The sequence below is a fragment of the Mobula birostris genome, chromosome 23 (assembly GCF_030028105.1).
Source record: "Mobula birostris isolate sMobBir1 chromosome 23, sMobBir1.hap1, whole genome shotgun sequence".
Taxonomy (NCBI): Eukaryota; Metazoa; Chordata; class Chondrichthyes; order Myliobatiformes; family Myliobatidae; genus Mobula; species Mobula birostris.
Genome location: NC_092392.1, coordinates 49,307,560 through 49,451,738, shown reverse-complemented (window position 1 = coordinate 49,451,738; position 144,179 = coordinate 49,307,560). Strand labels below are relative to the sequence as shown.

The following is a 144,179-nucleotide window of genomic DNA, read 5'->3' as shown; positions in this document are numbered from 1 at the left end:
TTATATTTCGGTGTTGTATTATTTGTCGAGATTTTCCTTTTATACATCTAAGCACCACGTTCCCAAAATGCCTTTGGATCCTACAGATCCCCTGTGGAACAATTCCAAAATGACATGAAATCTAGGAGTTACACAGTACATTTAGAGGTTGCTTTCACAACGAAAACAAGTTGCCATAACTGAAGTTCAGGCAGAGGCAACGTATGAGACATTGTTTCACTCCTGAGCACTGCATTATTGACATTTCTGTGTGTATTTATGAGACTAAACCAGGAGATAGCAAGGTGCAAAATCAAATGGCTAAAAGGACTCAGATCCCAATGCAAGGTCCCAACGCGAAATGTCACACATCCCTTTGTATCCACAGATGCTGCTTGTCGTATCGAGTTCTTCTAGCAGTTTGTTTTTGCTCTAGATTCCACTGTGTCTCCATCTCTTTGTGCATTGACATTTTCTGCCTTTCTCTGAAGAAAAACTTTGGGATAAAATCTAATCTCGTATTACCTTTTCCTTTTCTAACCAAAGGGCACTTCAGCAACTTAAGTACCTCTGCAGATGCTCTGAGGAATCAGCTGGCTCACTGATCAATCTGGAGAGTTTCTTGTATGCAGGTTTATATTTAACTTAACTTCTGGGCTAAAGTTTTTATTTGCATGTTGTGGCCATTTGATACTTAAAATAGTTGGTAGTTGATGGGCATCCAGTCAAGATGGCATAGGGCATACAACGCTTCCCCAGTCAACATCTTCCAGATATCCCATGAAAATGTTTTTTTTTACTTCTCTTATGCCTATTTTTCATCTTAAATGTGTTCCTGGGACTGTAGAGCCTGCGAGTTATAGTTTGGACATCAATTAAGTGATCCAACGCATTTCTGTCTCCAAGAAGATTCTGGCAATCGAGCGCGTACTCGGACGGCCTTCAAGTAAAAAAAAAATTCGAGACAGGGTGTGAGCTGATGTTCAACTCCATTTCGCCAATTACAGCTTCCATTAATTGTTGATTAAATCATCGAGGGAGATTGAGACACTGAGGTAAATGCAGAAGGCGAGCGAGAGTTCAGCACCTCAGCACCGACTGCCTTGCTTTTGATCGCAGCCAGAGAAGGCGATTGTGAGCAGCCTATCACTGTGTGGCTCAGTGTGGCAGGCAGGAAGGCCTCTCTGTCTCATGTGACGTCCATTTCCTTCGGTGAACATTGAGTGTATCAGAGGATGGTATCGTGGTTCTATGCTTATGGATTGGACTAGTGCGTTTATAGACTGTAGGCTTTCTCAGACTTATGCTTCATATATTCTATGTTTTTTCCATTTTGTTGTGCAAGGGGAGGGGGTTTGGGGGTTGATGTTCTGTCAGTTTTTTTGTGCAGGGAGAGGTTGTTTTTTTGGGGGGTGTCAATGTTTCTGTTCTGTTTTGAGCCTGGGGGACAAAAGTTTTGAGGGGGTTGATGATCAGTTTGCCACACTTTTTGGTGCGGTGGGGGATGGGTTTGGTGTTTCTCTCTGACCGACTTTCATGTTCTTTCTTTGTTTCATGGCTATCTGGAGAAGACAAATCTCAGAGTTGTATATGGGTACACGCTTTGATAATAAATTAACTTTTGAACCTTTGAACATGTGTGTCTGCAGAAGCAGAAAAGGAGGTTAAAGTTGTACATAATCCTTACAGAAACCTTTCTACATGTATGTTCAGTATGTTAGGAGGAATACTGAATAACTTTAACAGACTGTTTTGTGCACATGATTTGGATTCTTTTTTAATAAGAAAGGAGATTCAACAATGCTGGGCTCCAGGTGTAATGTGCTACTCGGTAAGATTGCAATTTGGAGAAAACTCAGCCTGAGATCTAAGGCCCACTCACATCTAGCAGGACTGCATGCTGAGAGAGCAACCTCCTCAGATTTACTCAGTACTTCTCATGCATCTGTCCTTTAGAGATACTGGAGCCAGTATTTGCCTCCAGCAGCCAGCTCTCCGATGTTATGGGAACACACTGACTGATGTTACTTGTTTTTCTCAGGCTGGATCAAACACCAATTGCTGAGCGCTGCTGCAATGTAAAGCAGCCAGATGACAACATATGTTAGGGCTGATGGTGAAGAACAAATACCTATTATAAAAGAGCTGAAAAAATATTTAATTGTCAGTTGAACCTTGCCAGCTTAACCAGCTTTCAAAAACTCATTCTCTAAATGTCTATTACATACAGAAAATAAGTTAAAAATACAAAAACCAAAAGTAAAACAATTAAGATGATTAAAATTAATAATTGTTTAAAAATATAAACTAGAAAACTTTGAAAAACAATTAGAGATATTTAGCATATTATCTAATATTCACCGTATCTTGCTTGTTCGCTCACTTGTCTTCATTCAGTCAATCTGCTGTTACTGCCCCAGGTCTAAACCAGTGCAGATTGGGCAGCGTGATCCCCCATTCAATATGCATCAACATACATTCTCAATCTGCTTTTGAACTCCATCCAGAAATCCAGTTCCGGAGTGCAGTCAGGACAGTGCCAGCGAAGAGCAGCCAGAAAGTTTGAAATATGAGTGCAAGTCATAGAGCCATGAAAACTTACAGCACGGACTTCAGAAAGGTGACTTCAGCAGACTACATGACAATCCTCATTGTGGGGTCAGAGGTGAAAAAGGTGAGCATCTTCATGTTCCTGGATGTCAACATCTCAGGCAAACTACCCTGGGTCCAAAACATTGATGCAATCATGATGAAGGCACACCAGCGGCTATATCTCATTCAGAGTTTGAGGTCTGGTATGTCAACAAAGCCTGTAGGAAATTTCTACAAAAATGTGGTAGAGAGCATTCTGACTGATCACATCACTGCCTGGTGTGGAGGTTCTGATGTCCGGGATCAGAAAATGCTACAGAGGGTTGTGGATTCAGCCACCTCCATCACAGGAACATCCCCCGAGGGCATCTTCACAAGGCAGTGCCTCAAGAAGGCAGCATCCATCATTAAGGACCTTTGCCATCTGAGACAAGCCCTCTTCTCATTGCTACCACCAGGGAGGAGGTACAGGAACGTGAAAACACACACTCAGTGTTTTACAAACAACTTCTATCCCTCAGCCATCAGGTAGCTATTGGCCCATGAAACCTTGAACCTTGTTATACATCCATTGCAATATTTAATTAGTTATAATATCTTGTTTTACGGCGGTTGGCATCCAGCTTAATGGTTCATTACCGTAATTAGTTATAGTAACTTATACAGCAGTAATTTTTAAGTCTTGCTGCCGCTAAACAACAAATATCAGTGATAATAAACCTATTTCTGATTCTGATTCTGAAACAGGCCTTTCAGACTGGCAAATCCATATTGATCATCAACCATCCATTTACACTAATCCTATTCCGATTCTCCTGACATATCCATCAACCTCACCAAATACTACCATTCTTATGCAGGGATCCTGAACTTAGTAGAACCAATGCAGAGATGTAGCTGAAGATTTGCAGTAACGACTCAACCCCATTTGTTGCCAGTGGGAACTGCAGAGAGTGGTACGGACAGCCCAGTGCATCTGTGGACGTGAACCCCCCTCCATTGAGGACATTTACAGCAGCAGGTGCAGAAAGAAGGCCTGGAAGATCATCGGGGACACCAGACAGCCCAACCATCAACTGTATCAGCTGCTTCCATCTAGCAAACGGTACCGCAGCATTAAAGCCAGAACCAACAGGCTACGGGACAGCTTCTTACCATAAGCCATTAGACTTTTAAATTCATGTCTTTTCATTGTGACGGAGTCATAACGCAAAGATTTTTACCCCCTCACATTGTGGAATGGATGTAAGATTTAAATAATTTCTAATTCTAGATGAATCTATTGTTTAAATGAGAAGCTGATTTACAAATTTTCTTTGTTTGAGCTACACAACGAGTTTGTGCATGTTACAAATCACAAAGATAATACAGATTCCCTGTATGGAATTCATCCAATGACATGTGTTGGGATGAAGGTTTAAGAACTGAATGCTCAGCTGAACTTCCTCACATATTGTGAGTCTGTGGAGGATTAAGAAGAGGAATTAGCCTAATGGAAGGAAGATAACAGCAAGATCAAAGCAACAGTTACTAATGAAGCCAGTAATCTCAAACAGTCAGAACAACGAACACAAGGGGGCAATCACTCTACTGCCCACAAATGACATTCTAACCCTAATGCTTAATTGGGACAGTAGACTTATGGTTATAACTATTGGATATCTTTAGGTGCATACAGTGACCACTTTATTAGGTACAGGAGTGGAATCTGGTGTGGTCTTCTGCTGCTGTGGCCCATCCTCTTCAAGGTTCAACGTGTTTTTCATTCAGAGATAGTCTTCTGCATACTACTGCTGTAATGCATGGTTATTTGAGTAATGGTCTCCTTCCTGTCAGCTTGAACCATTAACAAGGCATTTTCACCCACACAGATGCTGCTCAATGGATTTTTTTTTGTTCTTCACAACATTCTCTATAAACTGTTGTGCATGACAATCCCAATAGATCAGCAGTTTCTGAGATACTCAAGCCATCCTGTCTGACAACAACAATCATTCCACAGTCAAAATCGCATTTCTTCCCCAGTCTGATGTTTGGTCTGAACAACAACTGAACCTCTTGACCATGTCTGCATGTTTTTATGCATTGAGATGCTGCCACAAGATTGGCTGATTAGATATTTGCATTAACAAGCAGGTGTGCATATTTACCTTAAAAGTGGCTACTGAATGTATATCTACACTCACCATTGCGGAAACTTTTTAAATTTAATAGCTCTTAATGTGAATGTTCTCATTTATTTTCAATTGGAGATGTTCTAAAGATCCAGTGGTGGGATCTAGGAGTTAGGTACATTTTCAATGGCTAATGAGTAATGTCTTAAGGCACCAAAATTGTTGTCCTTAAATTGTACCTCAAAAGTCTTGAATTACTTTGCATTGAATGAGATATGGTATTAACTGGCATCTGCAGCAGCCAATAACGCACATAATCCTCCCTGCTTCAGCATGGTTGCTGACAAGATTTAGATGGGGCTGCTCAGGCCTTGCTCCTCAAATGAGACCAAAGGTTTGCCACAAGTTCAAACCATTCAGGGGGATTTGCAGACAGAAGGACATTTGAAGCATGGCCATGTTTGACCAATTTATTGGATTCCTTCCTCAATAACCTTTGATGTAACACCAAATCAAATTGTTTCCGGAAATCCAACTATAGTACAACAAAATGCTATAGATAAAGGGTGACCTGTAGTTGTATTATCCTTGGATTTCCAAAAACCATTTGGTTTGGTGCCACAATGAAGGTTTTTTGGGAAAGTAGAGCCTTTGATGCAGGCAGTAACTTATTGGAATGAATAGCAGATTGGCTGGCTAACAGGAAAATCAGAGTAAAGGTACATTTGGTTGGCCAGATGTAACAAATGGTGTACTACAGTGTCAGCCTTTTACAATTTATACAAGCGACTTGGAAAAAGGTAATGAAGGAATGCTGCCTGCACTTGCTGATTAGACAGCAGAGTGAATTATGAGGAGAAAGTCTGATGACTGGAAATAGATATAGATAGACCAGGTGGGTGGACAAAAATCAGGCCAATGAAGTACACAGTTGGAAAATGTGAAATTACTCACTTTAGTAGAGAAAACAGAAAAGAAACATTAAGTGTTTGAATAGACACGGACTGATTGGGGATAGTCAAAATGGCTTTGTGTGTGGTAGGTCATGTCTAACCATCTTTTAGAGTTTGTTGAGGAAATTTGATGAAGGCAAGGTGTTTGGCAATGTTCTGAATAGGAGGTTGGTCAAGAAGGTTCAGTTGCTTGGCATTCAGGATGAGGTAGTAAATTGGATTAGATATTAGCATCACAGGAGAAGCGAGGGAGTGGTAGTAGATGATTGCCCCTCTGACTGAAGGCCTGTCATAAGTGGTATGCCGCAGGGATTTGTGCTGGGTCCACTGTTGTTTGCCATTTATATTAACAATAATGTAGGAAAGTAGATCAACAAATTTGTGATGCCACCAAGGTTGGCGACGTGGTGGACAGCTCGGAAGGCTATTAAAGCTTGCAGCAGGATCTGAACCAGCTGGAAAAAATGGCAGATGGAATTTAATACAGACAAGCTTGAGGAATTACACTTTGGAGGACAAACCAGAGTAGGATTTACACAGTGAGCAGTAGGGCACAGAGGGATATGGAAATACAGATCCATAATTTCTTGAAAGAGACAGCTTTTGGCACATTGGTCTTCATAAATCAAAGTACTGATTACAGAAGTTGGGATATTATGTTGAAGTTGTATAAAACATTGGCAAGGCCAAATTTAGAGTTTAGTATGCAGATCTGGTCACTTACCTGCAGAAAAGAGTCCAGGGAAAATTTTCAAAGATGTTGCCAGGATTTGAGGACCTGAGTTGTAGGGAAAGGTTGAATAGGTAAGGAGTTTATTTCCCAGAGCGTAAGAAAACAAGGGGTATATAAAGTTATGAGGGGTATAGGTAGGGTAAATGTAAGCAGGCTTTTTCCACTGAGGTTGAGTAAGAAGAAAACTAGAGGGTGAAAGGTGAAGTATTTAAGGAGAACATGAGAGGGAACTTCTTTACTCAGAGGGTGGGAAAGTGTGGAACAAGCTGACATCGGAACTAGTGGATTCAGACTTGATTTCAAGATCTTTAAGAGAAAATCGGATAGGTACACATATGGGAGGGGTATGTCCAAGTGCAGGTCTATGGGAGTAGGCAGATTAACAGTTCAGCATGGACTAGATGGACAGGGGCCTGCTTCTGTGTGGTAGTGCTCTATGACTCTAATTAATTGTCTAGATGGTGAGGGATTGTGGAGCTCTGAAAGGAATCCGGGTGTTCCAGCGTATGATTCACAAAAGGAGATCTAGATGCCAATTCACAAGTGGAGTTACAGCAAGTAATTAGGAAGGCTAATGGAACGTTACCATTCATTGCAAGGGAAAATTAATATGAAAGCACAAAAATTATGCTTCACTATGTGGAGCATTGATGATGCTGTATGCTGTACTTTGATTTAATCTAAGACCAGAGAGCACAGCTTCAGAATACAAGGACATCCCTTTGGAACAGAGATGAGAAGGAATTTCTTTAGACAGAAGATGCTAAATCTGTGGAATTTATTGGCACAGCTGGCTGTGGAGGCCAAGTTATTGGGTACATTTAAAGCGGAGTTTGATAGGTTCTTGATGAGTAAGGGTGTCACGGGTTACATGAAAAAGGCAGGATAATGGGGTTGAGATGGAAAATAAATGACAGAGCAGACACGATGGGCTGAATGGCCTAATTCTGCTCCTTGGGTGTGTCTTATGGTCTTATTATCTTAGAGATCTCCTTATTCTAGGAAGGATGTAAATACAGTTCAGAAAAGAGTTCCAATATCCCTTGGTTCTCAAGGAATATTGCAACTCTGATAAAGAAGAAGAGGGAGTTGTATGAGATGTATAGGAAACAGGAAGTAAATAAGGTGCTTGAGGAGTATAAGAAGTGCAACAAAATACTTAAGAAAGAAATCAGGAGAGCTAAAAGAAGACATGAGGTTGCCTTGGCAGTCAAAGTGAAGGATAATCCAAAGAGCTTTTACAGGTATATTAAGAGCAAAAGGATTGTAAGGGATAAAATTGGTCCTCTTGAAGATCAGAGTGGTCGGCTATGTGCGGAACCAAAGGAAATGGGGGAGATCTTAAATAGGTTTTTTGCGTCTGTATTTACTAAGGAAACTGGCATGAAGTCTATGGAATTAAGGGAAACAAGTAGTGAGCTCATGGAAAATGTACAGATTGAAAAGGAGGAGGTGCTTGCTGTCTTGAGGAAAATTAAAGTGGATAAATCCCCGGGACCTGACAGGGTGTTCCCTTGGACCTTGAAGGAGACTAGTGTTGAAATTGCAGGGGCCCTGGCAAAAATATTTAAAATGTCGCTGTCTACAGGTGAGGTGCCGGAGAATTGGAGAGTGGCTCATGTTGTTCCGTTGTTTAAAAAAGGATCGAAAAGTAATCCGGGAAATTATAGGCCGGTAAGTTTAACGTCAGTAGTAGGTAAGTTATTGGAGGGAGTACTAAGAGACAGAATCTACAAGCATTTGGATAGACAGGGACTTATTAGGGAGAGTCAATATGGCTTTGTGCGTGGTAGGTCATGCTTGACCAATCTCTTAGAGTTTTTCGACGAGGTTACCAGGAAAGTGGATGAAGTGAAGGCAGTGGATATTGTCTACATGGACTTCAGTAAGGCCTTTGACAAGGTTCCGCATGGGAGGTTAGTTAGGAAAATTCAGTCGCTAGGTATACATGGAGAGGTGGTAAATTGGATTAGACATTGGCTCAATGGTAGAAACCAAAGAGTGGTAGTAGAGAATTGCTTCTCCAAGTGGAGGCCTGTGACTACTGGTGTACCACAGGGATCAGTGCTGGGTCCATTGTTATTTGTCATCTATGTCAATGATCTGGATGATAATGTGGTAAATTGTATCAGCAAATTTGCTGGTGATACAAAGATTGGAGGTGTAGTAGACAGTGAGGAAGGTTTTCAGAGCCTGCAGAGGGACTTGGACCAGCTGGAAAAATGGGCTGAAAAATGACAGATGGAGTATAATACAGACAAGTGTGAGGTATTGCACGTTGGAAGGACAAACCAAGGTAGAACATACAAGGTTAATGGTAAGGCACTGAGGAGTGCAGTAGAACAGAGGGATCTGGGAATACAGATACAAAATTCCCTAAAAGTGGCGTCACAGGTAGATAGGGTCGTAAAGAGAGCTTTTGGTACATTGGCCTTTATTAATCAAAGTATTGAGTATAAGAGCTGGAATGTTATGATGAGGTTGTATAAGGCATTGGTGAGGCCGAATCTGGAATATTGTGTTCAGTTTTGGTCACCAAATTACAGGAAGGATATAAATAAGGTTGAAAGAGTGCAGAGAAGGTTTACAAGGATGTTGCCGGGACTTGAGAAACTCAGTTATAGAGAAAGGTTGAATAGGTTAGGATTTCATTCCCTGGAGCGTAGAAGAATGAGGGGAGATTTGATAGAGGTATATAAAATTATGATGGGTATAGATAGAGCGAATGCAAGCAGGCTTTTTCCACTGAGGTAAGGGGAGAAAAAAGCCAGAGGACATGGGTTAAGGGTGAGGGGGGAAAAGTTTAAAGGGAACATTAGGGGGGGGCTTCTTCACACAGAGAGTGATGGGAGTATGGAATGAGCTGCCAGACGAGGTGGTAAATGCGGGTTCTTTTTTAACATTTAAGAATAAATTGGACAGATACATAGGTGGGAGGTGTATGGAGGGATATGGTCCGTGTGCAGGTCAGTGGGACTAGGCAGAAAATGGTTCGGCACAGCCAAGAAGGGCTAAAAGGCCTGTTTCTGTGCTGTAGTTTTTCTATGGTTTCTAAAAGGTTTATGGAACTAGAGTCGTAGAGTCTTAGAGTCATACTCACTGAAAACAGCCATTTGGCCCACTTTGTTCACAACGAACAATGCGCACCCATCTGAATGAATCCCATCTTCCAGCACTTGGCCTGTAGCCTTAAACTCTAGATGTTTCTAGTGTTCATACGGACATTCTCAAGTGCTGTCAGCAACACAGCTTTCACTGCTTTTTCTGGCAATACATTCCAGGTACTCGTCACTCTCCTGGTGACTGATACCAAAGCACAAGGCGTGACTTATGAGAAAAGTTAAGACTGGCTGGGTTTAAAGGAGTTTGCAAGGGTCTGCCTCATGTTCTGTCCTAGTAGTCTTCAACCTGACAGTAACAGCGATGATCTTTCTAACTTCCTGTAAACGCTCCCCTCTGTTTCTAGTCCCTTTCCCTTTGTTTTCCTTTATCCTTTATGCTGTCTATTTTCCCTTTCTGCTCTCACAACCTGCCCATCACCTGCCTCTTCCTCCATAGATGCTGCCTGACCTGCTGAGTTCCTCCAGCATTTTGAGTGCTGTTGTTGTTCTTTTCACTCCTCAGGTGGCAACCTTGCCGTTGCTTTAGCACTTTTGTCTGTTTTTTGTGAGACCACGTTGCTAGCTCAATACACAAGGAGCCGGCCGGATTCGAACCAGGGACCACTCACCACAGAGTCCGGTGCCAATGCCATGACACCACCAACTGGCTATTTTGTGCGCGCTACTCTAGATTTCCAGTATCTGCACTCTTTCTTGTGTTCATATCTGCGGATAAAAGTGAGAGATTAATTAATGGAAGCATGTAAGATTTTGAAGAGTCTTGAAAGAATGAATGGTGGAGAGCATATTTCTTCTTGTATAAGAATATAGAAACAGGGCTCACTATTTAAAATAAAAAGTGATCATTTATTTCAGGTAGATAGTAAGAGAATATTATTTATCTCAAAAGGTGACAAGCCTTTGGAATGTACTTTCTACTTTTAACATATCTAAGGGAGAGTTAGATTTTTTTTATAAGAGCAGGGAGAATGTTTATGGGGGAAGACTAGAATATAGAGAGAGGTTACAAACAGATCAGACAAAGAGGGCTTACTCCTGCTTCTAATTTATACCTTTGTATTCAACATTGAAAAATTGTCATAGCACCTTTACATCCATCTGAGCAAGCAGAACCGCAGGATGTCAAAAAAATGCTTTCCTCCTATAAGCTAAAGGTGAGCTCTTGATTTATTAATCTATCTCACATTGCCCTTGCACCTTAATGAATACCTGCACTGCTCTTTCTCTGTAACTGTAACACTATACTTTGCATTCTGTATTGGTTCTCTTTTGTACTAGTTTGATGTCCCTATTTTTTTTTCTTGGAACGATGTGTCTGGAACCGAAGCTTTTCACTGTGCCTCAGTACTCGTATAATAAGAAGCCAATTAGCAATAAGTAACAGCCATACAGAGGTAGAGGAGAGTGGTCGGGGAGAGGGCAGGGGTCCTTGCCTCATGCAGCCAACTCTTCTCATCTGCTTCCAACATAGACCATAGACCATAAAACATAGGAGCAGAATTAAGCCATCTGGCCCATCGAGTCTGCTCCACAATTCAATCATGGCTAATCCCTTTTTTTTTATCCTCCTCAACCCCAGTACCCGACCTTCTCCCCGTAATCGTTGATGCCATGTCCAATCAAGAACCTATCAATCTCTACCTTAAATACGCCCAATGACCTGGCCTCCGCAGCTGCATGTGGCAGCAAATTCTACATATTCACCATCCTTTGACTAATGAAATTTCTCCGCATCTCTGTTTTGATAGGGCACCCCTCTATCCTGAGGCTGTGCCATCATGTCCCAGCCTCTCCCACCATGGGAAACATCCTTTCCACATCTACTCTGTCTAGGCCTTTCAACATTTGAAAGGTTTCAATGAGATCCCCCCTCATCCTTCTGAATTCCAGCGAGTACAGACCCAGAGCCATCAAATCTTCCTCGTCTGATAACACTTTCATTCCTGGAATCATCCTTGTGAACCTCCTCTGGACCCTCTCCAATGCTAGCACATCTTTTCTAAGATGAGGGGCCCAAAACTGCTCACAATACTCAAGGTGAGGCCTCACCAGTGCCTTATAAAGTCTCAGCATCACATCCTTGCTCTTGTATTCTAGACCTCTTGAAATGAATGCTAACATGGTATTTGCCTTCCTCACCACCAACTCCACTTGCAAGTTAACCTTCATGGTATTCTGCACAAGGACTCCCAAGACCCTCTGCATCTCAGATTCCTAGATTTTCTCCCCGTTTGGAATATAGTCCACACATTTAGTTCTACTACCAAAGCGCATGACCATGCATTTTCCAACGTTGTATTTCATTTGCCATTTTCTTGCCCATTTCCCTAATCTGTCTAAGTCCTTCTGCATCCTACCTGTTTCCTCAACGCTACCTGTCCCTCCACCAATCTTTGTATCATCTGCAGACTTGGCAACATCTGAGATTCCAAGAGTGAATGATTCAACACTTGAATTAGTGGAAGGTCTCTCTCTTTCAGGTTTTTAGGGTTCAACTTCTACACACTCCAACTCACTGTACTTCACCGCGACAATTGCCTACAATACATCAGTTTAGTTAGACCATAAAATCATAAGACCAAACTTAGACCAAACAGCAAATTGAGTCTGCTCCACATTTATTTTCCCTCTCAACTCTGTTCTCCTGTCTTCTCTCCATAGGCTTTGACAACCTTACTAATCAAGAACCTATTAACCTCCACTTTAAGTATACTCAATGACTTGGCCTCCACAGTAGTCTGTGGCAATGAATTCTACAGATTCACTACCTTCTGGCTAAATAAAAAATCCTCTTCATATCTGTTCTAAAGGGACATCCTATTCTGAGGCTGTGCCCTCTGTTCCTAGCCTCTCCCACTATTGGAGGCATCCTCTCCAAGTCCACTTTATCTAGGCCTTTCAATATTTAATATATTTTGATGAGAGCCCCCTTCATTCTTATAATTTTCATTAAGTATAGGCCCTCACTCTCACGATCATTCTCGTAAACCTCCTCTGGACCCTCTCCAATGGCAGCATACAGATTATTACATACAAGGCCCAAAGCTGCCTTCAAATGCAGTCTATCTAATGTCTTATAAAGTATCAACATTACTTCCTTGCTTTTATATTCTGGTATTCTCTAAACAAATCCTAACATTGCGTTTGCCTTCCCTACTACTGACTCAATCTGCAAGTTAAGCCTTCGAGAACTCTGCACTATGATATCTCAGTCTATTTGCTCCTCTGATTTCTGAATTCACACGGCACTTGGAAAATAATCTACACACTTAATCCTTCTACCAAAGTGTATGACCATACACTTCCTTATACTGCCTTCCATCTGCCGTGTCTTCGATCAGTTTTCGAATTTCTCCAAGTCCTGCAGCCTCTGCTTCCTCAACGCTATCTCTAGGCTGCAGGCTTGGCCACAATGCCATCAGTTCTATCATCCATATCATTAGCATAAACTCAGTGGCCACGTTATTAGGTATAACTGTACACCTGCTCGTTAATACAAACATATAATCAGCCAACCAATCATGTGACAACAACTCAATTCATAAAAGCATGCAGACGTGTTCAAGAGGTTCAATTGCTGTTCAAACCAAACATCAGAATGGGGAGGAAATATGATCTAAGTGACTTTGACCGTGTCAGACAAGGTGATTAAAGTAGCTCAGAAACTGCTGATCCCCTGGGACTTTCATGCAGAAGAGCCTCGAGAGTTTACAGAGACTGGTGTGAGGAACAAAAAACTATCCAGTGAGCGGCAGTTATGTGGGTGAAAATCCCTTGTTAATGTGAGAGGTCAGAGGAGAATGGCCATACTGGTTCAAGCTGACAGGAAGGTGACAGTAACTCAACAATGGTGTGCAGAATAGCACCTCTGAATGCACGATATGTCAAACCTTGAAGTGGATGGACTACAGCAGCAGAAAACCATGAACATACACACAGTAGCCAATTTATTAAGTGCAGGAGGGGTATACCATTGCAGGATACCACTATTCATCAGCAGTCAACCAGAAAAGGTCTCCATTATTCCTACTTTTTCCTTTCTGCCAATCAGCCTATCATCTATTCATGCTAGTACCATTCCTGTAATGTCATGGGCTCTTATCTTGTTTAGCAGCCTCATGTGTGGCACCTTGTCAAAGGCCTTCTGATAATCCAAGTTAACAACATTCATTAACTCTTCTTTTTCTATCCTGCCTGCTACTTCCTCGTGGAATTAGAACAGAATTGTCAGGCAGCTTTTCCCCTTAAGGAAACCATGATGGCTTCTGCCTATTTTATCATGTGTCTCCAAGTATCCTGACACCTTTCCCTTAATAATGATTCTAACATCTTGCTAACAACTGGAGTCAAGCTAACAGGCCTATAATTTCCTGACTTTTGTCTCCCTCTCTTCTTAAAGAGTGAAGTGACATTTGCAGTTTTCCAGTCCTCTAGATCCAGTCCAGAATCTAGGGATTTCTGAAAGATCACTGTTAGTATCTCCTCAGTCTCTTCAGTCACCTCTTTCTGAACCCTGGGATGTAATCTATTTGGTCCAGGAGACTTATCTATCTTCAGACCTTTCAGTTTCCCAAGCTCCTTCTCTTTAGTAATAGTGACTACACTCACTTCCGCCCCTGACGCTCTTGAATTTCTGGCATACTGCTGGTGTCTCCCTCAGTGAAGACTGGCACAAAATCAAACTGTTCATCTGTCATTTCTATGTCCCTCATTATTACCTCTCCAGCATCATTTTCCAGAGAACCAATGTCCACTCTTGCTTTTATATTACTCTTTATTTACCTATCTGAGTAAATGTTGGTATCCTCTTTTATATTATTGACTAGCTTACGTTTATGCCTTATCTTTTCATTCCTTATTGATTTTCTAGTTTCCTTCTGTTGGTTTTTAAAAGCTTCTCAATCTCTAGCTTCCCACTAATTTTTGCTGCATGTTATGCCCTTTATTTGGTTTGTATGCTGTTCTTGACCTCTCTCATTAGCCATGGTCGCCTCCTCCTTCCTTATTTGATCCTACGTCTTCCAAGTTATTCCCAGAAACACCACCCATTGTTACTCGAGCATCATCTCTACTAATGTCCCCTTCCAATCAACTTTGGCCAGCTCTTCTCTCATGCTCCTGTGGTTCCCTTTACTTCACTGCAATACCAATACGTCTGATTTGAGCTTCTCCCTCTGAAACTGCAGGGTAAGTTCTATCATTGTATGATCGCTGGCTCCCAAGGGTTCCTTTACCTTAAGCTGCCTAATCAAATCTGGTTCATTGCTCAACATAATATCCACAATTGCCTTTTCCCTAGTGGGCTCAACCACAAGCTGTTCTAAAAAGCCATCTAGTAGGCATTCTACAAATTCCTTCTCTTGGCATCCAGCACCAATCTGATTTTCCCAAACTACCTGGAGATTAAAATTTCCTGTAAACATCATAACCTTTTTACTTACCTTTTCGATCTTCAATTATAATTTTTACCCACATCCTGGTTACTGTTCGGAGGCCTGTATATAACTCTGATCAGGATCTTTTTACTCTTGCAGTTTCTAAACTCTACCCACAAAGATCCCACATCTTCCTATCTTACGTCACATCTTTCTAAGGATATTTTTTCACTTTTTTACTAACAAAGCCACTCCATGCCCTCTGTCCATCTGCCTGTCCTTTCTACATCATGTGTATTCTTGAGAACCCAATTGCCCTACATTGAGAACATCTACCATAAACGCTGCTTAGGCAGGGCGAAAAGCATTATCAAGGATGCATCTCACCCTAACCATGGACTTTTTTATTCTCCCCTGTTACGTACCCTGTAACTGGGCTGCCAAACCAGCAGAAATGGATCACTCAGTTGGAGTCTGGATTACTAGAACTAAGCAAGTTTTATTAAAGAAGCAAGCAACACAGTACTCTAATCAAAAGGATAATAAATGCAACAGTTCAGCAATGATAAACACACACGTACACAGAATTAGGATAACAGGATCAATCAAGCTCTATCGTCGTCTAGGGGTAAATGACCAGTTTCAAAGTGACGCAAAGTTCAGTTCAATTGAGTTCAGTTCAGTTCACAGTAATCACTGCTGTAGATGGACAGTGGGGGGAAGGAGAGAGAGAGCAAAACGAATGAATATTCAAACGGCTTCCACACAGACCTTTGATATTCTTCGCAGTCAGCTTTCGGGCGAGCCCTTTGTGATGTCTTCTGAGGTCACCGACCGTGACCCCTCCATTTCCAGATTCGATCGTTTCTCTGCAGTGAACCTGGCACCCAGGCAAGGGCGGACACACACCAGGTTCCCACTGATCGTGCCTTTCCACCCTGTGCGTCTATGGCTTGGTCCCGCGACCAGCCTTTCAAAACTTCCCACCGACTTGTGGGAGACGCACCGCTTCCAGGGTCTCGTTACCTCGGGGTGTCGTGTGTGTCCTGCCTTAGCGAACCTGTCCCTTTTTATCCCCCTACTGGGGTATCGCCTGTCCATCACTTCAAACAGTTCAGGGTTCAAAGGGGGAGCCGATCTTGACAGTTCTCCTTCCGTTAAACTCTCCCGTCCCTTCATTAACATCTCCAAATGCTGCTCCATTGTTTTCCTTATCTCTCTTTCTCCTGAAGACAGGTGACAGACCAACTGCTGATCCCACTGGTGCCAGCATAGGCCAGCTAACATCTTAATCTATGTGTATTCTCGTCACACCCCCTATCCAGTAGGCGCTGCAGAAGCCTCCGCTGCTGCACCAGCAGGCACAGGAAGAGCTTCTTCCCTGAGGCTGTGACCCTGCTGAACCTCACATCGCAGCACTAAGCAGTATTGCACCCATATTGTACTGTCTCAGTACTTTTATATTTGTGTGCTGTAGCACTTACTTTTTATTCGCAGTTATTTTGTAAATAACACTATTCTTTGCATTTCTGGTTAGATGCTAACTGCATTTCATTGGCTTTGTATCTGTACCCGGCACAATGACAATAAAGTTGAAACTAATCTAATCTAATAATCTAATTAAGTTCCTAATGCTGATCTTCTTTCAGCCAGAACTCAGTGATGCCCACAACATCATAAATGTCAATTTTGAACCATACTACGCAATCATCTATCTTAATTCATTTATTTATGCACATTTTATTCCATATCTGTACTTTACCTCTAACTATATTTTATAAAATAATATTCTTTATTCTTTATAATTGTTGAATGTTGCTTTTTTGTTTCATGTTGCACCCTGACCAACATATCAAAGTAAATTCCCAATACATGTAAATGGTGAATGAAGTTAAGCTTTGATCCTTGATTGCATATACTGTGAGTATTCAATAATATAGATAAAATCCAACTGCAGAGCTCTGCCTCAAGGTTCGAAGTACAAGATTCAAGATTTTTTAGTGTCATTTGCAGTACACAAGTTTGATGGAGAACGAAATGATTGCTACTCTGTATCTGATGCAGCACCAAAAAAAATCACAATAAGATAAAGAACATAATAATAAAAATTTCACAATAAATATGAACACAAAAGATAGCTTACATATGAAATGCTCTGGTTCCGTTGGCTGCATAAGTCTAGGGAGAAGAATCTCCGGCCCTGCCAAACGTGAGAGATTGAGGTGCAAGCCCACCCCAAGCCCCCTGATTCTGTGGCTGCTGCGTGATTTGTTACTCTGTTACAAACCAGTCCCACAAAATAACAGACACACCACATACAATTAAACGATTTAGCTTTATCATTCTTAATTTGACTAAAGGGTTAGTAGAGAAAAGGCAAAAATAGAATAGGGCCCATTTTAATGAAGCAGTCTAATGTGCACAAGTTGGAGCTCACGGTTTCCCTTCGCCGATCTTCCTTCAATCTCCCTGGGCTTCTCCGGCTCTGGGTCGAGTCCTCCGAGCTCTTCCCACTGACATCTTCTCCCTTCATCTCTCGCCGAACAAAAGACTCAGCCCACCCCAATGTCAGGTACACAACACAAAAACACCTCCCTTCATTGGATGGCTCACATTCCAAATCACCGGTTATCTCTAACCTTAACCCAGACTCTGCTTCTACAGAAAGACCACTCTGTTAGCAGTGAAACATTTCCCAGGGAGTTACACATACATAGATTGACTGTCTGTCCACAAAAAAAATATTAGGCACAGGATTGTCTGTGCATAAGGTGACTCTGCCAGGAAATGATAAAGTAGTGGTGTTAGGGGTTGTGATGGGGTGGGTTAGTGGCTGAAGGTGTTGACCAGCCTTACTGCTTAGGGAAAGCAACTGCTTTTGAGTTGGAATGCGTTTGGATGCTACGTAGCCTCCTCCCTGAATAGAGTGGGACAAACAGTCCTTTAGCAGGGCGGAAGGGATTCTTCATGATATTACATGATATTACTGGCCTTTTTCCGGCACGTTTCTGTATATATGTCCTTGACCCCAATACTGCAGTGAATTATTAGTATAGATAATGTAAAGAAGTCCGGAATGTTATGAATATTATCTTCTGAGGAATCCTACCAATGGTGCCAAAGTGAGGGCAGCACCCAATGACAGAGGCATTGCCCTTCAGTCGCATGCCTGTTCAATTCCTTCCCAAACATGAGATGTCACTGAGCAATGCGAAAGTGGCCCAGATTCCTCGTCTTCCACTTTATATTGCAGTGCCGCTGTTACTAATGTACCTGTCACAGTAATGTCTTATTCACTGTTTGTAGAAAATCAACCATAGATGAATGCAATTTTTTTGATGTAGGTATGAGGATTCCACGAGACAAGATGCACTGATCCGGCGAGTAAAACTGATAGGCACTGAAGAGATTGGAGCTAAGAGCATCCAAACTCGAAATTGCAATGCCAAGCATGCACGTAAACACTGAGTCAGAGATATACCCTGTAGAATGTATTCCAGCTAGATGCACTTACAATTTAACTTAAATATGAAAAAAGTATTACTCCTACTTTTATTCCACTATTTAGTGTTTGAGCTTCTGGCTTTTAGTGGAAAATCTGCACTTTAAAGTATTCATTGAATCAATTTAGAATGGACGCTATTTCAAACAATGTATGTCACTAGAAACGAACATAGATGCTGGAAAAATATTACAGTCTCAATGGGAATGGCAGGAAAAATGGACTGAGAGAGATAGTGATTTTTTCAGCTTGATTCCCTTCTTGTTATGGTGTGTATATATTCGCTTCCCCTATAATATCCAAGGAAAACTGTTAGCATAGAATTCGTAAGGAGCTGAATAATTTTAAATCTATGCTCAGTAATGATATGGATATGAACAGAATTTGCTGTTATACAGTATGTTGTATATGTGTTTTATGATAGCATCAAAACTCATTTTATTATATCAACATTTTGGCATTGTGAAACAGATTTTAATATTCATCACACTCATACACACAGACTAATTGTGAAGCTCTATTTGGTCCTGAAATTTAGTTCAAGCAAACAAAGCACTTTGAAGCAGTTAGCTAAATAAAATAGTGACATCTTATTGTTCAACCTTTGGTTTATATTTACTTTTAGGAAGGATTGTAAGCACTCTATCATCAATACTAGTGCATTTGTAAAGGGATCCAATTCTAAATCCTTTATTAATAATAAATCTAATGTTCTTCTCAGTCACTAATGCCCTACATTCTACCAATCACACTTTATATAGCTCACTATTTTAGCACAATAAAGAGGATATTTTTTATGGGCACCATCTTTGAATGAGACAATAAACCAGGACCTAAAAGCCTTTTCTAATAGCAATAACAGATCTATGGAACTATAGGAAAAGCAAGAAGTCCTGAAGTGTGCTCCACTTGCAGTACTATATTTTAAAACAATCTAAAAAGAGACCATTTGGTCAACAGAATCTATCTATACACACAGAACAACCCCGCTAACCACCAAAACAATTTTCCATTTAGCTTACTGCCACACCTTCTCATCAATTCCATCCAGAGTTTATCATCCCTATACATTCTCTGTTCAATTTATAGTGGCCAATTAACCTAGCAACCTTCTCTTGTCTGAGGAAACCAGAGCACCACGGGAACCCTCATGATCACAAGGAAAACTTACCAAGTCCACACAGCCAACACTGCAGGTCACGATTGACCCAGGTCACAGGAGGTGTGAGGCAACAGCTCTACTTGCTGCCAAGGGTGAGTTCTGTCCCATTGCTATCAGACTCTTTAACAAGAACTCTGTATATGATAAGATGGACTCTTGACCTCACAATCTACTGTGTTATGGCCTTGTACTTTATTGTTTACCTGCGCTGCACTTTCTCTGTAGATTTTACACTTTATTCTGCATTGTTATTGCTTTAACTTGTTCTACTTCAGTGCACTGTGCAATGATTTGATCTGTATGAACAGTATGCAAGACAAGTTTTTCACCTTATCTTGGTACATGTGACAATTGTAAACCAATATCAATACCACTACCCTCTATATCACTGTGTGGTACAGCAACTGCACTGTGCTGGACAGGAGGGCTTTACAACAGGTTGATAAACTGACCAACGAATCTCCAGCACCAGTCCACCCACCGTCCTACTCCCATCAGCAAAGAGGCTACGTAGCATCCACGCCAGGACCACTAGACTCAAAAAAGGTTACATCCCCCAAGCTGTCAGACTGATCAATACCTCCACCCATTATCCCACCGCGCTACCATCACATACGGATCACCTTGTGTCACTTTATATACACACAGAAACTTCAATAATGTGTTTTATAGCAGTGCATTTATATTTATTGTGTATTTTTATTTTTATTGTGTGCTTTATGCTTATTGTGTTTTTTGTGCTGCTTCCGATCCAAAGTAACAATCAATTCGTTCTCCTTTACACTTGTGTGCTGAAAAATGACAATAAACAATCTTAAGTCTTCCGTCCAATATTAGTTTTTCAATCAACGCCACTAGAATAAATTAGCTGAGTTTGTTGCCTCATTTACAGATTGTGGGATTATGCTTTGTATAATTGTTTGTCGCTCTGGTCCAGATGATGCTGGTGTCCACTCTTCAAAAAGTAATTAATTTTGTCCGGAGCAAATGATGAAGCTCTCACTAATTCAAAATATTTTTTGTCCTTGCATTACCATGATTGCAACTCAGAAATGCATGCTGGGCTTTTTTTCCCCTGAACATTAATTGTTACTTTTCAGTACAAGCTTGTATACTGCATGTACTGTGATTGATTGAAGGAAGCTTAAATTATTACTCTTTGTCAAATAGTTTATTCATCTGATTCTACAGAACTCTCTATTTAAAAGGGGAACTGATTGATAATTACATTCTGGCACTGTTCAGAAACAAGCAGTTTAAATAGCAAACCCAGCCTGGATGTTCTAAAAAGTGACAGGGAATTGTAAAATCCAAATGAATTTGTAAATGAAGCTGCAACAAATGAAAGCTTCTGTAATATATTAAATTTGATCTCTATTTGAAAACTACACAATTCTGGCATATATTAAACTTAGCAATGGTAATATCATTATTTAAATATTAATTCTGAAGTATTCTCCTCTTATTAATTGCAGGAATTTTAAATAAACAGGGTTTTTTATTAACCTTCTCAAGGAGGCAGTTTGTTTGAGAAACTCAGGTGATAATCCAGTAATTGCGTAGAAATAATAATTTACACAATAACCAGATTTAATTTTGAACCAGTCTAGAACAGTGTTATACCTTTCCATCTCACTCAAGTATATCTCAACAGATTTCTACTATAATTAATTATTATAAAGTGCAAGAATTACAGGTATATCAAAATAACAATTCTGTACACCCATGAAACCCAGCTGCTGTTAATGGAGGGAGGAATGTTGATCAGAACATCAAGTGAACTGGTATTTAAACAATGCTTTGGAGTCTTTCATGTCCACCTTACTGGTTGATTGACATCTCAGAAACATCTAATGGTGCTGTACACCTTCGTTATTGACAGCAGAGTATTGTTTTAGAGTCTGGTGTAAATGAACCAATATGCACAATCACAGCTGGAGGTGGTATTAGCCACAGAATCACTGGTGTTCCGACATTTCACTGTCAAATATCCAAAGCCAATTGGTGAACTTATCCTTATGTTTTCGGTTCAATTATAGATATTCGAACCACATTTTCCCAAAGCAGAAACAGGAGATGAACCAGATGAATCAAACTGACACTTTCTGATTCAGATGATAAGTCAGAGCCCTTGTTTTCATTTATTTTATTTTGTTTAGAGGTAGAGCGTGGAACAGGCCCTTCGGCCAACGAGTGGTACCGCCCAGTAACCCACCTGCTTAACCCTAGCCAAACCATGGGACAACTTACAATGACCAATTAACCTACTAACTGGTACAATTTTGGAATGTGGGAGGAAACCAGAGCCTATGAAGGAACGCCACGCGTTCGCAGGAAGAAATATCAGAACTGAACTCTGAATGCTGATGCCCCGAGCTATAATAGTGTTTCACTTAACCGTTTCATCACCACGATGCCACGCATTTGAAGGGTAAACACAAAATAATCTGCAGATGCTGGGGTCAAAGCAACACTCACAACACGCTGGAGGAACTCAGCAGGCCGGGCAGCATCTGTGGAAAAGATTGGTCGATGTTTCGGGCCGGAACCCTTCATCAGGACTGTAGGGGGAAGGGGCTGAGGCCCTATAAAGAAGGTGGGGGGAGGGTGGGAAGGAGAAGGCTGGTAGGTTCCAGGTGAAAAACCAGTAAGGGGAAAGATAAAGGGGTGGGGGAGGGGATAGGCAGGAAAGGTGAAGAAGGAATAGGGGAAAACACAATGGGTAGTAGAAGGAGGCGGAACCATGAGGGAGGTGATAGGCAGCAGGGGGAGGGGGCAGAGTGACATAGGGATAGGGGAAGGGAGGGGGAGGGAATTACCAGAAGTTGGAGAATTCTGTGCTCATACCAAGGGGCTGGAGACTGCCTAGACGGTATATGAGGTGTTGCTCCTCCAACCTGAGCTTAGCCTCATCATGGCAGTAGAGGAGGCCATTTGAAGGGAGTTCGAAGAAAGCGGGGAGGAGAGAAAAAGTAATTTTTGGGTCTCCTTTCAAACTACAGAAATTAATTGCAGGTGTCTCCACAACAATTTTCATCATCTCCCCCCAACCCCCACCCCACCAATGAGATAGAAAGTTTGGTTGGCTGTCTGTTAGAGAGGGAAATTGACTGCTATATAAGTAGGAGGCAGTTTGGGGGCAGCAGAGAATGGGCACAGGGAGGTCACAAAGGGAGGTGGAGAGACGTATCATTGGTGTGGGGTGAAAGGTAAATGGGGAGGAAGTAAGAGATTGCAGAAGGAGACAGCAGTCAGCAGTGAAGATTATGGATTGCAGAAGGTGATGGCCCATCAACCGGGGAGTCATCATTCCTGCTAGTCTTGCCCCTCCAACATTGCAAATGCCCTAGTCTCGTTTAACCAGGCCTTTTCCAACCATCAGTTACCCCGGAGTTGGGTTCAAATTGTTGGTTGGGTTTCCTACATCAGAACAGTTATTACACTTCTAAAGTATTATTTGATTGTAAAACACAATGAAATGCACAGAGGTAAAGGACCTTTGACAAAATCTATCTGTCGGCATTAGGTGCTTTAAGTACCACTACTTAAAGATTTAAGCTGCTTTCCCCTAAGCTAAAAATTCACCTCACACAAAACCATGGATGAGTTATTAACTACCAGTTGACATTTTTCCCATCTTTTTCTTTCACATCTCACAGACCACCTGATTAATATTTTCAATTACTTCTGAATTAGGACAATATTGCCTGACACATGTTCACCCAGAACTAGACTGAGGCTATCTTAACCCATTCAACACAGGTCCCTTCCAGACAGAAGATTATTGGTTTTGGTTCAATTAAAATGAACAAGCAGAACAGAAAGGCAAGTTACAAACCCACTGCATCACCCTGCTTCACCCATTTCTCTCTGAACAAGACGGTCAATAGGCCAGCATTCTTCCAGCCTTCCTAGTTTGAATAAATGGGATCTGTTAGGATTGGGATGTAGAATTTTTACTTCTCTTGAGTTTAACTTTCTTATGCTTGCTTGTATTTTTAAATAATCAATTATATACATTTAATTGTTCAATGAATTTTCTAATAGTTATGGTACAGTCATTTCTATATTTCTCTAGAAACTGCTTAGCTTTCGATAGATCTTATACTACTTAAATCTGGCTATGTTATAGGAATTCTTGTATCTTTAGTCTGAGTATTAAACAAACACGACTGCTTTTTCCTTTGTCTCTTCATTGTTCTTTCAAGTTCTCTTTTTTGTTCATTATCCGCTCTTGTTGCAAGTAATAAAATTGCTGTAAGTGTCAAGGTTTACGCCTCATTCTTGACTTCCAAAGAGCCTTTGTATCACAAAACCATCAGGATCCAACGGTACCATGGGTGAGCCCTCATAAATTGCAACATCACATTGGAAGACAGTGAGTGGTGGAAGTGGGGGCTCAACTGTGATTTTGCTGAGAGTGAATACTTATTTCCAGTCATGTAAACCCAGTTGTGGGTAATGGGTAGTGGGTAGTGGCTCCATATGTCACTACTACAGGGCATGACAACCCTGCCTTACATGAGTCCCGGGCTCAGTTGGCTCCGGCTGACAGTACCCGGTATGGGCCCCTATCCAGGGTTACGGATCCCACTGTCTTGTGGGTATCTTCGGGAGAAGAGAAGGCTAAGGAGTAAACCCTACACAAATCCGGAGTGGAGCCCCTAAGGCGGTTGGATGACGTATCTCGTCACCTCCCGGCAGCTCCTGCAGCCAAGCTGATGCCAAATGTACTGCTTCGCATTCCTTTGGACCACATCCACGAGACCAAGAGGGAGATCTTGATGTCTGGGCAGCCCAGGATCTCCATATTCATCGCCCTGGTCTGCGCCCCGGATACCAGGTGCATCCATTGTCTACTTAGACAGATGGAGCCATTAATTAATTAATTAATTAATTAAACCCAGTCGATTTTGATTATTCTGCAACTCTTCTTGTAATGGAAGGCAGTCTTTCAACAAACAAAAGAAAAAAAGGTAAGCAATTGGAATCAGAAGTTATCAATGCACATGTCTCATTTCAAATATCTTAGGCAATTATTGCACTTGATTGCTTTCTATGGTCCAGGTTTTTGCTAACAGATCTTCCTTAAATTGGAGAACACAATGACAAGGATTCAATATCAATAGAACTAGGTATTATCAATAAAACTATGTGAATAGGCAATGGAATTCGTACATGCAGTGCAAATTAAAGGACAGATCAGATTCAGATTCAGTAGGTTTCAATAGGTACATTTAATATCAGAGAAACATATACAATATACATCCTGAAATTCTTTTTCTTCACAAACATCCACGAAAACAGAGGAGTGCCCCAAAGAATGAATGACAGTTCATTTATTTACCAGATGTACATCAAAACATACAGTGAAATGTGTTATTTGTGCTAATAACCAACCTAGTCATTGATGTGCCGGGGCAGCCTGCAGGTGTCACCACTCATTCCGGCTCCAACATAGCATGACAGCATGACCACAATGTTCAGCAGTACAACACAAGCAACGACAACATTAAAAAGCCCCTTCTCTCTCTCTCAGACACACACACACACACACACACACACACACACACACACCTCCAACCCCAGGACAGGCCACTTCCAGACCTCCAACCTCCAATCACTGGCCAGGACTCATGGGCTCACAGGCACTGGGCCTCTGAATTCTGGACACACTGACACAGAGGCCGTGGTCATCAGGCCTCAACTTCCAAACTCGCTGACTTCAGACTTCAACTTTCGCAATTTGAACTTCAGTGTCAACCTAAGACTCGCCAATAACAGTAGCTTGAAGCAGGGGACAAAGCATGTCTCTTGGAAAGTAAATGCATGTAGCTGAACACCACATTGGTGAGACTGCTGAAAGTCCAAGCTGTGTTTTTTTTCTGTGAGCTCATTTGGTCAGTTCCCCTCATCGATCCCATCCCATCCCATATATAGATAAATAGATCAAGCTTACCATTCGACGAAGTTTAACCAGTGCTTAGAATATTGCTTGGCTTTGGGTGTGGGTATGGTAGGAAGCTCGAAAGCAATTATCTGCAACAATGGTGGTACTGTCAATTGCCATTTTAACATTTACTCAGTAAAGAAGTTTGTTAATATTAGCCTGCCATATTTACCAAAAAGTTTTCCAACAAAGGATACAACAATATGCTGCAATATAACAAAGAAGCTCCCATTTTGTTTCCCCAAACACAAGACGGCCACTGCTGGTCCCTCAAGGTTTACACTGGAAGTACGTTGGATTTAACAAAGCAGAATTAATTATTCTGCAACTCTGGCATTCATAATATGGATCTGTGATCAGAATCACAGTTACTGTAGCATGTTAAGGTCTAAAAGATGGATACCATTTTGATATGAATTACTCAGTTATGTTTTATTACTTACAATCTCAAAGGGACGATCAAGAAAGAAGCAAAGGGACAGCTTGCATTTCTAACATTGCCTCACATGACCTCAGAACACCTCAATTTGTTTGACGCCCAATGAAGTTATTTTGGAGGGTGGTCACAGTTTCAATGAAAGACGCAGCAAGCTTCCACAAACAACAAGGCGACAATGACTGAAAGATATTGACAGAGCCAAAGTATTAGCCAGGACACCAGAAGTAATGTACTATCCTTTAAGAGCTCTTTATCTTGTTATTTCATATTCTTGTTATTTATTGCTATTTATTTATATTTGCATTTGCCTATTTTGTTGTGTTCTGCACTCCGGTTAATCATTCATTGATCCTGTTGTAGTTACTATTCCACAGATTTGTTGACTATGCCCACAGGAAAATGAAACTTGTATATGGTAACATATTGCATTTGTACTTTGATAATAAAATTTACTTTGAACTCAGAACTTTGAAAAAATATGATGGCATATTCATATCCAATGTGAGAAAGTTTTGATTTATCCTTATCATATAGGCTTCCCTCAGTGGTGTGCAGGAGCTTCAGGTCTCTGAAGTGGTCTTCTTCAAGATGCCACTAGCGGTATGCAGCGAAGTTTTTCAGGCTGCTGACCAAATTTTACTTTGAACTTTGAACTCTGAAGTGGGGTTTAAACCTCCCGACTCAGGTAACAATGGATGGATAACGGTGGATAAAGCTGTCAACAAGCAGGCGCAGCCGGTAAGCATTCGGAAGAAATATTTTCAGGTCAGGCAGCTAAAGAAACGATCAAAAATAGGAAATAAAAGACAAGTAGACAGATGTCTTCTTAAAAAGAAAATAAAGCACTACAACAATTGTTCAACTGTTTATGGTGATTGGATTCATGTTGATTTTCATCTATTGCTCAAATCACAAAAAAATAGAAAATGGATTGTATGATTTATATTCAAACTTGTCCAGTACAAAATATTTTGAGATTCACTCATCTGTGACTTTTATTTGAAACACTGTAGTAGGCTGACAATTTATTCCAATTTGCTGTTACGTGCAGAGCTATTCGCTATAACTTGGACACAGTCCATTCTTATTTTCTACAATGCGCGTGTCTCCATAGTCCATCAATGTATCAATAATCCATCTGAAACTTTTAGGCCACATTGTCCTCATTGCCACATCTACCTTGCACAGCCCCTATCATTTCAGTTATGCTGGAGGTTTAGCTACTGTTTTTGCCTCTCAAGCAACTGTATATATATAGGAGTCAGTTTTCCAAATGAAACTCTTTCAGCAGATTCTGAGATCCACTCCCAACTGCAAAACATCCTCACACTCAGGCAACTTTCTGCTAACAAAGACCTTTGAACTGATTTTGAATGCCTCTGATGCTAATATGGAAAATGACTTTTGAAAACAAATTAATTTTGAAACACCATTAAGTTCAATGGTTCAAATTAATATCAGAGAATGTATACAGTATACAACCTGAGATCCTTGATCTTCACAGACATCCATGAAACAGAGAGAAAAGAGCCTCAAAGAATGACAGAAAAGTGTTAGAACTCCAAAGCCCCCTCCTGCCCCCCCCACACATAAGCAGCAGGAAAAGCATCAATCTTCCCCCCACCCGCTTCAGCAAAAGCATCAGCACCCCCCCCAACACCCACCAGGCAAGCCCCCAGACACCACGATCTAGAGTCCATCAAAATCTACTGTCTGTCCCAACACTTTGTCATCTCAAACAGGCCCTCTCTCTCACTGATGAGGGAGCGAGAGATATCGCTCCCACCACAGCAAGAGGGAAGGCTAACAGCTCGCTGTTTCGATGCTACCATCTGAAATAAATTAGCATTATCGATCAGCAGCAGCCTGGATGGTGGGGGTTCCTTGATGACAGACGCTGCTTTCTTCTGACTGCTCATCATCCTTCTCTCATCGTCAATCCATCATTCTCATACTGGCTCTCCGATTCACCACTCCCCTTCTCCGGCTATCTTCCCTCCCCACACACAGTCCTTATGCAGAGTTTCAATCTGAAACGTAGACAATTCTTTTCCCTTCCACAGATGCTAATTGACCCATTGAGTTCCCCCAGCATAGTGGTTGTTGCTCCAGATTCCAGCACCTGCAGTCTCTTCTGTCTCCAATCCTACTTTCCCACTCTCGTACAAACAATATGTTTTAGAGGATCTATCGTACAAGATCAAAGTATTAACAGATTTTGAAATAAACATCTGGTGCCTCATTAATGTGCTTTTAAAGGGAATGAAAATGGTGGATTTTATATCTCATCTCAAGATGCAGCAGAACTAAATATTTTGAAAGGTTGTTAGCAACTGATTTTCAAGTAGTGAGTGGAGATTTTAAATTGGGCTTACCTTGATCCAACAGTTTATCCATCCCAATATCCATTTAGTCAAACTGTGTAAGTCAATATATATTACTCTGCCACTAAATCATTCTCAGGATGGAACATAGTGCTGTAAAACTACTCTGAAAGCCAAGCTGAAGTAAATCATGATGCTTCTTTCTTACACAGAAAGTATTAACAATTGTTCCTGTGAAAAGTGCAGAAGTGGAACCTGGAAGGTGGAGGGGGGGGTGGGGTTCATATGTAAAGATGAATTTGATAGAAAGAGTTCGAGCTCACACTCCTACAGAGGCTATTAGCCCTAATTATAATAATTATAATTCAATGAAACTACCTGACTACAATGAAACATAAAGATTACAGTTTCCCTTTATTTATAATGCAATACACAGTTGTGTAGAAGATATGAAGATATAAAAGAAACCCATTGTTTCTTTTCTGTGGATTCAGCCCTTGTAGTTTGCAACTTAATGTAAGTGGTCTCACTCAAAAGTCAAAGACAGAAGTGCTATGGCGGCTGCAGGCATGGGGACATCTTTCATACTGCAACAATCATTGCATCAGAGGTTTCTCTCAGGCACAGTGGCATGGTGACACCCATCTTCTCTCCAGCCAAGCCTGTTGCATTGGGCATGCCAAACCAGAAATGAAACTGTTAAGTGAGTTCAGGCATTGACAGGCCAACACCGTAGAATTTTCTTTTGGTAAATTGGATAAATCAAACATAGATAATTAAAACTAATACAAAGGGAAATTAAATGGAGCTACACAAGAAGCTGCAGAGGAGAATAAAAGGTAATGAAGGTGAACACCAAAGAAATAATAATTCAGTAAATTTACAACTTCATAAAAAATCACTTACTCTGATTATTTTTGATACAAAGGTGATGCTGATGCCTTAAAAATATCTCCTTGCTTTTTTCTGTTTATCATTTAACCCTCTAGAGATATTAACATTTTGGAGGAGACTGTGGTGGTGGGGGGAGGGGGGGAGTGATTGAATTTGATTAGCACCTACTGTTGGTTAGTCATCTCAAAGTTTGGCTTTGGTTTTCAGGGGATGAAAACACACACATGGGGTAGAATGTTTTCTATTTTTAGAATTCCTGAAATTCTAGTTCTTAATCCCAAACTTTTGAAATGAACCTTACTTTCCTTTGTGAACATCTTTGGATACACTGTAGAAGCATGCGGAGGTATTGACTAGAAAACTATCAGAATTAAATATAATATCACCGATATACATCCTGAAATTTGTTGTTTTCCAGGAGCAGTGCAGTGCAATACATAAAATCTATAAATTACAATAGGAAATATATTTTTAAAATTATATTAAATAAGTGGTGGCAAAAAGAGATCAAAAATAGTGATATAGTGTTCTTGGGTTGGGTTATTTTCTACTCAGAAATCTGATTGCAGAGGGGAAGAAGCTGTTTCTAAAACATTGACTGTGTGCCTTCAGGCTCATGTACCTCTGCCCTGATGGTAGCAATAAGAAGAGTGCATGTCCAGGTAATGGGGCTCCTTAATGATGGATGCCTCCTTTTTGAGCTATCACCTTTTGAAAATGTCCTCAGTGCTGGGGAGGCTAGTGCTCATGATGGACCTGGCTGATTTAACACCTTTCTGCAGCTTTCCCCAATCCTGTGCAGTGGCCCCTCCATACCAGGTGGTGACGCAACCAGTTAGAAAGCTCTCCACAGTACATTTGTAGAAAGTTGCTAGAGCCTTCAGTGACATACCAAATCTCCTCAAACTCTGAACAAAAACTGATGTGCCTTCTTCGTAATTTCATCAATATCTTGGATCCTGGATAAAGCTTCAGAGATGTTGATATCCAGGAACTTGAAACAGCTCACTCTTTCCACTACAGATCCCTCAATGAGGACTGGTGTGTATTCCCTCAACTACCCCTTCCTGGAGTCCACAATTAAATCCCTGGTCTTACTGACGTTCAGTGCAAGGTTGTTCTTGTGACATTATTCAAACAGCCAGTCTAAATCACCCCTGTATGCCATAAGAACATAAGACAAAGGAGCAGGAGTAGGCCATCTGGCTTGTCGAGACTGCTTCGCCATTCAATAAGATCATGGCTGATCTGGATAGGTACATTAATGGGAGGGGTGTGAAGGGCGATAGTCCGGCAGCAGATTAATGGGACTAGGCAGCATAATAGCTCAGCATAGACTAGACAGGTCAAAGGGCCTGCTTCTGTGCTGTAGCGTTCTATAACTCTGTGACTTTGGAATTATTTTATTTTCACATGGATGATAAAATAGCATCTGATTAATAGATCCCCATTGATCCTTTAGCAGTTTTCAAGGCCATTTAGCCAAGTAAATGTCACAAAGTTCAGTTGCAATGAATTGTGTAATTTTGAATGAAATCGTTCATTTACTAGATGAATAAGAAGATTGCTAAGCACTTTCTAATCAACTTCTAATGTTGAGAATTAGTCTCTGTGATGGAAACTCATGTTATTCTACTTTACTTTCAACAAAATCCTAGAAAAATAGAATGATCAATTCGTCTTTTTCATCCATTGGGATTTCAGGAAAACTCCATGATCTTCTTTGAATCAAGTCAAGGCAATACTAATCTGAAGAAGTAGATTTGGGATTATTTTAATATTTTATCTCAAAGACCAACTTATTGATAATATATAGGAGGAATTTCTTTTACTAGAGGGTGGTAAATCAGTGGAATTTATTGCCACAGACATTTGTGGAGGCCAAGTCATTGGGTATATTTAAAGCCAGGGTTGATAAGCTGTTGATTAGTAAAAGCATCAAAGGTTACAGGGAGAAGACAGGAGCATTGGGTTGAGTAGGAAAATAAATCAGCCATGATCGATCAGCAGGCAGAGTGGGCTAATGCTGCTCCTACATCTTATGGTCTTACAGTCATATACTCCTTCAACACTACAGCAAAGTATTAGTTTAGATTAAGCATGGGAATTTCAGGGAAAGGATTGAACACACAACTTATGACTCAAAGTCATCACCTTAACAACTGAGATGAACTGACAGCAGACTTCTACATCAAGCAAAAACAAATGCAGAAGAATTCAGTTGGGCCCTTTGGCAACATATCTATACAATAGCCCACTCCAACTATTAACCTGTGCCACAATGTTCTGCTGAATGACATACAATTGCTTTTAATGTTCCATCCAATGCATAGACACTTGTTTTGTACATATGACATCAATCATTCATTAGGAAGGATGTTAGCATGTGACATGACAACGCCCACTGGAAGCAGGGAGATCTTAATATCATTCAGAGTGCAATGCCATGTCGACATCAGCAACTTGACACTGAAGCTTAATGATGTGCATAACATGATTTGTTCAACAGACACATGGGATCAACCATTCAGCAGGAAAGACCACCTACCTGTGCTATTTATGGGTGTAATCAAGAACTTGCAGTTATTGCTGATTGACTCCTAATGAATGTTGCTTTGATTTAACTAGTGCTCAGTGATGCTTTTCCTTAAATTGGCTAGTTTTCCATGAATGTGAGCCAAGTGATGAAAAGTCTTTGTCTTCAGCCTTTCAATAAAATGTCATGGTCCGGATCGGGGTCCCTTTAAATTTAGCTCATTTATGTTACGATCCAAACCATTGATTCCCTGTTTTCCCGTGTCCCTCGACTTTGGTGATTAGAAGCAATTAACATTCGGCTGAACCGGTAGTTTATAGTCTCTGGCTTTCAGCCGTGCGGGGCGGGAGCGTCTGCAAAGTCACCAAGGTACGGTGTGCCAATGTCATCTGGCCAGAGCAAGCCTTGTCTCCGCCCGAAGCGAGTGCCGGTAATTCACCTTTCCTCACGGAGCAACCCTGTCCAGTTACCTCGCCGAAGCGAGCCTGCAAAGTTTCCTCATCAAGGTGGGTCCGTCAGTTAATCCGCCGGAGAGAATCAAGAGCCGCTGTCTACTGTTCCGGGGCTGAGGCGAGAGCTCGGCACTACCCAGAGGTTCCAAGCACCACGTCCTGGCTCTGGCGGCATCCAAGTACCACGTCCATGTCCTGGCTCCGGCGGCATCCAAGAACCATGTCCACGTCCTGGCTCCAGCAGCGTTCAAGTACCATGTCAAGTCCTGGTCCTGGCGGCATTCAAGTACCATGTCAAGTCCTGGTCCTGGCGGCGTTCAAGTACCATGTCAAGTCCTGGTCCTGGCGGCGTTCAAGTACCATATCAAGTCCTGGTCCTGACGACGTTCAAGTACCATATCAAGTCCTGGTCCTGACGACGTTCAAGTACCATATCAAGTCCTGGTCCTGGCGGCGTTCAAGTACCATATCAAGTCCTGGTCCTGGCGGCGTTCAAGTACCATGTCAAGTCCTGGTCCTGACGACGTTCAAGTACCATATCAAGTCCTGGTCCTGGCGGCGTTCAAGTACCATGTCAAGTCCTGGTCCTGGCGGCGTTCAAGTACCATGTCAAGTCCTGGTCCTGGCGGCGTTCAAGTACCATGTCAAGTCCTGGTCCTGGCGGCGTTCAAGTACCATGTCAAGTCCTGGCCCTGGCGGCATTCAAGTACCATGTCAAGTCCTGGCCCTGACGACGTTCAAGTACTATGTCAAGTCCTGTCCCTGGCAGCATTCAAGTACCATATCAAGTCCTGGTCCTGGCGGCGTTCAAGTACCATGTCAAGTCCTGGCCCTGGCGGCTTCCCAGTTCTGAGTCAAGTCCTGGCCCTGGCGGTCTGTGATTCCTGTCCTACCCCCTTGTCTGAATCCCTTCTCTGCCTCTTCCGCCTCTAGCCCTCGTTTGCAGCCCCCATCTGCACTTCGGTCTAGTTCCATCACCGGAGCTAGATAGGTACTGCCTGGTGTTCATTCCTGTAGGTCTTGTCTTGTCTTGTCCTCGCCTCTGTGGGGTAGGTCAGGCCGTCTTGCTGTTGCCCCACCGGGAGTCATGTCTTGTCTTGTCTTGTCCTTGCCTCTGTGGATCAAGTCAGGCCATCTTGCCATTGCCCCACGGGGGTCATATCTTGTCGTGTCTTGTCCTTGCCTCCGTGGGGTAAGTCAGGCTGTCTTGCCGTTGCCCCATGGAGGGTCATGCGTCCCGGCCCTATGTCCTGTACCCAAGGAAGGGTCCCGGCTCTCTGTTCTGTGTGCGAGTCCCAGCCCTATGTCCTGTACCCAAGGAGGGGTCCCGACTGTGTTCTGTGTATGTGTCCATGGTTCCATGTACCTGCTCTCCCGAGACTGAGGCTCTGTGTTCCCATGTTCCTCCTCTCCCTAGCCCATGTCATGTCCATGCCTGGTTCTGGGGTCCAAGCCCGAGGCAAGACCCAGGTACTGAGTCCTTGCCCAGTCTCGGGCTCTGAGTCCATACCCTAGCCTCTTCATGTCTCCTCTAGTTCTGGGAGCTGATTCCGAGTCCAAGCCCAGACCCTTGGTCCCAGCCTAGTCGTAGTCCTCAGTCCTTATCCAGTTCGTTATTTCCTGCTCCTGCCTTGCTCTCCTGATATCAAACAATAAACTAAATTTAATTAACTTCACAAGATGTGTCTTGCATTTGGGTCCACCCTTGCTCCCTATGCCCCCGCCATTGTGACATAAAAGGCATTTCCCTTGAAACATGACTGAAAGAATAAACATAGGATATGCAGGCAGTGCAATCCACTAGAAAATGAGAGGAAGAAGAGCTTCCTGTAGGAATCCACAGGCACATGGAGTTTCGGGAAGTAATCCCCCTGCATGAAATCTAGATTAGGAGAGTTTGCACTTGAACATGAATATTCATAGTTTCACATGAAGTATGTCATGGATGCTTTCTGTTCCAACAAAGCTAAATATACACCTAATGGCTACTTTATTAGGTACACCTGTACACCTGCTTATTAATTCAAGTACCTAATCATCCAATCATGTAGGAGCAACTCAATGCATAAAAGCATGCAGACATGGTCAAGAGGTTCAGTTGTTTTTTCAGACCAAACATCAGAATGGGGAAGAAATGGGATCTAGGTGACTTTGGCCATGGAATGGTTATTGGTGCCAGATGGGGTAGTTTGACTATCTCAGAAACTGCTGATCTGTTAGGATTTTCACAGACAACCGTCTCTAAAGTTTACAGAGAATGGTGCAAAAAAAAACAAAAAATCTTCTAGTGAGTGGCAGTAGAGGTCAGAGGAGAATGGCCAGACTGGATCAAGCTGACAGGAAGGCAACAATAAATCAAATAACCACACGTTACAACAGTGATGTGCAGGAGAGCATCTCTGAACACACAGTATGTCGAACATTGAATCGCTTAGGCTACAGCAGCAGAAGACAACAAACATGCATTGAATGTATGTTATTATGCTTTTCCACCTAATAGAAGGGATCGTGTGCATTTGGCTTTGCAAGAAGTATTTGCCTTGTTGTGGTGCATGGGTTAATATTAGATGTCATCTCAGGGGAGTATCATACCTGGAAGAAACTCCACCCTCACAATCACTAGCCGGTATGTGTCATCAAAGTGAAATTTGAGTGATAAACAATCTGCTGGAGGAGCACAGTGTGTCAAGCAGCATCCGTGGGAGGCAAGCAGTTGACCAGGTTTCACAATCAGCACTCAAATTTCTTCACGCAAAAGCACTGTATCAGAAAATTTCAGTGTTTTCTACTCCTGATCAAGTAGGCAAAGGTAAATTGCAAAGGTACCATTGATACAGCTACCTGACACAGCCCTAGCTACCTGGGTTCAAACCTGACCTCTGGTTTAAACAATATGGAATTTGCATGTTCTCTCTCTGATCACAGGTTTGTTCTGGGTTCCTCTAACATCCCAAAGACATGAGTGATCAGTATATTAAATGGCCATCACACACTGTCCATAATATAAAGTTGAGTGATAGAATCAGGTGGGTGGTGAGGAGATTGTGGGGTCAGTCAAAGTGTCATACAAGAAGGATTAGTGCAGATACCTGATGGTCAGTGTGGACTCAGTGGGTCAAAGGAACTGGTTCAGTACCTAGTGACCTGATAACTCCAATTATAATATAATCATGATGTCCATTCTGGACACAATCTGTTGTTAATAATCCAATGGAGGCCTGGAAAGGATTCCAGAGCTTGATGGACTTGAAGAAAAGATGTGGGGAACTGTAAGATAGTAACATGGGATATATTTGGACATGAGGAGGGTAGTCTATGTTTAAAATTGTTGTACTTTGTCAGCAAGGCTAATAACAAAGGGTTGATAAAAGACAAATATAAATTATGTTGTACTTCTCATGAAAGGAAAGAGTATATTGCAAGACGAAATTCCCAAGAACCTGATTACTGCTGACGACGCGGGAAAACGCGATCTGCACAATGACGGTAAAACCAGTAATAATTAAATCAGAGGCTGCTTTGAAGATTCAGAAGGTCATCAATCTGCTTGTCAATTAACACGCACAAAATGCCAGAGTAACTCACAGGCCAGACAGCATCGATGGAAAAGAGGAAATGGTCGATGTTTCCGGTTGAGGCTGTTTATCAGGACTAGAGAAAGAGATGAGGAGACAGAGTAAGAAGGTGGGGGAGTGGAGAAAGAAGTACAAGGTGGTCAGTGATAGGTGAAACTGGGGGGGTGGGTGAAGTGAAGTACCGGGAAGTCAATTGTTGAAAGAGATAAAGAGCTGGAGAAGGAGGAATCTGATAGGAGAGGACAGAAGGCCATTGAAGAAAGAGAAGGGGGTGGAGCACCAGAGGGAGGTGATGGGCAGGTAAGGAGATCGGATGAGAGAGGGAAATGGGAATGGGGAATGCTGAAAGAGAGGAGATGGGGCAATTACGGGAAGTTCAGGAATCAATGTACATGCCATCAGGTTGGAGGCTACCCAGGCAGAATATAAGGTTTTGCTCCACCAACCTGAGTGTGGCTTCATCACGGCAGCAAAGGAGGCCATGGATCAACATGATGGAATGGGAATAGGAAGTAGAATTGAAATGGATGGCCACCAGGAGATCCTGGTTTTTCTGGTGTACAGCGAAGCAGTCTCCCGATCTACGTCAGATCTCACCGATACACTAGAGGCCACTCTGGGAACACCAGTTACAATATTTGATCACAACAGACTCACAGGTAAAGTGTCACCTCACCTTGAAGGACAGTTTGGGGCCCTGAATGGTAGTGAGGGAGGAGGTGTAGGCGTAGGTGTGGCTCTTGTTCCACTTGCAAGGATAAGTCCTGGTGAAGGGTCTCAGCCCAAAACATCAACTGTTTACTCTTTTCCATAGATGCTGGCCTGCTGAGTTCATCCTGAATTTTGTGTGTATTACTTTGATCGCCAGCATCTGCAAATTTTCTTTTGCTTCTGCTGACCAATCAATCTGTTCTGCCTTTCAATAATCTTTCCTGTTGTTTACTTTTCCTCCTATTTACACCTCCACCGCTAACCTCCTCACCCCCAGCATTTCCCTGCACCAGAAAGGCTCATTTTACATGCATCCGTTCCCTGGTCTGATGAAAGATCATCAACCTGAATCACTAACTTTGTTTCTCACTCCATAGATACTGCCTGACCTGCTGAGTGTTCATAACACTTTCTGTTTTATCTCAAGGTTCAATCATCTGCAGCTTTTTGGCTTTTGAGCAATTTATACAATTTCTAAATTGAGTTATTTGAATTATGAATGGAGGGCTGTATGCAACTACAGCTTTGCTCTATTCTTGTCATGTAACCTTTGATCTGCATGGTACACATATACGTAGTCGATCTGTGCACTTAACATTAATAGAGCAACCAAACAGACACAGGTAATTACAGGTAAATATGGTTAAATATAGACAAATACAGCCTATTTACAGATAATATTACAGTTGGCTTCTTCCTTAAGCCTGGTGTTAACTAGACAGGCCACTTACCTGAAAACCAGCTATTCACACAGAGCAAAGGAATATGAGGAGTTATCTTAGGGATGGGGACAAAGAATGGATAGGGACAGCAGTCGTGAGAGACCATGGAATTAAGTGCAGGTCGAAGATGTTCAGCAACGTTCCCTCTAAATATTCTTACAGCTGAGTGGATCAGCCATTGCTCTGAGCAGGAAACTTTTGCATAGCCTGAAAACTGCATGGCATATTATATGAACATTATATAAAAGAAAATTCCAGCTGTGCGGCAACAAAGGCTATGTGCATGGGAGCATTTCAGTTACTGCGTGGCCGCGCACCATGCAGCTTAGAAGGAACAGTGATGTTGAGGGCACATCGTGAATGCAAGATTGTTGATTGTCATTCTTCAGTACCCAAATGCAAAGGAGAATGAAATGATTGTTACTCCAGATCCGATAAAGCATAAAAATAACACAATAAGCCCTATTAGCACAATACAAAAAGACACAGTAAATATAAATTCATAACAATAGCTTATAGACTTAGACTGATTGTATGTACGTAAAGTAACATTAGGTATAGGAGTATCCATACATAAGATGACCGACAGGAAATGATAAAGTAATGGTTAGGGTGGTGTGATGGGTTAATGAGTGTAAGTGTTGATCAGCCTGATGGCTTGAGGGAAATAACTGTTCTTGACTCTGGTGGTCCTGGTGTGGATGCTGTGTAGCCTCTTCCTTGATGGGAGTGGGACAAACAGTCCATGAGCAGGGTAGAAAGGATCCTTCATGATACTACATTAGGATGTGGACATTATTGACCTGTTTTCAAAGTAGCACAGTAGGAACAGCATCAACCCAAAGCAATATGGTACCTGAGACTTGGACAAGTTAATGATGTGGTGACTCTGTAGATCGGAACTCCATATCCACATGAGCTGTGCTCAACTGCTCAATTGCTTTGCCATGGACAAGGAGCAATATCCTTGACAGCAAGAATGGACTCTCAGTTTGTGCAGGCTTTTCACAAAGCAAGTAGCATTCCTTATGAGCATTGCCGTTACTGAGGTTAAAACCATTCCTATGGCCATTTGCATTATTGAGGTTGTAACCTGTCATGGCCGACATCACCCTGCTTGGGAAATGTCAATGAACAAACAGAACAAAGATATTCTAAGATCTCTCTGTCATTCCCCTTCCATGAGTGAAAGGGATCCGTGAAGATTTTCAGTTGCCACCTCTTGTGGCAAGCAGGGAATAGCACAAGAGGCATTGAATGTCAGAGCAGACTCAATGGGCCAAATAGCCTAATTCTGCTCCTATGTCTTATGGTTTCATGGACATTCAATTGACCTGATCCATTATGCCTCCACTTCCTTTTGACCATTCCTAAATCTCATGTGTGTGCTGATTCTCCAGGCAAAAGCATTCTCTGACAACCGTAATTGCTACAAGCTATAAGCGTAACCTTCATACATTGCTTGCCTAAATTGCCACCTACAGAAGCTGAGGCATCCTCAACAGGCAGAGCAATGCATGATCAGTGCACATAAACATATAGATCAGAAGCAATCATAGGTCACCCAACCCATCAAAGACTGCTCCAACATTTAATATGATCGTAGCAGATCTGATTGTTATCTCACCTCAGCCTACTAGTATTAACATTCCACCCCCTAGTTTAACAGTGTCTATGTACCAATACCTTATAAGTATTCGAAGTACTGCTTCCATTGCTCTATGAGAAAGAGAGTTGCAAGGCTTCTTGATTCCCTGAGGAAAGAAAAAAAAATATGGCTATCTTTAATGGGTGATCCCTTATTTTTTTTAAATAATAAGCCTTAGTTTTAGACTCTCCCATAAGGGGAAATGTATTCACCACATCAAGATCCCTCAGGGTATACTTTAATCAGCCGCTCTCACTCTTCTAACTCCTACGTATGTAAGCCGAGACCATCCATCCTTTTCCCACAAGACAGGTTGCCTGTTCTAGGTAATGGTTTAACAAACTGCTCTCAAGTTCTTAATATCCTATCTTAAAGGAGAAGAGCAATGTCATACATGGTATAGTTATCCTTTCTACTACCTGAATGAACATATGTGTGAAATGATAACATGCAAGGAAAACTTTTCACTAGATCTCACTTCATGAGTCCCGATGGACGGTCTCTGTCTGAAGCATCAACTCTTTCTTCCCTTCCATAGACGCTGCCTGGCCTGCTGAGTTACTCCCGTATTTTGTGTGTGCTCACCCCTAGTGTTGCATGTACCAATGTGCAGTGAAAAAGGGGGACTGCAATGTGGCAGGAAAAGTCTGGGGGAGTGGCTTACCTGAAACAGGAAAGCTCAGTCAGTGCTCACGCCATTGGGTTGGAAGCCTCCCAAGCAGAAGGAATTCATCCCGCACAAGGGTGAGCTCACAAAGGCCATGAAGCAGCAGCATCCTTTTGCAGTAACCTAACAAAACATACCCCGTCCACTGAGCAGTTTAGTGGCTGCGTATCCAACAGGATGTTACAGTCCCTTTGTCCAGAGGCCACGTCAAGGGCTGGGCAGATGGACTCACATACCTGGCTCCCTGCCCACAGTGGCCATTCTGCCACTGGTATTTGCTTCATGCTACTCCCCTGGCTTTCCCTGCCGTCCATTCTGAGGCCACTACGTATAGGAATAAAAGAGAACAGCAGGCAGCATTTCAGTAAAACACCGTTGATCTCCGCTGATTCATATTCTTTATTTTATTGATTGATCCAAGCTTCTAAAGATTATGTTAGCACCTCCAAAGTCTACTGATTTGATTTTTTTTATTCTATATTTTTGTTCTGTTTTTTCTCTGCTTGGGTATGAAGATTATATTGAAGTGTCAGCAGGTAGCCCACATCTCCAAGGAGTCAACCTCTCTTTTACTTTCAAAGAGATGTATTTCACTTGATAGCCTCAGTGTGAAAGTATTGTGTATACCCCCAGGACCTGCACATTCAGATATGCCTGGGATAATTTTAACCTCCAAGATGGGTGCTTTGTGTTGGGTGAGATGTAAAATATAAAACAAGATATGAAAGTTGTAATTACAGAGTTCTTCACTGCTGGTGGTGTCAATTCACCAATGAGAGAAATCGAGGCCTCGCCAGCTCTCTAAGACCCCAGGAAAGATCCATTGTTGATATTTTTGAAAAGAAGTACAATGTTATCCCCAATGACCTGGCCAAAGGTTGGAGTTCAAGACAGATCATCTGGTCATTGTTGCAATGCTCTTGAAGAGAATTGGCTGAAATGGAGTCATCCAGCATGGAAAACGGGCCCCATAATGTCCAAGTACACCCTGACCAATATCTCCATTTAAACCCAAGCTGCCTTTTCCAGTCACCTGCCCTACACAAGTCATCATCAACATTTACTACAGTATAGAAGTGTCAATATTCTTAAATTACCTTCGTACCTTGAAAGCAGATTGGAAAATTCTGAAGTAAGGATGGATGCTTTATAAGTGCAATTATCCTAGTTGGTAGTCCAAGCTGTGAGTTTTCACTGAAGAGATTTTCTAGCACAGTTTTGCTCCATGAGGCCCAGGAACTGGAAGAGTTGTTCTACCAGCACCCCATCACCAAGGACCTGTTCTCCCCTCTGTAATCAGAACTACTCTTAGTGAAAGGTTTTCTGCATTCGCCAGTCACTGCCACTTCCCACAATCCCAAGCCCACAGACCTCCTTGCCTCAGTCCCCTGTCTTTCACCTACTGCCCCTTAATCTTTCCTTTGTCCTCTAAAAGCAGTTTCTGGGAGGTTATCCTTCCCATCTTCTGTGAAGACAAACAAAAAATAGTTGTTTACTTTGATGCCGCTTTGTTGATTCCAATAAGCTTTCTGCTATCTCTGCCTGTAAGGAACCCACATTAACCCATTACTGATCTAATTCTGCCGAGCACGATGGTCATGCTATGTGGCGCCGGAACGTGTGGCCACACTCACAGGCCCTTGGGTGTGTTGGTTGTTAATGCAAATGACACATTTCACTGTATGTTTTGATGTTCATGTGATAAATGTATCTAAATTTAATCTAATCTGTAGTTTGCTACATAGCTATAGATGTGATCCAGGCATAGTTAGGCAGGTGCTAGATAAAGCCTATTAAAATGCACAAATTAATCTTAAAACATGGTGCGTGGGTGAGAATTCCTTTCTGCACCCCACTTCCCCAAAGAACATTGGGGCCATTTATATCTTAATGTTAAGAAATTTCATGACACATGCTGGTGATAATATACCTGATTCTGATTCTAATGGGAGATAGCTACCGTGTATATGCATATCCCATGTATTGTCTTTGCTGTGGGCAACATATGTCACCAGTTTTAAGGTTCCAGTCCCCCACTTTGACAGAGAACTGCACAGGAAGATCTGTATTATCCCAAAGACATAACGATTTAGGGCCACGCTGACGTTCAACAAATGTTGGCGGGACAGGGGATTGCAAATCAAAACCGCATTTCTTGGAGTTGATGGCATAAGTCATTTGCAGCCCTGTGTGAATGCTCAAACCTCATTCAGATCATGTATATGCCAGCAGTTTATTTTCTTGAGCTGGGGTACCACTTGTTGTGAGCTGCACACATCCTCTGCCTCTCTGCTTCTAGAAAACACAGTCTTTCTCCTCACAATGATCCTACCTGCAGCTCATATGCCTCTATAAAATTAATTCCTTCCCATTACAGTGGATAAGACTTTCAAACATTACTATTTATTCTGCTCACTGCAATCGAGACAATAATATCCACTCTGATTATCCTGCACAGCGGCAAAATGCTGCAAGGTCATCTTTAATGACCTTATTGAGCCCTTAGCAAGCAGAACTGTTTCTCCTCTTTAAGGTTCAAGAATCCATTTTTGAAAAAATCACGAACCCTGAGACCTGCAGCGAAAATGGACAACCGGCCGTTAACACTCCTCAGACCTTACCACGTGTGACTTTGTTTCCCTTGTGCTGAAAATAAGGCTCTCCATTTTCCTGAAGTGCAGTGACCTTTGACTCCCTTGTGGGTATCTAGGTAAATTCCTTGGCACAATTTTTTTTTGCTTTAAAAAAGAAAGTACATTGTAAATCTTATCTATTAGTTAAAGGATTGTCAATGCCAATCCAGGATTCTTACAGTAAAGGAAATTTCTCCGCTTTTAAGTGCAAAATCATAGCATTACCATTTCCCAAAGTGCTTTCTGTTTAAGGCTGCTTTCCTAATTAGTGGGATGATAACAGCCGGGCTGATTGGCATTATAAAAGCATTAGTTTGGCTTCATCTGTCCCAGGTGTGAAGTATTATTTCTTTCTCTCACAGTTTCAGATCAGCACCTCTCTCCTTCATTACTCCTTAAAGTTTCCAACCGAGGAATTAAAACAGATTTTTTAAAAAGACATTAAAACAGAACTTTCTCTGCCAAGGCTTATCATCAGTTGCTTTCATCAGAAAGTACAAACTATACAAAGTTAGTTTCCCTTTTCCCTTTGTTATGGTGGTGGAATAAAAAGGAAGTTGAAGAGGGGAAGAAGAAAAGATGGAGCCCTGTCAGTGAATTGAATGTGCTATTAAAACTGGCGTCACTACAAAGGTTAGCAGATCTAACTGTCAATACTATGCGCGAGTGCAGTCCAGAAAAAGGAGGGGGAGGGGTGGGCTTTGTGAGAAAGAGATACTTTGATATTTTGGAATGTTAGAAGGGTGAATGTGAAAAATTGGAGGTTGGGGATCTAATTACCCAACCGTAATTGGGGGCTGGGGAATAAGTTGCAATCCTCTCAACTCACCACAGATCAATTATGTTAAGAGAACATCTGTAAGTAGAACTTAATGAGGTCCATTAGAGCAACATGTACAGCCTCCTCTAACAGTACTTGTCAGCTTCTTGGATGAGCTGAAGGAAGCTGCTAACTAGGGACCTGGTGAGGTGCTTAAATACTGGAGGAAAAGGAACGGGCCCACTCAGGTTCTGTGCTTAGCTAGAGAAGAGAGACAGGTGGCCCTTTCATCCTGCCTGTCATGGTTAGAAGGGAAAAGTAACTGGTTCTGCTGTCATTCCCATGAAAAGAAATTTGCTCTCCTTCTGTCTTCTTTGGAAACTGAGTTTTATTCTAAAGAAAGGGAAGAATCCTTTCTTAATTTTTGCCTCGCCTTGTTTATTATTTGTGCTTACGAAAATTCCTGATTGCTTTATTTTGTTGAGAAAAGGGAAGACAACACAACATATTAGTGTGCAGCAGAAAGAAGTGAAAACTTGACGGGTGTTGTTTTGTTAACCCTTTCGGCAGAGATTGTAATCTAAGGTGAGTTCACTAATTGTTGTGTGCAGCGAATTCAAGTTTAAGATATGCTTAATGAAATAGGTGAATTCATTAGACTGCTTGGTGCAGGGAAGATTCGGCTATTCAAAGTAGGAAGCAATAGCCTTCTTTATTTCTTTTCAAGGGGTTTTCTTGAGAGACTTCAATTAAGCACTTAATTTATCCACGATGAAAGAAAATGTTTGCCTTTGTTGCAAACCAATCTTTCAGCTTGATACAGAGAGTACACGCACATTTTTTAAAGTGATATAGTGGAGCGGTGGGGGGGGGCGGGAGGTTAGAGAGTATGATTCTTTATTATTTCTGGAGAATACCAGCTGATGATTAAATTCCATCTCTTGTTCACCAAATCACTTTGTGTGTACTAGTACTTCATTGCAGGTAAATCACTGATCACATCTGTGTAGTGCAGCAAGTGATGGGCCTCTTCAACTGTGTTTTTTGGTGATGATTTCTGTGAATAATTCATATGATTATGAAGAGGGGAGAAATGCTATTTTGTCTCTTTTTAACAAAAAAAAACCCTGAAAATTGCATGATTGGGAAGATAGTCTGCATTCAAATAATTTAATTCATGACAAAACCTAATTACTGTCAGGTAATACCTTGTCAGCTTTAATGCATTTCATCAGTCATAATGAAAAGATGAGCATTTTATGACCCATCTCATTATCATTACATTTTGGCGGTGGGGAGAGGGGAAAAATGAATGGCGTTGAGCTGACTGTTAACTATTGATATCCTTCCCCCCCCCTTTTTTTTCAAATGTAGTTATAACATATTATTTATTCAAATCTTCTCCGAGATTGTTAAAGAACAATGTATAATCCGGGTTTGGGCAGTTTGTCAGAAGCTTGAGAAAGTGGTAAGAGTCTTCTGCTCGCCAGCGTTATTAGGAATCTATTGCCACGGTCTGAATAGAGTACTAATTACTGGGAAATGATGTCACTGTAGGCAGAAGAATAATCCTATCATTTAATTAGTTGAATGATTTAAACAAAGATTTGCATAGATGCACTAATCAGTTCCCGTAAATTACAGAGCAGTCACGGCAAGAGAGGGATAGCAGATCATACAGCTTTGAAAAAAAATCTCATCTCCTTGAACATAATTAATTTAATTGTCCTCATTAGCTGTTCCATTTGTTTTGATTTTATTTCCTTTCTCTTGTTTCTTCCATCCCGTCCCTGCCTCTGTGTATTGGTTAACAAAGACAGTGATATTTCAAAACAGTGGTGAACGGGTGAGAGGGCTTTTTTTACTGTCGAGAACCGGGAAAGGACAACTCAAGCTCTGCTACACTTTTGTAAAACGGTTAAATCAATAGGAAAGGTTTCATTAATCCCACAGTCTCTGGTTCTGGACGCACTCAAGAGGTTGGTTCTGGTTGCTTTGCCTTTCTGTGAGGGAACTGTGTGTGTGTGTGTGTGTGTGTGTGTGTGTGTGTGAGAGAGAGAGAGAGAGAGAGAGAGAGAGAGACGAGCGTGTGGTTGACCACAGTCAAAGCTCGCGGCTGGTTGTAAATTTCACCATGGGGGAAATTGGCTATTGAGGAATGATCTGTCCCATAAGCTGCTGCTCCGCGAGTGTCGAGTGGTCAGTGAGTTCGTGTGGTAAATATCCCAAGTAATAAGAGCGCTGCTACCCGGTTTGTCGAGCCTGTCTGTATGTGTGTTCTCGGCCGCGCTACCTCGCTAATAATCAAGCTGGCGAAGAATTGAATTGCTAGATGATGAAGCTGAATGGGTTTTGGACAATTCTGATAAGCTGATCGGTAAGTTGTCCTGGACCAGTCTGCGCGGGGAAAGGTTACGCCGCAGATACCCGGACAGAACACCTGTAGCTGAGTTGCGATCAAACTCAATTACTGGTCGCTCCTTAAGGACCTCATTATTTTAAACTTTATGAGACGTGTATTTCGGCCTTGCTTTTGACCTTGCTCTGGAAGCAAGTACATGCTGCCTTCCGAGTCTTTGAATGAGCTTTCTTTTTTCATCCTTAATAAGGACAGTGAGTGAATAAGTATTCTCTGTCAATTTTAGTTTCTGCTCTGTACATTTACAAGTGAAAACCGGGGCCTCTTTATTGTACAGATTGCCCCGCAGTAGTGCTTATCATAAGTTGATCATCGGCAACTCGCGTCCCCTGGTAAGTTGATGCCATATTGTCTAAGTGATCGTCCCCTGTTAAAGTTACACAGGAGATCTTTCCTCCACAGAGCATCGCCAGGAGGGGAGCGCATTACAGCGGAGTTTTTTTTTAAATGTGGTTCCGTCAGTCTGGCCGCTGTCGCATGCACTAACGCTTCGCCCCCGAGTGCCCGGCTGCTCTTTGACACTGCAGCGCACGCTGTGCTTTTGCGGCCGGATTCGGGGTGCCTGTATCATCTGTAGCAGCCACTTGATCCTTCTGGCGAAGATGTACACGGCTGGAGTGAGATCGCAGTCACGCCGAAGCTAGAAAGTTTTTTTTTGGTAAGGCAAATTTGGTTTGTCAAAGGCATTTTTTTTAATTCCTGAAGATCAGACCCGGTGGAGTTCTTGGGAGCTTTTCAAGTCTGCAGCGCTGTGTTTTAGCAGTATGACGCTCGCTGTCACTGCCATTAATTGCTTTGTGAAGGATGTCCTTCCCGTCACTTAATGGTGCCGGGTTTAAATGGAAATCTTCGCAATCTTCACTCTGATTCTTCAAGGAGAGGGGGTGGGGTAAGAGGCAGAGGCATTAGTACCTAGAGCGAGCGTGCTAACAGGGAAAGTGGGCTGCTTTGTGTGTGTGTATATGTGTGTGTGTGTGTGTGTGTGTATGTATGCTGGCTGCATCAGAAATTGGGTCTGCTATTGCAAATCTCTCATTGGCCTTTGCCAAGCGCTAGCACTTTGCTGCCATGGAAACTGTAATTAAACTGATAAGAGTGGAAAAATGTCAGTATCTCTGAGCCTCGCAGCTGCGTCTGAGAGGAAAGAGAATAAAATCGGTTTCTCAGCTCCGTCGCTGAAAAAGCCTCTCCGATCCTGGAGAAACAGGGACGTTTGTTTGCGTTGGAGTCCGCTGGTGTGTGCCCACGGGGACGCTAAGCCACTGAAAAAGAGCGGAACGTTTCTTTTCAATCTTCCCACCAGCTTTCAATTTCCTTAAAAAATCTTTTGTTTGTCATTTCTCAGTGATTCGATGACTGTTGGCAAAATCCTTTTTTAAAATTTGCTTCCGTGTGCTCCTGGGTATGGGATCCATACTCCCAATTCATCAAATCTACCCACCTACCCCCGTGTCCCCGGCTTTAAGATTTAACCATCGGCTCGGGGACAATTTTTAATATCTAAAACAGCACATTCTGTGGAATTGAAACTTGCTATCGGGCCGCTGGTAATGAGTTTCGGCGCTCTTTCTCTCTCCGTCTGTCGTTAACCGCTGGTTGTGTGCTTCAATGGTATTGGGATAAGAGGAGAGAATAGAGGAAATCAACCGTGGTGTCTGCTCACAATAGAACCCAGGCAATTTAACAGTGACCACAGTTTAAATGGAATAAAGTGGTTCTAACCGCCGCTAAATGTAGCGCTGTGCGGGCCCTGTCTAACCCTTCTATTTATAAATGTGGTTTCTGTCAAATGGTTGTGAGCGGAACAATTCAGTGGAAGAAGCACTGTGCTGTAATTGCAGTTTTGATCAGGAAATTCTCCTTACTAATGGGCCCTTTAGAGTTTTTTCTACAGTATAATAGTCCTCTCTGTAGTACGCCCGTAATATTTCAAAATGAGAGAGGGACGGGCACTTTCTGTCGAGGCGGGCGGTTAGTGCATTGAATCATCAAATCTCAAAAAAAAAGCTTCGAAATCCACTGACCGGAATGATTGTGGCATAGCGCGCTACCCCGGTGCTCAACGCGAAGCCGCGCTCTTGTTTCTGTTAATAACACTGGTGTGAGGGATGTGAATGTGGGGGAGCGTGAGCGAGCGACACGGCGGTGCGGGGAGCGAAGGGTCTCCAGTATCGGTCCGCACAGATTGGAGCAGCTCAACATGTATGGGGTTCTACAGGAAGCTGCCCCTTGCCAGGAAGGTACGGTGGCACCTCGTCATCGTCCAGCGCCCCCCTTGAATCTGCCTCCTTGCAGGCGATCGCAGCGCTGCTGCTTATGAAGTCCGTGCCTCTTAAGTAGAGCACTTCCTCCAGAGCTCGGGATATAGGAGTGAGAGCGGCCAGCAGATGAAGCAGTATTTCGTTTTAATGTCCTCCACTTCACACAGAACATTTAATTTTAGCTGGAAATTGAATATTCAATTGATTAGCTCAAAGCTAGCAGTGTAATCTGCTGCAGTGTAGAACACGCTGAAGGTTCTGCCAGTAACTGGTCTGTTCTGTGCCTGTTGGTTTTTTTTCCCCCTCTCCAGGTATACAAATGCTCTCAGCCCAGCCAGACACCAAGCCGAAGGGTTGTGCTGGCTGCAACCGGAAGATTAAAGACCGCTATCTCCTCAAGGCGTTGGATAAGTACTGGCATGAAGACTGCCTAAAATGTGCCTGTTGTGATTGTCGCCTAGGCGAGGTGGGCTCAACGCTCTACACTAAGGCCAACCTCATCCTTTGCCGCAGAGACTACCTGAGGTACCACTTTGTTAACTTGCGACAGAAGGGGGAACATTCCCACCATTTAAAACAAAACAAATCGCGAGTGATTATAGTGGATTTAAAGTGGAGGATTATTTAATGAAGTTTACTTTAGAGTGTTGTGGTCATATCGTAGTAGAACATTTATTTCCCAGTAATCTGCAAATTACGTGGAAAAGTGAAGAAGGAATAGTATTGATTTGCTTTGGGCTTTTTTTTGTTTGAAATTAAATCTGCATGACTAATGAAACCGATGTCGCTCTAATTCTCCCTTTGCTGACTTCAGACCTTTTTGACTCATTCAGGAAAAAAAATAAATTAGACCGTTTGCAATATGCGAATCTCGCCCGAACTTCTTTAAAGTGATGGGTCTTAAAGAAAACTCTGTCCTCAGCCGCTACAACATTAGGCAGGGGAAGATTTTTTTTTAATTCAACCTTGGAACAGAGATTGAGCAATATATGTTTTGGGATAGTTTTTAAAATTCTAGGTCACTGCTTCTTGCAATACTCGATGCACGCAGTCTCGTGTTTAGTTTTTTTCCCCCCACAAAGTAACCTTGGCCACTCGGAACTTTTTAATTGATTTTTTTAAACCACCACAAAAATTCTGCATCAGAGCACGGCTGGTAACGCCAGCCCGCAAGCTGCTGCAGCGCCCTCTAGAGGACCTTCTGGAAGGAAACCGACAGCATGAAAATTTATTTGAGTTGGGTCATTATTTACCAGAGGGCCAGTATTTCTGTTCTTGCTATATTCTCCGGGTGCTTGACATATTATAGTACAGGCTGCTATTTTTTTTAAGATTAGGGTGGAGGAGGAGGGGAGCGAGGGAAAGAGTGAGTGTATAGAATTAATTGTTTATTACGCACTTTATAATGTGGCTTTTGGCTGTTACATGTCATGTTCAAAAGCAACATTTTGAAGGTGGAATCGTGCAGAATGATCTCCGTTTCCCTTCTAAAAGAAGTTGATTTTTAAAAGCTCATATTTAAGTATGAAATTGTTTCAACAATTTTCCCCAGTGTCATTGCATTCTTTATAATGCAATGTTATTAATTTAAAACGTTATCCGGATGAATCTGCTTTCAAGCGAATGCATCTTTGTAGATTTATTTATCTTAATTAAACAGCAATTCGTCCATACTGCAATGTCTTACTGCATTTTCTATTTTGATATTGCTTCTGCAGTTAACTGGACCCTTCTTACCTAAACTACTGGGGCAAGTTTCCAACACACCCCAGAGTAGCAAGAGGCTACCATTCGATGCAGTTCAAAGAATAGGGCCACCTTGACAAAACAGCTTTTATTCCTTATGTCATCATCATTAGCCAAGCCACGGGTTCAAATTATTTGAACATGTCTTTAGCTGTAAATTTGGGCAGAACCACAGCAAAAGAGCTAGTGAGCAGCTCGTTTTTAGGGGAAAAATTGAGATTTGGTGTTGAGGGGACTTGCAATAGTGTACGTGCTTATTACTTTAAAACATCTCCAACAGATGTATTGTGTTGTATTACCTAGTTCTACTGAAGTTGCTTATAAATTGTAAACTGTCCACTTGCTTCTTGATAAAGTTACTTGCTTCACTTAAAATAGCAAGGATCCTTTAAGGATCAAATTTATTCACCATATACATTTAATCAGGATTTGCTCTGGAGTATTGGTCAGGTCATGGCATGCAACAAAAAAGTTATAAAGATTTATATATAAATGAAGTTAGACGTTAAAGTACAGATATAGAATAAAATGTGCATAAATACGTCAAATGTATAAGAGCACAGCCCATGAATATGGAATCAGGAAAAGATCGCCAGACGCTATTATTGAACAATAAAACAAACTTAAAATGAGACGCCAAAACACCAAGTCTGCCATCTTGGGTGGCAAGATACTACTGTAGTGTGGTAAATGCATTTTATTAACTCTCAGTCTCCTTGTTGCTTTCTGATTTGCTGAAATGCTATTATTGTAATGAGAAGTAAGGTGGACAATGGTTAAATAACTGAGTAGGACCTGTTTTTGCACTGAGAACACCTCGGGAACAATTACATTGCCACGGCCATATGTTAACTGAGCTTTTCAATCAAACTGAAGCTTCTTTGATGTATCAGAACAATCACTCACGTTTCAAGGTTGCGTATTGATTCAATATCGCCTTTGCTATAGATGTGTTTAAGCTTGTGGAATTCTCCTCTATTAACCAATTTTGGAATCCTTAGTAATCCTTAATTTGTGTTCATTTTCAAAATTAACCTTGTTTTGCTGGATACATGAAATTAGCCGGGGGAGGGGGAAGAATACATCATTTTTGGAATGTATGATACCTGATACCCTTTAAGTCTCTCTGTGCCTGTGACAGGTAGAATTGTGATTTGAGAAACAAATTGGATATTCCACATGCCCTAATAGTGCCTGTTTCTATTTTCTTTTTGCAAAAAAGGCATTAAACATTTGACAACAATCACCTACAGCTGTGTGCAAATGTTTGAGGCGTATTGCTTGCTCTTTAGAAGGGTCACAAACGGCACAATTTGTAGTCAAAATTGAATAAATGAACTGGAACTGACTTATTTCAAGTTACTTCAGCTAGTGGTGGATTTGGTTTAGCTCTAGTCATTAAAGATACCTGCTGGATATTTGACAAGAATGAAAATTATATTTGGCTGTGTAAGTTGTGCAGAGCAAGTATTTTTATAATGCATTTGGAGTGCAAATACCAAACAATTTTTTAAATTGTAATTTAAGTAAATTATTATTAAGACCAGTACCTCACTGTACAGCAACTGTTTCATTGAACTTGCCTTTGTGCTGTCTCATATTGTTATATAACTGCAAAGAACGCAAGCTCAGAACAAAAAAAAACAAATGCTTACGAACTGTAAGTTATTCTGCAGAAATACCATCTAATATGCTGAATTTAAAAATTGAGATGCATCAGAAATGTTCTGCGATGAACTATTCAAAATGCTTTGCGTAAGATTTGAAAAATGAGCTGAAAGAGTTCACAGATTATTCACGGGCTCTCCCATTCTGTCCTACCTGATTTTAAAACTTTTTTAATTGGTCTCCTTTTAAATAGATATGTATTAAGATTAAAGATCATTTGAGTGGGATTTCATTTAGATTCTGAATTTTCTGACTTGGTTTGAATTTCACCATCTTAGGTTTTCACTTTTTACTGTACATCGATATTTAGTAACTCTTCACTCAGCCCACTTATTTCAATGTGCTCTAAGTTTTGAAGCATGTTATTTTACAAAGGAACAAACGTTTTGATGGAATCCAATATTTAACTCATTCCAATCTTGCAATGTTGTATTCATATAAAGCAAAGTGCATTTTACATGTTTAATACAATGTAAATCTGAACAGTTAGATGGAATATAGCATGAATATAGCATGGCACACTCAGCCTATTTGTTAGCCACTGCAAATAAATTAAAAGCAATGTATAGGAACAGATTGGAGTTTGATTGCACATGGATTTTTAGCTACTAAGGGAACCACTGATACCAGGTTAATACAGAAAGTGGTGCAAAGGTAAAGCATCAACCATGATGAAGCACTCTCTGTATACCTATCACTGTGTGGCTCAAATGTCACCTATAAACTTACTGATGATACAACCTTTCTGGCAGGATCTCAGATGGTGATGAGAGGGTGTATTGTCAACTTCAGACAGGGTTAGGCGAGGGAACACGAACCGATCCTCACAGGAGGATCAGAAATGGAGAGAGTGAGCAACTTCAGGTTCCTGGTTGTCAATGTCTGAGGATCTAACCTGGTCCTGGCATATCAATGCAGCTATAGAGGAGGCAAGTCAGCGGCTATACTTCATTAGGAGTTTGAGGAGATTTGGTTTGTCACCTAAAACACTCACACTTCTACAGGTGTACCGTGGAAAGCATTCTGACAGGCTGCATCACCTTCTGGTGTGGGGAAGGGGCTACAGCACAGGATCGAAAGAAGTTACAGAAAGTTGTAAAATTATTCAGCCCCATCATGGGTACTGGCCTGCATAGTATCCAAGACGTCTTCAAGGAGTGGTGCCTCAGAAAGTTGGCATCCATTATTAGGGAGCTCTGTCACCCAGGACATATCCTCTTCTCACTGTTACCATCAGGAAGGAGGTACAGAAGCCTGAAGGCATACACTCAGTGATTCAGGACCAGCTCCTTCCCCTCTGCCATCTGATTCCTGAATGGACTTTGAACCCATGAACATTACCTCACCTTTTTATTATTTCTGTTTTTGCACTTTTATTTTTAATTTAACTATTTAATACACTGTACATATATAATGTAGTTCATTTCTTATTGAACTGCTGCCTGTAAGATAACAAATTTCATGCCACATGCCGGTGATATTAAACCTGATTCTACTGCTTTCTAATGTTTTTGAACTAGTGAATTACTGTAATTTGAAACCGTAAGTAAATGATTGAGATTACTTTATTGTCATTCAGTGAAATTCGTTGCTCCCAAGAAGTTTCCAGAGTAAACAGAGTAATGCAGCAAGCGCAATAACAATGCATTGGTGCAAAGCATAATTGAGAAAGTGCAAAAGAAATGCTGAAATTATCTGTAGGGGACTGTGCAAGTGCCAGGATGGCTGGTGGAAGGTAGGAACAGGGCTTGTTTTGTTGTGGTTGCTTTGTTGCTTGGTATGTTCTATTTTGTGCTCTGTGTTGTGCCGCCAAACACGACGGGCAGGCTATGTTATCTTCAGAAGATGTGGCAACGCTTGCGGGCTGCCCTTAGAATGTATTTGGGCGTGCTCATTGTTAACGCTAATGACGCATGATAAGTGAACCTGAATTGGAAAGTGGCAATCGTGGAAGAAGTGGAGGCTTCGAGAACGTGGCAGGGCCACTGAGAAGAGGGTGTGAAAGACTTGATTGGTCCAGGTGCCTGGCAACAGTAGGAAAGAAGCTATTTTTTGAGTCTGGTCATCCCTGGTTTTCAAGCTCCCCTGTATCATTGTCTCAAAAGTAAAAGAGAGTAAAGGTCTTCTAAATCTGTACTTTTTGAAGCTTTCAGGATGAGACTGCGTAAAGTAGAATTTTCGCATTCCCAAATTGGCTGAGCCTTTTTTTTTTGTTAACAACCCATTTCCATTTATCTGTCCTGATGCCTGTATCATCTTCCCCACCTAAACCCATTTACCCACATGCATCACATTAAATCAAATGAATTGACTTCTTGCCGCAGAGTGATATTTATGTGCAGAAGTAAATTAAATTTATTTCTTTTCATTGCCTTTCAATGGAAGGCAATCTGAGGCTGGTTTATGTTTGTTGACTGTTAAATTGATGTTTACCACATGCCTCAGAAAAAGCAAAATAAAAACAGTCTGCATGTTGACTATTGCTCTGTATTTTAAAAACCGCATATGAACAGAAATGTAATTATTCTCCTTGGGCATTTCTTATTTCCTGCTTTTTCTCTGATGACGAACATGGAAGGACAAGGGTCAAAATAGTTTAAGAATTGCCACTAACCTAAGCATGATGGGTTGAAAATATACTTTCCATTGCTGTTATTTTGAATCTGCAATGCTTTGCTTCCACCTACTAACTCTAGCATTTCAGACTAACAGCCTACCTCCCTCTGAGTCTTTAAATGTTACTCTTAAAAAAAAAACTGCCATGTAACATTGCGTTTTGTATTTCTCCACCTGCGTTCCATCCCTGCTGCAGTGCTGAAACAGAATTCAAAGCACAAGTGGGATCTTTTGCATGTGACTAGCATATATTTTCTACCTTTCTTCACAATCCTGCTCTTCCAACACCTGTATTATGAAGCACAGTAGGATGTGTTGGTTGTTTATACCTTTAATGACAGGTAGAGCATAACCTAAAGAAAAAACTCTGCAGCTTTTGTCAACTCTGCCAATCTGCAGCACCCCATTCCCATCCTCTTCTGAACTTGTACCTAGACCGTTAGGAAGCCCCTTTCTTTGACACCTGCTGCAGACTACATACTGTAGACATAGGAGCAGAATTAGGCCACTTAGCCCATCGAGTCTGTTCCATCTTGGCTGATCCCGGATCCCACTCAACCCATACACCTGCCTTCTCGCCATATCCTTTGATGCCCTGACTGATCAAGAAACTATCAGCTTCTGCCTTAAATATGCACATGGGCTTGGCCTCCACCACAGTCTGTGGCAGAGCATTCCATAGATTTACTACTCTCTGGCTAAAAAATATCCTTCTCCTAAAGGCTTGCCCTCAATTTTGAGGCTGTGCCCTCTAGTTCTGGATACCCCCACCATAGGAAACACCTTGTCCACATCCACCCTATCTAATCCTTTCAACATTCGGTAAGTTTCAATGAGATTCTCCCCCGCCCCCCCCCCCCAACTGCATTCTTCTAAATTGCAGTGTACAGACTCAAAGCTGCCAAATGCTCCTCGTACGTTAACCCCTTCATTCCCAGAATCATCCTCATGAACCTCCGGACTCTCTCCAATGACAACACATCCTTTCTGAGATATCGGGCCCAAAACTGTTGATAATACTCCGTGTGCGGCCTGACTAGTATTTTAAGAAGGCTCAGCATTATCTCCTTCTTTTATATTCTACTCCCTTGAAATAAATGCCAACATTGCATTTTCCTTCTTTACCACAGACTCAACCTGTAAATTAACCTTCTGGGAGTCTTGCACGAGGAATCCTCAGTCCCTCTGCACCTCTGATGTTTGAACCTTCTTTCAATATAGGCTTTCTTACAAACTGCCTGTAGTCTTTTCACCAATCCTGTTCTTGGTGTATATTTTCTTTGGGATATTTTTCTCTAAAGGGTAAATGTTTCATTTTCTAGTATTGTGCATGCAGCATCATAGTTGCAAAGGTATAGTCAACTCATCTCCACTGAGGTGGAAATTGAATTCTTCCCAGGTGTGTTTTTCTTAAATGTCTGAACTGAAAATTGGCCTCAACTGCATTATTTTAGGCAACTACCTAAAATGGATATTGTACACTTAAGAAAAAAATGCTTGATTCTGTGACTTGGTGGGTGTGAGTACTCTCCAAAATCAGGTCTTTCACTTGGTTGTGATTAAATATCTGCTGTCAAATTTTGAGCTTTGGCACGCAGGCTCTAAAGTCGTGAGTCAATCATTGTTCCGTACCTAGCTCTCGTCATGAGACCTCTTCCATAACCCCTTTGCTGGTTAGCAGTGATGCTTGGTTAAATGGCCTGCAACTGGCCTGGCTTTGGCAATAAGCACAGTAACTGTTGAAGTGCAACTGTAAGCAAGAACTTGTTGAACAAATCAAATGAGCCTTGAAGTCCACTTCTGGCCCTCCTGGTTAAATTATGCCACACCCCCATGCCAGCCCTGCTGAATCTTTACCCCATTGTTGTCCAGCACCACAATGGAGACAGAGCAGATCCTCATCTGATCCACAGAGTCTATTTTCCATACAAATTTTCACTAAATGTTACCACCTATTTTCTGGGTGGGAATGACTAGAATAAATGTGCTTCAAGATCCAAGAATTGGTCAAGTAACAGATTTACAGCAGGGAGATTAATCTTAAAATCAACAAAACAAAAGAGATGGTCGTTGACTTCAGGAGAGCACGGAGCGACCACTCTCCACTGAACATTGACGGCTCCTCTGTTGAGATCGTTAAGAGCACCGAATTTCCTGGCGGAGAATCTCACCTGGTCCCTCAACACCAGCTCCATAGCAAAGAAAGCCCAGCAGCGTCTCTACTTTCTGCAAAGGCTGAGAAAAGTCCATCTCCCACCCCCCATCCTCACCACATTCTACAGAGGTTGTATCGAGAGCATCCTGAGCAGCCGCATCACTGCCTGGTTCAGAAATTGCACCGTTTCAGATTGCAAGACCCTGCAGCGGATAGTGAGGTCAGCTGAGAAGATCATCGGGGTCTCTCCTCCTGTTATTACAGACATTTACACCACACGCTGCACCTGCAAAGCAAACAGTATTATGAAGGACCCCACGCACCCCTCATACAAACTCTTCTCCCTCCTGCCATCTGGCAAAAGGTACTGAAGCATTCGGGCTCTCACGACCGGACTGTGCAACAGTTTCCTCCCCCAAGCCATTAGACTCCTCAATACTCAGAGTCTAGACTGACATCTACATCATTTATTATTATATTGTAATTTGCCCTCTCCTGTGCCTATTGTCTTGTTTAATTATTGTACTGCCCTGCACTGTTTGTGCACTTTGTCGTCCTGTGCAGGTCTGTAGTCTAGTGCAGTTTTTTATGTTGTTTTATGTAGTCTAGTGTAGCCTTGTGCTGTCTCACATAGTCTAGTGTAGTTTTGTGTTGTTTCAGGTAGCACCAGGATTTTGGAGGAACATTGTTTAGTTTTTACTGTGTACTGTACTGGCAGCTTATGGTCGAAATGACAATAAACTTGATTTGAAAATTTAATTAGCATTATCGAATAGTTCTGGTTGCTGAAGCTTTTCATATTGAGTAGAAATAAGAGACTAGCCTGGAAAGGAATGAGGACTTTGCTCGTTATAAGTGCTTTATACCTTCCAAGTTTGACAGAATTTATTTATTTGTTTAACTCAAAGGGGGTGAGGAAGAGTGATTTTAATGTTCGGTTTCTTCCTGAAATGGAGCCTGTACAGAAGTAAATATGCTGGTATTGCCTGGCTGCTAAACATGTCTTTTGTGTAGACCCAGTGCACGTAGAGCGAATGTGAGGAGGATGTGTCCTATAGTGGGGGAGACTAGGACCAGAGAGCAGTGCCTCAGAATACAAGGATATCCCTTTCGAACAGAGACAGGGAGGAATTTCTTTAGTCAGAGGGTAGTGAATCTGTGGAATTCATTGCCCAGATGGCTGTGGAGGTTAAGCCATTGGGTATATTTAAAGCAGCGGTTGATTTGTTCTTGATTAGTAAAGGCATCAAGGGTTACAGGGAGGAGGCAAGAGAATGGAGTTGGGAGAGAGAATAAATAAATCAGGCAAGATTGAATAGCGGAGCAGAGTCGATGGGCCAAATGGCCTAATTCTGCTCCTATGCCATAATCATCTTGTGCTCAGTTGCTCATACCTTGTGAAATCAGTTGAGTGCTAAAGCAGCTGTAACTCCTGACAAATACACGCGCTTGTTCAAAGAACATTTAGCTAAATATTGTGCTCTTGCCACTAGCTCATTACATCGATAATAGCATGCTACTTTTGCGAAATTAAATTTTTGCTCGAAATTATACTACAGACCCTTCAGTCCACAATTCTGTGCCAACATTTTGACCTACTCTAAGATCAACCTAACCCTTCTATATAGCCCTCAATTTTTCAATCACACATGTGCCTATCTAAGAGTTACTTAAATACTCCAATGAATCTGACTCTACCACCACGCCTGGCAGGGTGTTCCATGCACCACTGCTCTGTGTGAAGAATTTACTTCTGACATCCCTCCTACACTTCCCTCCAATCACCTTGAAATTATGGCCACTTTTATTAGACATTTCTACCCTGGGATAGTCTCTGGCTATCCATGTGATCTGTGCCTCTTAAGGCGAGAGGGTAAATTTCGCTTTATAATGATGTGCCACTTATGTACTTCATGCTCCGCAAGTTGTGAGGAGCTTGCTTAGAGAATTTTCTGATCTCAAAGAAAGAATGCATGAAGATCCAGCTTCCCCCTAGATTGGAAGAATTTAATTTTACTTGTGGTTCATGATCAGGCAGCCTGCAGTTTGGGTAAAGAGCCGTGGTGGTTTGGTTGGGACTTCATGTCACATTCTGTTGGTAAATGCTGACAAGTTGATTTGTTTGCATCTGTGAAGCCACATCCTCTGCCAGTGATTTCAGAAGAGAAGTAAAATGTTTAATCCCTGCAGAAGTATTTTAAATGGAATAGTGTGGACTATGAGTAACTTTTTAATTGCTTTCAACAGCCCAAAGCTCCAGGGTCAGTGGTGTAGTTTTTCATAGGTAGTGACTGTTTTAGGAGAGGTTGGCAGCCAACTGGGGCCCAGCAAGGTCCTGTAAACAACAGTCAAAGCAAATTTATTATCAAAGTCATAATACACCACACTGACATTCATTCTCTTACAGGGATTTACAGGAAAATAAATAGTTTATGAAAAATTGTACATATACAGTCAAATAACCAATTTGCAAATGAAGATAAAATCTATATTTTAAAAATAATACTGCAAACATGAGTTGACGGTGAATCTGTAGGTTGTGGAACCTGCTCAGAGTTGAGGTGGGCGAAGTTATCCATGCTGGCTGAGGAGCCTGATGCTTGTCAGGCAGTAACTGTTCCTGAACTCGGTAGTGTGGGACCTAAGGCCCTCGTACCTCCTGCCCGATGGTAGTAGTGAGAAGAGAGCATGTCCTGGATGGTGGGAGTCCTTGAAAATCCAAGATAAATAACCAGGTATTTGGTTAAAAGATGGCCACGAGACTTGTGTATTTTCACTTTTCCAAAATAGCTTCAAGATTGGCCATCAGACCAGAATGTTGGTTAGCACGTATCCACATACGGTCACGCGTTCTTTGGCGAGAGTCTGGGAACACACATTCCTTCTGAAAGATGGTACAATGCATTAAAGTCCTAGTCCCGATTATGCTCCCAGATTGGGAATGGAACTTGAATCCATGAAATCGGACTCTTGCGATGAGAGTGAAAAACTGAGTAAGTGTAATGCCCATGCAGGTATTGAGACTGGGAGGGAGATTAATTCGAGGAAGAGTTTTTGAAGTTCTTTAGTCACAGATATTTGTTCAAGAAACTTCAGTAACTGTAAGCTAAGAATGCCCTGGTGCAGATAGTTTGTGCAAAGTACTTTTCTGCAATTAACTTGTGGTACATAACTCTGAAGACCTTTCTGACCTGATATTGGGGTAAAATTGTTTAAACAAAGTAAACCTTGATACGTGGTGATTTTGTCATAGCAATTATTAATTTTGTTCCCTGCTCTGTAGATACAAATTTAAATGAAAAATATTATTTTCATATTCCTAAATGTTTATGCGCAGCAGAATTTGCTCGGTATTCGTTCAGTTGCATGGTTAAATTTGATATAACGCGATATTTTGTTTAGTATTTTAGTCCATGATTTTAAATGTACTGCTGCCAAATAACACAGCTTGTGGTTTTTTAGTGCGCATCTGCACAATGAGTTTCAGTTCTTGACCTGCATATTGGCCAAGAAGGCATTTATAAATTTGAATAAATAGTGTAACACTGTTTGTACAGTATGCACTGTATCAGCCAAAACAAATGTTAAGTATGCCGGAAACGTAAATTAAAATCCTTGAAATGCCATCGTGCCTTTTTAATAGAAAATATTTAGCACTTATTTGCTAAGAGATGCTCCTTAGAGTATTAAGAATTTAAGCAGATGGCTTATATTCATATGAAACTAACCACACATTGGTGCTCAAGGTGATGACAGTTTATATTCTTTCCCTGTGATAATCTTAGTATTGGATTCCAATCTCTTTTTTCTCTAAATCATTTTTGCAAGCATTTTTAGAAGGTTAAATTCCCACCTTAGATGCCCAGTGCAGGATAATTAAAATAGCATGCAAAATAAATAGTTCAAAGTTTATAAGATTTACAAAAAAATACTAAGGGCCAATATTGTAACACCTGTCCATTTAACAGAGAGAAAAAAATGGTCAGAGCTGTAATTGTAATTCTGTTTCCCCAATGTGTGATACATAAGGTATGGCAGCACGGTAGCATGGTGGTTAGAACAACGACGGGTTCAATTCCCGCCGCTGCCTATAAGGGATTTGTGCATTCTCCTTGTGACCGCGTGGGTTTACTCCACGTCTCCGGTTTCATCCCACAATCCAAAGATGTACCAATTGGCAGGTTAATTGGTCAATGTAAAATTGTCCCGTGAATAGGCTACGATTAAGCTGGGGATAGCTGGGCGATGTGGCTCGTAGGGCCTAATCTGCGCCGTATCTCAATAAATAAAATTAGAAGCTTTGCCTAGTGAAAACTCATCATTTGTGTGCACTGCTAAATGAGATGACTGCTTTTCTTTTTTTATTTAAAAAAAAGGAAAAGGTGTTAAGTGGGATAAATGACAATGTTTCAAATGATGCAAAAAAAAAAGCACTACAGCCATTTGTTAATTAGCTGCTCAAATCAATGCAATCTTCTATGCCTGTGTCACACTCCATTAACATCCTCCCAGGTAGTGTCACTAACCAGAGAGCACAACTGGCACCCTGGGATCCTTTTAGTTATGCTCACAATTGCAGACTCTCCTGTATCTGTCAGTATTCCTGACAAAAGAAATCTGGCTCTTGAAATAGAATATTAAAGTTACACAAGGACAACGGTGTACTGAAATATTCATCTCACTCCTTTAGACCATTTAGTTTGACTTTTAAATTTGGATACCAATGCTCTTGGTTGAGTTTCCGTTGTTTTCTTTCTGACCTCCGATCAAAATTATTTAGGAAAAAAAATCATATACAGTCTCAGAATAAACATTACTTCAATTTTAATTTTTTTTTCAATTAAAATTGAGGCCACAGTTCCCATGGTTACCAAGCAAGTGTTTTGACTTTTTTTTATCATTTTAGCAGCAAATGATCCTATGCCTCCATTTTTTTATAGATGTTCAATTAAGCCTTGATTCAACTGAAATGTGACAGTATGATGTTGACACTAAAGCTTTATTGCCTTTGGCAAACAATAAATAAAAAAAAAAGTTACATGGAAAGTAGCCCTTTTTCAGTCTGCTAAAATGAAAGCTATATAGATGAATCCTGAAAAGGCATGAGCACCATGACAGCACTGTTTTCCATAAGTAATATGCTTCGCTATTTGTCTCCCATTGTGAAAGCCCTCTTTCATGCTGAGAAGCCTACTGCCCGTGACAAAGCAGTGCTCAAACTAGTAGGTTTAATGTTGATATCACAGACAACCTCCATTAGTTTATATGGACTGCTGAAAATATCAGTGAGCAAAAAAAAATTCCGAGCCTCTTGAACGTTTTTGTCTGTGCACAGCTGAAAGTCATGGTGCCTTTCCTCAAACTGAACTGATTAATTTTTCCTGCAAAGTTATCTGTTTAATTTCTGTGACCAGTTGGACAAATCCCAGTCAACATCAGGATATATTCTTTGGCATCTTTTCCTGTATGATCTTGTGAGCCTGTTTTCCCACTCTTATCTTTTTGTTTCCTTTTTATCCTCAATAGAATAATAAAACATTTGTATCAAATGCAAATGTCCCAAATCTGAAATTAAACAAAATGCCAGATATACTCAGTGGTTTAGACAGCATCTGCGAAGGCAACTTAACATTTCAAGTCAATGACCTATCATCAGAGGTGGGGAAATTTCAGATATATTTGCCTGTCAGAGTTTCATGTAAGCATTCCAAATGTTATTTTGCTTTATAATCTTTGGGTTTAGCTTTTTAATTGAGAACAATGACAAGATCAGAAGGCAATTCTGTGAAGGTGCTGAACATCAAATGAGAAAATCTGCAGATGCAAAACACACAAGATGCTCAGCAGGTCAGGCAGCATCTATGGGAAAGAGTAAGCAGTTGATGGTTCTGGCCAAGACCCTTCATCAGGACTCAAGTGCTGAACAAACTGGTACTGCAGTCTCACACCTCCAGTAACCCGAGTTGAATCCTGACCCTGCATGCTACCTGGGTGTGGAGTTTGTGTGGTCTCCCTGTGACTAGGTAAGTTTCCAACGAGCACCCTGTTTTCCTCCTACATCCTAAAGATGGTCTGGACAGGTTAATTGGCCGTAACAATTGTGTAGGTGAAGGGCAAAAAGATTCAAAGGTGAGAAAAATACACAAGGGGAAGTGGAAACAGCAATGGACCGAATCATTACTTCCAATGTTTTGGACTTGTACCTTCTAGAATAGCATAGGGCCTCACTCTTCCAAAAAAAAATTTCAAGGGCAGCCAAAATAATGCAGGGGAAACAAAACTCTCCACCTTCAGGTGATGGGAAGAAATAAAGGAAAGGGGGATGAGAAATGAGTCAGACGCGGACCCTTTAACCTAATGAGATTGTTCACACTGTAGATCAACCTGGAGGGACTATCAGACTGTTAGTTACCCACCTAAGATGAGCACTGATTGTAAACAGAAGGTAAGTGATAGATGAGAAATCCCTGTGCATCATTATTTATATTCCCTTATGACATAGGTCATTCAGTCCATCGTCGATGACAACTCTGAACATTTCCATCAATTCCATTCCCCTATTCCTTCACCTGTCCATCAACGTTCCTCCGACTTGTCCTGCCAGCCACCTATACCTTACCCTAGAGGTAACTTAAAGGGGCCTGTGAACTGCCTGAGAAGCACATCTTTGGGATGTGGGAGGAAAATGGAACCCCAATGTCACACTGGAGAAGGTGGCATGATCTTTAAACAGCAATGCCAGTCAGGATCAAAGCCCCTCATCTGAGCCATGAAGCAGCAGCACTGTCAGAAATGTCAATTTTAGAAGAGCATGCAGGACTTCCAACAAAACCGGTATTGAATCGGGAATGATTTGACAGCAAGAAAACAGTAGCATCAATAGAGACAGATCCTTCAGGCTAGATGAGAGTACTGCACATACCCTGATTTCTTTCTACTCGTGTTCTTTCTTGTAGAATAGAAAATTGAATGTACTGCCCAGCTCCTCTTTTTCTAGAACATTCTATTACTGGGAAATTCAAATGCCTTTTCAGATATGAATTTATAAAGGGTACATCATGTCTGACAACCATTAAGCTCTTTGAAGATGTGACAATGTCAAAAGGGTGAAAAGCAAGCTGGAAATGTTCAGTGGCCGGGCCGCATCTGTGCAGAGATGGTGTCAAGTTGATGATCTTCCTTTAGAACGTTTACTTCTGCCGACAGCTCATTGGCCTGAAGCATCAGGTGTTTCCCTGTGGATGCTGTCTGACCTCGTGTTTCTGTTTTAATTTTGAATTTTCTGAATTTGCCTCTTCAATTTTGCTTATGACTACACTTGTAGGTAGCAGCATACCTATAACAGACTTCCCAAAATTTCAGCTAATGTTGTTAACTAACTTAAGTAGGTGTTTATGGAACTGAAGAGAAACTGTAGATGGGGTAACTGGGTGTGTGGCGGATGGCCATACTGAGGGTATTGGTCAGGGACTTGGATTGATAGGATGTGACCAGTGATTCCACTGCAGTGTAGTTAGCTGATACGCAGATTCAATAGGTTGATCTTATAGAGGCTTCTACCAGGCGGGGGGTTGGGGGGGTGGGCGGCGATGGAGGCATGGGATCGTAGATGTTGGAACCTGAAGTGACGAATAAACTGCTGGAGGAACTCAATGTGTCAGGCAGCTCCTCGCAGAGGTAAACAGACAGCCAACATTTCACATTGAGACCCTTCTGAACTGGGCGGTAGATATATTGGAAAAAAAAGTGATAGGGGGGTTGGGGGTAGAGGATATTGTTCTGAAGGCAGTCTGATTTCCAGTGAGGGTGTGGCAATGTTGGGCCAACAGTCTTGGTCATCATAGAAATTTCAAGCATTGGAGGAGCTCGTTAGTTTCGTGCCAGACAGCAATAGTTTTAATGTTTACCTATTTGTAGACCAGAATGGCCTGCAGGCCAGGGGTCTTCGAGTGATCAAGTGTGGTGTGTGAAGTTTTTGCTTGCACCACTCTTTCTGTCGGTGTGGTCCAGACTCCCACCCACATCGTGTGGGACAAGCTCCTCAAATCCAACCAATGAACACATCTATTCCCTCCACTTGCAATTATTTCTAGTAAGCAAAAGAGATCGTCGCTAACAGAGCCAGTCCCTAGATTCCATCCTCAAAAATTGTCTATTCAGCACTTAGAGTCAGAAATGTCTATTCTGTAGTAATCCACATCATTTTGCTCTACCTATACTTGCTATAATTTTATTTCATTGAATAATACCACTGATAAGTAAATTAATGGAATATATACTGTATCCAGTCATTAATGAAAAACTTGAAACATTTTTTATATTATGAACTTAGAATGCGTTTAAAAATGTCCGATGTTGTGTGATCTCAGATCTCTAAGTTTGGTTGCCCATAATCAGGGAGCCCCCGTAGACATCAGTTAAATCTCCCCTCTGACCTTTTTTTTTAAAAAAAACAGTTTAGTCCATCTTCCCTCATAATCAAGCATCGTCCCTGGCAACATCTTGATTTAAAAACTCTTGGATCCTCTTGTACTCTCATCTGTAGTGTAGTGACCAGAGCTGGTGTGTGAAGTTCTGGCATGAACGTCCTCCTCTTGATTTTCTTGTTTGAGACTGGGTATGGGTTTTCCATTGTCTATCCCATCTTATTGTTTCAGGGTTGTGTACACATGCTCCAAGGTTTCTCTGTGCCTCTCCACATTTAGTATCCTACCATTTTTTAAGATTCACTACTTTTGAGTGCCTGTAAGAAAATGAATCTCAAGGTAGAATATGGTGACATATACATACTTCGATAATTTTCTTTTGAACGTTGATCCCCTGCTTTTATTTGCCGTGCCCATAGGCAGTGCTGCATTAGTCTTCCATCCAGCATGCTTGTGTCCATTGACATCTTCCTGCAGCTAGGCACTTCCTCACTATCAACCACAGGGCCAGTTTCAGCATTTTAGGTCAACTTCATAATGGAGGGTTCACTAAGTTCAATTCTTTTATGCGCACCACGGGAAAACAAAGTTCAAAGTACAGTTGCTATCAAAGTACACACTTGTCACCATATGCTGCCCTGTGATTCATTTTCTTGTCGGCATACCCAATAAATCCAACAACTTTAATAGAATCAATGGAAAACCACACCCACCAAGATGACAAACAACCAATGTGCAAATGACAACAAACTGTGTAAATACAGAAGAAGTAATAAATAAATGAACAATAAATACTGAAAACATGAGCTGAGTCTTTGAAAGTGAGCCTATAAGTTGTGGAAACAGTTCACTGATGGGATGAGTGAAGTTATCCCCACTGGCTCAAGAGCCTGTTGGGTGAAGGATAATAACCGTTCCTGAATCTCGTAGTGTGAGTCCTGAGGCTCCTATACCATCTTCCTCTTTATATATAAAAAAAAGTTCTTAGTATCAAACCCTCTGGAGTCCTGTCACGTAAACCTCTCATACTGCTCTTTCTCCCAGTTGCGCCAATCTTCAAATGTGCCACTCTTTCTAACATTCTATAGGCTTCTACATATGTGTGCCACATGGGCCTACATGAGTTTTAGCAAGGCACTTGATAATCACAGGAGAGCATATGTTGTTTTGTGGTGCAGTACAGTGCAAGATATTTAAAAAAATACAATAAATGGAAATAAGGAATAAAATAAATAATGCCAAAGAGGTAATATCTATGGCTCTTAACGAATCTGCAATGGTCCTTGACAAACCCATGTTTCTAAATGCTGTTTCATGCCATCTACGAGAATTTTTCAACTAATTTTCCACCAGTAACGACCACTCAATCGCAAAGAATTCCTTTTTCAAAAATCAAAGTACCTACCATACGTGTCACCATGTACTACCCTGAGATTCATTTTCTTGTCGGCATTCACTGTAGATAAAAGAAATACAATAGAATCAATGAAAAACTACACAAAAACAAAAGACTGACAAATGATCAATATGTAAACAAAGACAAATTGTGCAAATGCAAAAAAAGACTATTAAATTAATAAATCAATAAATAATACTGAGAACATGAGTTGCAGAGACCTTGACAGTGAGTCCATAGATTATGGAGTCAGGTCCGTGTTGAAGTGAGTGAAGTTATTGAAGTTATTCTATTGTTACATGACATAAAAACAACTAAGTTACAATAAAGTTTAAATAAGTAATACTAAAGAAGAATAGTGAGGTGGTGTTTGTGGGTTATGGATCTTAGCAAATCTTTGACAGAATTGGAAAGCTTATGCTCCTAAATGCTGATTTTTGCCATCTAGAGAACATGAAGTTTAATTTTCTACCACCTGTAATACAATGACAGTCTGTAAATCAGCGAGAATTGCTTTTTGGGTTATATTCAGACTGCAGTGCGGAATATACCTTGCACCTGATCCTCCTTTCTTTTTAACTTCTTATAATGTAAATTCACATTCCTTGACAACCACATTTCACAATGCAATTTTCTACATCATTTCTTGGGGTTGACTTTTTCAAAAAAAACTGTGAAGGCACATATTCCAGCAATTAGTCGGAGTAATCAACAAGCGACCTTTATGCTCTGTCATTGACCAGGCAGAACATGGAACATATAACAAGGAAATCTACAGGGCATTACAGGCCCTTCGGCCCACAATGTTGTGCTGACCATGTAACCGACTCTAAAAACTGCCTAGAATTTCCCTAGCGCATAACCCTCTCTTTTTCTAGGCTTCATGTAACTATCTAAGCGTCTCTTAAGACCCTATTGTATCCGCCTCTACCACCTTCACTGACAGTGCATTCCATACACCCACTACTCTCAGTGTGAAAAACTCACCTCCCCCCATACCTACTTACAGTCACCTCAAAACTATAACCCCCCTCGCCCCCCCGTTAGCTATATCAGCCCTAGGGAAAAACCTCTGGTTATCCACACAATCAATGCTTCATATCAGCTTATGCACCCTGATCAGGTCACCTCTCATCTTCCGTTACTCCAAGGAGAAAAGGCCAAGTTCACTCAACCTATTCTCATAAAGAACGCTCCCCAATCCTGGCAGCATCCTTGTAAATCTCCTCTGCACTCTCTCTATAGTATCCACATCCTTCCTGTAGTGAGGTGACCAGAACTACACTCCAAGTGGGGTCCAACGAAGGTCTTATATAGCCAGCGTTTGCACATCCAGACTCGCGTCGCCCTACAGATGCACAATAGGAGAGCATCCTAACAAGCTGCATCGCTGCTTGGTGTGAAAACTGCACTGCTGCAGACAGGGAGGCTCCACAATGGGTTGCTCAAAGCATCACTGGCACCAGCCTACCTGCCATCAAGGTCATAGTCATACTTTATTGATCCTGGGGGAAACTGGTTTTCGTTACAGTTGCACCATAAATAATAAATAGTAATAGAACCATAAATAGTTAAGTAGTAATATGTAAATTATGCCAGTAAATTATGAAATAAGTCCAGGACCAGCCTATTGACTCAGGGTGTCTGACCCTCCAAGGGAGGAGTTGTAAAGTTTGATGGCCACAGGCAGGAATGACTTCCTATGACGCTCTGTGCTGCATCTCGGTGGAATGAGTCTCTGGCTGAATGTACTCCTGTGCCCACCCAGTACATTATGTAGTGGATGGGAGACATTGACCAAGATGGCATGCAATTTAGACAGCATCCTCTTTTCAGACACCACCGTGAGAGAGTCCAGTTCCATCCCCACAACATCACTGGCCTTACGAATGAGTTTGTTGATTCTGTTTGTGTCTGCTACCCTCAGCCTGCTGCCCCAGCACACAAGAGCAAACATGATAGCACTGGCCATCACAGACTCAGAGAACATCCTCAGCATCGTCCAGCAGATGTTCAAGGACCTCAGTCTCCTCAGGAAATAGAGACGGCTCTGACCTTTCTTGTAGACTTCTTTGACCAGTCCAGTTTATTGTCAATTCGTATCCCCAGGTATTTGTAATCAAGGTCATGTATACTAAAAGTGGGTGGAAAAAGGCCAGTACCGTCATGAAGAATCCCACCCACTCTGCGATGGACTGTTGCCCCACTCCCATCAGGAAGGAGGCTACGTAGCATCCCTGGTCTGCAGAACTCCTCCACCATCTGCACCAGGATCACCAGCTACTTCCCCAAGCAGTAAGGCTGATCACCACCGCCACCATTACTATATTTCCTGTCACTCACCTTAGGTACAGCCCAGTATCACATAATGGACAATCAATCTATGTATAGAAGCTATCTTACATATTTATATTTAATGTGGTTTTTTGATTATTATTATTCTTCCTCTTTTGTGGGTTTTTTTTGTGTTGCATCGGATCTAGAGTAACAATTATTTTATCCTCCTTGCACTTCTGTACAGGAAATGACATTAAACATCTTGAATTAAACTTTGGGAATTGATGGGGACTCTTGGGGTATTGAATTCAAGTTACATATGCGCATTATAAACTACTCCTGTCCTGGATTTCTGACACATGATGATGAAGATGCTTCAAGGCAAAGAAAGGAATAAACCCTTGCAATCTTCACAAAAATGAGTACGTCTATGAATGCTCAAATGTGTGAAGCACCTCTTAGAGATTTTGATGGTATGGTGGAACAAGGGTGAATGGAATAAAGTGGCTTTAATCACCATTTGCGGTAGCTTCACTCGTAATATTAAACCACTTTAAGTGTCACAGGAAAGTACTAGTGTTCTGCTCACAGGAAAATGTCAGTAATCATGCTGCCAGCCTTTCTTTCTGGACCATGCTGTTAAAGTGCATATACAAATGATTCTTTTCCTCGAGCTATTCCAAGTGGAGCCCAGATATCGTGCTTGCCTGATACTTTTGAATCCACAAGATGCATTTACATCCTGCTTTTCCAGCATCTTAATGAAGTAGATCACATTGGCTTCCAAGTACTTGTACAGAACAAGATAAACAAAGCATTTTTGGTCACATCACGCCACCATTTAATTAATTTATTTACTTATTGAGATACAGCAAGGAATAGACCCTTGTGGCCTTTTTCAAGCTGTGCTGCCCAGCAACCGCCAATTTAATCCTAGCCTAGTCATGGGACAATTTACAATGACCAATTAACCTACCAACCGGAAATTGGAGCACCCGAAGGAAACCAACGTGGTCATGGGGAGAATGTGCAAACTCCTTAAAATAAGCTTTTTAACATAATTTTGGTCAAAGTCAAAGGATAAACTTTAATCTGCCTAAATTGTCCATGAAACACTAAGGTTCTGTTGCCAAAGGCTTGCATAACACTTTGCACACGTTTGAACATAAGCTTTCAAATTTCTAGCAACACACATCAAAGTTGCTTGAATTTCCAGCATCTGCAGAATTCCTGTTGTTTGCGTCTTTCAAATTTCTAGCCTTTTTCAAAATATCTGAAAGATGACTCGATCTCCTCAGTCTGAGATTGTGCTTTCAATATCCATTTTCCCCCTTGTGTCACTGAGAGTTTCTAACATCCAACCTGTTGTGGAAGGAATCCCAGCAAAGGGATGATCTGCAAACTCTCAAGCCTTTCCTTTCTGAGAACTAAAATAAATCCCTGAAACGCAAACACGAGGAAATCTGCAGATGCTGGAATTGACACTGCCTTTGAGTCTTACAACAAGCAAGAAAAAATACACAAACCAGTAAGTGATACCTGCATTGATGTAACTATTACTTTTCTTTAAAATATAATTTTTATTGAATTTTCAAAATGAATACATGAAAAGATAGTGTCTACCCTCCCCACTCCCCTTAACCCTCCCCCCCATATATAGTCCTACCTAAAAAAGAAGAAGAAAAAAAGAAGAACCGCCTGGGTATTGGAAGGTTTCCACATGCTCCATGGAGTTCAAAATAAATTTGGTATATTTATTCGTTACTTTCCCCAAGGGACCAAGATCTTTATCAGAGCACTTAAATATGCCATCCTATCTTTTGTAAATAAGGGCACCAAATATTCAGAAATGTGACATATTTATCTCTTAAATTATAAGTAATTTTTTCGAGTGGAACAGAACTAGCCATTTCATTATTCCAACGATTCATACTTAAACACGAATCAGATTTCCAAGTAACTGCTATAGTCTTCTTAGCTACTGCCAATGCAATTTTTATAAATTCTTTCTGATATTTATTCAATTTAAGTTTTGGCTTTATCCCTTCAATATCACCTAATAGAAATAATACAGGGTTATGTGGAAGTTGAGTTCCAGTAACTTGTTCCAATAAGACTCTTAAATTTATCCAAAAGGGTTGAATTTTAAAACAAGAGATGTAACTATTACTTAACAAGCATCTTAAAGAATTGTGTCAACACCCCAGTGGCAACATGTTCAGATCACAGTATGGTGCCCATTCCGAAGTGAAGTTAAATCAAGATCTGAATTTACTCGGTTCATTTTATTCTATAGTTTTCTGGTTGTGACATCAGGTCGAAGAGCCTCAGGACTTGTACCGCCAGGTTCCAAAACAGTTACTACCCCTCAACCTGGAACAACTGGCTCTGGAACAAAAGGGGATAACTGCACTCACTTGCCCCATCAATGAAATGCTCCTACAACCAATGACTTTACCTTATTATCTCATTTGCTCGTTGTTTATTTATATTTGCATTTGCACAGGTTGTTGTCTTCTGCATTCCTGTTATAGTGGCTATTCTATAAATTTGCTGAATATGCCCACAGGGAAGCGAATCTCAGGACTGTATATGGTGACATATATGTGCTTTGATAATAAAAATTACTTTGAAATTTGGTCCATTCTAATAATTCCTGTGACTTTTTTTTCTCCTCTTATCACCGCTGATCTATGTAAGACAAGAAATCACACTACGTGTGGTTAGCTCATGGTAACAAGGTAGGTACCATCTCCCAATAACCACCAAGAGATTATACTTTATACTTTATTGTCGCCAAACAATCATCACAGCGATATTTGATTCTGCTCTTCGTGCTCCCTGGAGTACAAATCGATAGTAAATATTAAAAATTTAAATTATAAATCATAAATAGAAAATAGAAAAAGGAAAGTAAGGTAGTGCAAAAAAACTGAGAGGCAGGTCCGGATATTTGGAGGGTATGGCCCAGATCCGGATTATAATGCTACATACAAAACTTGAGAAACTGGGATTTGCACAATCTGTGCACAAAATATGATCTTCTATTAACTTATTCCTCTTTTAAATTAAAGTCAGTGTTCCAATTCAAATTGAAATAACTCTTTTGTAAATGGCTCTTTTTTGTTTCCTAACATGACTATTGCAGAAAATGGGTCCTTGTGAGTAATTTGACTGCCAAGCAAATTACTCCGAAGGCTTGGCCTGTGCTCTGAAATGTTCCTTTTTTAATGTGAGTTGATGTAGATGGAGTAGGGGCCTATGAGGTGTGAAAATCACTGCTGCTTCTGACTTGGAACGGCCTCTCGACGGTGATTTCGGGATGTCAATCCAGTCATGGTTGATTTCGACACTTAACATGGTAAAGCAGAATTTCTCAACCCCTGATCAACTTCTCAATTAGTGAGCTGCCTTGTGTAACAGCCCTGTTCCTCAATCCCTGAGGGCTCCTTCAGGGGGTCATTGATGTGGGGGTGGGGTGGATGAGAGACCTGTGAGCAAACTGCAGCACAACCGAGAGAGTTCAGAGAGCTTTCTCTGCGCCCTAGGTGGCTTTGTAAAGCACACTATATAGGGAAGAATTTCTTGTTTCAGGAAACAATTCAATTAACTGAAATTCACCTTCATCTGAACTAAGTATTTCAGGAATATATTGGTTAAGGGACACTTATTACACCTCAACCATCAGGCTCCTAAACAAGTGTGGATAGCTTCAGTCACCTCAACACTGAACTGATTCCACACCCTATGGACTTGCATTGTATTTGCACAGTTTTGTCGTCTTTGTGCACATTGATTGTTATTGTTTCTGTGTAGTTTTTCCACTTATTTATTCATTATTCCACTGTGAATGCCTTCTAGAAAATAAATCTCAGGTCAATATATGGTGATTTGCATGCACTTTGGCAATAATTTATTTTGAACTTTTGAGAATTGCAATATTGTTGTTAACACTTTTAAAGGTCTTGGTGGGAATGTTCCAGAAACTTGTTCTGTCTAGAACAGGGGTTCCTGACCTTTTTTTATTTCCAGGACCTCTACCGTTAACTGAGAGATCAGTGGACCCCAGGGTGGGAGCCCCTGGTCTAGAAGAATACCAGTGCATGAGCGAACTCTTTATAAACACATTTACTCAAACTGTTTCTCACTTTACAATTTTGTCACCTGAAGTGGTTTCACAACACAAGTTATGGAAATGCAGACTAAATTCCCTGCCCTGGAGGAGGAAATCTCATACCACTTCAACAGCTGTGAAAGGGAACAGCCTCAGTTAGCAAAAGGTGCTGCGTGTATAAATTCCTTTCCATGTCACCTCAGCCAGTCTCAGCAATAATGCACAGTTTCCTAGAATCAAGCTAGTGGGGAAAATATAATGGCTTTGTACTGATGTGGTGAATATGTCAATACCAAGACTGGCTCATTCAGAAGCAAACATGGGGGGAAAAAGTATTTGGGGCGGGGGGGAGGTTCTATTTTCAACACTTTTTGTTCTGTTACTCTGCCTTCTGAATCATTGATTAGCTTTTTAAAGCATTCACAGTCTTCCACTACAGGAGTTCCCACCTTCCCCAACCCCGTACAGCAGATTTTAATATGTCTAGTTATTATTCCACATTGTTTCATATCTCAGTCCAACGTACACTTTTGAGCCAATAAATCTGCTGTGGGTAGATTATTTCTCTCTGGTCCACAGCTACTCTTACTGAGAACATGCTAAATTGAAACTTGCCCATAATTTTCTTCTTATTATACCCGTAGTTTGTGAACGATTCAGGAACAGCTTCTTCCCCACTGCCATCAGATTTCTGAATAGACATTGAACCCATGAACACTACCTCACTATTTTGTTTCCTCTATCTTTACATTACTTATTTAACTATATGTAATTTTACAGATTTTATGTATTGCTTCCGTAAAGTTAATAAATTTCAGGACATATGCTGGTGATATTAAACCTGATTCTGAGATTTTATAATTTTGGTCCGAAAATCACCTGATTTCAAATTACCTTCTGCAAAGTCTATACTGTTTCTGCATGCTTCCAGGATAAGGCATTCAGATTTATCTACTAATCAGTGATCACAATCAGGTTTAATATCACCAGCATCTGTCGTGAACTTTGCCGGTTTGCAGCAGCAGTGCACTGCAATACTGTACACAGTAATAAAAACTATGAATTACAATAAAAGTACATATAAAAATTAAATTAAGTAGTGCAAAAGAAGAAGAAAAATACTTAAGGGGTGGTCATGGGTTCATTATCAATTCAGAAGTCTGATGGTACAGAGGAAGAAGCTGTTCCTGAATCATTGAGTATATGCCTTCAGACTCTTGTACCACCTCCTTGATGGTAACTATGGAAAGGGGGCATGCCCTGAGTGATGGGGGTCCTTAATGATGGACGCTGCCTTTTTGAGACATCACCTTTTGAAGGTGCCCTGGATGTTCATGGCTGAGTTTACAACTTTCTGCAGCTTTTTCCAATGCTGTGCAGTGCACCATCCCGCCACCCCCCCCCCCTCATACCAGACGAAGATGCAACCAGTTTGGATGCTCTCCATGGTATATCTATAGAAATCAGTGAGTGTCTCTTGTGGCATAGCAATTTTCCTCAAACTCCTAGCGAAGTGTAGCCACTGCCGGGCCTTCTTTGTGGTTGCATCAACATGTTGGGCCCAGAACAGATCCTCAGAGATGTTGACAGCCAGGAACTTGAAACTGCTCAACCTTTCCATTGCTGATCCCTCAATGAGGACTAGTGTGTGTTCCCTCGACTTCCCCTTCCTCAAGTCCACTATCAATTCCTTGGTCTTGAGTGCAAGATTGTTGCTGAAGCACCATTTAACCAGCTGATCTGTCTCACTCCTGTATGCCTCCTTGTCACCATCTGAAATTCTGCCAACAATACTACTGTTGTTGGCAAATTTATTGATGGTGCTTGAGCAGTGCCTAGCCACACATTTGTGGGTGTAGAGAGAGTAGAGCAGTGAGCTTGGCACACATTCTTGAGGTGCACCAGTGTTGATTGTCAGTGAGGAGGAGATGGTATTTCCAATCCACACACTGTATTTTCCCGGTGAGGAAGTCAAGGTTCCAGTTGCAGAGGGCCAGCAATTAGATTAGATTATGAGGACACGCAGTCCTCTTTTACTTTCATTTAGTAATGCATGCATTAAGAAATGATACATATTCCTCCAGTGTGATATCACAGAAATACAGGACAGACCAAGACTGAAAAACTGACAAAAACCACATAATTTTAACATATAGTTACAAGAGTGCAAGCAATACCATAACTTGATGGAGAACAGGCCACGGGCATGGTAAAAAAAGTTCAAAGTCTCTCGAAAGTCCCATTATCTCACGCAGACAGGAGAAGGAAGAAAACTCTCCCTGCCATGCCCGACCACAGCCCGACTCTGAGTCATCCAAAAACTTCGAGCCTCTGACACCAAGCACCGAGCATTATCTCTGCCAAGCACTTCAACCCCAGCCCCGGCTGTCAGCAGCAGGCAAAGCTGAGGATTTTGGGGCCTTCCTTCCGGAGATTCTTGATCGCACAGTAGCAGCAGCAGCAGCGAACCGGGCATTTCAGAAGTTTCTCCTGATTGGAGATGTTTGATTAGAACTGAGGGTATGATTTTGTTGACAATGCTGAGCTGTGGTCAATAAATAGCAGCCTGATATAAATATGACTATTTTCCAGGTGATCCAAGGCCAAGTGGAGAACCAGTGAGATTGCATCCTCTGTAGATCTATTGTGGTGATAGGCAAATCACACCGGGTCCAGAACCTTGCTTAGGCAGAGGTTGATTCCAGCTATGGAGAACCTCTCAAAGCACTTCATCACAGTAGGTGTGAATGCCACTGGGTGATAGCCGTTGAGTCAGCTCCCCCTGCCCTTCTTGGGAACTGGTATGATTGCTGCCCTGTTGAAGCAGGTGTGGACCTGTGACTGCAGCAGTACTTGAACACTGCCACCAGTGGATGGCACAGGGTTTTCAGAGCCCTGCCGAGTACATCATCAGGGCCTGACACCTTTTGAGGGTTCACTTTCTTGAAAGGTGTTCTGACGTTGGACTCTGAGACAGAGCTCACAGCGTCACTGGATGCTGCACGGATTTGCATAGGTGTAGTTTCATTCTCCCTTTCAGTGCTTGCATAAAAGATGTTGAGCTCATCTGGGAGTGAAGCATGATTTTAGGTTTCACCTGGTAGGAAGTAATTGCCTGCAAACCACTGCGAGAGCTGACGTGCATCCGATTGCATCTCTTACCTTAATCGAAATTGATTTTTCATTCTTACGATAGCCTTCCATAGATCGTATGGAAGTAATGGATCGTATGAGAGTAATGCTCATCTTTTAACAAGAGCATGTACAACTTCTTCAAGTATCCTTGTGGCATAACCAGTCATAATGGGACTGGGTAAGTCACATAATTCTTCCAACATGCAGAAGTATTTTGCCTTGTACAAACCTATGATTTCTCTTCTGCCTTGTAACGAACTCCTGCCAAGTATTCTTCATAAAACATTTGCAGAGAAATTAGTTTCCTTCGTTTCATCTGTAACGCAAAAAAAATGCCAATCTTTTTGTGACTCCTACACTGAGAGTGGGGCAAAAGATCTCCATATGTGACTGAGGTTGCAAGAAGCTGGTCTCTTCCCAGAAGGTTCCAACAGGACTGTGCTGTGGGTCTGCTGTCGTCTGGCAAAGGAACAATGGAAATGTATGCAAATAGTCCAGGGAAAAAAAGGCCATGCAGTAAAATGAATGTAAACCATTTAGTTTAGTGACATGGGGGCAGTGTAATTAAATTGCTTGGATGGATTAGTTATCCACAGGTGCGGATTGTTCGAGAGATGAATTCAAATCCCATGTCCGCAGTTGGAGAATTTAAATTCAATTAATTAAATACACTCTGATGTTTTTAAAAGCAGTGCCAGTAATTTCATATTTTCATAACTTTCATGTTTTCTTATAAAAGACTCAGTGGACGAAATGGTCTACACTGGTTCCAAAAGCAAATATTCCCCACTATTTCTCTGTAATGTATTTTCTCTTACTTACCCACTGTCTCCTCCTTCCACTTCCCCACCACCCACCTCCAATTTTCCAACTACCCACCCATATTGGGTGTAACTTTTGAACAGCCAATGAGTCCTTCACCGTCTTCACAAGTGATATTCGTCACCTCACAGTAGCATGCTGAGTCAGATTTATCCCATTGGGTTCATTGCCATGGTTGCTTAGATCCAGAGTAGTGACACTTTGAACAGTTAGGAATGAGCATCAACTGATCTTGCCCCAACTGTGGATAATTTTTACCTTTTGTTTTATTTGTTCAATTAAAATCACAGTGATCATTTTCTTTGCTTCTGAAGTCATCGTCTACAATTCCTACAGCACTAATGTGAAACTTCCTGCAAAGCTTCAATTTGGTTGTGGCATTCATCTTATAAACCTGAGGATTTCGAATCTAAATCTCACTCAAAAGATATGAGGGCAAATGGTGATGCAGTGCTGTATTGTATGTCGGGTCTTGTTTCAATGGTTCAAGCATCTGGTGCTTCAGATGAACATAAACAATCATGAATTGACTGTTCATGGGCTTCACGCCGGGTACAGGTATCAATTATAACCAACATTTTGATAGCAAGCTCTGCAATCTTCATCAGGAATTATGCCTGGGCATATCCAATAACTTCCACGTTCGTGTCACAGGATTCATAACTCTCTTTTTCTCCGTTACCTCCCTGTGTTGCCCTCTTTAAGGGAATTTTAGGCTAAGCTTTCTGTATAACTTCAGATTTTTTTTTCCTTTTCTCATTTCTTTTCCCCCTTTTGTTTTTTTTTTTTGCACACATTTCTGAGCTTCACAGCATGTGTTGAGAAAGTCAGTGCTTGTTTTTCTTGCTCCACAGTTTCTCCATTCTCCTCAGCAATTGTTACTTAGCAAAGTTGTTATACTTCAACAGTGGTGCATGTTGCAAGGTTCTCCCAAGATATTCAAGCTTGCTGGTTTGAAGAATAATAGTTCTTATTTGCTGACACAGGAAGAGTGTTTTACTGTCCTGATGCAGGGTTTTGACCCAAAACATCGACAGTTCCTTCCCTCCCACAGGTGCTGCCTGACCCCTTGAGTTCCTCCTGCAGATTGTTTGTTAAGCCTATTTCACTTGCCCAATTTATCCTAAAACCATGCTATTTAAGTGTTTCAGCTGTAAGATCAGGGTACAATTCCAGTTGCTGTCTCTAAGGAGGTTGTATGTTCTCCCTGTGACTGTGTGGGTTTCCTCCCACATTCCAAAGATGCATTAGTGAGATATGAGCACGCTATGTTGGCACTAGAAGCGTAGTGACACTTGTGTATTCACTGTATGTTTTGACGTATATGTGACAAATAAAGCTAATCTTTTAATCCTTCAAACTAAAACTGCATTCTTTGATCTCCACTGACATCTTGGAGCCTCAAATACAGCCACACACGTGCTCGGATGTGAAGGTCAAGATCACAGTTGTTCTAGCCTGAGCAGCGGGATCTGTACTGCTCACTACCACCACACCTCACAGCTTGCTGCTCACTGCACTGGGGAAAAATCACTCAAGCTCATCCTCAAAGCAACTTTATCCCATGGGATCAGGAAGGATTCATCCTCAAAACAATCCTCTCCAAAGTGTAAGGGGTGATTGTGCTCACATTCTTGCCAACACCTTGCAAGAACTTTGAGGTCAGAGTTAATCCCTTTCCACAAAGAACATGCCCCCTGCAGACACAATTCCCCACCAGAGTCTCCAGGTGCCTCTTATTCCTTAGGAGTATTCTCTCACCAGCACAACTGCAAACCTTCCCCACCCCACTCGTCCAAAATCATCAATGCACCATCCATTCATTCGGGAGCAATACCTCATTGTAGCTGGAACAGTTGATTGGATTGTGACGTACAGTGGCATGCAAAAGTTTGGGCACCTCTGGTCAAAATTTCTGTTACTGTGAATAGCTAAGCGAGTAAAAGATTAACTGATTTTCAAACGGCATAGAGTTAAAGATGACACATTTCTTTAATATTTTAAGCAAGAGAACTTTTTTATTTCCATCTTTTACAGTTTCAAAATAACAAAAAGTGAAAAGGGCCCGAAGCAAAAGTTTGGGCACCCTGAATGGTCAGTACTTAGTAACACCTCCTTTGGCAAGTATCACAGCTTGTAAACGCTTTCTGTAGCCAGCTAAGAGTCTGTCAATTCTTGTTTTGGGGATTTTCACCCATTCTTCCTTGCAAAAGGCTGCTATTTCTGTGAGATTCTTTTGCTGTCTTGCATGCACTGCTCTTTTGAGGTCTATCCACAGATTTTCAATGATGTTTAGGTCAAGGGACTGTGAGGGCCATGGCAAAACCTTCAGCTTGCGCCTCTTGAAGTAGTCCATTGTGGATTTTGAGGTGTGTTTAGGATCATTATCCTGTTGTAGAAGCCATCCTCTTCATCTTCGGCTTTTTTACGGACGGTATGATATTTGCTTCCGGAATTTGCTGATATTTAATTAAATTCATTCTTCCCTCTACCAGTAAATGTTCCCTGTGCAACACAAGCCCAAAGCATGATCGATCCACCCCCGTGCTTAACAGTTGGAGAGGTGTTCTTTTCATAAGATTTTGCACCCTTTTTTCTCCAAACATACCTTTGCTCATTGCAGCCAAAAAGTTCTATTTTAAATTCATCAGTCCACAAGACTTGTTTCCTAAATGCATCAGGCTTGTTTAGATGTTCCTTTGAACCTTTTGAATAAATTTTTTTGGCCGCAATGAGCAAAGGTATGTTTGGAGAAAAAAGGGTGCAGAATTTCATGAAAAGAACCCCTCTCCAACTGTTAAGCACGGGGGTGGATCGATCATGCTTTGGGCTTGTGTTGCAGCCAGTGGCACGGGGAACATTTCACTGGTAGAGGGAAGAATGAATTCAATTAAATACCAGCAAATTCTGGAAGCAAACATCACACCGTCTGTAAAAAAGCCAAAGATGAAAAGAGGATGGCTTCTACAACAGGATAATGATCCTAAACACACCTCACAGTCCACAATGGACTACCTCAAAAGGCACAAGCTGAAGGTTTTGCCATGGCCCTTACAGTCCCCTGACCTAAACATCATCAAGAATCTATGGGGTAGACCTCAAAAGAGCAGTGCATGCAAGACGGCCCAAGAATCTCTCAGAACTAGAAGCCTTTTGCAAGGAAGAATGGGCGGAAATCCCCCAGAAAAGAATTGAAAGACTCTTAGCTGGCTACAGAAAGCATTTACAAGCTGTGATACTTGCCAAAGGGGGTGTTACTAAGTACTGCCATGCAGGGTGCCCAAACTTTTGCTTCAGCCCTTTTCCTTTTTTGTTATTTTGAAACTGTAAAAGATGGAAATAAAAAAGTTTTCTTAAGATATTAAAGAAATGTGTCATCTTTAATTTTATGCCTTTTGGAAATCAGGTCATCTTTTCGTCGCTTAGCTATTCGCAATAACAGAAATTTTGACCAGGGGTGCCCGAACTCTTGCATGTCACTGTATCTCTTTTAAGGTTTGACCATTGGGAGTACCCAAACCTAGGTGTAGGAAATAACGCACACAAAATGCTGGAGGAACTCGGCAGGTCAAGCAACCTGACAAAGCAGACAGCGTTCCCCACTGATTTTTTTTCTCTCTCCCCATCCCCAGTCTACATCTTGTCTCACTGACAAAGAGGAAGCTGCACTGGGAACACTGGATGACCCCAGAAGGCTCAAAGGTGAAGTGTTGCCTTACCTAGAAGGACTCTTTCGGGCCCTAAATGGTGGTGAGAGTGGAGGTGAAGGGGCAAGTGCAGCACTTGTGACACTCGCAGGGAAAAATGCCAGGAGGAAGATCAGAGATATAGATCGATAGGGTGTGCTAATGCACTTTTAGTGCAGAGTTATACAGAAAAGAACTGCCAGTGTTATTCTATGAAATTGCAATTGAGAACTTTGATCTTTTTATGTTTCTTTCACAAATGGAATTAGGGTTATCCACAATGCTGTTATACTGCCACGGGAAAGTATTGAAACAATTTCTAACTGCTTTTAGAGAAGAGAGTAAAAGGTTAGTGTCTGATATAACATTCATGCACCTGATAGGCCTTCTGCAATTGATAGACTTTTTTTACAGGTGTATGTTGAAACAGTAGATGGACAGAATTTTTCTGCGGGTTCAAACAACTAGGAGAAGATTTGAGATCTTTGTACTGCTAGTAATGGAGCCACTGTTCCTCTGTTCCCCAACTCCATGAGTCGTGTCAGCTGACTACCCACTCTCGCTATTACTTGCCCTTTGTAAAGTGCCGACAACAAATAGCACTGACTGGTTTCAGCAAGCATGCAGAGCTTCTAAAATAACTCGCGCTTGCTTCAGTGGAGAAACCGTCCCAGTTGATACAAAAGAGAACTGAAACACTCGCAGAAGTTGCAGTCCAACCTGCATTGCTGACACAGCCTGGCAATGGCCCCTAAAGCTGCACCAATTTAGTGCCTTTTTAATATTTGTCACCAGTGAAGAAAAGTTAGTCCCTTAGCACTGAAAGTGGCAGTCCTTTAGGACTAAAAACAAGAAATATAGGGAGAGTTGTGAACCCAGCTTTGCATATCATGAGGACCAACCTCTTCTCTATATATTTTTGCTGCCTGATCAGGTACCCCCACCCCTGACATTCTCTCTTCTCCCCTCTCCCATCGGGTAGGAGATACAGAGCCCCAAAAGCACGTACCATCAATGGTGTCTTTCAGGATATGTTACAGTTAATTTGGATCCTAGGAGAACTTGCTTGCACCTCTACTTTTTTTTTTAGAAGTTTGTGCAGACTTGGCATACCATCTAAAACGCCGACAGCCTTCTCTCAGTGCTCAGTGGAAATGTCCTGACTGGTTGCACCAGAGCCTGGTATGAAAACCCCAATGCCCAAGAACGACACAAAGCTGTGGGTTCAGCCCAGCCCATCATGGAAAACGCCCTTCCCACCACTGAGCACATCTACATGGAGCACTGCCACAAGACAGCAGCATCCATCAACAAGGGCCCCCACCCTCCACACCATGCTCTCTTTTCACTGATGCCATCAGGAATGAGGTACAGGAGCCAGGTTCAGCAACAGTTATTGCCTTCAACCATCAGGCTCCTGGGCCAGTGTGGATAATTTCAGTCACCTCAATTAGAACTGATTCCACAACCTGTCGGCTCATTTCCATGTAATCTGCAACTCATGTTCTCAGTATTATTTGTCTACGTGTATATACTTGCATGGTTTGCCTTCATTGGTGCATTGGTGGTTTGTCAATCTTTGTCTGTGCCTAGATATTCATTGACTCGGTTGTATTTCTTTGTTCTACTGTGAATGCCTGCAAGAAAATGAATCTCAGGGTAGTATATGGTGACATATATGTACTTTGAGAATAAATTTACTTTGAACTTTGAACTTTGTTATACCCCTTGGCCAGCACATTGATGTAGCCAAAGCTGCTGCTTCATCGCTCCCACAACCTGGGTTTGAACCTGGACTTGGGAGTTCTCTGTGGAGAGTTTTCACTGTGATCTCCACTGGGTAGTCTGATTTTCTCCCACATCCCGAACATTTGCAGGTACAGTACTGTGCAAAAGAATTGGGTGCGTGTGTGCGTGCGTACGCACACACGCACCCCTAGAGTGCCTAAGACGTTTGCACGGTGCTGTATTTGTCAACGTCTAATGGAGACCAAGTTTGTAAACCTGGCGGGAGCAAAGGATGTTGGAAATGGCAAGAGTGGAGGATTGCGGGAGTGGTATGGGGCAGGTGGTAGAGAAAGAGTGACATGGACAGTGGCAGGGCGGGGAGGGTGCGGTTGGTGCAGGTGCAGACACACCCAGCCCTGAGACACCAGACTAGTCCTCTTGATTCCAGACAATTGAACCAGAATGTCTCTCTGGTGCTGCCTGCACCCTCCCCTCTCCCCTCCCCTTTCCACAACCATGATTCCCCTCTCTCTGCCCCCTTCCCCCTCTCAGTGCACAACAGAGACTCAAATCAGAATCAGGTTTACCATCACTTGCATATTTTATGAAATTTGCTTTTTTTTAATGGCTGCAATACAGTACAATACATAAAATTACTACAGTACTGTCCAAAAGTCTTTGGCACATATATAGACTTTTGCACTGTACTGTAGGTTAATAGAAACATAGAAAAATAGGTGCAGGAGTAGGCCATTCGGCCCTTCGAGCCTGCACCGCCATTCAATATGATCATGGCTGATCGTCCAACTCAGAACCCTGTACCTGCCTTCTCTCCATACCCCCTGATCCCTTTAGCCATAAGGGACATATCTAACTCCCTCTTAAATATAGCCAATGAACTGGCCTCAACTGTTTCCTGTGGCAGAGAATTTCAGAGATTCACCACTCTCTGTGTGAAGAAGTTTTTCCTCATCTTGTTCCTAAAATGCTTCCCCTTTATCCTCAAACTGTGACCCCTCGTCCTGGACTTGCCCAACATCACGAACAATCTTCCTGCATCTAGCCTGTCCAATCCCTTTAGAATGTTATACGTTTCAATCAGATCCCCCCTTAATCTTCTAAATTCCAGAGAGTATAAGCCTAGTCGATCCAGTTTTTCATCATATGAAAGTCCCTCCATCCCAGGAATCAATCAGGTGAACCTTCTTTGTACTCCCTCTATGGCAAGAATGTCTTTCCTCATATTAGGGGACCAAAACTGCACACAATACTCCAGGTGTGGTCTCACTAAGGCCTTGTACAACTGCAGAGATACCTCTCTGCTCCTGTACTCGAATCCTCTTGCTATGAATGCCAGCATACCATTCGCCTTTTTCACCGCCTGATGTACCTGCATGCCCACTTTCAATGACTGGTGTACAATGACACCCAGGTGTCGTTGCACCTCCCCTTTTCCTAATCGGCCACCATTCAGATAATAATATGTTTTCCTGTTCTTGCCACCAAAGTGGATAACCTCACATTTATCCACATTAAATTGCATCTGCCATGAATTTGCCCACTCACCTAACCTATCCAAGTCACCCTGCATCCTCTTAGCATCTTCCTCACAGCTAACACTGCCGCCCAGCTTCGTGTCATCGGCAAACTTGGAGATGCTGCATTTAATTCCCTCGTCTAAGTCATTAATATATATTGTAAACAACTGGGGTCCCAGCACTGAGCCTTGCAGTACCCCACTCGTCACTGCCTGCCATTCTGAAAAGGTCCCGTTTATTCCGACTCTTTGCTTCCTGTCTGCCAACCAGTTCTCTATCCACATCAATACCATACCCCCAATACCGTGTGCTTTAAGTTTGCACACTAATCTCCTGTGTGAGACCTTGTCAAAAGCCTTTTGAAAATCCAAATATACCACATCCATTGGTTCTCCCCTATCTACTCTACTAGTTACATCCTCAAAAAATCCTATGAGATTCGTCAGACATGATTTTCCTTTCACAAATCCATGCTGACTTTGTCCGATCATTTCACCGCTTTCCAAATGTGCTGTTATCACATCTTTGATAACCGACTCTAGCATTTTCCCCGCCACCGATGTCAGGCTAACCGGTCTATAATTCTCCGGTTTCTCTGTCCCTCCTTTTTTAAAAAGCAGGGTTACATTAGCCACCTCCAATCCTCAGGAACTAATCCAGAATCTAAAGAGTTTTGAAAAATTATCACTAATGCATCCACTTTTTCTTGGGCTACTTCCTTAAGCACTCTGGGATGCAGACCATCTGGCCCTGGGGATTTGTCCGCCTTTAATCCCTTCAATCTACCTAACACCACTTCCCTACTAACATGTATTTCCCTCAGTTCCTCCATCTCACTAGACCCTCGGTCCCCTACTATTTCCGGAAGATTATTTATGTCCTCCTTAGTGAAGACAGAACCAAAGTAATTATTCAATTGGTCTGCCATGTCCTTGTTCCCCATGATCAATTCACCTGTTTCTGACTGTAAGGGACCTACATTTGTCCTAACCAATCTTTTTCTTTTCACATATCTATAAAAGCTTTTACAGTCAGTTTTTATGTTCCTTGCCAGCTTTCTCTCATAATCTTTTTTCCCCTTCCTAATTAAGCCCTTTGCCCTCCTCTGCTGGACTCTGAATTTCTCCCAGTCCTCAGGTGTGCCGCTTTTTCTGGCTAATTTGTATGTTTCTTCTTAATAAATGGTCACAAATAGCACGTAATGTGTGTGGGTGCAGGAGAATTTGTATGGAGGCTTCATGAATTAATCAGAGGGATTTGGATACCTTGAATACTGCTTACCTGATGCTATGTCAAGCTGCTTTAAGTAAGATTTTTATTGCACGTGCATACATGTGCGTATGACAATAAACTAGACAGACTTTGACAAGGAAATAAGTGTTGGTATGGGGATAGGTTTACTGCTGGGAAAAATGGGGTTTAAAATAGACATAATGAGCCAAAGGACCCTTGTCCTTGCTGAAGCACTCTAGCATAATTGTTAACCTGAACATGTGGCTGGGAGTTCTGGTCCAGAAAGTTCCCATTTCATAGGACTCCTTCAGTAGCACACTGATAAAAGCCTGGATTATTGGCTTAAGTCTTTGAGTAGAACTCAGATCCATTATATGCTAAAACCAGCAAGACTGTAACCAAGTGAGCTTAATGTCGGAATCAAACCCAGTTCTCAGCACTTGCACTGTGAACTGCCAGTACCTTTATTATTCGATTCTATAAGACGTGCGTATTGTGCTGCGTCAGTAAGTTACTGAAATGAGTACAAATCTGTGGAACTAATTATCTGCAGTTATTCAGTTGTTAGCCAGGCATCAAGTTATTAAGCGAGAGGGAAACAGATTGAACATTTTGGAGGTGAGAGGGATTTACTTAATTTTATTTACTTGGAGATAAAGCGCCAAACAGTGATTTTCAGGCCACTGAGCCCAGCAACACACCAATTTAATCCTAGCCGAATCACAGGACATCTTCCAATGACCAATTAACCTATCAACTGGTACGTCTTTGGACTGTGGGAGGAAACGGGCACACCCGGAGGAAACACACACACACACACACACACACACACGGAGAACGTGCAAAATTTCTTACAGAGGATGCTGGAGTCGAACTTTGCACTCCAACAGCCTGAGCTGCAATGGCGTTACCATGGTGCCCATGTTAGTGTTAAAAGGTGTATCTTTAGAATTAATGTTGCCAGAATTTGAAAATGACTTCACTTCAGCTGTTTATTGTAACTGAGAGAACCTGGTATTCCTCCTGATAATATAAAAGTGGGGTTCATTTGGTCATCTTAATGATCATCAGCTCCCAGGAAAGTGTGGCTCATGTTTCATTTGACTTCTCCTGACCCAGGCGTGACCAGATGTTGAAAATCAAACTAAGTACTGGTGCCTAAAGTTGTTTAATACTCAATGTTCTCTACTGGAAAACAAAATGCAAATTTGCTTTTTTTTTTGACGATTTGCTTGCAGGAGGCTGATGCTTTAAAAATGGATCATGAAAGGAAACCAAGAAATAAGTGGTTTTCCTCCAAAACTTAAATGCTTAATTGTATATACATCAGCTAACTAGTACCCAGATTGTTTGTGGGGAATAATCAATCAAAATTAAAAAGTTCCTATCCCGAATCCACTACACACAAACCTTCCTGCCTTTTCAAATTTCCCCAAGAAAATTCTCAGGCATTTCCCCGTGACACATGCTAAACTGACATCTCCACTCTTGCCATGCTTAATGTTAATTTTGCATTTAACATGCACGTTTTAGAGCCCTGTTCCAAGAGGGTGATGGTAAAAATATATTTGTAAAGTTGACCCTTCCAGGTCATGGAATTTGACTACTTTTTAATTAATAGATTGTACTGTTTATGAACTGTTTCTTTTAGTCAAGGAATATATATTTTAAGAAAATCATACATAGATTTTAATATATATTCAGTGCTGCAACGAAAGATGATATTTCACAAGATTCTTGAGTTGAAATGCTTAACATTTGCAAGTTAGTATAAGAAATTGACCACTGAGGTCAATTTAAAGTCAACAAAGATTTATGAATAAAGATGATAGATACTCCCTGAGGACTAGTTGAAGATTTTTTTGGGATGCAATGCAGTGCCCTCAAAGGACATTCCAAATGGTGTGTAGATTTGTCGTAAAACACACCAACGCAGAATCATAGAGACAGCGTAGAAACCAAGCCCTTCAGCCACTCAGTCGACACTGACTATTACGCACCCTTTCACTCTAACCTTTCCATAGCCCATTTTATTCCCTCACCAACTCCAGCCGTATTCTTTCACTCAACTGCAAACCAGGCCAATTTACAGTGGCCAGTTAATCTAGCAACCTGCACCATTTTGCAAAAACCAAGCTTTTTTTTGGTAAAATGTCACAATATTCTACCATTGCAATAACCCTTACTGATGAATTGATATGTAAATGCAGTGCTTTCAAATTACTCCAAAAAGCCACTAGGCTTTTGGAATTTAAATTATTACAGCTTTTGAGGGGGGGGGGGCAAGAACAATTATATTGAAGGAGTTCGGGGGGGGGAATTATCATTTTATTATTTTCTTCAAATTGAATCAATTTCCCAATCAAGTGTTTTGTTAAAACTGCCTACCAAATTATAAAATTTAATAATTTACTGGTTAAAACCAGAGACTCCCACATCTGATTAAAGTCATGCACCCTTTAGAACAGTCTATCATCCTTAAATGCAGACATTGTGCTAATTCTGAAAAGCTTTGATTGCGGAACTATTTAAATCATTTTGTAATTACAATATGTTGTGACTGAAACTACTGCATACTAATTTTCGAGCTGTGGTACAATTTATTGCCTAAATACTCATTAATAGAGCTCTGTGAGTGATTACCGAAATGCCTCGCCACACAAACAAAAGAAACTGCTAGTGTCTTTTGTGAAAATGTCTCAGTTAAAGTGCTTAAAGATAAATTGAAACAACTGTACATTATGCAAAATTTGGGGGCTGGAGAGCCTTTGCGTTTTGGCAGCTTCAAAAGTTTGTCAGTCGTAAATGGAAGTGGGAAGGAGGGGGGGAGAAAAACAAGCACAGCTCGGGCTGCATTGAAAGAATGACTGTAACAAGAGCATTGACTTGCAGTTAATTAAATCAACTTTCTGCATCTCTGCACCCAAGTTTCAGAGCTGACAGTTCAGTAAAATGTATCCTTGTAAGGTTTGCCCTCTTGGCAAAAGGGGCAATAATTCATCATTAGGATATCAGAGTCCAGGTGCAGATGAAAACTGATGGAGCCTCCAGTGAGGCCTGGAATGTGCAAGAAGGAAGAAAATTTTATCTGAAGTACAATTCCCTGGCTGCAGCAGTGTATAATTAAGATAATATTGCTTCAAGAGTTCTTTAATGATTAAAAATCACATATGCAGAATCCATAAATTGGAGGGCAACATATTGGAAGGATGGAGCTTGATAAAATAGCCTGGCAGAGCTGGGCTGTATGCAATGCAGTGAAAATCACACTGCTGGCAGAGCGGCCACGAGAGACCAGGCTTATTCCAAGGACTTTGTTTAGATGCAACAAATCATTTGTCTGTTATTAACCCAGAGCTTGTAATTATGCAGATTGCCATAGATTTTCCTCGGCCTGGAAGTTAGATTGAGGGTTGTTCACACTATAGCAGGCAGCTCAGGGCTGGCCATGCATTACTGAACTTGCCACATTTATCATGTTGACTGATGGCAAGAGGAGCAGGTCTCAGGTCCCAGTGGTTAATGTAGTGGGTAATTAACTGTCATTTGCCTAGTAATAGGCTGATGATCAATGGTTTGTGTGGAAACAAATTCTAATCAGGTAGCTGATAAATGCTTGGGGAACCAGAGCAATTTAAATGGGTTGGATCAGGGAAAACGGGACTGCAGATACTGAAATTTAATAATGAAATTCATCTTTTATTTTGAAGCAAAATTAAAATTCCATGCTCCAAATAATTTTACGGTAACAAAGTTGTTGCATCATTTCTTTTTTCTTCAAAATACAGGGCTCGTTTGCATTGCATTTTAAAAGCTAAAGTAATATTTTGTTTCCTGACCTGTGCTGATCAGACATTTGATTCCGCAGACAGTAACTTTTATTGATGGCCACATTCTCTTAAGAGGCTAGAGGGTCATTTTAATAAGTATTTTGGCAAATAATTTACAGTTTCACGGCTTATTAATGCATTGGCTCAGGATTTGCAGGGAAATAATGGTGTTTAATGGTCAACCGATTACTAGTGTGTAAATGACCCAGCAATTTGTAGTGAGAAAGAGATGACCCTCGTGGGTTGGGAACTGTCACAAATTGCTGAATGTTTTTGTCTCGCTTAGTTGTTAGTTTCGTAAAAGCAAACGTTTACCATTAATCTTTCTGAGTGGCAAAAATGCTCTGTCTATATGAATTAAACATTGCAAAGAGGGAGCAAACACCAAACAGCATAGGGTTCCTCAGTTGGATTTATTCCTGTAACCAAATACTAACGGGAAACATTCTGAAGAAAGAAACAATTAACATGTCAGATCTTTGATCCAATGAAAGGTTATCAATCTGAAATATTAATTGTCTCTGTTTTTATTTCATATTTCCAGCAATTGCAGAGTTTTAAATTCTGGCAATGCTTCTTGCTCCTGAGCTGTGAAGGGGAACAACTGAACCTCCTCCAACCTTTATGTGGCCCCACTCTTTGTGTGTTCAATTTGACTACAGTTCACTCTTTTATCAAAGTTGCTGCATTTTCTGTGCTTCCACATCACTGGTCAAGGCAACATGATGTAAGTTCTGACACTGCCTTTAAGTGACCAGCTTCACTGGTCCTATAACTAGCTTGTACTCCCAGAAACTCATGGTTTTCATGTGGAAGAATCAAGCCGATTTTTTTTTAAGGTATCCACTAAACTGGCGTTGTGTGCCAGTAAACTCTGATCTTGGGGCTGGAACAACATAAGACTAATAAAATGACATTTGCTTTATCTTTCTCCTTACTTTGATATGTACCACCCACCTTCCCTTGGTCAAAGAGCTATCTAGTGACCTTGTAGCTATTGGCTGCTTTAATCATTGGTGTTATGGTGACTTCATGCATTCTTACCTTGAAGAAGCCAACATTTATTTTCAAATTAAAATTATATTCTGGCGGTTAAAACACGTGAAACTGTTGACTTCAGGTTTTGCAACTGAAGTTCTGATTTGGATTCTGATCTGAAGTTCAATGCATTTGGTCCCAGGTTCTCACTTGGAGGACTTCTGCACGTCAAGCTCCTGCTTTAGACTTGACCTGACCTTGGGTATAGTTGGGAAATTTTGCCTTTTGTTGGTCCTGAACGTTAAAATGGTGTCACTTAAAGAGATTCCACCATGTGTATAAAACTGCAAGACCACAGCGAGATGAATGGGAAGGATCTGGTTCCCTGTATCAGGAAGTTTAACAGCAAGCAACATATTTAAAGGACCAAGTAAAACAATTAGAAAGGTACAAGGATTTTGGAACTTGTTGAAGGGTCCTGATGGTGGTCCTTGGTCTGAAACACTGATTATTTATTTCCTCCGTAGGTGTTGCCCGACTTGCTGAGAACCACCCCCGCCCCCTTAGCATTTTGTGTGTGTTGCTCAAAACTTGCAGCATCCGCAGAATTTCTTGTGTCACCAGTACCTGTTGAAAGGCAGAAACAATGAGTCTCATCACGTTTTAAAAGCATTCGGAATGGTTAATATAACCTAACAAGGCTGCAGTTGACTTCTGTAAAGTGGGATTAGTCTCAGTGGCTTCTTAACCCAGAATAGCTGGTGTTGTAAAATGTCAATAATTCTAGGGAACACATGTTAAGATGTGGCTGACAATAACCGGCAGAAGTGCAATTTTGAGTAATAAGCAAGCAATGCTACTGCCTAAGGTGTATGTTGGAACTCTAAGAACCCTGTACATGGTAGATGGTGACATGTTCACAATCTACATGACTTGAGCAGCCAAGATACCCAGCGCAACTCAAGGCTACAAGATACAGCTACTTGCAGTGCTACTTAATGAGTGGTCAACCTGCTAACGTTGATTACAATTTGACATGAAACCTTACCATTGCTTCCTCCTCAACAGATGCCAACAAATGCACTGGGTGTTTTTCACCATTTGGTTTTATTTATTTTGCAGATTTTCAGTATCTATAGGTTTGATTTTCATTTACTGCTGGCGCTTATTGATGACCCATTCCACATTTTCATATATGATTACATTTCCTTTACTTACCACACATGCCCATGGTGCAATTTTAAGCCATCCATTGTTGTTATAAAATCTTAGTGTGTTTTCAGAGTAAATTGCACAAGATCACTAGAACACAACTTGGTTGCATAGCACACATGGCCGCAAGGGCTAACCAAGCTACAAGTTGGCCAAAAGCTTAGACTAGGTCAGAGTCAAAGTAAACTTAGTATCAAAGTATGTAAAGATCACCATATATGACCCTGAGCTTCATTTTCTTGCAGGAATTTACAGGAAAATTAAGAAATTCAGTAGATTTTATGAAAGCTATGACAATCAACCAATGCGCAAAGAAAGATAAATTGTGCAAATGTGGGGAAAAAAACGTAAAGTCCTTGAAAGTGAGTCTACAGGTTGTGAAATCAGTTCAGAGTTGAGATGAGTGAAGTTATCCACACTGCTTTAGGAGCCTGAAGGTTGTAGGGTAATAACTGTTCCCGAACCTGATGGTCTGAGACTCAGGCTCATTTACCTGCAGCCCAATGGCAGTAGCAAGAGACCTGATGCTTAGTTTGTGCTTATACAGTATAACTATATTGTGAGCCAATAATTTTTGGTGACAGGAATAGTTGATACCAAGTTGACATGCCCAAAGTGGCTCTTTCCTGTACTGGAGGTGACCAGACAAAGTCAGTGAAGCAGTAGATCATCAATAAAAGCCACTTATTCCTTGTTCTACTTTGAACACTGTTTCAAACCATGCATGCATTAAAACACATTAGAAACACTGTTAGAAGTCCTGTCTTAGAGCTTGATTCTAGTTGCATATGGATTATTTTCTTACTCCATTTCGCTTTTTGAGCTCTTTTTAATGGGGTGTGGAATGGAAATTAAACTTATTTTTATTTATATTTCACTTAATTAAGGTATAATGTAATCAGTAACATGTATAACAATTGCAAGTTGCATTACTCTGATTGTGAGTCCATATTTCTGTATGATTTGGAAGGCTGATTCGGCCCATCGAGACTGTACCATCTCCCTGTTTTTCACTGTTTTCCTGTGTCTTCTTCCTATCAATTCCCCATTACCCAAGTTCCATCCCTCATCAGCACCCATGGGGCAGTTTACAGTGGCCAATTCTTTTTCAATCAAGGTGCCTTTGGGATGTGGGTGGAAGTCATACAGCCACAGAAAGAACGTGCAAATTCCAGACAGTCTCCAACCCAGGATTGAACTCAGGTTGCTGGAGCTGGGAGAACTCAGTTCTATTTGCAGTAGCACCCCGTCGTTGAGTAGGCTCGTGAGTCTTGTTCAATGTGTCCCATTGCATCTTCACCTCGGACTTGTACACCAAGTGGCCCAAACCCCTACAGTTACACCCAGCAAACAGGAATTTGCACTAGATTTTGTCCTAGCTGATTTTCACCCATTTATACCAGTGGTACGTTTATGTTCAGGCACAGATGGTACTCGGATTTTTCTTACCTCTGTATTCATTTTCATCTCCCAGTTAATGGTCCATTCTGTAGACCTTGAAGCTAATGGCCTTACTGATTGTAATCAAACCACAAAACATTGTTCCCTTTACTCATTTAGCTTCGAGGTGAATAGAACAATGGCTTTTCAATACTAAGAGATGAAGTGCAGCCTACCAAGACTCAATATTAAAAACTAATCCATGCTTGACATCCAGACAATGGAATAAACAGCACACTTGTTAAACTGCATGCATTTATAACTAATTGCAATAGTCAGACTGAGTTTTCTTTCCCTTGCACACTGTGATTTCAAATTCGCCAGCTTTTACCAAATGCCTTTTAGTGATGCTATACTGTTGTGAGAGAGGGCCTGAAAACAGACAGATAAGATGGCAGAGTAAGGTGAATACCAAGGAAGGACATAGTGAAGGGTTCATTCCAGATGGAGGGTCTTGTCCAGAAATACCGGCTGTCCATTTCCCTTTACGGAATCTGCCTGACCCATTGAGTTCCTCTGGTGTATTTTAGTTTTGTTTTTGCCCTTTTGCAATGCCAGTTCCTGGTGTCACAGACCCAGCCATAACTTACGCTGTGTGCTTTATAAATATTTCCCCAAGTAATTAGACACATCCCAGAAATAAGTGTGGTTGGAAATATGACATTGAATCACTGAGTATGTATGAAAGTCAACAAGTGTCAGTGCAATTGAGAAATGGCCATGATCAATAACTCCATGCTGGGAAATGCAGAATTCTGTGGTGAAACTGGATATTTGTGTAAATGTGTGCTCACATTTCAAACAAAATCTAAAATAACTGGAAAGACTGTTCCTCTTTCCACAGATGCTACCTTATCTGTTTAGTGTTACCAGCATTTTCTGTTTTGATTTGCAACATCCACTTTTATGTGCTTTTTTTTCAGCTTGCTTTGTGTAACTCTCAAAACCAGTGGGACCTGTTCCTCTCAGTTGTTGCTGGGCAGTGAATCAGGGCCTCCTGGTATGGCTGCTGACCGCTCACCTTTGGCATCGGATGCGTTTTAAAATTAATCCCTATCATTGACCGGTGTGGGTGTCTTAGGCTTGTAGTTGGATGTCTCAAGCTTTGAGACTTTGTACTTGCCTCCACTTTCATCTTCTCTTGATCAGTGGAAAATCTTGTCCATTGGTCATTCTTCCAATAATTTTCTAACACAGAACAACTTCTGCTTGGATTTTGCAAATCTCCTCAAACACTTTAAAAAACACACACACACACACACACACACACATAATGCACAGAAACATGTAAACGCACACAAACAAACATGTACACGCACACACATATAAAAATGCACACACACACACAAAATAACAAACTTCACGACATACTTCAGTGATAAAAAAGCCAATTCTGACTTACAAAGCACACTTTGTCCTTTGTATTCCTGTGCACTGTATTCTAAACTTACTTTTAGTAAGTTGCATGTCTAGTCCAATCCAACACCAAAGAATGAGAACACAGTGCCATCCATTAGTGTATTTAAATTGACTTTGCTTTTGAAATGGAAGTTGTTGAGGCACTGTTAATTGAATGACGGTTTCACGTCCACACTGGTACAGTCCTTGCTGGAAAGACTACTCCTACCAACTCGGAAATCTTGCCTCAGCTGCCTGTTGTAAAGTTCAAATTAAAAGCTGTCAGTTTAAGCATTTTATATTTGCTCTTGCTGCTCCATTTTCTTTTGACTAGGCTGGGTGTCAAAGACATTTTAACTGTCCCATCAGATTAGTTCAACTTTTGTTTTGAAGTCCAGATGGATGGAAATCAAATAGCATATGAACTTGTGTTTTTGTTAGAGATGTAAACCTAGCATTTTGGTGGAATATCTTTGTACCATCTGTAAAAGAAGTTGTTAACGTTTAGGAATAACATATTTAATCCCCTTGCTATGCCTTGGTGGTTAATAGTCAAGTTATTTTTTCACTTTGACAAAGCAGTATTTCACAAACTGTCATCAGATCAGTGGTCAGTTGCTAGGTATAGATGCTGGTTGAGGAATTAGCCCTGCCAGGACACTGGAAGAACATCGCTGCTCTTTTGAATTAGTCAGAAGATCATCAACTCCTTGTATTCAGCAGAAAGATTCCTTCAATCGATTTGCAAGGTGGCAATAAAACACAAACTGCTAAAGGAACTCAGCGGTCAAACATTATTATTGGAGGCAAAGGGATGGACATTTCAGTCGGTCACTCTGTGTAAATGGAGGCAAAAGGATGGTGGATGTTTTAGTGGGTCAGTTTTTGTCAATGGAGGCAAAGTGATGGTAGAAGCTTTAGCTCGTCAAACTACCAATGGAGGCAAAGGGATGTCGAACATTTCAGGTCGAGACCCTGCGTCAGGAATCGATCCAAAATATTGACCATTTCTCCACCTCCTCAGATGCTGCCAGACCTGTTGAGTTCTTCTAGCGGTTTCTTTTCTGCTCCAGATTATAGCAACTGTAGTCTTTAGTGTCTGCAAGGTGTCAAAGTTGTACTTTCCCAAAAATGAATCGTGATCGAGCAACACACTCAAACTGCTGGAGGAACTCAGGTCAAACAGCGTGGTCTCGGCCCAAAACATTGACCCTTATTCACCCTCCACAGATGCTGCCTGACCTGCTGTTTATTCACTCTCCACAGATGCTGCCTGACCTGCTGAGTTCCTCCAGCATTTCGTTTGTGTGTCTTTGTATTTCCAGCTTCTGCAGAGTTCCTTGTGTTTATCTTGTGATTGAGTCCTGGAGAGGGAATGACTAAGGCAAGAGTGAGTGCATTTAGCCTTAAAGTTTGCCACTTGGAAATTTGTCATTAGAAATCCTAATTAACTTTCTGTCTTTGGACAGAGTTTAAAGAAATCTGCTTGTTTATTGGCTGCACAATACAGACTATGTGGGGCCATGCTTTGTATAGAATTTATTAGTCTCCATTATATGCTGCAGTAATCTTGTATTGAGAGGATGATTAGATTTGCTTCTGATTGACTAGCTATGACCTTCAATGGAAGTGTGAATAGGACTGAGATTGGCTCTGATACACATTGTTCAGACTCATGCCTGAATGACTGGTCCTTGAGTAGGGCCCACCTCTGAAAACCCTCCAGAGCAATAAATCAAGGTCTTCAGTGTGGGACCATTGCTACAGGACTTGAAGCACAATAATGCATGGTTTGTTTACAAAGAGGCTCTGTAAAGGGTTAACTGATATGTGCAAGCATACACATCTATTTTGTTGAGAAATGTGTTTCCTACAATTAAAAATTCTGGGACATCTATAAAAGTTTGGTTATTAAATGGTTTTACTAGGAGTAACAACCCATTGCCTCTACAATTACTGTCAAGCACCTCAAAGCCAATGAGCCTCTTAACGTGCAAAAAAACAATCTCTTCCAGCCATTCAAGGATACTGTTGTAATTCAGATTGTTTTCTTGAACTCCAAGGAGTGAAAAAAGGGGTGGGAGTAAGATATTAATACAAGTGCAAAATAATGTGGATAGAATTGTACCGAGAGATAGTTTCTTATGCTACTGCGCAGGATAAGAGGTTTAGGATTGAGACAGTAACCGGAACCTCCCCTTTGAGGTTCCCTGAGTTAGTCAGGTACACTTGAATCAAAGAATACATGTGACTACATCTCTACTGAGTGCTTCACCCCTGTTGGGTAGCCACTCTTCCAAATCTTCGTACTGAATTTAGGGCATTTTATTCCTGAGGGTGCAGTTCCATTAGAAATTTAAATAAGTCCAATAATAATTTCACACTCAGTGTAAGGAACATTTGCGGTATCTATCAAAGCTGATATTTAACCTAGAATTGAAAGACCAACATTTAACATGTTGTGTCAGCCAGTACCTTCAATAGTAAGCAAAGAAATGTAACCGAAAGTCATATCGGGCAACCCGTTGGGGATCAGCGTGTAAGTGCCATTATATAGAAGGCAGGACTACACAAACTTCTACTTTCTTTGAAGTTTGTGTAGATTTCAGCATGTCACCAAACTTCTCTAGATGCACAGTGGGGAGTATTTTAACTATTTGTATCATGACCTGGTATGGAAACACCAAAGGCCAGGAATGGAAAAGTCTGCAGAAAGTGGTGGATGTAGCCCAGTGCATCACAGGCAAGGCATTGACCATATTTACAGACACCACTGCTGCAAGAAAGCAACATCATCAAGGACCCCCACCATCCAGGCCCTATACTCTCCTTAAACATGAGAAATACTGTAGATTCTAGAAACCCAAAGCAACACAAAATGCTGGCAGAACTCAGCAGGTCAGAGTTCTGATGAGAAGTCGGGGAGAGGAGAAAGAAATGCAAGGAGGTAGGTGATAGGTGAAACTGGGAGAAGGGGTGAAGTAAAGGGCTGGGAAGTTGATTGGTGAAGAACAGTTCAGGTCTGATTTCTGTATTGTTCTACATGTACACAATGAGGGTGCAGGATTTGGCACAGACAGATGCATTCTTATTACTTCGAACAGTCTGATATTTTCTAGAACAGATCTTGCCACCCATTACTTCACACCGAATGATATTAGATTAGATTATTAGATTATGAGGACATGCAGTCCTCTTTTATTGTCATTTAGTAATACATGCATTAAGAAATGATACAATGTTCCTCCAGAACGATATCACAGAAACACATGACAAACCGACTGAAAAACTGATAAAAACCACATAATTATAACATATAGTTACAACAGTGCAAAGCAATACCGTAATTTGATAAAGAACAGACCATGCCACGGTAAAAAGTCTCAAAGTCTCTCGAAAGTCCGATCATCTCATGCAGACGGTGAACCTCCAGCGCCGCAAACTTGCTGATGCAGCATCCTGGAAGCATCCAACCACAGTCCGACTCTGAATTCATCCGAAAACTCCGAGCCTCCAACCAGTTCTTCGACACCGAGCACTGAGCACCACCTCTGCCGAGCGCTTCGACCCCGGCCCTGGCAACAGGCAATAGGCAAAGCTGAGGATTTGGGGCCTTCCCCTCCGGAGGTTCTCGATTGCACAGTAGCAGCGGCAGCGAAGCGGGCATTTCAGAAGTTTCTCCAGGTGTTCCTCCGTGCTTCTCACGGCTGTCTCCATCAAATCAGGATTGTGCACGGCATCCTAGTTAACACATACGATATCATTCGGAATGGTCATGCGCGCTGCATCGCACCGCCATCTTCTCCTCCCTCCAGGATATAAAATATTCCTGGAAATTCTCTACAAGGGAGCAGAACTATGATTTCAGGCTATTGTTCAGAAGTAGAAATGTTTCAAGATATAGTGCAGAAAGGGGAAAAAGGAAACCCAAAAGGGAAAATCTATGCAAAAGGACTAAAATTGCATTTGGAATGGTGAGGTCACAATGGGGCTGGTGATTCTCTAAGGCACAGGTTCCCATTCTGAGGTTCACAGACCCCTTGGTTAGTTGTAGGGGTCCATGGCACAAAGAAAGTTGAAACCCCTGCTGTAAGGGATGTGGAAATAGAATCAGTTGAGTTGGTAGCTGAAGTTATTGAGCTCAATATTGAGTGAATTCTGATGAAGGGTCTCATCCCAAAATGTCAACTATTTATTCCTCTCTAATGGTGCTGCTTGACCTGCTGAGTTTCTCCAGCATTTTATGCGTGTTACTCAATATTTAGTGTGACAGGCTGCAGTCCAGTTGAAAGATGTGCCGAGTTTGCACAGAGCTTTCTAGAACAGTGGGTGAGACCACAATCAGGGTGGCAAAGGGACAGAGAATTGATAGAGAGCTAGCCAATGGAGCAGTTACACTCGTGAGAAGAGCCGACTCAGTCAGTGCTTGGTCCTCTGTGCAGAAATCACGAGGAGCAGGCTTTGTATACAAGCGTCTGAAGGCACAAGCTAATTAGTATTTTGTCCATTAATGTGTGTCTGAGGGTCTGAATGAAAAGGAGACTTCTGCTGAGAGGTGGGTGAAGATGTGAGTTAGTGAAGGAAATTCTTGGGAAGAATTCAAAGTGGCATGCAGGATGCACAGAAGTAGAGTTGGTGGTGATTGTAGCTATAACCTGCTCAGTTCCCCCTGCGTCTTGTGTGTGTTCCAGCATCTGCAGGATCCCTTGTGTCACTAACTTAATGCCTCATTTTGAAATCGAAACTGCAACCAAGCCACAGTTAAAGATCCACCTACGCCAATGTGCAGGTATGTAAATGCTCAGGGTAGGCTAGCAGTTCAATGTACCGTTGAACTGAGGGCAATATTAGTGGCCACACTTCAATTGACTTTGCAAGGAATTCACAATATCATCCTGCTGTATGGCATTCTGTCCATTTTGAACTGGTCATTGTAAATTGTCCCATGATTAGGATAGGGTTAATTGGGTTTGTCAGAGGAGTTGCTGGGGCAGTGTTGCTCAAAGGGCCAGAACGATATAGTGATATACTCCACACTATATCGCTGAATAAATAAAGAGAACAGGCATGAAATAATGTGGCAGAGGCAAAACTAGAGCTCTCTATTGGGAGCTGTGAAATTGTTTTAATTTAAGATATTTGCATTTGGGTTATTCAGCATCTAACTTTACATCATTAACTAATTTTGTTTTCAGTAGCTATAATAAAAAAACATGCAAAATGAGAGCAATAAAGTAAATAGTTTCATGGTATTTAAACAAAATGCTAGAGAAGCTCTGCAGGTCGAGCAGCATCTATGGAGAGGAATAAATCATAGACATTTTGGGCCAAGACTTTCACCAGGAGCTTCATAGTTGTAGATGTATTTAGTTCATGGTAATGATGCCCGTGTTCTAAACCCACTAGGTCTGGCAAACAGTCAGCTCTTCTCAGACCTGTATCCCTGTCTGAAATGCTTTTTCTTGTGGTATCATTTCTGCAAGTATTCTGCAGCAGCTTAACTTTGTCAATCTTTTGTGAAATATTCTTTTAGGCCACTTCCCAGGCATATTCCTGCATCTAACTCCATGATCACATGGTAAATAGTACTTGAAAAGAGTATCTGTCCCATGTGTTGTGCCATGCAGCAGTGACATAGATATTTGAATCATTGTCATCGCAAGAATAAAACGTCCATATTCTCTCATTTCTCCATGATCTTCTAGAACCAGGTATCATGGTGCTGACCCATTGTGTTTGGTGTGTTGGTTTGAATTTTGACTGCTCCTCTTCAGGTACAACCATTATAAGTGATTGGCTCTGAAGGTATCAGGTTGGATGATACATTTTATTGTCTGTGTTGTGCAAAGGTGATGCAATCCTCCTTGGAAAGCTTCTGACCAATTGTTTTCTGAAGGCTCCTGCAAAGATCCAGAAAAACATTAAGGTGTCACTGTTATTGGTCACGTAGCTAGGATGGTTGAAAATCCCTGCAGAACCACCCTTAAGCACAGGCTTGTCAAATTCGTAGACTCCCGTCTTGTTTCCAGAAGAAATACAATCGTTGCCCGGTCTTGAACTAAATGCATTTTAGCAGTATTTCCAGTATGCTGTTTCAACTTCAAGCACAATGAGAATGGATTTCTCCCAATGGTACCATCTTACTATATATTATCCTCCATTTTTCTTCAAAGTTTGGCTGATGATCTAATGAGATTGAAATAACCAAGAGCTAGTAATTGGATAGAAGCATTTCAGATGCATTAATGTTAAAGTATGTTGTGGGTGGAATTGTACAATATATTTCAGCAGGTTTATGAGGCTGAAGCTTGGATGTTGTGTTTCATGATATTGCATCCCTTGAAGTGCATCAGTGTAGTTCTATTCTGCAGTCATCATTCTCAAAACAATGTAGGCGATGGCTGGAAAAATGAGCAAGGGAACGTAGTTACAGATTCAACAAAAGTTCAACATACTAACTTAACATAAGTATAAATGATAGGAAGATTTTTGCAAAGCGACCAACTTCTCCAGATGAGAATAGGTGCAGAAATGAAAGGTCAGTTAGTATTATTCTGTAACCTAAAGTAATTGTAGTTGACGTAGTTGTAATTCTCAGAAGACCAGGTCAGTTCGCAGATAGTGAAAGCGATATACCATTACTGCTGATTTTTAACACCATTTGCATCTCTTTTGGAAAACTAGTTTCTACATATAATGGCCAAATTTTCTTTCACTTTGTAATAGATTAAAAAAGAGCCATGTTATTAAAGATCTTTCATTGTTTCCAGTCTGCCCCCAATTTGAATCGTGCTTTGAGATAGATCAAATTAAAACATTTTTTGGGGAAAGGAATATGGTTCAATTAGTCTTGAATGAAACTTTCTAGGGAATATTTAAGTACATTGCAAATATTTTAACAAATTATTTTTTAAAAACCTTTGATATAGTAAGTTATAGTGTAAGCTTTGGATTTGCTGAAATACACAGGCTTTTCTGCTTAATACCAAATTTAAACATTGCCAGAAAAGTCCACGGCTTGTCTCCTGACGAATGCCTAGTTTAAGCTCAGTTACTGATATCAGCTACTTTGGGTCTGGGAGATCAAAAACAGGCAAACGTTTTTACAACTCCTCATTTGCAAGCAAGTTACTGTGGTTCTAAATTTCTACAAAACCATTAAATAAGGAATACCGTACCGGATAATGGTGCCTCAATGATCAGTGCACGTTTGGAATCAGAATCAAGTTTGTTATCAATGTCATACTGTGTATCATGAAATTTGTTGTGTTGTCACAGCAGTACAGTGCAAAACATTGAAATAATTACTATAAGTTGCAATAAAAAAATTTAAATATTGCAAAAGAGGAATAGTAAAGTAGTATTCATGAACCATTCAGAAATCTGAGGACAGAGTATAAACAGCTGCTCCTGAAACATTGAGTGTTCGTCTTCAGGCTCCTGTACCTCCTCCCTGATGGTAGCAATAAGAATCCGACATGTCCTGGAAATCATTATTCTTGATGATAGATGCCACCTTCTTGAGGCACTACCTACTAAAGATGTCCTCAGTAGTGGGGAGGCTTGTGTCCGCGATGCAGCTGGCTGAGTCACTGACTTGAAACGTGAACTGGCTTCTTTTCCATAGGTACTGCTGACTGGCTGAATTCTTCCAGCATTTCTGTTTTTCGTCTCAGATTCCAGTATCTGCAGTCCTATGTATTTTGCAAATATGGTATACACGGTGTATCGTATGAATTGTACCAAATCAAATGTAAACTGGAAGGGAACAATTAGGTTTGGGAGGTTGAAAGTGTTGCTTGCTGTAAGGTGTGTTCAGTGACTGCTTTATTAGGTAGCTCCTATACCTAATAAAGTGGCCATTGATTTATATTCATGGTATTCTGCTGTTGTAGACCCCCCCCCCCCACCACACTTCAATGTTCAATGTGTTGTGCATTCAGAGATGCTCTTCTGCACAATACTGTTCTAACACATGATTTTTTGAGTTACTGTCACCTTCCTCTCGGCTTGAATCAGTCTGGCCATTCTCCTCTGACTTCTTTCATTCATAACGTTTTCTCCCGCAGAACTGCCGCTCACTGGACTTTTTTTTTTGTTTGTTACACCACTCTCTGTAAACTCTAGAGACTGTTGTGCACGAAAATCCCAGATCAATAGTTTCTGAGATACTCAAACCACCCTATCTGTCACCAACAGTCATTTCACTGTCCGAGTTATTAGATCATATTTCTTCCCGTTCTGATCTTGGGTTGAAATAATGACTGAGCCTCTTGACCATGTCTGCGTGTTGTTATGCATTGAGTTGCTGCCACGTGATTAGCTGATTAGATATCTGTATTAACGAGCAGGTGAACAGATGTACCTAATAAAGTGGCCATTGAGTGTATTTATTAGATTCTACTGGGTCTGCATTTGTTTTAATATTTATTCAGATAAAGGAGCCAAACTTATTAGTTCAGAATTTGAATTGATCTGTGTTGAATTTGCACAAATCAAAAACAAATCGTTGCTTCCATTTTAAATTGCATCTCAGCTTTGTTCAACATAGTTCATGTTCAAAGATATACATGCCTGAGTGCTTTAAATACCCCATTATTTCATTTTAGCTTGGGAACTAATTTGTGGTCCCAGTACTGCTGTCCAGTTGGTAGAGCAGTGAAATTGCTGTCTTGACAGGTGAAATGGCTGAGTTCATTTTTCTTAATGATGCTTTATATAAAATAATCAAATTGCTAATGGTATATGCAGAAGTATTGCAAATAGACTTCTTTCCTTTTTTTATTATGTGTTGACAGTTGAGCTTCATAATCTAAATTCAAACAGCTAATATCAGTAACTCATTATATTCTGCGGTATATCCACCATATGTTTCGCAAGGCAGGAGGTGCTGCTGTGGCCCATTTTAAACTGCATTGCTCCCCAGTGTAACATTGCTTGTTCTATGATTTACTATTATCCCTGCAAGAACAGGACAGCTGCAGGATTGTCACAACCATTCAGTTAGACCCTCCAATCTCTTTTGCCGTGAAATATGTCCATTAAAACCTAATAGGGCCATTTGTTTTTGGTCAAATCAAGTACTACATCTCATAGATATTGGAAAGCTGTTCGGTGTTCTGCAAGTTCCTCTTCAGCAGAAGTCCAATCAGTGTAATTAAGAAGTATGCAGCATTGTGGTGCATTTCCTCCCTCTGCAGAGTGGAAACGGCCTCGAATGTTCAACCTCTCCCTGCAACCCTTGTTTTTTTTTCCCAAACGGCAAACCCTCAGACTCATAAACAGAAGCAAGACTGCAGGTGCTGCAGATCTTGAGCAACACCTCAAAATGTTGGAGGAACTCGGTAGCTAACGATGAGGCCAAATTCACCTTGGAGCAGCCATGCCTCATATTCTGTCTGGGTAACCTCCAACCTGATGGCATGAACATAGATTTTCTAACTTCTGGTAATTTCTTCTCCCCCCATCTTTTTTTTTATTTTCTGCCCCCCTCCTCTTTTTTTCCATTCTCCATTCTGGTTACCTTCTTACCCCTTCTGTTCCCCCATGCTCACGACTTGCCCATAACCACCCTCCGGTTCCCTTTGTCCTTCCCTTTATTCCCTGGTCTACTGTCCACTATTAGATTCCTTCTTCAGTCCTTTACATCTACCTCCAAACTTCTTACATCACCCTCCCCCTTACCCCATGTACCATATTCCCCCTCACCTAACACCTGCCAGCTTATATGCCTCCCCCTCTCCCTACCTTTTTATTCTGGCTCCTGCCCCCTTCATTTCCACTCCTGATGTAGAGCCTCGGCCAGAAATGTTGACTGTTTTTTCCCTTCCATAGATGTTGCCTGACCTGCTGAGTTTCTCCAGCATTTTGTGTGTGTTCCCCAGTCTCATAACCAACATAAAGCTGGAGTCTACCAGTATATCCCTTAAAGAATTTACTTGTTGAGAGGAGTACTTCTCTCAGTTCCTCTTCTATTCTGCCACTTAATAAGGTAATGGCTGCTTTGAAGGAACTTTGACTCCACACTCCCGTCTACCTGCAGTAACCCTTCACACCCTCTTTTATTATGAATCTACCTACAAACGTATACCTGTCTTTTTTTTTACAAAAAGTATTCAAACACCGGTTTCATTGTCATTAAGGAAAAGTCCTTGAAGGATTCTCAGCTTTCAGGAGAAAATTTCCATGCTTCTCCATTTTAAGTAGACCACCCCTTGCCTTTAGATAGTTCTCGTGGTCCCCACTGGAGGAAACATTCACCCTGTCAAGACCTGTAATGTGTTTTAATCAGGTCCCATCACACTCTCCTGAAACCCAACACCGCAGAGAGCTGTGGACAGAGCCCAGCACATCTCGGAAACCAGCCTTCCCTCCGTGGACTTGTCTTGTCTTGTCCATACTGCACCAACCACCGCCGCTGGGCTATAAACCTGCAGGAGCAATGTGTGGTTAAGTGCCTTGCTCAAGGACACAACACTCTGCCTCAGCTGAGGCTTGAACTCGCAACCTTCAGATCAGTAGTCCAACGCCTTAACCACTTGACCATGTGCCAACACTTTATCTGTACTTCTTACTGACTCGGTAGAACAGCAGTATAGTCAAAGGCTTCACGCACCTTGTACATTCTCCCTTACCCCCGTTCTCATTGGGCATAGAATAGAAAAGCCTGAAAGCACGTACCACCTGCACAGCTGTTAGAAGACTATTGAAAGTTTCGCTAGTACAAAACCTTTTTTATACCATTAAGCGAGAGGTCCATGGACCCCAGGCTGAGAACCCCTGCCCCAGTGGACTCTTAAGCTCGCACTCTATCCCATTACAGACTTGGATCTTACTGTTTACCTGAAGTTAACTGCAGTATAGAGCACTGCAGTTTCTCTATAGCTGTTCCACTTTATTCTGCATTCTGTTATTGCTTCACTGTGTACTACCTCAGTGCACTGGGTAATGATCAAATCTGTATGAAAGGATGCAAAACAAGAGTTTCACTATACCTCAGTGCATATGACAATAATAAACCAATTCCAGTTCCAATTAACGTGCCCAATCCTTCCTTGTAAAGCAACTTGTACAAAGTGAATTTGTTTTGACTGTGGATTCTGTGATGCTGGAGGTTAATTCAGGATGTGGTGGCACTGGGGAAGGAGATGTTTGCTGGGGTGTGCCTTCTCTGCTGGGTTCTGTATGCTCCCATGAAGGGGCTGTGGATTCCCATTGCCAACCTGCATGTTCATCTTCTATTTGTTTGGTCACAGCCCAGGGATTCCTGTTGTTTGCTGAGAATGCTACATATTTAGAATAAGGTGTTATGAACATCCTTGAAGTACTTTAGCTGTCCTTCTGAAAACCTCTTGATATGACAACTTTGAGAAGAGTGCCTTTTATTTTGGAGGGCAGGAAGGTTCAAAAATCTTTTCAGGCATGTGGACATTATGGGTCATTGAGAGTAATTAGAGCCTCAGAGTCAGAGATATTGGCCTGGAGAGAGCTCATTGGTGCTGGTTTGCTCATCCTACCACTAAAGATGGAGCAAAAGACAAACGACTGAAGAGCTCAGAATTGTAATAGCATTTGTGAGGGAAAGAAATTGCCAGTAATCCAGGTGGAGAGCCTGTATAAAGAATTACTAGTATCTCTCCAGTATTTTGATAGCTACTCTTGACCATTTATGTCCTTGATGTTTACAGGGAGGTGGGGATCATAGCAGTTCAACAGATCCTTGAACTTTATGTTGGGTTTGTTATCTTAATCTTCAAGCACACTTTCGCTCAGCTATCCAAAGGGCATTTTGACACATTAAAAGATGAGATGAATTCCCTGAATGCCTGCCTCTTTTGAGGAGTGGCACCTGAGTTATAGACAGAGCTGTACCTCTTCCAGGATCTTGCCAAGGGTAGTGTCATATAGTAGTGCAGGTTGCAGAGAACCTTCCTTTTATAAATGTTTTAGTTTCCAGATATTTTTTGTGGGCTTCATTAAACAATTTGACAATGGGTTGGAGCAATGCACACAAAATGCTGAAGGAACTCAGCAGGTTAGGCAACTTCTACAGAGATGGATAAATAGTCAATGTTTTGGGGTTTGGGGGTTTGGGTATTTGATCCTCCACAATATTCCGCTTGGGAATTTAAACTGGAACTGGCAGTGTTTTTTTTAAAGAGGTCAAGTTGCGGCTCGACATCACCCAGCACGGATGGAGCTCGGGAGCGGTTTGTCGCTGGATCGAACTGGGAACCTCCGTTCTCAAGCCCAGCGATGATCTCACTGCACCACCAGCCAACCTAGTTTTGGGCCAAGACACTTCAACAGGACTGGAAGGGTCGGGGAAAGAAGACAGAATAAGGTGGTGGGAGAGGGGAAGGAGATCAAGACAGTTCATAAGTGAAACCAGGTAAGTGGGGAGGTACTGTAACTGAGTGAGGAGGGGAAATGAAGTGAGAAGCTGGGAGCTGATGGGTGAAAAAGGTAAAGGGGTGAAGAAAAGGAATCTGATATGGGAAGACTGTGGATCGTGGGAGAAAGGGAAGGAGGGGGACACCAGAGGGTTGTGATGAGCAGATGAGAGGAAGTGAAGGGATAAGCAGGGAGCCAGAATGAGGAGTGATAAAAGAGGGAAGATCAGAGGAGGAATTACTGAAAGTTTGAGAATTCCTGTTCATACTGTCAGGTTGATCCAGATGGAATATAAGGTGAGACTTGGTTTTTGAACAACCGCTTACACATGCTTTGTCAAAGCATTGGGTCAAATGAACTTGGTTCTCAAGCGAAGCTGAGAGAAGTTGAGCAGTTTCCCATTTGACTTGTAGATTAGCTCCATTCCCATGGTAACTCGTTGGAGGCAAAATGCAATATTGCATTGAAAATGATTGGGAATAAAGGGCATTGCTTGTTTGTAACATTGGGAGTTCAAAAAAAAAAGCAAAGGAGCTTTTCGAACAGTTTTCAAAGATTATTCAGTAAATTTTAACATACTATACCAATTAGACCATCAACCAATTTCAAGTTATTTCTTATTAATACTATGTAGGGTTATAAGAATTAGTTTTAACAACCAATTCCTGTAATCCTTCTACTCTTGAGTTACAAACTCCGAGTTGCTTATTGATTACAATGAAATTATTTGACATAGCTTCAACTGTGTACACAATTTTACTTTTAACAGAAATATTATTTACCTTGAATCTTTGTCCACATTAGTCTTGTTGTCTAACGAAAGCTTTATGAGTCCTAGATGAAATTATAAAACTGAGTTTATACTAACTCAGGTTCAGGAAATTCAATGAGAAAAGTTAATGTGCAATTACATTACAAAAATTAATCTGCATTTCAAAAAAATTGCTTTTATATCCCTCATTGTGCAATCATAGGTTAAATATTCCACTTATGTTTTTAGTTTGGAGCTAAGCCACAGAGGTACTTAACAAGAAATGAAAATTGCAACTGTAGTTTTCTGTTCATTACTTTTATTATCCAAAACTCCATTGTTTAATATTCTGTTATCAGATGGCTGTTTCTCCTGTGGGGGATGCCTGTCAATAGTATAAATTAAATTCACTGTTAAGACATTTCCTACAATGTTTATAGTGCAAAATTTAATGGGCTTAAAAAAGTAGGGTAAAGAGTGGTGAAAGGAATTGGTTTGAATTTGGACCTGAGGGCCATTAAGTTTCACTGGTCAGGTGAACCTGAGGGCTTGAGAATGCTAAATAATTTGTGGCCAAGCAGGATTGTCATAGTCATTATAACATAGAAATAGGCCCTTTGGCCCATCGCGTCCATGCTGACCATCAAGTTTCCATTTACAGTCACCTACAGTATTCCTTTTAACTTGCTACACATTCCCATCTCTTACCAAACGATTCTACCATTCTCCTATGCACCAGTGGCAAGAAAAACCTACCTGATGCCCATCTCTGGAATGTGGGAGGAAACCAGAGCATGCCAGAGAAACACCCCCACTCAGGGAGCAAGAAATACCAGACTGCACCAGAAGTTCTGATTAACCCCAGGATAGCGCCGCAGAATGTTAACAATTCCACCAGCCCTGTCACTGGTAGAATTAAAGTTTATCCACAACTTAAAGCAAATAAACAATAATCTCTCCTGTGGTAATAGTTGAGGGGGGAGTTTTGGAGATGATTGCTGGAAAAAAATGTGGAACATGTCTGATGTGCACTGATAGTTGATATCTTTGGATACATTTCCAAATTAGGTGAAGATTAATACTACCTTCAGAATTTTGGATATTGACTCTTAAAATAAAACTGTGAATCTCTTTACAAAGATCACAGCTGTTTTTGTGTTTAATGGCTAAACAGGAATTTTAACTATGACCCGACTTCAGTCCAAGTTCCCTTCTTAACTCTTTCGACTAGGTGCCTGTAGTCATTCAGACAATGCACATCTGAATCTAACTTCCTGCTCAAAAGGTGTTACGTTGAGTGGTTCCCAGTGATTTTCTGGTCTCCACCACTGGAAGGCAGTGTTATATTGATGATGGTCACGATCTCTTCCTTTAAAGGAAACCATCTTCAGCTGGTGTAGTTACACCTAGCTGACTATTACGAAGGAAGAGTCAAATAACATAGCAGGCAGCACAGTGGTGCAGTAATTGGCACTTCTGTCTCAGCAGCTCCAGAGACACAGATGGCTTTCATCCTGACCTTGGGTCCTGTCTGTGTCAGTTTGTATCTTTTTTTTTCATGCCGACATGGGTTTCCCACGTGTGCTCCATTTTAGAACATAAAACACAGAACATATAACATTACAGCACAGTACATGCCCTTCGACCCACGATGTTGTGCCATCCTTTTAACCTACTGTAAGATCGATCTAACCTTTCCCTCCAACACAGCCCTCCATTTTTTTCTGACATCCATGTGTCTGTCTGAGAGTTTCTTAAATGTCCCTAATGCATCTGCCTCTACTACCACTCCTTGCAGTGTGTTAAACACACACACACCAGTCTCTCTGTAAAAGAAATACTTCTGACATCTCCCCTCTACTTTCCTCCATTTACCTTCCATTATGCCCTCCCCCCATATTCAACTTTTTCCCCATGGAAAGAAGTCTCTGTCCACTCGATCTATGCTTCTTATCATCTTGTATCAACTTGCCTCCCATCCTTCTTGGCTCCAAAGAGAAAAACTCTAGCTCAACCTGTCAGGCATGTTTCCTCCCCAAATGTCAAAGGCATGCTGCTTGGTAGGTTACTTGGCTCCTGTAAATTGCCCCAGGTGTAGGTGATGAGTCAGATGAATGAAGTGATGAGGTGGGTGGAGTTGCTGGGGATCAAGAAAGGACCTAATTGGTGATAATGTAGAAGAGTATTTGATGGTCAGCATGGACATTGATTATGATTCTACAACATGGAACAGGAGCAGCGGGTATAAAGAGTGGCTTGATTGGAGATGAACATCTGATTTAGAAAACAAAAAAACCTGCAGATTTGTTAAATTAGAATTAGAACCAAAATGGTGGAAATGCTCAGCAGGTTAGGCAGCATCTGAGGAGGGAGAAGCAGAGTTAATATTTTAGGTTGCTTATTGACTTGAAACATTAGCTCTTTGTGTTTGAAACTACTGAGCATTTCTAGCATTCTGGCTTTATTATGCATTCAATATACAATAGTAGTGTTCCAAAATGTACATTTTAAAGAGCGTTCATCTTCCAAACTAGCTAAGTCATCTTCCCCTTAGTTGTGTTTAGGTGGTGCTTCTCGGTGCTTTGAGGTGAGCTGCAGGCATTGTTCTATTGCAGGTTGCAGATGGTTAGTCAGTGCTAGATGCTGGCACAGATCACTGGGAGAGTTCAGTGGGTCAGAACAACGTCTGTGAGGCAAAGGGTGTGGGTCCACATTTCAAGTTCAGACCCTATGTCAGGACTCTTGATGTCTTGTTCCAGGTGTCTGAATTCAGTGTGTCATTTTGCAGAGTTAATACTCACTGCCTGACCCCAGGAAAAATACAATGTTTAAAGCAGAAAATCACCAAGAAAAGCATGTACGTCTTTGAATTGGTAAGCCTCGGTGTTTCAAATAAAGATAAGTTTGTTTCCCAAGTGCACTGTGCTTTTGAGGTGTTGGTGTTTTACAACAGTGTAATAAGAGCTCTCACGTTTCCTGTTTGGCATATGGAAAGTAAGGACTATTCATACGGTCTTGCAAAGGGAGAGTAGGGGGCCTCGTACAATGTCGGAAGCACCGTTAACTCTCTGACGATTGTCCTTCGCATTCAGATATTTAAGGTCTGTGATTGATGCTGTTTTGTATAGATATCCTCATTATACCTTTCTCTGCTCAGATTTGCCCCTCTTTCGAGATGAGTTAACTCTGTGAACTTTGAATTGATTTTTAACAATGTGTTCTGTGTTGCTGTGAAATCCGTTACATTATCGTTCTGCTCTGAAAAGGGGACACTTGGCCCAGTGCATTTATTTTGTGGAAGAGCTACCTAATTATTTGCACCCTGTTGCTCTTTCCTAAGTGCCCTGCAAATTATTTCTTGAAATATTTATCACCTTCAAGAAGATATAAATGCTGTCCAATTCCGGTACTTTTTACCAAGAATATTACTAATTATCATTCTCGTATGTTTATATTTTTTAAAAATCTCCATCTACCTGCTGGTCCTCATGCAAGTGATTTTTGCTAAAGGTAATCTATGATTACCATAAGATCATAGGAGAAGAATTAGGCTATTTAGCCCATCACATTGTCTACAGCTGATTACTCGAAGACAGCTAATTATTTTCTTCTCAAACCATTCTCCCTGTAACTAATAATCCCCTTATTAATAAAGAAACTACCAATCACAGCCTTGAATGCACCCAGTGACTTGACTCCCACAGCCCTCTGTGGCAACAAATTCCACAGACTCACCCCATTCTGGCTGAAGAAACGCCTCCTCATCTCACTCCTGAAGGGATGCCCCCAGATCCCAGACTGTCCCATGCCCACTCTATCCAGGCCTCTCCATATTCAGTAAGTTTCAATGAGAGCTGCTCCCTCATCCTTCTGAACTCTCCAGTTAATGGAATCATTTGCTGCTTTTAACCTTGGTTCTATCTGTGATGTAGAAATGTCTCCTGGTGTTTCACCGCTCTGACGATGAACCCTTGGGCCTCTTCTGCACAACTTGAGATCCCTCACATCTGTCGTCAACCATGCATGAACTGAAAGCTTGAATTAGGGTTCTCAAGGCCTTAGGCTAAAGTTGAGTGGGAGCATAAAAGCTATCCCAGCAGAGATGTGGGAAGGTAAATAAATGCTGAGCCAGTGAGGGCTACCTGGGGTGGCATGGTAATGTAGTGGTTAGCACAACGCTTTACAGTACCAGTGACCCAGGTTCAATTCTCACTGCCGTCTGTAAGGAGTTTATACGTTCCCTGAGTGACCACGTGAGTTTTCCCCAGGTGCTCCAGTTTTCCCCACAGTCCATAGATTGGTCGTTGTAAATAGTCATGTGATTAGGCTGGGTTAAATCGGGGTTTGTTGGGTACCATGGCTCAAAGGGTCAGAAGGGCTATTACTTTGCGCTGCATCGCTGTCAATAAGTAAGTAAATAAGTGGATCCAGAACTGCCCGCAACTAGTGCTGAGTTTGTTGGTCTTCCTCGTTTTGCAGGTTGTTTGGTGTGACGGGGAATTGTGCCGCATGTAGCAAGCTGATTCCTGCCTTTGAGATGGTCATGAGAGCCAAGGACAATGTTTATCACCTGGACTGCTTTGCCTGTCAGCTCTGCAATCAGAGGTAAAGTTTTTTTTTTGATCAGAAGTCCTCATTGCCAGCAGTGCACGCAGAAACCCAATTAGTTAAAAGAATGTAACATCTGGTACTCACTGTAAATTCAAATCATTTTTCAGAAACCCATCTGCTTTATATTAGATTTTTGACTATAGAAAATGCTACCCATTAATCACAACAAAGTCTGGCTTGACTGTATAATGTTCCCCTACTTCAAGAAAATGCAGTGAGCGTTCTTCAGGCAACTTAATATTCTGGAATTAACACCATAAACTATTAATTGAAAATGTGTCAGCTTCTGATCCTTACAGTGTTGAAGTTTTGATTAACCAATAGCATTCATAGGGTTAAACAAATTAATAGTAGAGCATGTTTAAATAGTGATGGAGATACCAGTACTTGCCAAGAAGCCGGCTCTGCACATTAATAGGAAAATTCATTAACGTTTCTACAGCCTTTGGGGGCCTTCCTGCCAACTCCAATCCCCTGAGGGTAATAATTGTGTTGAAGTCTATAAATATGTAGGATCTAATATAAAAATGATACATTGTGCAATGTTTGTTCATTAGCTTGTGGCTGAGGTGTGTGTATATTAAATTTAATATTTTAGAAAATTAATGAAAGCACGTTTCGGATTCTGGTGGAAAAAATTGTATTCAGGAGAGATTAAATCGCCTGGCTTTAACTTTCTTAAATAACAGGAAAGTAGCTTCAGAAACTATCCCTAAACCTTGTGCAATACTTCCACAGGTCTGGTATTCTATTTTCGCAATATTGAGCAGAGAATAACTCAGGAAAGGTTGTAGTGGGGTTGCTTAATGAGCTTTGCAGTCATGAAGGTACAGCAAAATGGAATAACTATTTAAACAAACCCTTTATTTTAGCTTGGAGTGTAGTCCCATAATATGGGTGCGGTACCTGTTTGTAACCATCTTTGAATACAGGGCACTGTCTGACCCAGGAGAGCAGAAGACACAAATGCATTATGAACATCCCAAACCAACCCTCTTTGAATGATGGATCAAAGCAGATTGGTGTGGTGGATATGACTTTTGTGAGAGACGAGGATCTCCAAGGCTAACGTGTTACTGCATAATATCTTCTATCTATCTATATGTATGTGTATCTGTGTGTATGAGTGTGTGTGTGTGTGTGTGTGTGTGTATATATATATATATATATATATAAATATTGGTGGAACAACTGACTTACAGTACTGTGCAAAAGTCTTAGGCACATATAAAAAATCTGTAAAGCAAAGATTCAAAAATAATGAAATGATAAGTTTCTAAATATCAGAAGATTTACTATAAAGAGCAGTAGAGAGTAAAAAAAAACTAAATCAAGTTAATATCTGGTGTGACCACCTTTGCCTTTAAAGCTGTATCAATTCTCTTAGGTACACTGTCGTGCAGTTTTATATGAAAATTCGCTGGTAGGTTGTTCCAAGCATCTTGGAGAACTTGCTCAAGACTTTGGCTGTCTTGCTTGCTTCTGTCTTTCCAGGTAATCCAAGACAGCTTTGATGATCAGGGCTCTGTGGAGGCCATACCAGCTGAAACCATATAAAAAACACAGGGTGTCTAAGACTTTAGCCCAGTACTGTACATAGATAGATAGATAGGTATACTTTATTGATCCCGAGGGAAATTGGGTTTTGTTACAGCCGCACCAACCAATAATAGAGCATAAATATAGCAATACAAAAACCACAAACAGTCAAACAACAAAATGCAAACTATACCAGATGGAAAATAAGTCCAGGACCAGCCTATTGGCTCAGGGTGTCTGACCCTCCACGGGAGGAACTGCAAGTTCGATGGCCACAGGCAGGAACAAACATCAAGAATTAATACGCTTTCTGGCTAAGCCATTATGCAGAATATGCTAGAAAACCTGAACTGTTTATCCCTGTTATTCTCAGCATGCTGCAATGTACATGGCTGAACTCGAATTCTTAATGCTAATATTTGAAATGCTGAATGAGCGTTTCAGATGTCTGAATTAGCTGTAACAATTGACAGAATGTTAGCAAAGCTACAACTATGTTACCTGATGCGGATTATTGGGGACAGGCTACCCGGTGGGTTTCAGTCAGGAGCAGGTACAGCGTAAAAGACTGTTGGAATGACAGTAATGGTAGGGTTGGTCTTGGTAACTTATTGATCGCTGCAGAAACAAATGCAAGGACCTACAGAAAAAGTCAGAGTTCACTAAATTTGATTTGTTTTTAAATTATTTACAGTAATAAGTAACGGTGCACGTTCTTCCTGATACATAGTTGTAAATCTCTGTAATATTAAGTACCAATGTAGCAATGCATGCCATTCTGGATTTCTCTTTTTAGGGAGGATCCTTTAGTTTTGCAAGAAACGCCGCATAGATTTATAAGAATGATATCTGAACTTTGAGGGTTAAATTATGAGGAGAGATTATACAACCTGCAGCTGTATTTTCTGGAGAGGCATCGGGTGCAGATGGTGAAAGTTCTTTTACTTCCATGAAATAATAAAAATGAAGCTAATGCTACATATCGTTATGTACGATCCAGCAGAATACAAGAGTAAGATGTTTATCAGCAAACTTTCCAAGACTAAGACAACATGTAAAGTGTACACCATTGCTGTTCTTACATAAATAAAGATCAAAGTTGAAGATATTAAGTGGAATTGAAAGGGTGGACATGGTGAAGCTTATTTCTCCTGAGTGAAGAAGATAGGACTAAAAAACTTAGAAGGAGTGTTATCAAAAATATATATGTCTGGAGGATGGTAGAAGTCTGATTGCTGAATCCGGTGTGTCCAGAGTGAGCCATGTTTCCATGAAACACAGACTACAGCAATTCCTCATTTCCCTCCTACTCCCATATTTGATTAACTTTGCTTATTTCTCCAGCATATGATGCTTCTGTTTTCTTCTTACTGGAATGTGCTTACATGGCACCTGGCTCACTTGTGCTTCACTGACAAATAACATATTTCTTTGCATATGGCACCTCTATGTGGTCATCACACTTCTATCTATTGAGTCCCCTTGATCTGACAGGGAGAATAGATGGTACATTGTATAAAATGTGTAGCCATCTGATGTCAATGATATCATTAAGTAAACTATTAAGTGCTGATATAAAATTCCTAAAGGTTGCAAGAATATGTGTTGAGGGACACACTGAAGTTTGGCACAGCCACTGCAAGGGCTCAGTGGGGAAGGACCACAGTAAAGGTTTCTTCTGCTACAGGACCAGAAGGGGCCAGTTTGGGTGAGGAAGTCCCTCAGTTATTGCAGTAGTGTACCATGCTGGGGCCCACACGAGTGGCAATAGTGCTATTGATTTTATAGAAATGTAATAGAACACCACTTAATGTGTTGTCTATGAATTTAAGAATGAAAAAGCATTGAATAGTTTATTCTTGCAAATGATTTTTTATTATGAATGAAGTTTATTTTGTTTTAAAATATCCCTAAGGGTTGTGCACTATTACAATGATCATGGATTATTATTGATATTGTATATACCAGTCATTGAACTTCCTGGGAACAGTTTCCCCCTTTATAGCCCCATTTGCTATGCTACAATGTTTATAAATGTGTTCCTCTGAATTGGTTGTGGTTTAGGTGAAGAGGTGTCCGGTGGAAATGGTAGATCTTTCCCTTACATGGTGTGCAATATGCAGTCCAAACAGTGCTCCCAACAATGAGACTACATGTGGACTACTGTGTACAGTACTGGCTTTAATTAAGGAAAGATATAAATGCATTTAGTGATATCTGGAATGAGAGGGTTGTTTTATGTGGAATGGGTGTATGGGATAGGTTTGTATTTTCTAGAGTTTTGAAGAATGAGAGAGAAGTTGATTGAAATGCACAAGATCCTGTTAAAATGGATATGGGGAGGATCATTTGGAGGTGTTTAGAACAGTGGGTCACTGTTACCGAAGAACAATTCACTCACTTAAGGAATGTGGATTTTTTTTTCTCTCTGAAAGTGATGAATATTTGGATCTCTGTTTCCTTTGAGGAAAGAAGTCTTTGATTTTTTTTTTAGGACAGGAAGTTTTTTGGTAAACGGGGATAAAAGATACGTAGGAAGGAGCGAATGAGGTTACAACCAGAATAACCATGTTCTTATTCATTATGGCTAAGCAGGCCCAAGAGACAAGGACATCGCCTCCTGATCCTACTTGACTAATATCTTTGGTAGATCCTTGGCGAAAATCCTGATGATAACACAAGGAAGTGCATTATGGGCAGCTTACAAAAGTGCTAAATATATCTTCTGAACTATTCTCATTGCAATCTGCAGCCTGTAATTTCACTTTACGTAATGTACTTTTGAACTGTCTTAATGAAGTAACAATTACAGGATCTTCTGAAAGGCTCTCAATCATGCAGTTACGGCATCTTTAAACGAACAAAGATGTATCGCCATAGCTGAAAGAGGGAGGGGGGGGAGAACTCCAAGCCAGACTAAAATGATGAGATATGAAACTTCCTCTACCCAGTGTCTTGTTAGCAAATGTACACTTGCTGGAGAACAAGACTGAGGACCTAAGGTCAAGATTGCTGTATCAGAGGGAAATGAGGAATTGCTACGTTCTGTGTTTCAGCAGGATGTGGCTCACTCTGGACATGCCAGATTTGGTACTCAGACCCAAGGGCTTTTCGATACACAGGGTAGACCGGACTGCTAATTCAGAAAGGCAAAAGGTGGGGGGGGGGGGGCGGTGTTCTGTGTTACATAATAAATTCTTTGTGGTCCTTGGATGCAGCAGTCTTATCGCACTGTGTTCCCCCGACCTAGAACATCTAATAATTAAGTTCCAACCATCCTACTTATGAAGAGAGTTCTCCTCCTTGATCCTGACCACAGTTTACATAAGGCCAAAGGCTGATGTTAAGGAGGCACTCGAAGTATTGAGTGCCAGCATCACAAACAAGAAACAGCCTACCACGACACCATTCATATCATTATTGGGGACTTCAATCAGGCTTGATTGAAGAAATTTCTGCCCAATTATCATCAACAAATCACCTGCAGCACTAGGGGACCCAACACACTCGACCACTGCTATACTGTGATTAGGAATGCCTACTGCTGCATACCTAGACTGAATATCAGGAAATCTGGTCTGTTGGCTGCCCTCCACCTGCCTGCATACAGGCAGAGGCTAAAGATCAAAGCTCCAGAAGTAAGGACAACAAAGAGGTGGCCATGGAAGGCAGAGGAGCAGCTGTGGGATTGCTGTGAGTCGGAGGATGTTCAGGTACTCATCAAAGGATCTGAATGAACACACTACAGTTGTCCTGAACTTCATAAAAATAGTTATAGACGAGTGTGTCCCCTCAAAATCACTCAGAGTCTTCCTCAACCCGAATCCATGGATGAACCATGAGATTCACAATCTGATGAGGGCAAGGTCAGTGACATTCAGGTCTGGTAACCAAATAAAATACAAGAGCTCCAGAAATGATCTCGGAAAGCCATCTCAGATGCGAAGTTGCAATTCCGGACCAAACTTGAATCACTGAAGGATGCTTCACAGCTGTGGCTGTGCTTGAATGCCATCACCTCCTGCATAGAAAAATAGGTGACAACAAAGTTTTGCTCCCATATAAGCTCAATGCCTTTTATGCTCGCTTTGACCATCAAAACATTAAGGCAACTGCACAAACTTCCACGGTCCTGAATAACTCTGTGATTTCCGTCTCTGAGGCCAACATGGGAGCATTCAGCTCATACGAGGTGACCTGTGCTGATCAACCGGTTGGAGTGTTCATCGATATCTTTAACTTCTCACTTCAGCGGTCTGAAGGCTTCAATTATACCAGTGCCTTAGAAGCATGTGGTGAACTGCCTCAATGACTGTTGTCCAGTAGCACTTACATCCACTGTGATCAAGTACTTTGAGAAGTTGGTGATTTAACTTATCAATTCCTGCCTGAGAAGTGACACAACTCAACGGCAGATGTTAATTCATTAACTGTTCACTTAACCCTGGAATATCTGGACAGTAAAGATGCATACATCAGGATGCTCTTCATTGACTACAGTATGGCATTCAATACTATCATCCCCTCAAAACTAATCAGTAAGCTTCGAGACCTTGGCCTCAATAAATCCTTCTGCAACTGGATCCTCAATTTCCTCACTTGCAGACCCCAGTCAGTTTGGATTGGCAATATCTCCTCCACAATCTCTATGAGCACAGGTGCACCGGAAGGCTGTGTGCTTATCCCTTTGCTCTACTTGTGTTACTGTGAGGCTAAGTACAGCTCCAATGCCATATTTTAAGTTTGCTGATGACGCCACTGTTGTTGGCCAGATCAAAAGTGGTGACGAATCACCATGGGAGGGAGGTTGAAAATCTGGCTGAGTGGTACCATAACAGATCCCTCTGATACAATGTCAAAAAGACAAAGGAGCTGATTATTGCCTTCAGGAGGAGGAAAGCAGAGGTCCACGAGGCCATCCTCTTCAGGGATCAGAGGTGGAGAGGGTCAGCAGCTTTGAATTCCTCGGTGCTAACATTTCAGAAGATAGATCCTGGGTCCAGCATATGAGTGCTGTTACAAAGAAAGCATGGCAGTGACTCTATTTTCTTAGTAATTTGCAAAGATTTGGCATTTCATCTAAAACTTTGACAAATTTCTATAGGTGTGCTGAGGAGAGTACTATGGCTTGGTATGGAAACACCAATGCCCTTGAACAGAATAGCCTACAAAATGAATGGATATAGCCTAGTCCACCACTGGTAAAGCCCTACCCACCACTGAGCACATCTACATGGAGCAATGTTGCAGAAAAGCAGCATCGGTCGTCAAGTAGCCTCACCATCCAAGCCATGCCCTCTTCTCACTGCTGCCATCAGGAAGAAGATAAAGGAGCCTCAGGACCCACACCACCAGGTTCAGGAACAGTTATTCCCTTCAAGCATCATGCTCTTAAGCTAAAGGGGATAACTTCACCAAACTTCACTTGCTCTGTCACTGTACCGTTCCCACAGTGTATGAACTCAGGAACTCTTCATCTCATGTTCTTGATATTTATTGCTTATTTATTATTTTTATTATTTCTTTTTCTGGTTCCTCCTTTTTGTGTTTGCACAGTTTGTTGTCTTTTGCACACTTCTTGTTTGTCCATCTTGTTTAGTGTGGCCTTTCATTGATTCTATTGTGTTTCTTGGATTTACTTTGAATGCCCACAAGAAAATGAATCTCAAGGTTGTATATGGTGACATACGTGTACTTTGACAATAAATTTACTTTGAACTTTGAACTTTGGGGGGGGGGAGACTGCAAACAGGAGCCTGGTGACTGTTGGCCTTGAACATCTGCATCAGCTGAAAAGATCAGGAGTTGGTGGCATCCTTTCCAAGAAATATCTGGTGCTGTTATCAGTGCAACACTGCTGGGGTGATGGTAGAGGGGATATATTTGGGAGACTTAAGAGAAACTTAGATAGGCCCATAGATGAAAGAAAAATGGAGGGTTATATTGGAGGGAAGTGTTAGATTGATCTTGGAGTAGGTTGGCAGAGACATTGTGGGCTGAAAGGCCTGTTCTGGGCTTTGTCCTCTGATTGTCACCTGGGAACACTTCATTGCCTGTCTCCACACATTGAGATGATTTAAGTAACCACGGCGAATTTAGGATTACTGGATATCTGATAGCTACAGAGTAAATTGATAATGATGGGAGACAATGACGCACACTGTTTATTTCAGTCTCATTTGATTACAACCAACCTCCTATTCGAGGGGAGGCAGGTGGTAATGTTGTGACAAGACTGCAGTGTTACCAAAAGAGTTCTTAGTTAAGGTTTCCCTCTCCCATAAGTAAAACATTTTGGAGGAAGAGGAGTACTGGCTCTCTTGTTCCATGACATGTGCCGCAAAACGACAAATTTCGGTGGTACTATGTCAGAGGTAATAAACCTGATGTGATTCCTGGGTGTTTTGCATTCCTTTACACATCCAGCTCAACGCTACGGTCTTCTTTCACCTCTTTGAGCCACATTTTTGCAAGGACACTACAACCACTTCAATATTTTCCTCCTTTTGCTTTGCCGCTTGGTTTTATTGTCATGTTGCGTACTTTGTCCGACCGACCTCCCATCCCAGCTGATCAGGTGTTACTCACTGAGCTGCCGTGTGCCTGCAACAGGAGAAGGAATGACATTTTTACTTTTACTGATTTAGTAGCTTGAAACTTAGAATTGGTTGGTCTTCTAGCAAACCTGTTAATTACATATCTGTTATAGCTTCACCATCAAAATCAGGAATATTTCAGTGTTTTCACTTACTTGGCTCAACACCAGGTCTTGCCTTAATACCTATCCATGACTGAACCCATTACTTTAGCAACTTGTGTGAGACCCCCTCTTCCAGGCCTACCGACAAGGCACTACCTACAATATCCTACACGGATGGTGTCTATTGGGTGCCACTGTAGCTCAGCGGTTAGCACAATGCTATTGCAGCTCCAGAATTCAGAGTTCAATTCCGGTCCCAAATGCAAGGATTTCATCTGTTCTCCCCGTGACCACGTGGTTTTCCTGAGGATGCTCCGCTCTTCTCCCTCAGTTCAAAGGCGTACCAGTTAATAGGTCATTGTAAATTGTCCTGTGATTGGGACAAGCGTGGGGCAGTGCAGCTTATTAAATGGAAGGGCCCGCCCTGCACTGTAACTCTAAGTAGAAGAAATATCCCAGCTCTCCATTTTTAATGAGCATGCAATTTAATCCAGCATTTTATCACTCAACGAGCATGATTGAAACAGATTTGGGACAGTTTTCTTGTGCAAAGCTTGTTTGCCATTTTTCCTACATTCTCGTCGTTCGGAGGGTGCTGAATGTTTAGTTCTGTTTTTCATGAGAATTTCTTTGTGAAGAATGCTCCTTATGCCTAGATTTGCGGTTATCCAGCCTACTTATCCTGGTTCTTCTGTTCTGCTTCAGTGAATTTATTCTTTGGGTTTACCGTTCTGCATTTGTTTCTGTAAGCTTCCATTCTCAGTCTTCTTTCAAAGTTTCAGTCAATGTACCTTTGTTAGCAGGACCAGCTCTCTTCAAGTTGCAATTCTTCCATTTGTGTCTCCTGTCACGGCTCTGTTTTGGGAAACGCCCTGCTGGTCTGCAAACACACTGCTTTTACTGTCTTCCCTTCGAGCTTTTGCCAAGCTAAGTGATGAGTCCCAAGAAGCTCTCAGGTTATGTTCAACTTCCACTTTAACTCTTTCTATACGATTTAAGCATGTTTAACCAACTTGTAATGCCATGGTGAATGGGGATGGGAGGGGGCCCGATGATCGGTTGTATGCATATGTCACTGCATGAGAATTTCTCTGGTAAAACATTTCTGTTCAGCACATACTACTGTTCTATGCATCAACCTTTAAATAAGTTGCCAAACTATGCAGTCAAAGAGCTGGAGAGGAGTGGAATCTGCAGAAGGGGATCAGGAAGAGAGGGTCCTGATGCAGAGTTTCAACTTGAGAAGTCAACAATCCTTTCCCTCAACGCCTGCTGCCTGACTCACTGAGTTCCACCAGCAGATTATTTGTTGCTTTTCATTCCTTCATCTGCTGAAAATGCTAAACTGTTATCTGCAACCTCCAACTCCGGCCTTGAGCTCCAGGCCGGGTCTTTTTGCACTGCTGCTGGAATCCGTCTCCCCTTCCCCCACCACCACTCTGCAACCCTGTCTGTCTCAGGTCCCAGCGCCAGCTGTAGGGTGCTCGGAGACTCCATCTTCCTCTCACTGCACCACTCCAAATTTCCCCTCTCCTCAGACGCTACCAACCCCCTTCCCCCACTCCGATCCCAGTTATCATCCATGCCGGGAATTCACCATTCCCTCTGACCTTCTCTCTGAGGCAGAACGTTCACCTTTGTCCCCCTGCGCCCACATCTCAGCGAGCTCTGCACCCGCCATGATGCTGAGCTCTTCTTCCACCACCTCCATCTCCACGCCAAATTCTTTGGCAAGGGCTCTCCACCCTGTACCGATGACCACTTCTCCCATCTTCAGCCCGCCTCCTCTTCCTGGACACCCTGGCCTGGTCTTCTGCTACTCTGGACCTTCTCATTGCCAACTACCAATGGGACATCAACCATCTCGACTTCAACACTCCTCTCTCCAATTCCAACATCACACCTTCCGAACACTGCTCTCCACTCCCTCCGCACTAATCCTAACCTCACCATCAAATCCACAGAGAATGGGGAGCTGTAGTAGACTGGCAGACTGACCTCTACTTTGCTGAGGACCTGCGACAACTCTCAGACACCTCCTCTTACTTACCCCTCGAACAGGCCCCCATCAAGGAGCACCAGGCCATTGTCTCCCACACCATCACTGACCTTATTAGCTCTGGGGATCTCCTATCCACCGACACCAACCTCATAGTTCCCGCACCCCATATTTCCCGTTTCTACCTCCTATCCAAGATCCACAAACCCGCTTGTCCAGGTAGACCTGTTGTTCTTGACCCACTGAACTCATATCTGCATACCTTGACTTCCCCCCTAGTTCAGACCCTTCCTACCTACATCCGTGACACGTCACAGACTTCTGATCTTTTCAATAATTTCAAATTCCCTGGCGCCCATCATCTTATTTTCACTGTGGATGTCTAGTCCCTATACACCCCCATCCCCCAACAGGAAGGCCTCAAAGCTCTCCATTTCTTCCAGCAAGTTCCCCTCCACCACTACACTCCGCCATCTAGCGGAACTTGTCCTCACTCTTAATAATTTCTCCCTTGGCTCCTCCCACTTCCTTCAAACAAAAGGTGTCACCATGGGCACTCACATGGGTCCCAGCTATCCCTGCCTTTTTGTCAGCTACATGGAACAGACTATGCTCCAAGCCTACAATGGTGTCCGTCCCCCCACTTTTCCGACGCTATATCGACAACTGCATTGAAGCTGCTTCCTGCATCCATGCAGAACTCGTCAACTTCATCAACTTCGCTTCCAACTTCTACCCTGCCCTCAAATTTACCTGGTCCATTTCTGGCACATCCTCCCTTTCTCAATTTCACTGTCTATCTCTGGAGACAGCTTATCTACTAATGTCTATTATAAACCCACGGACTCTCACTGTTAAAAAAAACACCATTCCGTTCTCTCAATTCCTCCATCTCTGCTGCATCTGCTCTCAGGATGAGGCTTTTCATTCCAGAACGAAGGAGATGTCCTCACTTTTCAAAGAAAAGGGCTTTCTTTCCTCCACCATCAATGCTGCCCTCAACCACATCTCATCCATTTCATGTACATCTGCTCTTACCCCATCCTCCCGCCACCCTATCAGCAATAGGGTTCCTCTTGTCGTTACCTACCACCCCACCAGCCTCCTCATCCAGCACATAATCCTCTGGAACTTCCACCATCTCCAATGGGATCCCATCACCAAACACATCTTTCCCTCCAACCCTCCCCCCCCCCACACTTTCTGCTTTCCACGGGAATCACTCCCTACGCGACTCCCTTGTCCATTTATTCTTCCCCACTGATAACCCTCCTGGCACTTTTCCTCGCAAGCGGAATAAGTGCTACACCTGCCCCTACACCTCCTTCCTCACTACCATTCAGGGCCCCAAACAGTCCTTCCAGCTGAGGCGACACTTCACCTGTGAGTCATGTAGGGAACATCTACTGTGTCTGGTGCTCCCGGTGTGGCCTCCTGTATATTGGGGAGATCCAATGTTGATTGGGAGACCTCTTCGTCGAGCACCTACATTCTGTCCAGTAGAAGACGCGGGATCTCCCAATGCCCACCCATTTTAATTCCACCTCCAATTCCCATTCCGATATGTCAATCCATGGCCTCCACTACTCTTGTGATGAGGCCACACTCAGGTTGGAGAAACAACACCTTGTATTCCATCTGAGTAGCCTCCAATATGATGGCATGAACATCGATTTCTCAAACTCCTGGTAATGCTCCCCCCCCTCACCATTCCCCATCCCCTTTTCCCTCTCTCACCTTATCTTCTTACCTGCCCATCTGGTGCTCCTTCCCCATTTTCTTTCTTCCCTGGCCTTCTGTCCTCTCCTATCAGGCTCCACCGTCTCTAGCCCTATATTACTTTCACCAATCAACTTCCCAGCACTTTGCTTTGTCTCTCTCCTTTCAGGTCTCACCTATCACCTTGTGTTTCTCTCTCCCCTCCCCCACCTTTCAGATCTACTCCTCATCTTTTTCTCTCCAGTCCTGCCCAAGGGTCTCAGCCCGAAACGTCGACTGTATTTTTTTCTATAGAAGCTGCCTGGCCTGCTGAGTCCCTCCAGCATCTCGTGTATGTTGCTTGGATTTCCAGTATCTGCAGATTTTCTCTAGTTTGTGATCTCTTTACCCTTGTAAGTAACTGTGCATTACATTACAATCCCGTACTTTAAATCTAAGCAGTACTAATTTAAAATATAGCAAAAATTAATCATCACACAAAGTGCCAAATCTTCAAAGAAGATCCCACTACCGATCAGCATACAAGTGTACTGCCTTTACATTAAAATGTACAAAGCACTTTTATTCTTCTTGCATAACACTTGAAATAAGTAGGCTTTTCAGCTTATTTAAAAAAACAAATCCTGCGCAGATTATGCATTGATTTCCGGCGGCCCAGTCAGCAACGGGAGCAGAGCACAGCGTTGAGGTTTCTCGCAGATCAGCAATGCTTGCTTAACAGGAGAGCTTTGTGGATGTTCAGACATTCCGGAGGCCCAATCAGCGGCTGAAGCAGAGCACAGAGAATTAATTAAAGTACAGAAGGGACAAGCGGAGCAACCGTTGTTGGGAGTAGACCAGTGGTGAAAGTAGGAATGTCAGGCTTCAGCTCAAAGGATGCTTTGACTTGAAACAGGCATTGGCTCAGGGTAAGTTTCTGTTAAGTTTTCCCTTTTTCCTCACCTACTGTAGCTAGTGTAGTAAATGGCTGTGGGTGTTCTTCACACTGGATGTTGGAGTCCTGGGAGATCCAGAGTCTCCAGAGGAACTACATCTGCATGAAGTGCATCCAGCTGCAGCTCCTTGAAGACCATGTTAGGGATCTGGAGCAGCAGCTGGATGACCTTTGGCTTGTACGGGAGAGTGAGGAGGTAATCGATCAGAGTTACAGGGAAGTAGTTACCACTAAGTTGCAGGAGGCGAGTAGCTGGGGGACTGTCAGGAGAAATGGAAATGTGAATAGGCAATTAGCGTAGAACACACCTGTGGCCATTCCCCTCAAAAGATGAGTATACTGTTTTGGATACTGTTATTGGGGATAACCTCCCAAGGGAATGCCACGGAGACCAGGTTACTGGCCCAGAGCATGGCTCTGTGATGCAGAAGGGAAAGAGAGAGAAGAGGGGAGCAGTAGTGATAGGGGACTCAATAGTCAGAGGAACAGACAGGAGATTCTGTGGACATGAACAGGCCACCCGGATGGTATGTTGCCTCCCAGGTGAAAGGGTCAGGGACACTTTGGATCACATCCACACCATTTAAGAGGGGGAGGGAGAGTAGCCAGATGTCTTTGTACGTATTGGTGCCAATGACATAGGAAGGAAAATCAAAGATGTCCTGAAGACAAAATTTAGAGAGCTAGGCAGGAAGCTAAGAAGCAGGTCCTTCCGGGTAGTAATTTCTGGAATTCTACCTGCGCCGTGCACCAATGAGGGTAGAAACAGGATGATTTGGCAGATAAATGCGTGGCTGAGAAGCTGGTGCAGGGGGCAGGGCTTCAGATCATTGGGATCTCTTCTGGGGGAGGTATGACCTGTAGAAAAGGGGCTGGTTGCACCTGAACACGAGGGGGACCAATATTCTCATTGGCAGGATAGTTAGAGCTGTAGGGGAGGGTTTAAACTAATTGGGGGGGGTGGGAACTGGAGAGAAGGGACTCAGGATAGGACAGTGGTAAAAAAGCAAGCATAGCATGCAGTCAAACAACAGGAATTCTGCAGATGCTGGAAATTCAAGCAACACACATCAGAGTTGCTGGTGAACGCAGCAGGCCAGGCAGCATCTGTAGGAAGAGGTACAGTCGACGTTTCAGGCCGAGACCCTTCGTCAGGACTAACTGAAGGAAGAGTGAGTAAGGGATTTGAAAGTTGATAGCATGCAGTCAGACTGTTAGGAAGGGTAGGCAGATAATAGGACAAAATTGCTACTATCAGGGCGAATATCAGTGCATTAGGGATGCAGAATCAAAAGCGGTAGCAAATATAGCACTCAAAGTATTATATCTCAATGCACAGAGTATCACAAATAAGGTGGCTGAACTTGTTGCACTTTTACAACATCATACCTGACAGTCTGTGGCCATCACTGAATCGCAGCTGAAACATGATTGTAGTTGGGAGCTGAATGTCCAAGGTTACACATTGTATTGGAGGATAGAAAGGTAGGCAGAGGGGGTGGCATGGATTTGCTGGTAAAGAATGGCACCAAATCTGTAGAAAGATGTGACATAGGATCAGAAGATGTTGAATCCTTGTGGATTGAGTTAAGAAAGTGCAAGGGTAAAAGGACCCTGATGGCAGTTATACAAGGCCTCCCTACAGTAGCTGGGATGTAGACCACACATTACAATGGGAAATAGAAAAGGTGTGTCATAAGGGTAATGTCATGATAGTCATGTGAGATTTCAACCTGCAGATCAGTTAGGAAAATAGGGTTGGTAACAGATCTCAAGAGGGTGAGTTTGTAGAATGCCTATGAGACAGCTTTTTAGAGCAGTTTGTCTCCGAGCCTATGAGGGGATCAGCTCTAACAAATTCGATTTTTTGTAATGGGGAGGGAACGTCGACTCAGACCATGAGAGGCCTGTGTCGGGCATTTTCATGCCTTACAAGGCGCAGATTGGAAGTCTGTGTGGGGTGCCACTCCTCGCACAGACACTAGAGCAATGTGTGATTAAGTGCCTTGCTCAAGGGCACAAACACACTGCCACAGCTGAGGCTTGAACTAGTGACCTTCAGATCACTAGACGAACACCTTAACCACTTGGCCACATGCCCAACACATAATGAGCCGGAGGCAATTAGGGTGCTTAAGGTAAAGGAACCATCAGGAGGCAGTGATCGCATTATGACAGAGTTCAGCTTGAAATTTGATAGGGAGAAAGTAAAGTCTGTTGTAGTATTTCAGTGGAGTAAAGAAAATTACAGTGTAATGAGAGAGGAGATGGCCAAAGTAAATCAGAAAGAGATGCTGGCAGGGGATGACAGCAGAGCAGCAATGTTGTGAGTCCCTGGGAAAAATGAGGAAGGTGAAAGATAGGTATAGTCCAAAAACAAAGGAATACTCAAATGACAAAATAGTACAACCGTGCCTGACAAGCAAGTCAAAGCCAATGTAAAAGCAAAAGAGAGGGTATACAACAAAGTAAAAATTAGTGGGAATAAGTGGATTGGGAAGCTTTTAAAACCTACAGAAAGCAACTAAAAAAATCATTAGAAGGGAAAAAATGAAATATGAAAGCAAGCTAGCAAACAATATCAAAGTGGATAGTAAAAGCTTTCTCAAGTATGTAAAAAGTTAAAGAGAGAAGAGAGTGGAGAGTGGACTAGAAAATGAAGCCAGAGAAATAATAACGGGGGATGAGGAGATGGCAGATGAACTAATTGAGTATGTTGCATCAGTCTTCACTAGCAGTGTGCCAGATGCTCAAGGGGTTGAAGAGAAGTGCGTGCAAGTACTATTATAAGGGAGAATGTGCTCAAAAAGCTGAAAGACCTAAGGGTACTTAAGTCACCCAGGCCAGATGAATGGCACCCTAGGGTTCTGAAAGTGGTAGCAGTAGAGATTATGAAGGCATTAGTAATGATCTTTCAAAAATCATTGGACTCTAGCATGGTCCCAGAGGACTGGAAAATTGCAAATGTCACCCCACTTTTTAAGAAAGGAGGAAGGCAACAACAAGGAAATTATAGACCAGTTAGCCTGACCTCAGTGGTTGGGAAGATATTGGAGTCAATTGGATGTTGGATGAGGTTATAGAGTACTTGGTGACATAGGAAAAGATAGGACAAAGTCAGCATGGTTTCCTTAATAGAAAACCTTGCCTGACAAATATGTTGGAATCCTTTGAGGAGATTACAAGTAGGAGAGATAAAGAGGATGTAGTGGATGTTGTATATTTGGATTTTCAGATGGCCTTTGACAAGGTGCCAACATAAGGCTGCTTACCAAGTTAAGAGCCCATGGTATTACAGGAAAGTTATTGGCATGGTTAGAGCATTGGCTGATTGGTAGGAGACTGCAAGTGAGAAATAAAGAATATTTTTCTGGTTGGCTACCAATGACTAGAGGTGTTCCACAGGGGTTGTTGTTGGGACTACTTCTTTTTATGTTGTACATCAATGATTTAGTTGATGGAATAGATGGCTTTGTTGCCAAGTTGGCAGATGATACAAAGATTGGTGGAGGGGCAGATAGTGATGAGGAAACAGGTAAAATGCAAAAGGGAATGTGCAAGAAAGTGGCAAATGAAATACAATGTTGGAAAATGCATGGTCATGCACTTTTGTAGTAGAAATAAATGTGTAGACTATTTTCTAAATGGGGAGAAAATCCAAAATTCTGAGATGCAAATGGACTTGGGAATCCTTGTACAAAACACCCTAAAGGTTAACTTGCAGGTTAAGTCAGTGCTGAGGAATGCAAATACAATGTTAGCATCCATTTCAAGAGGTCCTGAATACAAGAGCAGGGATGTGATGCTGAGGCTTTATAAGGCTCTGGTGAGGCCTCACCTTGAGTACTGTGAACAGTTTTGGGCTCCTTATCTAAGAAAAGATGTACTGGCATTGGAGAGGGTTCAAAGGAGGTTCACAAGGAATCCGGGAATGAAAGGGTTATCATACAAAGAACATTTGATAGCTCTGTGTCTGTACCTACTGAAGTTTAGAAAGATGACGGGGATCTCATTGAAATTTTTTGTATGTGGAAAGGCCTAGACAGAGTAGATGTGGAAAGGATGTTTCCCATGGTGGGGGAGTCTAGAACAAGAGGGCACCGCTTCAGAATAGAGGGGTATTAATTTTAAACAGAGATATGGATAAATTTCCTGAGCCAGAGAGTGGTGAATTTGTTGCCACAGTCAGCTGTGGAGCAGGTCATCGGGGATATTTAAGGCAAAGATTGATAGGTTCTTGATTGGGCACGACATCAATGGTTATGGGGAGAAGGCTAGGGAGTGGGGCTGAGGAGGGGGGAAAAGGATCAGCCATGATTGAATGGCAGAGCAGACTCAATGGGCCAAACAGCCTAATTCTGCTCCTTTGTCTTATGGACTTTTACACACAGCCTGGATGAGACTACCACTTATACTAAAATCATTTAGTTCTACAGCCACAATGAGGCACACTCAATTTGGAGGAGCAACGCCTTATTTCCGTCTGTGTAGCCTCCAACCTGATGGCATGAACTTTGATTATTCAAACATCTGGCACTTTCTCCACTCTCCCCCTTCTCTCTTTTTCATTCCCCATTCTAGTTCCCCTCTCACCCCTTGTCTTCTCCTCACCTGCCCATCACCTTTCTGTAGTGCCCACCTCCTTCCCTTTCTTCCATGGCCTACTGTATTCTCCATTCAGATTCCTCCTTCTTCAGCCTTCCACCTCCTCCACCTATCACCTCTCAGCTTCTTACTTCATCCCCCTTCCCACACCTACGCACCTTCCCCCTCACCTGGTTTCACCTATCACCTGCCCGGTTGCACTCCTTCCACTCCCCTTGCCTACCTATTTTGGTTTTGTTGCCCTTCCTTTCCAGTCCTGTTAAAGAGTCTCTGAAACATCAATTGTTGACATCCCTCCATAGATGCTGCCTGGCCTGTTGAGTTCCTGCTACGCTTTGCATGTGTTACTCAATATTTTCCACATCTGCAGAGTCCCCTCGTATTTATTGTTTTAATTCTAAATTGCAAAAGGCCACTGCAATTTATTCACCATGTGCTGGATACTCTAATAGCACTTCATCAGGTACAATGGAACTTTTGTAAGTTAAAGGCTAATTATTCTTAAAATTCTTGTCAGTTACATGAGAATTCCAGATGCATAAATACCAAATAAACAAGATTGTACTGTAATTCATCTCCTGCTTTGCTGTTCACATTCAGACTCTTTCTAGTTATCCCATGCCATGGCCATTAGCTCTGCCTCCTGCCTCCCATACCACTAGGTTTGGCATCATCTGCAAACTTAACTACTTTGCACTGAGATTTTTATCAGGTCAATTAACATTCCTAAACTGCAAGGACTCCCCTGGGTACTGTTACTATTGCAGACGTAAGATACGTTCTCATGATTTCACAGATCACTGAGCTTGGGAAATTGTCCTCCATCTGTAGTGTCGCCAGCACATGGCTCTGAGGCAATGTAAACTCTTGAGTGAGGAAAGTATGAGTTGTAGTCACAGGGCTCCCTCAAACTCGGAGCAGTGCCAGTCCTGGAGGAACTCAGCAGGCCAGGCAGCATCTGTGGGGGGGGAAAAAATGTACAGTGAATATTCCAAGACCCTTCGGCAGACCCTTTCTACTCTTTTCCATAGATGCTGTCTGGACCGCTGAGCTTCTCCAGCATTTTGTGTGTGTTGCTCGGATTTTCTCTTGTTCTTGGCAGTGCAAGTCCTGCATGGATATCGGAGAAAAAAAAATTCTCATTGAGAGATGAGAGAGCCGTCATGGGGAATAAGGAAGAATGTGTGGAGAGGGTAGAAATAAAGAGAAAGCTTTTGAAGATACATGAGGAAATAGCCAAAGCTCCTTCAGGTGATGATATGGCTTATCTTTGTCAGAAGGTTGTGGGTTCAAGTCCCACTTGACATGAAGATCAATTTGGACTGTGGCGAGAGAGAGATGCTGTTCTGTCACAGATACCACCTTCAGATGAGATAATAAACTGTGACTTCCTCTGTCTCTTCAGGTGGACATGAAAACATTCTATTGCAGCATTTTGAAGAAGAGTAGGGATCTGAAAAAGGATTTAGTGCTTTTCTAGTGTATATGATGAATAAATTCTTCTCGGGCTTCCAGCCAGGTATAGGTTTCAATTTTAACTGATGTTTTGATAACAAACTCCGCCATCTTCATTAGGGATCTGTTTCCCAACCTATATTTGTTCTTTTTATCTGTTCATTCAATGTGGACATTACTGTCAATGCCAGCGTGTTGGTTTTAGGTACATCTCTCAATACCCTGAATTTGAAGAGGAATTTGTTCGGGCTGGAGTCGCACATAGTCCAGATCAGGTAAGGATGGATATCTGGTGCTTTTCACGGCTGCCTTTGGTGAAGCCACCTTTTTCATTCTGAGTTGTTTCTTTTGCTTGAATTTAAAGTTCACAGATGATGTCTTGGAGAAACTAATCTTTTTGAATCAATAGTCCATGACTCTGGATTCTTAATCACTGTGCTACACAACCCCCAATAGCTCTCAATCAACATCACAAACAGATTATCTGGTCTATGTCATACTTCTTTTTGTGGGAAGTGTGCAAACTGGTAAGCACGGCTTTCCACATTCCAACATTGGCGACAGGAGAAAAGCAATTTATTGATTATTGATATACTTCGGGATGACCTGCAATCATAAAAGGAGTTGAGTCTATTTTTGGATCCGTGCTTTGGCTTTGCTGTAGAATATGTGGCAAGGAAAAGAATGGCCTTGTTTCCATTGCTCATTTTAAATTTAAAGTTCTTGTCTATGCAGTTTCTTCTCTTGAATCTTTGATCAACAATGCAGTCTTGCTCAGAGTATTCTGCAAACTACCTGAGTTAGTAATCACAATGTATGATTTAATAATATTTACAACTTTAATCATTAGCAAACCACTTTAATCCTCACAGTAGAAAATATTACTCTCTATTCAGTGAATTCATGAACACTTTGTCTCCAAGAAGAAATTGGTATTTTTATAAATTGTGGTAAACAATGACTGTGATATACTGCTAATTCAGCATCATGTGGTGTGATTAATTGCTCTCAGATCTGATCATTAGCATAAGCATATGGTTTGTAGAAATATACTCTAGCTTACGTACGTGTACATTAAATACAGAAGCTAAACTGTGAGGTACACGCTGATCCAACGAAGGAGGCAAAAAACACTTAACTCAATAGTTGCAAATATAGCTCTCCTGGATTACTTAAATGTCTACAATATACAAAAAAAATGAGAAGTTACATGTTACAAAGAAAAAGATGATTTTTTTCCTGTGGTCATTTACAAAGAATGCTCAACTGACAAGTCTCTCCATCTTGTTTTAAACTTTGTTAACTTTCTCCATATGTATGCGCAGCACCTGTGGAAAAGAACAAATTTTTAACCTGCTGCCTTTTCAAAAAGATAATCATTTCTTTCAACCTGCATAATCAATGCAGCAGTTCTGAAGGAAATCTACTCGGTTGAGAGAGAGGAGGAGGCACACAATTTGTCTGGAATTAATATCTGTGAAAAGCTTCTAATTCCACACTTGAGAATCACAGAACATTGTGTTGCTTTCAATATTAAATCTAATCTGTTTAACATTATTACCAAAGGGATTTCTGTCAGTACATTGGAACATCATCAGTAAACAGCTATCCAAACAACAAAGCCTGCTATCAAGGGTCACCTGGGTTGATCTGTGTAATTATGCACCGTTTTACTGGATTTGGTGGAGTAGGCATAAGAGCCTCTGAAGGTTAAATCCAAAAAGCACTGTAATTTGCTTAAAAGCCTACAGTTAAGAACTATTTGTGCATACTTGTCATGTATAGATATTAGACAAATGTTGCTTTCCATCAGCAAATTGGAACCCACACCTAACAAATGAGCCAAATGTCTGACTAGGTGAAGTAGCTCTCAATGTATAATAGAAATGTACAGGTGCATTACACACTAATAGATTTTATTCCTATTTAAGGAGCCTGTATACTTGCCTGTCCCATACATTTAACACCTTTAATATTTTCCCCTCTTTCCCCCTTCTGTATTCAGGTTTTGTGTTGGAGATAAATTTTTCCTCAAGAACAATATGATTCTGTGCCAGACGGACTATGAGGAAGGTTTGATGAAAGAAGGCTACACATCCCAAGTTCGCTGACCACGACAGGCACTTCAGTCGAATTAGTTATAAGCACTAACTTCTGTATCGTTTACTTAACATGTAAATATGAATTAAAACAGGAACTAATAGAATAGACACACAGTATCCAGAGCTGATGGCCATGTTTGGAATAAAGGGTGGAAGAAAACGGTATATAGTAATTTTGTTCCTGTTCTAAGTTGAATGTCTTAGACCTACTGTATATATTGAGCTTTTGTCATGAGGGAGACCAAACCCTTTTATTCTTTGCTGCTTACAGTTTATAATTTTTTTTCATTTGGCATGAGATGTTTATTTTGGATGACTCTTGTACATACTATATTGTAATATTTGAAGCACAAATGTAATACAGTTTTATTGTGTTAACATTTGTGTTTAATTCTTTGTTTCCTGGTACTGTTGCATTTAGTACAATCAGTGTTCAAATTTATTGTATAATTAATTACGCTTTCTGTATTCTATTAACTATTTTAACTGAGCTGTCACTTTCTATTAAAATAATCAAAACCGCAATTCTATGCACTTTAATTTGTCTGCCAGTACAATGTGTTTAAGACCTTGAGGCCTAGGATGAGCCAAATATTTAACTTCCTCGCACCTGAGTTGGCAACAGAAAATAACAGCAACTTTGCCGGCAACTCTGATACAATTGCTTTGTCTAGCAGATGAGAAATCAAGTTTGTCCAATAAACAATTTTACACCATGGTTTTGTGGAACATCTTGTCGAACACGGACTTGTTATTGTTTTTCCTTCTACAAAAGTGGAATTGCTTCATTTTCATATACTTGCACATTTTAAATCGTGTCACCCAGACATTCCAAATATAGATCTAACGAGAGCATATTTCTGATAAATTAGTGTGTTCAGAAATACTCTAGCCTAAAGGGCTTGAAGAATGGAAGCTTGTACTTTCTTTTTGTATGTTTTTTGAGTCGTTTGATGTACCCTAGTAATGACTAGCAGCTGAATGACTGGCTGTTATCTGCAATTAGGCAGCCTTTAACAGGCAGTAAATGGTTCTGAAGCATTAGTCAACTTTATTCTGCTTTCCTGATAAGGCAAATCTTGAATCTAACTGCAAATGAGCACTTTTGAAAAGGTATATATCACACAGAACAAATTAACCTGCAGAAACAGCTCAATGTAGATTATAGATTTTAAAAATCTACGATCCTTAAATTTGAAGCATGCCAAATGTTCATGCATCTGAACTGCAGTTTACATTCACTAAACCGAGTATGGGGTGATATTAAAAAACAACTTTTGGTATTGGTTGCACATTTAAATTGAGTTTTGATTGTTTCATTACTAATTGTGGATGGAATTGAATTTAATTGGGAGGGACCACCTACCAACATCTAAAATCCTAAATACCATTGAAATCTAAATTAGCTCCAGGCTACTTTTGGAACTCTGTATGCACTACAGTGTGTAAACTTTGTGGTCTTCCACTAATTAGTACTTTCAGAAAATATATCATATAAATTACCTATTTTGTAAATATGTCTTACAAACAGATGGAGTTCTTAATGTTTCCATTTGATGCAAACTACTTAGAATAAGTGCCGTTGTAGCTTTGCTGGGGATTGGGAGAGGCAGTTGTATAAAATGAAAATGTGGCAAAGGCTTTGGATTGGTCTAATTGAAAGCCAGCCTGTGCTATTTCAGCTATGAAAATATTATTTTACTCTCGGTCAAGTGGGTAAAATGTGCCCCTCAATTACAAGAAGTTTGAGTGTATCTGCTACCTTAGAGACTCAGTGATGGAGGGAATGGAAGTGAGTCACTGGTTCCGGGGCCAAGTAGTAAAGCCGTGAAGCCTTATTATAAAATTCTTTATTCCTGTTGAACTGTTGAAGAAGTTATGAATAACACTTGATCTGGTTAATGGTGGAGTCACCAAGCCACAATAAAGCAATGGAAGTAAGGATGAGGAGGGAATGAACTTCTGTATCTCTTCATCGAACAGCACAGTACAAGCCCTTCAGCCTATAATGTTGTACCAACCTTTTAATCTACTCCAAGATCAATCTAATGCTTCCCTCCCCAGAGCCTCCCAATTTTCTTCCATCCATGTACCAATCTGAGTCTCTAAAATCTTCCTAATATATCTGCCTCTACCACCAACCCTGGCAGTATGTTTCACGCACCCACCACTTTGTGCAGTGTTTTTAAAAAACTTCCTCTGACACCCCTCCACCTCGTCCCATCCTCCAATCACTCTCCAGAGATTTGGACTGAAGGATGAGTAAACTAAGCTTAGCATAGAGCTCATGCTAGTAGAGTGCTGGGTTACACATCTGGAGGAATTATTACCCAGAACAAAAAATATGCTAAGGTCAAGGGTTACTGGTGGGGGGGGGGGGAGGTGAGAATCATTCAAGCACTATTCGTCATCCAGTTCCATTAAAAATAAAAACTGCCCTTTCTTTTTGCAATTGGATGTGGGTTTTTATTTTTGTTGCTTCAGTAAGATTTTTGTTACTCTTATGAAATATTTTTTGGCTGCAATGTCTTTAGCTTAGCCCGATGCATGTTAACACTTATCTATTGCTGACTGACAATTCAGGGTCAGGTTGCCCACGTACGAACTGCAGATAAGAAGTTGCTGATCAGGGCCAGGGTTGCACAATCATATTTGTCAAAGTAATGGGCAATGTTTCTTTTGGGTAACACATCTGAAATAAATCTGCACTTCCTATGAATCCTACTATGAAGAATAAAAAGATACACAATTCAGCCTCCAGTGACAACGGCCCAGATTTTATAGAGACATACTGGCAGGTATGTTTCTATTGCATGTACCCTCAAACTTTGGGATTCCTATCTGCGCTACAACTGATAATCCTGCACACTCTGGACTTGGTCTGTTGGATTTTCTGGACTATTAAATATTATTCATAATAATACGCCAACACAATGAGTTTTTAGACATGGCACGCGTTATTCCTGAGCCTTCCAGGAAGCCAGTAAGATGCAGGAAATAACAGGAAATAGGGAACAAGTTAGTGGCGGGGGTGGATGGAGGCGCAAGAACAAAGCGTCCATAAGCCTTGATGGATCATAGACACATAAGTTTCAGGAGCATGATATTGAATAATAAGGATTTTTGAATGGATGGGTAGCAGATTATTGGAGGTTTACTGCTTGCAAATATTCATGCATCAAGCTTCCTGAGGCAATAGTATAACACCATTTTTTATTAGCTCTTATGGGGCAATCCCTCAGCATTTGCACCTGGAACTTAACCTAAAAAGCTTTGCTGTTGGATCTCTCCAAGAATTGTTTGATTGCCATTGTTGAATGTATCTAGATGTCTCGGAGTTCTTTGACAACCAGTTTAACCAACCAACTTAGCATACCCTGATTCACTTCTTTCAGCATTGTGAAAAAGATGTGCTTTCCACCACCTGTACCTGCCTGACACCCCATTCCCACCCAAACTTTGTACAAGGCCTTCCCATGAAGTAAAAACAAAATGCTGGAAACACTCAGGACAAGGTAGCATGTGTGGAAAGCAAAGCAGTTAATATTTTGGGTCAAAAATGGTCTTTGATCTGAAACATGAACGTTTCTTTTTTCTACAGATGCTGCTTGATCTGTGAGTGTTTCCAGCTGCTGTTCTGTTTTAGTTGCCATGGAAGATTGTTTCAATACTTCATTGGAGTTCACAGCCTGTATGGTCCCTGTTCTGAAGCACCAGAGTCCACGTCAATCCTGACCTTACTGTGTTCTTACTGTGCAATCGTGTGGGTTTCCTCAAGATGCATAAGCTTGCAAAGACACTCAGGCCGAGGGTTTAATTGGTCAGTGCAAATTGCCTCTAATGTGAGGGTGAGTGGAAGAAGCTGGGTGAAATTGGTAAGAATGTAGGGAGAATAAAAAGGAGGATTAATGTAAGGTTATTGTGAATGGGTGGTCAATAAATAGCATGGGCTGAAGGGTTGGTTCGGTGGCACAGGGAGTGTGAGCTCTGATTGCAGAGTTAGCAAATGAGTAACCTGTTAGAGAGTTAGCACCAGTGAGTGTAACCTGCTACTGAAGATCTGGATCACTTATAATAGTGGAATATCCAAGAGGCTTTCAGTGGGACATTAAAGCCTCTTGGATATTCCATTATTCATAGTGATCCAGACTGATCAAGCATGACTGGAGTAAGCAGTAGTAATCGGCAAGAAGGTAGAATGACAATAAATGGAGCCTTCTCAAGTTAGACAGCATGTGACAAGTGAGACACCACTCAGATCCAGGTTTTCCACAATCTGCATCAACGGACCAAAGTTGTAAGATGTAAAGGAGCTTCAGGTGGAAGTGGACAAGCTGAATGAGCAAGAACATTGTCAATAAAAAAATGTGATGTTGTCACTTCTGTACACAGAAAAGAAAATATGTATCTGTTAAAAGATGAGAGATTCCGTATTGTTGGTGCTCAAAGACAAAATGAAGGTTCAGTAACCAGTTAAGAAGGTTATTAGTATGATAGCCCAATTAAAAGATAATTTGAATTCTCATTGCAATTATTAAGGTTCTGGTGAGAAATCACCAGGACTATTGTGCACAGTTTTGGTCTTTTTACCTAATATTTGCCATATAGAAAGCACAGTAAAGAGTCATGAGTAGATTGAAACTATCATCAACGCAGTTTAGAGGTAAGGAGAGATCTCAATGAAGTCTATGTAATTCTTTAATAGTTTGACAGACTAGATGCTGGGAAAGTTCTTCCCCAGGTTGAGAAGCCCAGGAACAGAGTTCTGGTTAGGACTGAGATGGAGAGAAATCTCTTCACTGAGAGGGTGGCAAGTCTTTGGAATTCTCTACCCAGAAGGGCTGCGGAGCCTCTGCTGTTGTATTCATTTCAAAAGAGAGATTGATAGATTTCTGTACTTGAAGGGATTTGAGAGAATGGCTCTGGTGTAAAGTCTAGCCATAATCTTAATAAATGACAGAGCAGATTTGAAGAGCCAGATGCCATATTCTTGTTCCTATTATAACTCACAGAAGTTTCAACTACTTTTCCCTCGTTTAGATGTTAAGGTTTTTATAGCCAGGGGTTTTAATGGGGACAAGCTCCCACTATCTATTAAATGCTCCAATGGTGTGTGCCTCAAAGAGCCTCTGACAACCAAGTCCAGCTCCTGGCCTTCATGTGTTGCTTTAGCTACTAAGCCCAGCAGAACCACTTCTACTGATAGGAGAAGGGGCAAAAGTGGGCTACTAGCACCTTAAAACCAGTCACTTCAGGCAGATGGGGCTCATCAGCTGTGGCTGGCAGCTCTTCCAGGAGAAGGAGAACTCTGATGTCAAACCTCCGCTGTCTTGCAGCTATACCCACTCATGGGGAAGGCTTCGGGAGTAAACCCCGAGGGAAAAATCTGGAACTGGAGTCCCTAAGGCAGACCCGTGCTGAGTTCAACGCTGACTGGCAACTCCTGCGATACTGGTGATACCAAACTGTATCGGTCTCTGCCATTCCTTTGGGCTCATCAGATGTATGGAGGGGGGAGCTTGCTGCATGGGCAACAGCTTGCTCTCCATATCGGACTGCCCAGGCTTGCTTATCTAGGCAGCTAGATCACAACGTCCATGGTCGACCCTGATGGACAGAGGCCTCACTCAGATGAAAGTGATTGAAGTGGAAGAACCAGTAACAGCTCTGTCACTTGTGTTCCACACTCCTATCAGATGTATTGAAATGTGGAAAGGAAATGTATAGGCACCTACTGACTTAGTCCTATTAAGGCGTGCTCATGCACCAGTGTATGATACAAATAATTGCTATTCCAGACAATCTATATCAAACTACATTTGTCAGTTTTATACCATTATTGCGTGCGTAGCTCTCCAGTGAAAAATGATGTCATATCTGTTAAATAGGGGCCGTGGGCAATTCTGATTTGATGGAGAATGGACGTGAAAGCACAGAGGAACATCTGGAGAAATTTCTGAAATGCTCATTCGCTGCTGTCATTACTGCGCGGCCGGGAATCTTTCGGAGGGTAGGCCTCAAAATCCCCGGCCTTGCCTGCTTTTGGCGACCGAGAAAGAGGTCGAATCGCTCGGACCGAGATGGCGCTCAGTACTCGGTGTCGGAGAGCTGATCAGAGCTCGAAGTTTTCGGATGACTCAGAGTCGGATTGTGGTCGGCATGACAGGGAGAGTTTTTCTTCCTTCTCCCGTCTGCGTGAGATGTGGGACATTTGAGAAACTTTGAACTTTACTGTGCTCACGGACTTCTTCATCAAGTTATGGTGTTGTGCACTGTTGTAACTATATGTTATAATTATGTGGTTTTGTCAGTTTTTTCAGTCTTGGTTTGTCCTGTGTTTTGTGATATCACACCGGAGGAAATAATGTATCATTTCTTAATGCATGCATTACTAAATGACAATAAAAGAGGACTACGTGTCTTCATAATCTAAAAAAAAATGAGCAAATAAACAAGCCATACAGATATTATCTCATGAAGCATACTGTGTAGTAACATCACAGTTTTCTCTCTTATCCACCAAGATGAAAGCAGCCTTTGAGATGCTTAACCACATCCTGTTACAGTCTTCATCTCTGGGTGCTAGACAAGTGCAGACACTCAAGTTAGGCTACATATAAAAGGTGGGGTATGAGGTTGGTAGGGAGAGTGCTCAGATTTCTCAATTGACCTCATTCACAGCTCCAGTATTCTCCGAACACAAACCCCTCTCTCACTGGCATAATCTTAAATCTAAATTGGGGTAATGGCATTAAGGTGGGAGCACAGTGTCTGGTGGGCCGAGGTAAGTCCTGACTGGATTTGGACAGACTGCAGAGTAGACATTGTAATAACTGTAGAGTGACTGGTACTGAGGCTACAGTCCTAAAGCAACATATACTCTGCATACCCTGCTGTTAACTGTTATAGTCCCTGCTGATCACCCGTTTAAAAACAAAAAAAAAAAGAAACATTTTGTGCCGTGAGAAAAAGAACCATTTTTATCAGCATCTCAGAACTTGCTGTCTCACTCATACACATTGCTGGTGAGGTTCATTTTTGCATCTGTTCAAGGTGGTGGTTGTTTATCTTTCCCAGGACAGTCCATGATATTTTTTTGTCTTTATCTTGTCTACAGATGCTGGAAATCCAGAAAACATACACAAAACACTGAAGGAACTCAGCAGGTCAGGCAGCAGCTATAGAAGGGAACAAAGAATCGACATTTTGGGCCAAGACCCTTCATCAGAAAGTCAATTCTTTATTTCTTTCCACAGATGCTGCCTGACCTACTGAGCTTCTCCAGCATTTTGTGTGTGTTTTTTTGTCTTTCTCCTCAAATACAATTAGAACATTAGAAAGTTTTTGACAAGAACAGGCCATTTGGCCCTACAAAGCTTGCCAAATTCATGTTCACATAGTGTGTTGAAGAAATGGCCACCCAGTACCCAGATTTCTGAATGCTGAGAACTCCATCCTCCCCAACACTATGATGGGACAATAGCTGGCCCACTTGAACTTCCCTCTACCTGCTGTTGACCTAAACAATATAATTTCTGCAAATCCCTCACATCTCTGCATTGACTCCACCATCTAACCTTGACAGTTGCATACGCCTCGGAAATCTGAAGATCTTCACTTGGTCACCATGAAACCAACCAATTTCTTGTACTACACCCTCATAACTTCCATATGATTTGGCCATAAAGAAGAAGGCTATGTCACAGTTGTCATCTCTGTGGAATTCTCCCGCAATCACACCTCGTGCCCAAATCATGCTCTGAGTAAAACTGCCCTAGATGATAAGCACTTTTTATTGCTGGTGACTATTCTACAAAGTCCCTCCAGCACCATCTTCAATATCTAAAGGTTTTGCCTAAATTTTCTCATTTAGATTCTCCATTGCCCAGTCCAATGTCTAGGAATTGCATCTTTTAATCTGATCATTTGTTCACCACCCATTTCCTCTGGTTCCTGGTTGCAGATGGCAAATTTGCAGCTATTGAATCTCAGCATTTGCAATGGATTAAAGCCTCCCCTGAAGATTCTTACTGTGCCCTCATCTGAGGTTTTTTTCCAACCTTTGTGGTACTTGTAGGCTGAACAACATCCTGAATGACAGAGGCAACAATATTTCTTTTTCTCACGTATCATTGCACATCCCCATTCTCTACACTCCTTTAACCATATTCTTTGTCTTGAAGAACATTTCTACTTGTTTCCCATACAGGACAAAAAAGTCCACTCATACGTTTTGAGCTTCATCGTGTACATAGCTTTCCATTATCACTGCTCCTTCTTACAGCAATGTCTGAAGCTCATCACCAATGTAGTTGCTAATGATTCTTTACTATCGTTGTTTATAAAAAGGAAGTAATAGAGGTTGAGCTTTTATTGAAGGTAGCACCAAAGTCCAGTACAACAATGTATCATAAATGACACAATAGTTAGTTCTTAAATATGTATTTACATTTATTTACAACATATGTACTTTCAAAAAATTATTATATATGTTTACATATAAATCATTTTTGGATGCCCAACAACATATCAAAGTTACACTGACATGAGATAGTCTTTAATTCAATGATGATATCCATAATTATCTTCACTAACTTCAGTCACCCTATGCTGAATTTGAAATTTTGGAGCAGGACAGAAGGCATTTGACGAAAGTGGTTCTGTCAAATTTCCTCAAACGCATTAAAGAGAAATTTTTATTGAGGAGTTTTTAAGGAATCCTCAAATGCACAGAGGAACTTCAATAATTAAAACATAAAATATCAAAAAACCTCAGCAACTCAGCAGAATTCCTTAAGGAACCCGGATCAGAAACATTAATTGCTCCTCTTTTCACAGATGCAGCCTGCTTTCCTGTGTTATCCAGTATTCCCAGCATTTTCTCTCTTTACTTCAGATTTTCAGTACCTGCAAATCATTTCGATTTTCATGAAAAGAAATACAACAGCTGTTTCACAGCCACAGAGCAAGATTCACCAGAGTTTTCAATATGTCAAGTCGACATTTACAAGGCAGTGTCACACTCACAGATTGATGCATTTTATTCCTCGATATTCTCTCCCACTATTTCAGTATAATACTGTGCTGAAAGAACTTTTCCATTTTTTATAGGTAAGTGTTAAACTTCTTTAATACTTCCATACTTGTGTAGCTCTCAACTCAGTTTAGCCTGCCATTTTATACAGGCTTTCTTTATACTGTATATACAGCTTCTGAATCTGTTCCACTGAAGAATCAGGCTTTTGGGTAATGCACTAGATTCACCCTCTCTTATCCAGAATTTATGTAGTATCCCATCCTTGTTGCCAGTCTAAGGTCTAGAATATGCCTTTCTCAGCCTTTTTGTCCTGGAGGAACCCTTGAAATCATTTTCCAGTCTCAAGGAAATCCCACATAAAAATTATTCTATCTACAGCTCATGGTACATTAGCATAATGGGTAAGTTGTAGATATAACTAATCCAAAAATAATTATCAATGCTCTTTTCAGTAGAGAATGGATTTTTAGCCAATCTTTTTTTGAAAAGAAAACAGGTAGTTAAGCTTAGCTTACCTTTCTTGAAATTAATCTTTCTTCCCCTTTCATCAATTTAAAAAAACTCATAAGGCAAACATAATAAGTTTCTCCTTTCAATGAGACTCGAGACTTTCTGATATCCTTCCTCAGCCTCAAGCCCAAGCCGCAGTGGAAACATTTCAAGATTTCGTCTTGCGACATGATTTTTCCAAAGTTTCCATTTCCTTTTAAATCCAAGAATCTTGTCACTTGAAGTCAAACCATTTTCTCCAGGGCCTTGCAAAGACTTGTTCAACTGGTTCATATGATGAAAAATGTCTGCAAAGTAGGCTAGTTTCTGCAGCCATTCTTCATCTACAAAGCACTCAGCAAATTCTGCCCTACTATTTTGTTGAAAGTACTCCTGCAATTCACCTTTCAGCTCAAGCACCCAGTTGAGAACTCTTCCTCTGCTAAGCCACCGGATTTCTGTATGTAGCAGGAGTTACTGTGCTCTATCCAGGTTCTCACGCAGTTCAGGCAACTCAGGGGCCAATCTTAGGATGTCTTTAAAGAGAGTGAACCCTCGCAAGGCGGAAGGTCCTGAAGGAGTACCTGGTAAGGCCCTGAAAAACTGTGCCAACTGGCGGGAGTATTCAAGGACATTTTCAACCTCTCACTGCTACGGGTGGAAGTAGTTGCTTCAAATAGGCAACAATTATACCAGTGCCTAAGAAGAATAATGTGAGCTACCTAAGTGACTATCGCCCAGTAGCACTCACATCGACAGTGATGAAGTGCTTTGAGAGGTTGGTTATGACTAGATTGAACTCCTGCCTCAGCAAGGACCTGGACCCATTGCAATTGCCTATTGTCACAATAGCTCGATGGCAGATACAATCTCAATGGCTCTCCACATGGCTTAAGACCACCTGGACAACACAAACACCTATGTCAGGATGCTGCTCATTGACTATAGCTCAGCATTTAATACCATCATTCCCACAATCCTGATTGAGAAGTTGCACAACCTGAGCCTCTGTACTTCCCTCTGCAATTGGATCCTTGACTTTCTAACCAGAAGATTACAATCTGTGTGGATTGCTGATAACATCTCCTCCTCGCTGACGATCAACACTGGCGCACCTCAGGGGTGTGTGCTTAGCCCACTGCTCTACTCTCTATATCCCCTTGACTGTGTAGCTAGGCATAGCTCAAATACCATCTATAAATTTGCTGATGATACAACCATTGTTGGTAGGATCTCAGGTGGTGACGAGAGGGCGTACAGGAGTGAGATATGCCAACTAGTGGAGTGGTGCCACAGCAACAACCTGATACACAACGTCAGTAAGACAAAAGAGCTGATTGTGGACTTCAGGAAGGGTAAGGTGAAGGAGCACATACCAATCCTCACAGAGGGATCAGCAGTGAAGAGAGTGGGCAACTTCAAGTTCCAGGGTGTCAAGATCTCTGAGGATCTTACCTGGTCCCAACATATCAATGCAGTTATACAGAAGGCAAGACAGTGGCTATGGTTTATTAGGAGTTTGAAGAGATTTGGTATGTCAACAAATACACTCAAAAACTTCTATAGTTGTACTGCGGAGAGCATTCTGACAGGCTGCATCACTGTCTGGTATGGAGGGGCTACTGCACAGGACTGAAAGAAGCTGCAGAGGGTTGTAAATTTAGTCGGCTCTATCTTGGGTAATAGCTTACAAAGTACCCAGGACATCTTCAAGGAGTGGTGTCTCAGAAAGGCATCGTCCATTATTAAGGACCTCCAGCACCCAGGGCATGCCCTTTTCTCACTGTTAGCATCAGGTAGGAGGTACAGAAGCCTGAAGGCACACACTCAGCAATTCAGGAACAGCTTCTTCCCCTCTGACATTTGATTTCTAAATGGACATTGAACCCATGCACACTACCTCACTATCTTTTATTATTTTTGTTTTTGCACTACTATTTTAACTGTAGTTATTTAATATACACATATACTTATTGTATTTAATTTATTTATTTCTAAATTTATCATGTTTTGCATGGTACTGCTGCCACAAAGATAACAAATTTCACACCATATACCAGTGATATTAAATCTGATTGTGATACTGAAGCTACTAACTGTTTATTACGATGGCTACTCAGAGAATGGTTCTTCATGCAGCTAGAACCGATCAGAATTCACAGCACCTGGGAAGGCACGTGTGCTACAGCAACAGCTTCCTTACAATCACTCAAAGGTATTCCATGAGGTAGGGGTGAGATGGAGTGGTGAATAGTGGCTAGTCTGCAATACCAACCTCTGTACACTGTTTAATTGTGTCCCATGTCCTAAAGGAAGGATAAACAGGCATACAAGAACCTCAGGTGGATGAACAAGAACCACTGTCATAAATATTACAGTACACCATGAATGTGTGATGTACCTAAGATAGTTTGTAAATTACAGGTTGGAAAATAATTTTAGGATATTCCATTTATTTATGTTTAATCTTGATTGAAGCTGGATGTATATTACTGTATTTAGAATTTTAAGCCATGTTTCAATTCATGAACAGAATGTGGCAACGTTTTACTGAAATGGTTAAGGGAACTTACTTCAGTCAGGTTTATGAAAAATAAATCACCTCATTAGAATTATTTAATGAATTACTTAGAATTAGGATATTGTAGCAATTTGAACTAAAATAGAAACCAGCAGACTTAAGGAATTGTATGAATTCAAATAAAGTAATAATTTGTCAGCAATCAAGTAAAGAAATCCACATAGTAATAAATCTGTGGGATTGAACGATCTAAAGATGATATTGGAATTAAATTAGTCTGGACAGGAATGCACTTTAGCTAGGCTGTTGTTAGGATAGTTTCAAAGATAGAAAATTATTAACAGTAAGGACGGAATAAAAAGGTGCTATAAAACAAATTTTCTTCAGAAAGCATGAGAATCCA

The 144,179-nt window shown here is 41.5% G+C and overlaps 1 protein-coding gene across 5 annotated transcripts; it reads left to right on the top strand.

Moving 5' to 3' along the window:
• Positions 1–45,009: 45,009 nt before the first annotated feature.
• lmo3 (LIM domain only 3) lies at positions 45,010–132,424 on the top strand. 5 transcript variants are annotated; one of them, XM_072240939.1, is made up of 4 exons: positions 45,010–45,059; positions 47,835–48,048; positions 110,545–110,670; positions 131,633–132,424. In XM_072240939.1, exons 2-4 carry the CDS (start codon positions 47,843–47,845, stop codon positions 131,736–131,738), a joined length of 438 nt encoding a protein of 145 aa, XP_072097040.1. In that variant the 5' UTR covers positions 45,010–45,059; positions 47,835–47,842; the 3' UTR covers positions 131,739–132,424. The 5 variants fall into 5 exon arrangements, with proteins under 5 accessions (XP_072097040.1, XP_072097043.1, XP_072097044.1 ...); XM_072240942.1 differs by lacking the exon at positions 45,010–45,059 and adding an exon at positions 45,103–45,220; XM_072240943.1 differs by lacking the exon at positions 45,010–45,059 and adding an exon at positions 45,578–45,594.
• The last annotated feature ends 11,755 nt before the right edge of the window (positions 132,425–144,179 follow it).

Excerpts from the sequence above, each read along its gene's own strand:
- lmo3 (XM_072240940.1), top strand. The coding sequence starts at position 47,463 with ATGTATGGGGTTCTACAGGAAGCTGCCCCTTGCCAGGAAG. Across the intron at positions 48,049-110,544 it reads TGCCGCAGAGACTACCTGAG|GTTGTTTGGTGTGACGGGGA; the intron begins GTACCACTTTGT and ends CTCGTTTTGCAG. Across the intron at positions 110,671-131,632 it reads TGTCAGCTCTGCAATCAGAG|GTTTTGTGTTGGAGATAAAT; the intron begins GTAAAGTTTTTT and ends TTCTGTATTCAG.